The sequence below is a fragment of the Xyrauchen texanus genome, chromosome 21, assembly GCF_025860055.1.
Source record: "Xyrauchen texanus isolate HMW12.3.18 chromosome 21, RBS_HiC_50CHRs, whole genome shotgun sequence".
Classification (NCBI taxonomy): Eukaryota; Metazoa; Chordata; class Actinopteri; order Cypriniformes; family Catostomidae; genus Xyrauchen; species Xyrauchen texanus.
In genome coordinates this window covers 9036147-9180325 of record NC_068296.1, presented here as the reverse complement: position 1 = coordinate 9180325, position 144179 = coordinate 9036147, and the positions used below count along the sequence as shown (strand labels likewise).

At 38.0% G+C, this 144179-nt stretch overlaps 5 protein-coding genes across 7 annotated transcripts; 4 read left to right on the top strand and 1 right to left on the bottom strand.

Annotated features, from left to right (window-relative positions):
- The first annotated feature begins 31880 nt into the window (after positions 1–31880).
- LOC127661563 (A-kinase anchor protein SPHKAP-like) lies at positions 31881–97520 on the top strand. Of its 3 annotated transcripts, XM_052152325.1 has the most exons (12): positions 31892–32038; positions 46949–47051; positions 52175–52285; positions 75879–75938; positions 76587–76724; positions 76823–77081; positions 79427–82805; positions 86091–86264; positions 88602–88685; positions 89092–89138; positions 93724–93908; positions 96048–97520. In XM_052152325.1, exons 2-12 carry the CDS (start codon positions 46968–46970, stop codon positions 96201–96203), a joined length of 4677 nt encoding a protein of 1558 aa, XP_052008285.1. In that variant the 5' UTR covers positions 31892–32038; positions 46949–46967; the 3' UTR covers positions 96204–97520. The 3 variants fall into 3 exon arrangements, with proteins under 3 accessions (XP_052008284.1, XP_052008286.1, XP_052008285.1); XM_052152324.1 differs by lacking the exon at positions 46949–47051 and having other exon boundaries at positions 31881–32038; XM_052152326.1 differs by lacking the exons at positions 46949–47051; positions 86091–86264 and having other exon boundaries at positions 31881–32038.
- A 1-nt stretch (position 97521) lies between these two features.
- On the bottom strand, positions 97522–116709 carry LOC127661574 (dynein assembly factor with WDR repeat domains 1). The gene is made up of 13 exons (XM_052152337.1): positions 116648–116709; positions 116422–116494; positions 115558–115702; positions 114673–114731; positions 114466–114588; positions 113869–113968; positions 112945–113052; positions 112158–112264; positions 111875–111977; positions 106259–106373; positions 105448–105524; positions 101539–101701; positions 97522–97994 (listed from the first exon to the last, which is right to left on the bottom strand). The coding sequence occupies exons 1-13, from the start codon at positions 116685–116687 to the stop codon at positions 97960–97962; spliced, it is 1248 nt and encodes a 415-aa protein (XP_052008297.1). The 5' UTR covers positions 116688–116709; the 3' UTR covers positions 97522–97959.
- Positions 116710–117154: 445 nt separating this feature from the next.
- On the top strand, positions 117155–122964 carry LOC127661571 (thiamine transporter 2-like). Its single transcript, XM_052152334.1, has 5 exons — positions 117155–117301; positions 118152–118917; positions 120983–121175; positions 121438–121579; positions 121656–122964. Exons 1-5 carry the CDS (start codon positions 117155–117157, stop codon positions 121875–121877), a joined length of 1470 nt encoding a protein of 489 aa, XP_052008294.1. The 3' UTR covers positions 121878–122964.
- A 177-nt stretch (positions 122965–123141) lies between these two features.
- LOC127661566 (interferon regulatory factor 2-binding protein 1-like) lies at positions 123142–127512 on the top strand. Its single transcript, XM_052152329.1, has 2 exons — positions 123142–125226; positions 126031–127512. The coding sequence occupies exon 1, from the start codon at positions 123354–123356 to the stop codon at positions 125211–125213; it is 1860 nt and encodes a 619-aa protein (XP_052008289.1). The 5' UTR covers positions 123142–123353; the 3' UTR covers positions 125214–125226; positions 126031–127512.
- A 4007-nt stretch (positions 127513–131519) lies between these two features.
- On the top strand, positions 131520–136404 carry LOC127661573 (forkhead box protein A1-like). The gene is made up of 2 exons (XM_052152336.1): positions 131520–131943; positions 133205–136404. Exons 1-2 carry the CDS (start codon positions 131872–131874, stop codon positions 134456–134458), a joined length of 1326 nt encoding a protein of 441 aa, XP_052008296.1. The 5' UTR covers positions 131520–131871; the 3' UTR covers positions 134459–136404.
- Positions 136405–144179: the final 7775 nt, after the last annotated feature.

Below are 144179 nucleotides of genomic sequence, written 5' to 3'. Positions count from 1 at the left end.
CCAAAATTCTTAACTGGAAAAAGTTTTGGAACAACAAGGACTCTTCCTAGAGCTGGCTGTCTGGACAATCTGAGCAATCAGGGGAGAAGAGCTTTGGTAAGAGAGGTGACCAAGAACCTGATGGTCACTCCAGAGATCATGTGTGGAGATGGGAGAAACTTGATGATCTGGTCTTTATGGCAGAGTGGCCAGATGGAAGCCTTTCCTCAGTGCAAGACACATGAAAACCTGCTTGGAATTAGCAAAAAAGCACCTAAAGGACTCTCAGACTGTGAGAAACAAGATTGTCTGGTCTGATGAAACGAGGTTTGAACAGTTTGGCCTCAATTCCAAGAAAAAGTTCCATAAAACTCAAAGAAGGAGAGTTATCACTCTCAAAGTAAAACTAGTACAGGATAAGATGTTTGGCTTTGACTCCATTGTGTTTTTAGGTTGTGACATTAATTGTAGCGTCATATAATTTTAATGAAAATATTACTTGCAAACATTTACATGAGTTTTTCCTAACTATTTTCCAAACTTTAGGACTTAAATTAATTCTGACATTTGGACAACAATCTCTAAAGTGGTCTTCTTTCAAAAGAGACCAGGGTTCATGAACTGTTCAAAAAGGTATTATTTAGTCCAGCTATAGGAGTAGTTTTCCTAAAAATGGAAAAATCTGTCATTTACTTACCCTTTACAAATGTAATTTTTGGCAAAAGGCTATGTGAGGTGTTGACTTAGCAGTTATTTATATGTTAGATATGTTAGATGTAATATGCAAACATCAAACGAACAGTGTATATTTTTAAATAAAAACAATTATTACATTTTGGGCCTTTATCACATTTGAAGCCTTTATTCCAAAAGGTATTGTATTCAGCACCTTTACTATTTTAAGGATAAAAAAAGACCAATACATTTGTGACCTCAACAAAATTACGAAACAATAATGTAATGATGTACCCATATATGGTACAGACTGTATTCATATGTGAGATATGTTTATTTTTTTAATGTTTGCATTCATGTTCAAAAGGTCATGTATATGTCTAGAGCAATGAAAGTTCATGCTGTAGTAACCCAAGGCAGACACACAGATACATAGACACACGATTATGACTCATACAACACAGAGAAAACCTTGATTACAAAATGGGCATTTTATAATTTTATATTGCATTTTTTTTTTTTTATCAAGAATTGTTACATAAGCATACCCTCCCTCTGTCATAGCATGACCAGTCTTCACCCAATAACTGCCTGCTGCTCTTGTAAGCACTCCTTATTGCAAATACATATGATAAAAGAGCAGAGAATGATGAAACGTGTGTAACACACACAGGGCAGGACATTATGTTTTCGTTGACTGAATACACCTGCTGCTTGACCTGTGAGTCATACAGCCACAAGGAATTATGGAGCAGGTCTGGTGGACAGCTGTGTGAATCAAAAATTACTGTTCTTCTCCTCCCCCTCCATCTCTGATTTAGAAAAAAAAATTAACTCAGACTAATAATTGAATCTCTTTAATTAGCGTAACATGGCATAATTGTTAAGATCAAAAGGGCCAGTATAACTTTATTTTACACTTATTTCAATATTTTTTTAAATTGGGAAAAAGTCAACATTGCCCTGACAACCTTATTCTTGGTATACAAACCTCCATTACTAAAAAATTAAATAAAGTAAAATAAAATACACTTTAAATAGAAATTAAAGAAAGTAAATAGAATTAATTTAAAGCAAATTACAAATATAAATCAGACATATTTTAATTTCTGAGTGCGTGTGAGGGTGGGAAAACATTTATGTGTGAGTAGGAGCCGGAGAAAGAAATGACTCGTGGGACTCCATTCTGTAATGTATACAAGAATGTGTGTCACAAGAGCAACAAAAAAACAAATGATTTACAGGCGAAGGGTTGGTGCCTAATTCATACAAATTCTTCCATGCTCTCCATGCAGTGAAATGTAGTGCTATGGATGTTAATGCTTTATTAAAGAAAGGTACAAACAAAACTTTGAAATCAACCAAATGTCAATCAGATATTTGGCAATGTTAGGAAGTTAACAAACCGTGTTTTTTTTTTCTCTCTCTTTCTGTGAGGGGGTGAGCAGAATCTCGCGGGAGGGGGTCTGAAAAATCCATGCCACTATATAATTCAGGTCCAATATTTCACAAACACCTACAGCGTGATTTTGGGGAGCTGAGGTGGAGAGGGAGATATTTGATGAGAGGGAGCCTCTCGAGACTAACAGCAGCCACTAGAGATACTGCTAATGACACCTCCAGTCTTCTTTATGGGCACTAAAAACATGCATTGCCCAAAAATAACTCTTATTACCATTCTCGCACACGTGACATCTCTGACTCTCCGAATTGCAGCAGCCGCTTCTTAAGTGTGTCATTGCTTTCGGCCAATGACAAAAATAGAAAAACACGACATATTTCTGGTGCTGTTTTGTGGTTGGATGGTCTACAGACCATGCTCAATGTTTGCAACACACAGCCCGCCCCTATATTGCTTTAAACCAATGCACACATCATAAATCATTTTTTTTTAAACCATGTTTCCCAAATGTTTAAAAGGGTGGGCAAGACTCACGTTTGGGTGGGCTCAGCCCGCCCATGCCTACATCCGGCCCTGACTGTATCACACAATGCAATATGTTTTACTTAATCTTCCATTTCCAAAATGGACATGAACTGCACCATATTAAATAAACAAAACAAAACCAACTCTAGATAACGTTAAACCCTCTTAACTGGCTAGAAAACCAAAAAGTATGACAAAAAAAAAATCTTCTGCCTCCAAGATGCCATAATTAGCCAAACAGAATCATTCAGTAAGTAGCAATCACTCCTAACCTAATGTGTCTAATAAATAGGATATACATTTTATAAACATTAATGAACAGAATTTAGATTCAGAACAATCCACTTTATAATACACAGTATGCAGTATGGTGGTATTCCATTTTGAACAGAGCCCAGGGAAATGAAAAGAAAGAGAAGAGAAATAATACAATTCCATCGTAGAGAAAGAGGCAGAGGCTAAGGCATTTTAAAACACTCTGTCTGACCATCTCTAAAGAGAATGGATCAATAATTCAATCTTCAGATCTCTGAAACTGACAAAACAAAAGTACAAACACACACATACATCTTTGTATGTGTCAGATCAAAGCAAACCAAGTTTGGAATACTCTATGTACACAAATATTTAATGTGTGAGGCAAAAGTGGTGAGGTTGCAGATTTTCAGAGGTTAACGAAACCGATACCGCCACAGAAATGCTGGTCTTTTTCCTTGACAGCCTTTCTCTTTCAAGATCCATCTTCAACTTAATGTTTGTTCTCTGGTTTGAGGATATCCGCTGGAGGTCTCATGCCTCAGCTGTTAAAGTGCCAGATTGATTTTTGTTGCTACATATGAGTTTTCTTATGTTGAGATTTTTGTTCACCTTAGATCTGAGAAAAGCAGCACAAGAAAAAATAGCTATGTATCTTCAGACGAGGCCCTAAAGTGTTTCTTGAAACAAAAAGACAAATGAGCAATGGAATGGAAGAAAGAACAGCAAACAATATCTGCCATTGTATGTGTGCTGTTATATTATTTCTATAATTCAGTGCATTCCAGCAAATGCCTGTCTGCATGTAAGATGTTTGTGAGAACATATGTATGTGTAAATGTGTGAGCATGTGTAATCGCTTTTTTCGCATTGCTGGCAGTGCTGTCATTTCTAATAATCCCTGTATCACTGTGAGTCTGGGTAATCGTAATCATTAATGAGTTCGTTACACCGGGTCACAAAATGTCACTTTCACAGATCACAATTCTCTCTTTGCTGGGGCGAATGCTCTAACAAAACAAGGCTGCTCTTACTTGCAAACACACACACGCGCACACACACACTCGCACTAGCATCAGCTGAGAGCTAATTTCCCTTCCCTGCAGTTTTTTTCTTATCTGTCTTTATAGCCCCCTCTTTAAACAAATCCTCTCTCTTTTTGCCTGGAATATAATTAGTGGTATTTGCTAAGGCAAGCATCACTATTACTGCTTACTGATTACAAGTAATCAGCTTACTGATTACTGCTCATGCTTCATTCCAGCATCATCTGTGCCACAGACACGAATTATGGCAAGTTGTCAGCAATCAGACATGATTTTCACTTGGCAGATGACAAAATAGTTGAAAACATCCCTTAGATTTACATTGCAGGAGGGAGCAGTGTCATCTAGAGATCAGACTATCAAGGAGACTTGGGTGGGCTCTTTTGCCGTAGGTCAGTAAGCAACCACTTAGCAACCACCCAGAACACCCTACCAACTGCTTTTTTTTATGTAAAACTTTAGCTCTGCTCTTATTAAAAAGATGAATTACCATGTACAATCATACCTTTAGACAAATCTTAATTATTGGAGCTGACTTGCATGCAATTGTGCATCAGATGGACTGACTTCAAAGGGCTTATTATATAATGCGGCTGAGTGCCCTAAATAATCGAGAGGAACCAGAATTCGATACCTAATGACTAGTAAAGGACAATACTTAATGTGGTGAAGTTTAAAGTTTTTATGACTGGTAGAGGAGGATTCAGACAGAAAGAAAATATTACTTATATCAGATAGGTTTAAAATTAAGATTAAAAGGCTCACTGCAACTGTAGTTTTCAGTAACAAGAAGAAAGGAAAGAATAATCATCAAGATGCAGAATTTCAGCACCACAGGACATAAACAGCGACTGATTAAACACAAAACATAGCCATAAACCGATCAGCCACAACATTAAAACCACCTGCCTAATATTGTGTAGGTCCCCCTTGTGCCGCCCATCTGGCACCAACAATCATCCATGCGATTCTAATCTAATCAACCAATCGCGTGGCAGTAGTGTAGTGCATAAAATCATGCAGCTATGGGTCAGGAGCTTCAGTTAATGTTCATCAGAAAGGGGAAACATTTTTGATCTCAGTGATTTGGAATGTGGCATGATTGTTGGTGCCAGACGGGCTGGTTTGAGTATTTCTGTAACTGCTAATCATTTTCAAAAAATATCAAGCGAGCGGCAGTTCTGCAGATGTAAATGCCTTGTTGATGAGAGAGGTCAACAGAGAATGGCCAGACTGGTTTGAACTGACAATGTCTACGGTAACTCAGATAACCCTTTCTGTGCAATTGTGGTGAGAAGAATAGCATCTCAGAATGGGGACCTAAACAATATTAGGCAGGTGGTTTAATGTTGTGGCTGATAGGTGGATATACAGTATATGGAAATACTGGTACTGAAATCAGAAGCATAGTAATTGCGTCCTCTTGAATGTCATGTATACATCTATGGCATGCTTTTTGTATATGCAGGGAAAGTGTGGTGCTCATTGGGCTCTCTTAAATTATAGATAATGAAAGTATATTTAATGATATTGCTGTACTGACATGCAACAACATGTATTAACTATAATTGTCAGGGATGTACATTTTATGTTTTTATTGATGTCTTAAGTATAATGATTTTCAGTATTAAATTAGGGTTTGGGACACTTCATTAACATGGACCTCCTATATTTTTGGCAAATACACCCACAGTTTGCTTGCATCAGCCCACAGAAAGTGTGAACACTCCCACCCACGCCCAGTTGCAAATTTCCCAGGCACAAAAATTGCACTTACTGTAGATTTAGCGCTCTTATGTAAATTGGATAAGCCTAACCCAGGTACAAAAATAAAGACTTAACTCTGTTTTTGTGGCATCTACTGTATGTAAAAGGTGTTACTGGCTGGAAATCTATTGAGCCTTGGAAAAGCATCCCAAGGGGAACATGAAGGGATGGATGTAATGGAATGATGGGAAGTACAATACTTTTAACACCATTGAAAAATAAAAACCTTCTCCTTGGACCCCATTGTCAACTACAATACAGCTTCTAAAAACATCTGTGAAAAATGCATGTTACTATGTGTACAAAGGAGTCAGGAGATTCGACGAGAAAAATCATAGACCCTGTGAAGTGTTTTCTCATTTTCAGTAGTAGACGTGTATTGCAAGGTTGCATTGCTTTAGCAACACTGAACCTTATCAGTCACAGCAGATGCAAAGAATGTTCATTATAAAAGAAAGATGGGGAGGGAAACAGAGTAAATAGAAAGTAGTATGGAAAAGGGCTGAAAACAAGTGTCCACTGCTGCAGTCCCATCAACATTATCTTTAATATGCAGCTCTCTGAAATACTTGATTCAGATGTGCAAATATGTTTGTGAAATGACCACTACAGTTTATAACTTGGGACCGTTTTCCCAGGCAGCCTATTTTCTACATAGCTGTGCTAGTTTCATGCCTCTTGTATCACACAACGATCACTTTATTCTCATTTAACAAAATTATTTTTACTCATATATATATATTTTATGATTTTATTTATCAGTAGCTACTGTATATATCAATTATAATTTTATACTTAAATTTCGACAAAAGCTATTTGCACTAAGTAGATGCAAATAGCAATAGATGCTATCTACAGTAAGTGTAGATAGCAACCAAAAGCATACACTAAGTGCAAATAGTGTCAGATACTGCTAGTGTTTAGATAGTGGTGGTGGTGTAGTGGGCTAAGCGCATAACTTGTAATCAGAAGGTCATTGGTTCGATCCCCACAGCCACCACCATAGTGTCCTTGAGCAAGGCACTTAAATCCAGGTTGCTCCGGGGGGATTGTCCCTGTAATAAGGGCTCTGTAAGTCGCTTTGGATAAAAGCATCTGCCAAATGCAGAAATGTAAATGTAAATTTATACCACTAATTAAATACTAAAATACAGCATGGAGCATCACTGCAGTGTGTATATCGTGCTTATTTAGAGTCCCACAGACACCCTAAACCATGCCTTCCATTTACAATCCCATTAAACATGGTTACTATATTAAAACCATATTACTGTAGTTATACAATGGTTAGTTACATTAAAACTATGGCTTCTGCAAAAAAACAAAAACATACTACAGTATTACTGTCGAAAATCCATGGTTAATTTTTTACCCAGATCAATCCCTGACCTTCACCGTGACCAAATCATTGCGAGGAAATAAACCTTTATATTCATTTTTATGTATTATTTATTATAATTAATATTAAAGGAAATATTAAGAGTGGAGACAGGAAACAGGATGGGAAAATGTGGAACAAAAGGAATCAAACCAGGGTCGTCCGCACAAAAAAAGCACATCCACACCATCATTACACCCCACACCACTGCAACGACAATAGAGGCGCATGTTTGTCTTTAGTTTGTGTGTTTGTACTAGACTATTGGAGTGCAAATAGCCGCGCTGTGTGGTAGGTGCTTTTTACACTTAGTGCAAATAGTCACTCCGTTAAATTATTATACTTTAAATGATTAACTATTTGTGAAATTATTTACTTGAAAAGTGTGTTTCTGCTATCTATCTCTTAAATAAATGCCAGTTAGTTTGATATTTTGTATCTAATTCAATGATATTCATACTATTTTAAGAGTGGCTTAAGTGTCCAAATCCTTTTTAAAGGCACTGCATTTTAATACATACATAATACTGGTACAAATATACTCTCCTATCTATATATACATTCTATTTACACTCTAAAACCTTTTTAAAAAGTACATATTTTTTGTATGTGTATATAAGAAGGCATTTAATGGCCCCATAACATAATCTTTTTCTATTTCATTCTCTTTTCCCTTATAGAAAATACTTTTAGGTGTGTTTGTGAAAATGAGTGTAAGAGCTATGGAGGTGAGATAAATGGAGTTGTTAATGCTATGTGATGCCATTCCGCTCTATGCCTTGGGCAGTCAGGAAGAAAGCGTGAAAATATTATCATTACCATTTCATTGCAAATTGTTTTAGCACGTATATTGAAATACCCCCTGTGGAGATAATAAGACTGCTCTGAATTGAATTTGAGAGGCTGAGGAAACAGAGACTTGAAGAGATTGAAAAGAGGGTCTTGTGAAAGTGTTTACATCTTTAGTTATATTACGTTGTGTTGTCTACCTTTGTTTTTTGTGTTGTGTTTTACGCTATGTTCAGCAAATCTGGCAGGTTATCTGTACTTCACTATAGAGTGAACAGTAAAATCGATGTTTCACGCATCTTTCCGTCAGCTTAAGATGGATAGAGGCACTTTGGTCTTGAAGCACACTCAGCGTACACACACACACACACACACTGAAGAGCAAGTGTAGCAGTGTAACAGATTACATGCTATGCCTCTCTAACTGGACTCTCACTTTTTCTCCCTTTTTCTCCATTTCTGTCTATCATCCCTTCTCTTTGTCTGCCTCTTTCATCCTAAGATAAACACTGTGTTGGTGGAATAGTGTCTAAGATGGTTAGAGGAGAATAAAAACAATACTGCCTGAACCATTTCATAATTACACAGAATGCTTTGCTGGGTGATGAATTAAAGCTAAGTGAAACTGCTAAGACAAAATGGAAATCAGCACTATAATTAAACCATCATGCTTATCGAACTGGTTGATGTTTTAAAACTGCATATTAAAGGTGTTATACAGAATTTGAAACGTGTCTTACGATGAGATAATATGGGGAAAAAGTAATTGCTTGTTTTATGTGCATGGTGGAACAATACACACACATTTTAGTACACACATCATTTGGGGGTGGTGTGTCTGAAAATTGAGTATGCACATTTTTTTGAAGCAACGTGTTTTCTGCACAATTTGAGATTAATTCATTCTCTCTATGTTCCAAAGCAGCAGTCCAACACCTGTCATTTGACACCCAGGGAAACCACAGTGCTTAGCAAGATCTGAAGAGACAAAGTGCCATCTGTTTCACACACTCTCACATACATACCCACCAGTGCACACATACGCATACAGAATGTTTATCAAAGGCTTAGCTTCATGAGAGATGACCATATTATAGTGGACAGATTGTCTATGTGTGAGCTTAAGGAGTTTGAGCATATGATCATGGATCAGTAGAATCTCTTTGAAAAAATATTTTTATTTCCCTCTTCCACACGTCCCTGTCTGTACTAATTTTTATCATCTAATGCTTGATTTTTAACTGCCCTTAAATTGCATGAGCCATATCCATATGACAGACACATGCCTAGAGTGGCTACAAGGAGTATTTGGACACTTAAGTCGTGCTTAAAAATGTATATATGTCATTAAATTAGAAAACAATATATCAAAGTAAATTGTATTTCTTTAGAATGATAGCACAAGCACACGTTCACAAAATTGGTTTGTTAGGTTTTAAATGTTAGAAAAAAAATGAAGTATTTAGACACATTCAGGCTGTCAAATGCTATAGTTCAGCATGTCCATAGTCAATGTGAATGACACCAGTGGATACTCGGCTAGGACACTTGGTTATTAAAAAAATTTCTATGAAAAGAGAAGTTCTGAGAAAAGGTCTAACATCATTCATTTGCAGATGCAACTTTGTCTGATATTTTGTTCCCTAATACAATGATATTCATAAATTCATAGTGTAGCTTTAAGGGATAATTCACCCAAAAATGAAATTTCTATCATTTACTCACCCCAGATGAGTAAAGCTTTTTTCTTCTTCTGCTGAACACAAATAAAACATTTTAGAAGAATATTTCTTTAGGTCCCCACAATGCAAGTGAATGGGTACCTACATTTTGAAGCTCCAAAAAGCACATGAAGGCAGCATAAAAGTAATCCACAAGACTCCAGTGGTTAAATCCATATCTTCAGAATATGGTCGACAGGGTGAGAAACAGATTACTATTTAAGTCCTTTATTAATATAAATTCTCCTCCCTGCCCAGTTTATATGCACGAAGAATGTGAATTGACCAAAAAAAAAAAATGTATGTGGAGATTGATAAATATTGATCTAGTTCTCACCAACACTTATCATATTGCTTTAGAAGACATGGATTTAACCACTGGAGTTTTATGGATTACTTTCATGCTGCCTTTATGCGCATATCAATTAATGTCCATAGAGTGTTCATAAAGAGTGTGAATTACCTTATAAAAACTACTCCAGTTTATTGACAAAATAATAAATATTATTGTATAAAACATACTTCAATTCAGCCAAATAACGTGACTGTGGCAACATCTTTGCAAAATGTCATGAAGTGGTTTATTACGCGCATTGCTACATTTTCGAGTTGAATGTCCACTGTGTTGCGCTTAATGCGATCTACGTGATAATCCCAAACAGATGATGTACTCTATTGAGTTTTAACTCAATAAAACCTATCTATACCATCATTGTAAAAAAGAAAAATAATAAATAATAAATTGATCTAATTCAACATAAAAGCTTAAGTTTTGCTTTTGCCAAAGTTTTAGTTTGCAACTTGAGCACACTCGAATAAGTTTGTAAATGTAGTTGGTTGTATAATGAAACATTAAAATGTATCACCTTTCAAATCACGTGCTGTAGTAAATGTGTTTTGATGTCATAAGATAGCATTGTGTGAGGAACAGGGTGAAAAGTATGTTTTTATGAACTGATAATCGGCTATTTTACTCATGAATTGAAAATGAATATGTCATTGTTGTAGCGACTTTTGTTTATTTCACCAAGGAATTGCTGCAATACTGCAATGTACTGTATGTGCAGTAGTTATCAAGTTATGTATGCTAATAAAACTAGTCATTGAATTGTTTATTAACACACCATCATAAAATTGTCAGTGAAAATAATTATACAGGCTTAAATGATGAGAGAACATTACTGCACATATTCAGCACTACGTTCCATCAGAGACCTAAGTATGAGATTAAACTTTTTTACACTGAGAAATGTAATTCCTCATAAATTGTATTGTGTATAATCTTGTATTTTTCTTTTTCAGGCAGAACACTACTGTAATACTTGGCATTGGAAAGGAGGAGAACAGAAGTAAACATGCTAGCTAACCTGCTTACAGTCCTTCGAAACTTCACAGAGAGGTAGGTAGAGGATATAAATCTTGTTTTTATTTACAGCTAGGGGTGATTTTTATTTTGGTTTATTATGTTGTGATATATAAATAACAAAACACCAACATATATTTGCTGCATTATCACTATGCAATGATCCTCCTAAACATGCTCATAAATCTCTTCATTTGCTTCTGGGTAAATCACTTTTTCCAGCCCATTTTTTCAGACCTTGTAAATCTTTTCATTTCTGTTTATCAGACCACAATAACAAGTCTGCTCTTTAAAAACCCGTGAGGAAGGTGGATTATATTCCGTTTTGTGCCATCAGTAAATAAAGGGATGTGCTAGCCAGGCGAGACATCTACACAGGATTAGTCCCTCTGAGTTAATTTTATAATCGAGTGAATAATCTTCTTCTTAAGTGCTTCCCCTCCTATAGTGTTCCTCAGACATGTCCTCATGCAGCAAGTATGGATATTAGTGTATTTTAATGCCTGCTTTAAATAACAATTTCTACACTAGATTAATCTTGGATATCTGTTTCTGAGCTCTGTGCTGTTTATTCCTTTATCCGGCTCTTGGATATGTCAATACACTCACACAAATCTTTGAATTAGCAAAATTAATCACATAAATCCTTTTTACATCTGTCCGCTTCATGCCTGCTCTAAAAGCCATAAAACTAGAGTAACAAGCTACATTTAGTATTGCTAGAAATATAATCCCTGTTGCACACATGCATTGATTTTTATACTTTTCTTTGTTATGTGCCATGTTGCAAGGGTGCAAATAGCAGTTCCCTTATCAAAAGCTGCACTTAATGCTGCGCATGATTCAGTGCTTTGGGAACGTCATTAGGTGTGACCAGCTGTGAACACGTCAATAAAATTGACTAGAATTTATAGCCTCTGTTGGTGACATCATCAGAATGTGCCAGTACCAGGGCTATAAATAGATGTGCCACAGGTGCATCGTCAGGTCTTTTGTCTTCAGACTACTCTGTGATGTGTTGTGCTTCTCAAGCCTCTCAAACACTGTATTTTCCTCTGAAAGAAGTTAGATTTGTCAGGCAGTGTGCAGACATATTTTTCTTCTTTATCTTTCACTTAAGTGTGAAAGACAAAGAGAAAATGAGCGATAAACAAAGCAATGGTGTGTGTTTCCCTGTTTATGCCATATGGACATACACCAGTTTTGTTTTGTTTGTTTGGGGAAGAGCACGTTGCTCTTGTGTTGGAGCGGGGCGGGTGAGAGCATTGTGAGCTGCTCACAGTGAAGATGCTGCGCACTCGTCTCGCTTATTTCCAAGAGCCAGCCCCCACCATTTCGTCATGGGGCTCACATATGGATCTGGCTGAGGAGCGAGAGACGAGTTCGTCCCTATCACTCGCTCTCTCTCCAAATCCAACCGGTCCCTCGCATGATCTCGAAAGCACGCCTCGGTGCCTCTTCAGTTCATAAGTGGGATGATGAATCTCTTGGGACTGCGGAATCTGAGTTGCCAACCTCTGAGCATTCCTCGCGTGATGACAAAACGGTTGACATACTGAGGTTGCGGTGGCCAGAGCTTCGTTGAGCCACAGATTTAGCTCTCCATGCGACCAAACAGACAGCTCATGCTATCGGCCGTTCAATGGCTGCTTTGGTCAGCATGGGGAGGCATCTGTGGCTAAACCTTTCAGGCATAAAGGATAAGGACAAAGTGTTCCTACTTGATGCCCCGATCTCACCTTCTGGCCTATTTGGTGACTCAATGAATATGGTCATTACCAGGTTTCGGGAGGTAAAAAGAAACGAGGAAGCCTTTGTACAATTCCTTCCTCGCTGCACTCAGAGGGAGGAGCTCCTAGCCACCCAGCCTCCCCCCGGTCCTTCTAGAAGGAAGGTCCAAAAACAGAGTGTGGCGAGTCGCGCTACCCCTCGCAAAGAGTGGTGATCTGCTCGTCACCCTCAGCAGTCTCCAAAGGAAGACCTCAGGACCATTATTTCTAGAAAGAGAAAGTTCTGACGGTCTTGCGCCCAGCCTTGTGGGGGTAGCCCCTCTCGGGACCGGGCACACAAAATATTTACTGGCACATTCCCGACATCCCCACAGAACCTATTCTATTCCTTCTCTATTCCTGCTAGGGAAAGAGTCTGGTTACTACAGCAGATACTTAATGGATTGCATCCAATCTTAGAGCTTTGAGGCTTGAACCGCTCGGTCAAGGCGCACAAATTCAAGATGTTAACTGTCAGAACAGTCGTGTCACAAATCCAACATCATGATTGGTTAGTCACAATCGATCTCATGGTTGCATATTTTCATATAGAAAATCTGCCACTCTTCAGGAAGTTCCTGAGGTTCGCTTTCGGGGGCAAAGCTTATATCTGGTTCTTCCATTCGGCCTAGCCTTATCACCTTACTGGATGCAGTACTGGCACCATTACGACTCCGGACATCAGCATTTTGACTAATTTAGATGACTGGCTGATACTAGCACAGTCGCAAGAACTGGCATTAAAGCACATGAATATTGTCTTAGCTCACCTGGTTTCATTGGGGTTGAGAGACAATGCCAAGAAAAGCATTCTCTCTCCTACCCAGAGAACAACGTATTTAGGGATCATATGGAATTCGATCATGATGCGGGCACAGCTGCCTCCTACTCGAATCGAGACCATTCAGTATACCCTGAGCAAAGTAAGGCTAGGCCAAGATTGTACTGTTCTTCAGTATCAACAAATGTTAGGTCTCATGGCATCTGCATCCTCGGTGATTCTATGGGCCTTCTGCATATGAGACCATTTCAGTTGTGGCTCAAAGCCAGGGGATTTCACCCAAGGGCCAATCCCCGAAGGCAGATATGGGTTACGCGCCACGGGCTACGTACCCTCTCTATGTGGCTCAGACCCCAGTTACTCGCCTTGGGCTCACTCTACGTGCGTCTTGCCATCGCAGATTGCTATCGAAATACTTCCTCAAGCATTTGAGAGGTTGCCATTTCCTGGTGCTTGTGGACAACACAACGGCAGTCTCTCATAAACCATCAAGGTCTACGATCATGCCAGCTAAACAGATTGGCACGGCAGATTCTCCTTTGGGCCCAGGGCAAGCTCCTGTCAGAGCAGGACCAGAGCAGTATATATCCCTGGATGACTGAATGTGGGAGCGGAATTACTGTCCAGACAAAAAATACCCACGGGAGAATGGAAACTCCACCCCGAGGTAGTGAAACAAATCTGGCTACAAAATAGACAATGTCACATTGGGTGAGGGATGCTATTGTCCTGGCCTATGAGGCGCGCAGTCAAGCTTCGCCAGCAGGCATCAGGACTCATTCTACCAGGGGCGGTCGCTTTTCTAAAGCTCTGGCTGGGGGTGTCCCTCTACAGCATGTTTGTGATGCGGCAGGCTGGTCCTCTCTGCATACATTCATAAGATTTTAGAGTTTGGATATTCATGCCACTCCGGGCTCTTACATCCTTGAGTCAACATTACAAGCTCATGTCTGAGACCGCTTGCGCTCTTGTGAACACACACTACACAACCGTAAGGGGTTCAGACACCCACAGTGCGGCGGTGTGGGTATTCTTGTTCCCAAAGCGCTGAATCAAGCTCAACATTAAGTGCAGCTTTTGATAAGAGAACGTCTCGGGTTACTTTGCTGTAGCCCTTGTTCCGTGAAAAAGCAAAACGAGATGCTGCGCTTCATTGCCGCACTGAGGATGTCCCAGGACTGCTCTTCAGACAAAGACCTGACAATGCACCTGTGGCACATCTATTTATAGCCCTGGTACTGGCGCATTCTGATGATGTTACAATGCTATAAATTCTAGTGAATTTTATTGACGTGTTGCACACATATTCACAGTTGGTCACACCTAAATATGTTCCCAAAGCGCTGACTCAAGCGCAGCATCTCGTTCCGCTTTTTCAGGGAACAAGGGTTACAGCAAAGTAACCCGAGACGTTATCAAAATCCCATCTGCCTTGTTTTTTGCCTCCACACCTGTGGAGGGGCAACACAAAATCTATTTTCCCTTCTCATAAATATATTAAACTACTGCCACCCAGCATGGTAGAGGCATAATAACTGAGCTGGTGCAGAGAGAGATATGAGAATGGAAAGGCCAGCACTTCTTTGTGCCGCAGAGATACACCACAGAGAGGGGTGGAGGGTCATAAAATCTGTAGTGGCTGACTGGGTGCTGAGTGTACAGGGGTGTGAAAGTACAAGTTGTTTTTCACCATGCACTCCACTGTGTGTGTGTGTACTGTATGTGTGTGTGCGTAATTGCAACCATAAGTTTGATAGATGACTACGATTAAAAAGTTGGTGTGCATGCTTGTTTGCGTACATGCATTGTGTCTGTGTGTGGGGTTTATGGCAGGATGTTTGTTGAGTAAAATTTGTTCCTGTAATCAAGCAACATAAAAATGTTAGGTGTTCTCTCTAAATGTTGTATTACGAGTTCATTTCCCTGTTACTATGGTTCAGCAGGAAGTTTTGTGTGTTGGGGTCTTGTGTTTTTAATGGGATAATTGCCCCAAAAATGAAAATTTTGTCATCAGTTAATCACTCTCATGTCGCTTCAAACCTGAATTTTCTTCTTTTCTATTTTCCACCCAATGACACCTTATAGTGACAAGGGGCTGTCAAGCACCAGAAAGGACAAAAAAGCATCAGAAATGTAAAAAGTCCCATTTATATTAGGAGTGGTGGTGGCGTAGTGGGCTAAAGCACATAACTGTTAATCAGAAGGTCACTGGTTTGATCTCCACAGCCACCACAATTGTGTCCTTGAGCAAGGCACTTAACTCCGGGAGGATTGTGCCTGTAATAAATGCACTGTAAGTCGCTTTGGATAAAAGAGTCTGCCAAATGCATAAATGTAAATGTAAATATTTCAAGTCCTCTGAAGCCATATGATACATATGTGTGCAGAACAGATGAAATGTAGGTAATACTCTAAAATCTTACAACGCATTTTACGTTAAAACAAAACATGCTTTTCTGTTGGGAAATACTGATTAATCTGCTCTGACGATTTCCTGGAGTTAAAAGTTGTAACATAATCTATAAAGTTCCGTTTTGATGCTATGTGTTAAAGCCGTAAGATCAAAGGTTTGTGCACGTACAAGGTCAGGAAGCACTGACATCATTCTCAAAGTTCTGACGGAGATGACACAATTTCTCTGCGATGTTTAACACATGTGACTCAGGAGTAAAAAACATTTTTTTCATTGAACAGATAGTGAAACTAAAGCACTTCTCTTCATCCGAGCGGAAGAAGAAAATTGTCGATGGCTTACAGGAACAGTAAGTGATTCCATAGCTTTTGATAAAATTACTAGCTTCCCTCAGGAACAAGGTATACACAAATACTTTTTCTGCAAAAAAAAAAAAAAAAAAATACGCCCTTATTAATCAAACAAGAGTAGAACACATTTGTGTGTTATTTTAAAAAAATATTGCAATTGCGATTTTAACTACAATATGATAAACATAAAAAATAAATGTGTTAATAATTCCCTTTAACAAAATTAAACCATGTTTCACCCATATCTCAGGATTCAGAGTTTGGACCCCTCTTCTGATCCATACACATGACATCACTGTGATCTGTCATTCAGGCGCATGGCTTTCTTATCATTGCTATGTCGATGACACACAACTCGACCTCTCATTTCAGCCTGACAATTCTACGGTAGCTGCATGGAGCTCATAGATATCTTGGTCTGGATGAAAAAAACACTACCTCCAAGTCCATTTTTTGAACTCGATAGTCTCTGGTCACTATGTGCTTTCAAAAAGAAATGTAAATATTTTGAAGTCAACTATTCCTTTAATTCCTTTAGGGGTCCTAAAAGGTCTGCATTGCTGAAAGGACAAATGGAGGTGTGTATTTGTATGTGTGTGTGCATGACATGCGTGTAAAGTTAATTAATAAGGCTGAGGGGGAATCTTCACTCTGATTGGGGTCAGAAAGGTAATGAAGAGATGCTCTCATTAGTGTGTGTCTGTGAATACGAGTGTGTTTAGAGGACTGTGTCATCATCTATGTCTCTCTCTGTCTGGTGCATTAACTTAGTCGCATCTCCATGTTTGGAGAGGGTGAGGAAGTATCTGCATAATTCTGCAAATATAACCCCACTGAGTGTGCAGATAATTAGGCAACACTTTGTTGCTCTTGATCTAAAGTTTGATTGTAGTCATTAAAGTGTGTATCTGGAAGTGAAAGTGTATGTTTTATTATGGGGACGCTCTTGGTTCCATCTTTCCAAACCTACCATCATTCAGACATCAGCAGGTGTGTATGTGAGTTCGTCAGACCCCCTGATTATAACAAACAAATGGAGGCCACAGGACTTGCCAAATCCCCTCTTGCTATTACTCTCTTCTTCCCCCTCCTTATTTTTCCCTCGCCATGTAGGCTTAAAGCTATTATTTCTACTTTCCATTTTATTTGTGATGTTATGTGTTTATTGATTGGCCAGTGATGTCTAGACCTGAATTGATTTAGGTCTTTTATGTCTCTATAGTGGGGTAATATTGGAACAGCATGCCTATATAAACTGGGGTTTAGGTTTTAGAACACTCCCATGCATTAACACACACACACACATACACAAAGAAACGATGACTTGCTCACTTTGCCCACCAACAAGGGCTTTGGCAGGAGGCAGCCTGATATCTTGCAGGCCTAGCAGAGGTAGACTATGTTGGGTTACACTGACAGACTATTAATAGTTTCAGTGGTCTGCTTCATGTGTATGTGTTCAAAGCTCAAATACAACCTGGGATACAAATGCTCTGAAAAATCTGTGCTTGTTTGTGGCTCAAATTACTAAATTCATCTGTTGATCATTGTAGATTATGTTGATGATGTATAAGATGACGTAGGAGGTCTGGTAAAAAGCAGAAACGTGGAAATAAGGCAGAAGTGAATAATAATAATAAAGAGCAGACCTGAGTTCTACACGAGGTGTCAGTAAGTTTGTAAACACATCTACATGGTGTCAGAAGTTAGCCTAAAGTGACGATGGCACAAGGACTTCGTAAGATCGACCCCCTCATCTTTGACGAGAACATTGCGGACAATTGGACTAAGTTTAAGCGCAAATGGCGCATATACAGCAACGCCGGTCTCTCAGCAGCAACCGAAAAAGTGCGAGCATACACGTTTCTCAACCTCGCTGGTCCCGATGCCCAAGATAAATATGAAACATTCACTTTCGAGGAGGGGGAAGATCCGGAGGATTCAGAGGTACTGGTAAAGAAATTTGAAGAAATCTGCCTACCTGTAAAGAATGTAATTATGGACAGACATGCATTCAATACAACGAACCAGAAGCCACATGAAACAATCCAGTCCTACGTTGCCACGTTAAAGACTAAAGACTAGCCAGAAAATGCGAATTTGGGACGTTGCACGACGAACTGTTAAGAGATAGATTGTATGTGGCATTCACAATAACAACATCCGCACACAGCTGCTGAAAGAAAAAAATCTAACTTTAAACTCAGCTATCGAAATATGCATGCTACATGAGCAGTCTGAAAAAGGAAACAAAGAAATAAAAAAAGAAGCAGGTACCAAAGAACTAAAGAAGGAAAGTGAAGTTTGTGCAGTGGGCCTCAGAGACAGCGTCAAATTAGGCTTTGTGCATCTTGGCCCGAATGTGCACGATCTCCAACAACGGGACCCCGAGCTCACAGAGTATAAAGATCTCTTTGACTGCAGCACCATAGGCAAACTGCCTGTAGTGTATCACATGCGCTTGGACCCCTCTGTGCACCCTACAATATGTGCTCCCAGACGAGTGCCATTGGCAATGAAAGACAAAATAATCAATGAACTCAACAGAATGACTGAACCGGGAGTCATTAAGTCGGTTCAGGAGCCCACTGAGTGGGTCTCGTCTATGGTGGCTGCACGTAAAAAAGATGGTGCTGTAAGATTGTGTATTGACCCTGTCCACCTCAACAAACCCGGGTCCGGGTCGGGTCCCATTCTATTGCTGCTTGTCTTGGGTCTGTTTAACATTATGTGTAATACCCAAGTCGATCCGAGAAGACCCGGCCGTGATCAGACAGCACTGATGATGGTGGTGCTATTTGTGTGTGTGTGTGTGTGTGTGTGTGTGTGTGTGTGTGTGTGTGTGTGTGTGTGTGTGTGTGTGTGTGTGTGTGAGTTGTAACTTGCAACATTGTAAAATTAGGATAAGAAAGTGTGGGCTGGGAAATAAGGTAAAAAAAGAAGGGAAGCCACAACGAGCTGAGTGATGTCAGAGGCAGAGCAGAGTTAAGGCACACATTATCATATTAGCAATGCTAATGTTAGCAGACTTGGCAATGAACGAGCAATCGTTATTATTGTTCAAATGGGCAAACAGTCAAAGTTATCTTATGCGAGATATAAAAAAACTCCAATGCTGATTCAAACAAGTGTTTGCCATCCATCACTGTGACAGCAAGTGGACTTTTGAAGCTGAAATACTGAGTGGATTAGCTCACATTCATGTTAGACTCAATTCTGGTATGAACCACTCACATATCATGATATAATCAGTTCCAAGTGGATAAAAGTCCTGCCCAACATGTTAGCTTGTTGAATATTCGTTTAGACACAAAATAACACATTTTAATTTGTAGTTTTATTTATGTAAGTCATTTATCATTGACTTTAATAGAAAAAGACAACGAGTGAAAGTGGGTGGCCCAAACAGCAGAACAGATTTCATTTCAACCATTTTAAAAGTCACCCAGAACAGAGGACAAAATATCTCAGAGTGGGCTTATCTTTGCACTTACATAGACACACACTGGCTTTGTGCTTTACATCAACCTGTATATAAGTATAAGACACACACTTTGGGTTTAGTGTTTGTGTTTTTGTCTCAAATCTGTCTCGTGTTTATTGTCCTTGTGCACAATGCTTTTTCTTTCTCTTCTCTCTCACTTTTTCTCACCTTCTCTTTCTTTTTCTCTCTCTGGTGTGTGAGATAAACTCATGAAACACAATTTGAATTTTAATCCGTAACAGTAATGCTCACTTTGTTTTTCCTTTCACTGCAGTCTAGCTCTGGCAAGCAGAGGAAGAAAGAGCTGGGCAGAGGAAGATAGAGCTGGGCCTCTAACTGTCAACCATACAGAATGAACACAATAGCCATTATATTACAAATATACATTTTCAGGCTCATATTTAAAAACCAAAACAAACAAACAACAACAAAACATGCTAAACACAAACACAAATAAAACAACGAGACAAGTTAGAAGAAACCCAGCTTAGAAAAAAATCAAAAGAGGTGCTGAAAAACCAGAGCAGCAGACAGGTGTTTCCCACAGATTAAATCTCTCTTTTTTTATTATGTATTTTTCTTCTTTCCTCACTCACTTGAGAGACTTTCACTCTGCCTGAGTTTATTGGCCTGTGTTACCCTTTGGCGTCATGTTGAGTTGCCGTCTGGGTAATTTCATGCTGTCAGAGCACCAGGTAAAGAGCTTCTCCTACTGGCACAGCAACATACAGCTGATTTTAATAAATGATAGTGGCCCCTAAAGCACAAGAGCAGGCCAACAAAGGGACACACGGCTCACCGGGAGGGGCAGGGAGGAAGTAAACACGGATACCGTAGAAACATGTGAGCTATTTTTAGACTTGCTCCTGCATGGCCTTGTGTGGCATGTGCAGATAGTTCTGGCTCTTACTATCAGTGTTCTTAATTCATGAGTTCAGCCATCAGCCGATACATTTTTAAGAGAAAACTGCAAATCTTAAAGGGATAGTTCACCCAAAAAATTGTATTCTCTCATCATTTACTCACCCTCATGCCATCCCAGATGTGTTTGACTTTCTTTCTTCTGCTGAACACAAAGATTTTTAGAAGAATATCTCTTCCTATCATGCCATCTAGCGCTCTGCTTTTGCGTCATGCGCTAGGAAGTGTAATCAAGCTTAAAATCATGATTGTGTCTTGAGACTGCAATGACAAGATGAACAGTGAAAAAGGAGATATATTTTGGTCTATTCTCATCCTAAACCAACTTTATCGCTTCAGAAGATATTGATTAAACCACTGGAGTTAGATGGATTACTTTTATGCTGACTTCATCTACTTTTTTGGAGCTTTTGGAGTGCTGACTACTAGGGCTGAAACGATTAGTCGACGTTATCGCCAACGTTGACAATAAAAATATTGTCTACAAAAATGTTCATTGTTGAATAGTCGTTAAGTCATTAAACATAACATACAGGTGAAACTCGAAAAATTAGAATATCGTGCAAAAGTTCATTAATTTCAGTAATTCAACTTAAAAGGTGAAACTAATATATTATATAGACTCATTACAAGCAAAGTAAGATATTTCAAGCCTTTATTTGATATAATTTTGATGATTATGGCTTACAGCTTATGAAAACCCCAAATTCAGAATCTCAGAAAATTAGAATATTACATGAAATCAATAAAAAAAAGGATTTTAAATACAGAAATGTTGGCCCTCTGAAAAGTATAATCATGCATATGTACTCAGTACTTGGTTTGGGCCCCTTTTGCATTAATTACTGCCTCAATGCGGCGTGGCATGGATGCTATCAGCCTGTGGCACTGCTGAGGTGTTACGAAAGACCAAGATGCTTCAATAGCGGCCTTCAGCTCTTCTGCATTGTTTGGTCTCATGTCTCTCATCTTTCTCTTGGCAATGCCCCATAGATTCTCTATGGGGTTCAGGTCAGGCGAGTTCGCTGGCCAATCAAGCACAGTAATACCATGGTCATTGAACCAGGTTTTGGTACTTTTGGCAGTGTGGGCAGGTGCCAAGTCCTGCTGGAAAATGAAGTCAGCATCTCCATAAAGCTTGTCTGCTGAAGGAAGCATGAAGTGCTCTAAAATGTCCCGGTAGACGGCTGCGTTGACTCTGGACTTAATAAAGCACAGTGGACCAACACCAGCCGATGACATGGCTCCCCAAACCAACACAGACTGTGGAAACTTCACACTGGACTTCAAGCATCTTGGATTGTGTGCCTCTCCATTCTTCCTCCAGACTCTGGGACCTTGGTTTCCAAATGAGATGCAAAATTTGCTCTCACCAGAAAAGAGGATTTTGGACCACTGAGCAACAGACCAGTTCTTTTTTTCTTTAGCCCAGGTAAGACGTTTGACATTTGAAGCCCATGTCCAGGACCCGCCTGTGTGTGGTGGCTCTTGATGCAGTAACTCCAGCCTCAGTCCACTCCTTGTGAAGCTCCCCACACATTTGAATGGCCTTTTCCTGACAATCCTCTCCAGGCTACGGTCATCCCTGCTGCTTGTGCACCTTTTTCTTCCACACTTTTCCCTTCCACTTAACTTTCTACTAATGTGCTTTGATACAGCACTTTGAGAACATCCAACTTCTTTTGCAATTACCTTTTGAGGCTTTCCCTCCTTGTGGAGGGTGTCAATGATGGTTTTCTGCACAACTGTCAGGTCAGCAGTCTTCCCCATGATTGTGAATTCAACTGAACCAGACTGAGAGACCATTTAAAGGCTCAGGAACCCTTTGCAGGTGTTTAGCTGATTAGATTGTGACACTTTGAGCCAACAATACTGAACCTTTTCACAATATTCTAATTTTCTGAGATTCTGAATTTGGGGTTTTCATAAGCTGTAAGCCATAATCATCAAAATTATATCAAATAAAGGCTTTAAATATCTTACTTTGCTTGTAATGAATCTATATAATATATTAGTTTCACCTTTTAAGTTGAATTACTGAAATTAATGAACTTTTGCACGATATTCTAATTTTTCGAGTTTCACCTGTAAGATCACATTAAACTCTAATGATGATGTGCGAGAGCAGCACTGTGGCTCTCTGTGCATTCAGAGCCTCTTCTATGAGTTGTGCGAATGTCCCGATCTAAGGGTGAGATATTGAAACTGCATCCGGCTAATGCACAATCTTTCGAGGGGACGCTCAACCCTCGAGCGTGCACTTGCTGCAGCTATATTATAACGTGATGGCTCGTGACTTATTCAATCATAATATATGTCAGAGAGAGTTTGTTTTTTGTGAGTTAAAGATGGACTGAAGTGAACAGAAAGGTGAGAGGGTAGTCTTCGCCACATTATACACTGCAAAAAAATAAGTTTATGATTTGTATTGACTTATTTTCCAATAATAATATCTAAAACTAATTTAAAACAATGTACATTTATTTTAGGATCCACGTTTTATACAAATATTTTTAAATATCTAAAAATCCTTTAAAAAAAGATGTACAGTATTCACCTGAGAAGCAGCATATAAGATATTTAGACTTGCTTTTAGAAAATAGATCTTGAATATAAGTATATTTTGTCTCTACTGCACTCGCAGAAGTACAACCAAGTGAAAAAAATAAACGTATATACAAAATACACTTATATTTAAGATACATTCTATTAAAGCAAATCTAAATGTCTTATATGTTGCTTCTCAAGTAAATGTATCTTGTTTCAAGGATTTTTAGACTATTTTAAATGGAAAACAAGACAAACTCTTTATAACTATATGTTTTTTGTAGTGAATTTCTTTACTGAATTAAACTTAATATAAAGTATTTTCCCCCTTTAATACAGTGAATGTCATTCAGGGGCTCAAGCTGAATAATCGGTTAAGAGCTAGTGATTAATCATTGCAATAATCACAGAATAGTCAAATAATGCTTCTAATAAACAGAATTAGATTAATCGATTATCAAAATAATCATTAGTAGCAGCCCTACTGACCACCATTAACTTGCAATGTATGGACCTACAGGGCAGAGATATTGTTCTAAAATGTTTCATTTGTGTTTAGCAGAAGAAAGTCATAACACATCTGGGATGGCATAAATGTGAGTAAATGATGAGAAAATTTAAAAGGAATTGTTTACCCCGAAATGAAAATTCTGTCAGGAAGTGGTGGTGGTGTAGTGGTCTAAAGCACATAATCTGGTACTCAGAAGGTCGCTGGTTCGATCCCCACAGTCTCCACCATTGTATCCTTGAGCAAGGCACTTAACTCTAGGTTGCTCAGTGGGGATTGTCCCTGTAATAAGGGCACTGTAAGTCGCTTTGGATAAAAGCGTCTGCCAAATGCAGAAATGTAAATTTACAGATACTCTTATGTCATTACAAACTTGTATTACTTCCTTTCTTCCATGGAACGCCAAAGGAAATATTCTGCAGAATGTTCATGCTGTTTTTCTAATGTAACGAAAGCAAGCAGTGACCAGGGGCTTTCAAGATCCTAAAAGGGAAAAAAGGCACCACAAAAGTAGCATGAAAGTATCTTGGAAGTAGTTCATATGACTTTTACACTATACTGTATAAGAAGCCATACAATACGATAATCTTTCCCCATGCAGCAGCTAATCTCACTTGCATATTCACACAAATAGTCAAAGTTTGTGTCATGTAACGTTTGACATCATTGACACCAAGCAGCATTAGGTCATCTGTGTCTAGTAACTGAATGCTACATGACATTTTTTTAAAGCAGAAGATTTAAGAATAATGCCGAAGGGAAACATCGTGTAGTTTATATAGGGCCAGCAACAATTGTCAAAGTGCAAATCTTATGGACGCCATAAGTGTGATGTAAAAAAATAAAATTGCCCTGTGTGTTCTCTTTCACTCTTTATCCTCTCCTTCTGTTCCTTTGATTCCTGTTACCGGCTGTTTCCATTGCAGGGTTTAATTTATAATTGATTTAAAAGGCGTTCATACATATTTAATTTCAATGTGCTAATGAAGCCTAAAAGACATTGACAGATCCAGTTGAGTATTATTTTTCTACAGGCACACAGTTTCATTATTGATAGGAATTGATTAACTTTGAAACAGGCACCCACAGACAAGTCTGGGTGATGGCAACTCCGGCATAACAGAGGCATTACTGTGGTCAAACATGATCTCATATCAACCTTTTCCCCTTTCCTTTTACACTCTCTCTCTCTCTCTCGCTCTCTCTCTCTCTCTCCTTCTCTCTCATTAAACAATTAACAGCCTTCGTTTAGAATATGGACTCTTTGATCTCTTTTCACTGCTTATGGGAGCCATTACTGCCTCTGTAAGAGTCACAAGTACATACGAGACACATTAAAATAATTCTGAATGTCTGTTTCAGTTCTGTTATGTCCATAAAGGATAGTCCATTGATTTCATTTATTCCCTTACTTCAGAAATCCATTTGGAATTTCAAAGTGGGTATGTGAAATAAATGGCACTGGACAAGCCCATTTCTTTATTAACAGTTACATTACTAAGTACATACTTATGTACATATGTAAAAAGTTTCTATGTTTGTGGGCAATGGAGGAGTCAGGAGACAGCGAACTGTCAAAATCAGGATTTAATTTAATTAACAGTTTCGGCTTATAGCCAACTCAAAATCAGAGCTCTTTGGTTTGCCGGACTTTCTCTCGGCTCTTCACCTGACATGATGCTCTGGCATGCTTTTTCAGGTCTCCCTCCGCCATCACTATAATTAGAGACAGGTGTTAGAGTAATCATATCCCAGGTGAAGATCCTTAGCTCTCCCTCTCCCGCAGACCAACACATGACCCCCCTTGCCACAACATACTAATGTGTGACTTAGCTTTCAGATAGTTTTGCTTGTTCTCAGGCTTGAAATGATCAATCGTGGCATTCGTTTAAGCTTCACAGGACAGCAGTGTCCTTAGCTGTTCTGTGTGTAGCACCTGCAGCTCTCATGTTTTTCCAAGGTATCACAACGTTGGGATAGATTGGAAGTTTTTTTTTCTTGGTTATTTCTGTCTGATATTTACAGTATGAGCTTTACAGTATGAGAGCCATTACTGCCTCTTTAAGAGTCATTAGTACACATATGTAACACATTAAATTACATGTAGTTCTGCTTCAGTTCTGTGATGTCCATAAAGACAGACCATTGATTTCCATTATTCCCTTACTCCATTAAGAGGCTGTTATTGATGCTATCTAATTTTACACACTGTAAAAGTCTTAAAGGTACAGCAGCAAATAATAATAATAATATTGATAATAAATAATAATAATAATGATAAAAATAAATACAATACTAATTATTGAGTGGGTGGAAAATGGTTATGAAAAATAAATGTTTTGAATAACATTACAAGTAGTAAGTAGTCTCAGGGAAAACAATAAAATTATTTAAAAATGTAAGATATGACCCCTTTAAACCCTGAAGTGTTTTTGTTTTTGTCTATGTGCAACACTGATGTAGTTGTGGGTGTGCATTCTGTGCCAGTATAATCAAGTGCATTCAAATGTTGGCCAGCATGACCACAGAGGCTCATAACTGTTGTCATGCCAAGTAGTAAAGCAAAACAGTATATTTCAAAATATGTGTTCACAAGTGAAAAATAACTAAAACAAAAATGGATGGACAATCATTGGCTCTAAAATATACTAAAATTTCTAATATTCTTGTCTTAATGACGTGATAAATGTCAATTTAAAGAGTCACTTTTTTAGCAGATGAAATTAAACTAATAAAAAAAAATGTATGTTTAAGAAATAGATGATTCAGTTAATAAAGGGTAAACATTAGATATATATATTTTCATATCTCTCTCACAAATTCATGCATGCGATAACTGTGATATCATTCCTGCTATTATGTCAGCCTTCTAGCTTTGTTTTTAGTCCTGTCCTAATGATGTACATTCAGTCTCATTTTCACAGATCCTTAGAGCAGCTTCCATACTCCAGGAATGATTGTGCCCATTTGTTTGCCATACACAGTGGTAAATTTGTTGCCTTTGTACATGATAATGCCCTCTCAGTCCTAATCCTGATCCATAATTGTTGCATGTATTGCCCTGTCATGCAGGTCGACTGGCATTAAGAAGTTAATTGAATTGAGGAGACCAAAAACCTGGTATTCCATTTGGTTTGCATGTAAATTAAGGAACTTAATTAAGCTGTCTAAGGCATTTGTTGGACTAATTACAAATCAGAGTAATCCCTCTGCTTTGCATGAATAACCTACACGCACACACACATACACATACACACAAACAAATATCTATTCACAATTATAGAGAACTTTAGAATAATATATCATACAAATATTAAGGCTACAAAAGAAATTAGATTCTTAGCAATATACTGCTTCTATATTAGTTGTTTTTCCACCTCATGAACTAGTTCCATGTGGAACTAAAACCTGAACCAAACCAGCAACCGTTTTAATACCTGCTCCAGAGATAGTATCTTCCTTCCAAGGTGGAAATATTTGGGTGTATTCAGTACAGCGAATGTTTATCTTTGGTCAAGGAAAATGTGTCATCAGACATCTGACATTTTTAAAAGACCGGTGTGACGAGGAGGGGGCAGGCCGGGCCATGATGGAGCACGGCCAGCTCTGAATCAGCTGATCAGCGGGAGAGCGAGATAAAGGGGCGGCCAGAGACACTGATTTGAGCGAGAGAGAGACGCACGTGGCCGCGCTGCACGGTTGTTTATGTTGGTTTTAAGTTTACCATTAAAGTGTATGTTTACTGTTCAGCTGGATCCTGCCTCCTCTTTGCCTGTCCTTATACTGTTACAACCGGTTAGTAAGATTTGCTACAACTTTTGTTGTGTTGTTGCTTTTGTATGTTTTTAAAATCAATAAGGATAGATAGTCAGACGCTTTTGTGTATTTATAGAGAAGAATAAATCATTGCGGGTTTGAAACGATGACCAGAAACAAGAAGGTATAAATAATATCTGACCATCTCGTTAAGTTAGCTTTGATGACCACGACCTTAAACAATGTAGATTGAAAATAAAGAAAATTAAACAAAAATGCAAGAGACTGATTACCATGTATATAATTTGTATGTTGTGATTATTGTGTACATAGTTCGCTCATCTTTCTGTTTATTATTTCAATATTTGACCTACGTTTTCACAGTGCCTTGTTTGCATCTTTTAAAGGGTTTACTGTGTTCATTATGCACTATTTTAAGACATTTTTACTTTGCTTCAAAGCTATAAGTAAACTTTTTTACGTTCTTGGTGTGAACTCTTATCAACACTACAAATCAGTTTTGATTTAATTGCTAGTGGAAATCAGTGTTCAAAACATAGTTTCAAGTGACATTGTGTTTAACAACTTAAATTTCAATCAGTTTTTTACACAAAGCTATTGTATGTCTTCATAAGACTTTGAATATAGTTAGGGCTCAATGATTACGGAATCCAGTAATAAAAATGGAATTAACTATGAATTGCTGAATGTCACAGAATCTGAAATATTTGACATAAAATGTATAAATAAATGCACTAATCAATCCTTGATATGACCTAGTGTGATGATTAAATAAAAAAAGACTGAGATTAGTTAAACAAATATATTGTCTGCAAGAGCTTCAACAGTAAGTGAATGTGAGAAGCTGGCTGCTCATTCACTAACCGCATCATTAACATCACTGATCTATATATATATAATTTATGTGTATAAATGACAAAGAGCAGCGAACTTTATTCACTGTAAAGTGTAGTACATGCAGACTATATATTTACATAATTAAATAATAGCCTTTAGCAGTCAAATAAGCACATTAGCACATTTAGCAAATACATTTTCCAGAGGCGAGAAGCGAAGTCGTCAATAACATCCGGTTTTCCGCCATAATGCCAAAATAAAAGCTCCATTGAACCAGAAGTGTGAAATTGAAAAAAATGTGACAGAAATATATTAGCAGTATAGTTAAATACCATATTTGACCCTTTAATTGTGTAGTGAGGATCAATAATGAAGCACTTAAAATAATGTTTGATAAAAAATAATGCAATGGTATGTTGAAAAGTAATTGTTCTGATCTCATTTGATTAAAATTCATTGAATTAATTTAATTAGACAGTTTTTTTTATGATCAAATGTATTAAACTTTAAAACCTGGAATTAAGAGAAAATAAAATGGAAAACAAAGAATATGGGATAAAATAAATTGGAATTTATAAAAAAATCTGATGGATTTCATAAGGCCCTAAATATAGTGCATTAGTCATATGGAATACTTTCATGGTACTGTTCATTTATGGTGCACTTTCGTTGAAAAAAAAAAAAACATAGCAGCAGTAACATTCTGCTTAACATCTCCCATTGTGTTCAATGGAAGAAAGTCAAACTGATTTGAAATGACAAAAGAGCGAATAAATGTTGACAGAATTTTCCTTTTTGCTTACCATAACGCTTTAAGAAAATAGGCCTTTATCAGCATTGACAAACACAGAAATAGAGATGACTAGAGAGAAAAAGTAAGGAAGAAATTGGACTTGGACATTGAAGGGTGTTTAACATGTGAGAGAAATGGCACGTGATAATGACTGATAGGAATGGGTTGAAAGTGCATAGAATAAAATGAAAGATCATAATCGTAGTCCAGATAAGAAAAATGTATAATGAATCATATCAGAGACCGATGTAAGGACTGGAACCATAAAGAGCCAGACAAACATAATGGGCAACTGATTCCCAGAGAGAAAGAGAGAGACAGAAGATGTTGGCTTAGTACTGGTCTGGATGTTAATGCATTCTCACTTGTGGTCTGGAAACATAATCTTTCCACCTCTTCTCACTACAGGAAACTCATAAACAAACGTAGATGCACACACTTTTCACTCTCACCTACAGTATGCAAGGTTATCGACACGATCTCTCTTTCTCTTGCAAATAAGCCGATGACAGATCTGTGCCCTGGTTGCAATGTGTGATTATCATAATCAGTGATGCAGGTCATAACTATCTAAATTATTAGAGGTAGCTGATGTGCAAAGGACACAGACACTCTTATAAATCTGCACGATTAGAATAACAGCAGCCAGAGACTCAGTAATTATACTGATCAGCTATCCTATTAATGCTAATTACACCCACGTGGGCCGCTTCAAATATTTGTGAAGGTGTGTGCGTTTCTCTGAATGTGTTTGTGCATTATTTGTGTACCTACCTGAGTAGAGTGTGTCTGACAGTGTGTGTGTGTGTGAGGGGTGGGATGTTATCTTGACAGAGGGCACACTTTGTCTTCATGATGTGATAAAAGGCCTGCGGGATTACATGGAAATAATTGTCAATTTAATTTCATTCTCCAGCACAGCTGTAAAGTATTGCACTCTTTTTCTCTCTTCCCCATTATGATAACATCTGCATCTGTCAACACACCTTGCCTGACTCTTTGCCTCCCCCCTAATTAGATGACCGACTCCTGTCTTTACAGCATTTAGATAACACTAGGAATTAGCATATCATTAAAGTGACACATGGAATTTGCATTTGATTTGCATAACTCTTGAGCAGTTTAATGTGGCCCCTGGCATAGAGCACAGTTGAAACACATCTGTATATATGTCATGTGGCCTGCCCTTTTCCGTGAGCCCCAAAGCCTACAGGTCATGCCACCTATGGGATATAAGTATACATATCTCTGTTTGTGTCACATTCCTTTTTTCCCTGTTTTTCTCTCCTTCAACCCATCCCCTAAGGACTCTCCCATTCCCATATTTCTTTTCATCTATTTGTGTGTACAGTGGATACTCGCAGTTGATTTACATAGCGTTTCTCTCTCTCTCTCTCTCTCTCTCTCTCTCTCTTCTGAGTCTCTCGTTTTCACTTTTCTTATTTCATCAAAGCAGACTCCCTCACAGGGTCGTCTCATTCTTGGGAAAAACTCAAGTGCTCCTCTTCTCTAGCTTTGAGAATGAATTTCAGAGATTTTAATGCTAAAGCTGTTTAGTATTCTTTCGCCGTTTGTGTTAATTCGCTTCTCATTCCATCATCTACCAAACATTGCAGCAAACCTCTAGTCTCCCTCCACTTTGACTGAAATTACTCCACTCCCATTTCATCACGAGAAAGAAAGAGAGAGAAATTGATAAAGAGGATGAGCATGATTGTTCATCCATGTTCTTACCCCCAGGCCAGCTCTCTCTGCTTACGTCAAAGTCACAGTGACAGCTGTCAGTCGCCATCACAGGCTTGGTAGGGACTGTTCTGGTTAACGCATATTAAATTGCCAGTCTCTGTCCTGGGAGACAGATGAGAGAGTGAGAGAGAGAAAGAGTTTGAGAGAGAGACATCACAGTGTTTGACCAGTAACAGTTCAGTATCACTCTTATCAGATGTTTAAAAAGCAGTAAATCAAACAAGCACTTTACAAGAATGTCAGTACATCTTTTGTCTGCGCCAGGCAGAGATGTATGATTAAATCAAAGAGTGTTGCTTGCACATCTATGCTTGAATGCCTTCTAAATCATTTATATTACAGAGCAAGACCTTAACCAAGAATGAAGGCAAGTTATAATGCAAGACCTCTTTTTAGAGAGCTACTTAATTTTGAGTGGGAACTGGCGGTGGAAAGACTCCTGTTTTTTATGTTTTTTTTTTGTTTTTTTTTGCATTATTGGGTGTGAAAATGTGCTGATGAAGCTTGAGAGGGTGGTAGCGGTTATGGTGCTGAATCAAACTAGTTATACTTACAGAGCTTTATCTCTGGGGAATCTGAGGGAACTGCTGGTCCTGTCATCTATAATGCACTAAAAAGTGTACAGTGTTGTTAAAACTAACAGTAATTTTGTGGAGGTGAGGAGTGTTTCTGTTCACATTTGGGTAGTATTTTCAGCATTGTCATACGGTTTGACATGCTATGATCCATTAAAACTATTTTGTCCAAATCTTCTAAAATTATTATAGGCCTACATGCGGTTTTATGATATCATTATTGAGAGGTAGCGTGATATTTGTTTGTAAAAATAAAGTATGCATGCGTCTTTATTAGTCTTTTTTCATGTGCCTTCCTGTGAGCATAGAAGCATACAATTTGTTATTTTTATCAAACGAAACCGCAGTGACGTGTAGTTCCCCCGCTGTTTTGATGATGCCTGACCACCGGTCCTTAGCCTTATCTGGCATGCACTACCGTATAGTCTGTGCGCAGCCCTCGCGCACGAGTATATTAACTAAAATCAAAGCACGGCGCGAGCGCTGGACATTCCTCCGCTGCTCACAGACTGTGATGTGCTCGCGCTCGGGACAGGGGGACCACCTGCACCTGGGATATAGGAATATAAGGCTACTTACTGCTCGTTTTTACCCGTGGCGGAGTGGCAGAAGCCCCTTGTCTTCTGAAAACATTGGGGTAAGTGCGCTCATTTTCCACTTAAATCATATCACGAGATAATTTGAGTTTAATGTTAACACGCGGAAGGATTAATTCAATGTACGTTCTTATTCCCTAACATGCTCCTTACTAAAATAGTTTGCGTTTTATTGGGTGTTCAAATCTAATTAATGTGTACACACACCACGAAAATTACTTTCTAATCGCTTTTAAGCAGTACAACAATTCCCCCCAAATCCTCGCCAAAAAAGTGAGCAATCCAGAGGTGTTGTTGAATACATGTTTGCATTTGCTTCATTTGCATACATTCGGATGTTTACATACAGACACGTTAATTATTTAGTGTTCAGTTATAATATCAAGCACCCAGCATTTTAATCAGGAAACTGTTTGGTCACTCTTTCAGCGTAAATGCCAAACGCGTTGTGGTGAAATTAATGGTCATGTCTTTGGATGGTTGTGTACAGAAAATAGCAGAAAATAAGATTGTCGTTTTGGATAAAATAATGTATTTATCCCAGCTGGCTCGTGATGTCGCGCATTGCACGCTCAATTTTGCGCATCTGTTCGCGCGCTGACAGTGGGGGGGAACTCAGTCCGTTTTTCTGTTTAAGAATGGACCACCGTTTATTCTTCAAAAATATTACGGTTTACTGAAATTACCATTAGAGACAACTGTGACGGAGGTATGTCATCAAAATTCATTTACAATCATTTTGAGCTGAGAAAAGCGTGTAAGTCAGGCGTGAAACAGCGGTTCTCTTCAACATTTATGGCGAGAACTCTGTGCCAACCTTAATCTCCAAACCGGTCAACAGGGTCACTTTAAAACTAAACATGACAGCGGGATTATTAAAAAACGAATTAAGTCAAATGAAGGATGAAGGACGTTTGAGAGATCACGCGCACATGCACGCGTGGAGAGCGGGAACTGCATGGACAACACGGAACGAATGTCGTTATATGTCAACTAATATATAATATATATTAATATCAACTGTAATGTAATTTATAATGTAACAAATAATTTTATTTGTGGTATTTATTTATTTTTTGCATTTAATGCTGTAGTCACTCGGTCATTTTAGAACTGTTCAAATCTCTGTAAAATAATTCCAGAAAAGCTATACATTAGGCCAATACAATTACCTTACTGTAATGTGTGTCTTTCTTGATATATCATACCTGCCTGTGGGACAGCTAGGGTCTGTAAACAACAACAACAAACAAAAAGTAAATGGAACAGATCGCTCTTTTGTAGCCAATCAAATGAGAGGATCCTCTTGCAGACTATAGCGCCATGATGTTGTGGATCTTATCCTCTGCATACTGGATTTTGGTGACATAGTGGATGTTTTGGTTTTTATGCGTTACACTGAGTACATAATTACTTAGCATTAAAGTGTTACACTGAGACATTTTTTTTTATATAGCTTAGCTTTAAAAAATTTTATAACCATGGATTTCGTAAATTACTTTTCCTAGATTTTCCTCTTCACAACACAGAAAGCAAATATATATATATATTAAGCAATATACCCCTCACTATAATGGGCTTCTCATTTTAACACCTCCACTGTAGATAAATGCCATGGGGTGAATTATTTGTATTTGTATATTAACATGTACTGGTCAAACATACTTAGAAGTATGCAAAAATGAAATTAAAGTGAATCTGGTGTGCTTTTAAAATGACATGCTCAGCACACAAAACCTAATGGAGCATATCTGTTACTCTGAGCAAGAGTTCTGGAGTGTATATATATATATATATATATATATATATATATATATATATATATATATATATATATATACACGGACCCGCCGGTGTGTCCTGCTGGATTTTTTCATCATTAAAGCAGAAACAACATAAATAAGTGTAAGACATCATTAGAGACTATAAAGTGCCTACTTTATTTGTGTACACTCACAATAACAACAAAACCTTGTGCTTTTGAAAAATAAAGAAAATAAAAAGGGTGAGCTTTCAGCAGTCTCTGTGTTCACGAGCATATATCTGAAACAGGTCAAAAAATGAACTGAAACGCCGCGAATACTTATCACACAAAAATATGTCTAAAGAAAGCTTAAAATGTCTACTTTGAAATAAAATAATTAAAAACAAATATTATCCTGCAATGTAAACTGTATGAAACAAAGCGACGTACAGTTTCTCCTGGCTCAGATAATTATCCCTAATGTGATCACACCCACGGGCAGAGGGTGCTATTTACATACAATAATGTGCTGAGGCGATCAATGCAAATGGTAAACGCTCCTGACTGTGCCTTAAAAACATCTAGTTCATTCACTTTTCTGTGCATTTGTAAGATCGTACAATACACAGGCGAGAAAGCTCCTGGATAGTGACGAAGAGTTAACATTTTTCTCAGAAGAAGAGCAGTACTCCAATGAATGTTTGTATTTTGAAGAGAGACTTGATCCAGCCGAGGATACAATTTCAGACGAGTAAGTAATTTAGTTTTACTTACATATTAGTTGACATGCTATTTTATATAAACATGTACATATTTTACTAGTGGGACTGTTTCCAGACTTGACAGCCAGGATTCAGAGTATTTAAATTTGAAATATGTGCGAATAGGCAAGTTTTAGTTACATTTAAATGCTGTTTTGGCTAAAGCAGGTATTTAAATTGTATGCTGTATGATATAAATATGATATGTAATATGGTATAAAAATAATATGAATGTTTAGATTATATTTTAACTAGAGTTTATGATGCCTCATCATCAATGAAGCTTGTGCTTGTAAATATGTGTTCAGGTTAAATGAGTAAAATGCACTTTAAATATGCCCATATTAGAAAATCAGCATATTATAATGATTTCTGAAGGATCATGTGACTCTGAAGACTGCAGTAATGATGCTGAAAATTCAGCTTTGATCACAAATTGCATTTTACAATATATTCAAATAGAAAACAGTTCTTTTAAATTGTAAAATGAGTTCACAAAATGTTTTTACTGTATTTTAGATCAAATTAATGCAGTCTTGGTGAGCAGAAGAGACTTCAATTTAAAATTAAGTAAAGTCTTAATATAAAGAAAATGTATCAGTCAGATTACTTCTTTTAACTTAAAACTTGATTTTGATCATTAAGTCTCCTCACATTCATTCTCTTTCTGTCACATTCCTCAGTGATAGGCCCAGGGGAGGGTTTTTTCTCCTCAGGTGTTTATTACAATCAATATGCATGATAGTTCACGCCTCCTCGCATATGACCTTTCTAACAGTGTCTTACTAAGTTAAATTACTATATTGTTTTGTATGAATGAGTGATCATTTTGTAGCAAAAACTACTAAACTCTACAAGATCCAGTTCTCAGAAGGCTTGTGGACAAATGTTTATTATGTGTTATATGGCCTTATTTCAATTACTTAAAATTGTACACGTCAATGTAAACCTGCGTCAGACATGCTTGTTGCTGACCTCGATATTGTCCATTGCGTTTACATGCGTGTTTGTTTACATAAGAATGAATGTCATCAACATTTTAGCCAGTCGTGCTGCATCTGTGCTCTCGTCTGCTCTTTTTTTGTCAGAGGTGGGGCTCAGGCAGCTCCTTCACACACACACACACACACACACACACACACACACACACACACACACACACACACACACACACACACACACACACACACACAAACAAAGCGGACAGCGACAGGTGAAGATTACATGTTACTCGAGGCTAATAGGTGTTTTAATACAGGGCTCGACATTAACGCTTATCAAGCGTGGACATTTTTCATGAGGAAATAAAGAGAATTTTACTTGAACGACCAGACTTTAAGTAGCCTAATTAAAATCTCAGTAATGAATGTTAGCTCAATAAAGCTGGATAGTGGGTATTGAGCACAATTATTTAAAAAAAAATGTATCCCCTTTTCTCCCCAATTTTGGAATGCCCATTTCCCACTACATACTAGGTCCTCGTGGTGGCGTGGTTACTCACCTCAATCCGGGTGCGAAATGTGCCGAATGGGCCCCGATAAGCAACAATGAGCCGCTGCGTTATGCTGAACGAACCACAAAACTGCGCCGCGATATGCAGAAAAGAACAGCAAACCTCTATAGCATCGTCCTCTCTCACTCTCACCTTCACTCATGGTTCAGCGTTCAGCAGCTTTTCAGTACAAGCAGTGCGTGTATCTACTGAACTTTAGATTTTACATATACAAACGGGTATAAACATGTTAATTGGACATGAGAATTACATTGTACCACATCTTTATAAGCAAGCGATGCGTTAAATCTATTGCTCCTGTTTATAATCAACAATGCTGTCTTCATCGCAAGCATGCAACGTTGGAGAAATCTAATTTTGTCTTGTCAAATCATGACGCTCCCTCATAAAACAGCAAGAAAGGCAGAAATTGTAAAAAAAGGCTTTGTGTAATAAAACCTTTTGTAGAGTGAAGAGAAACGCTTAAAACAGACGTATGCACTCGTTACATCCCTCATCTTTCTACCACTCCATCTAATGTATGTATCCTTGGTAATTTCTCTGCCATGTGAATCAGTCAATTTTAATTGTATTAAAATTATATATTAAAGTATATAACAATATACATTATAATAATAACACTATAAAATTAATACATTTCATTTGTTAACATTAGTTATCTACATCAGTTAACATGAACTAACAATAAACACCACTTTTATATAATTTATTAATCTTGGTTAATGTTAATTCCAACATACAGTATATAAATAAAGTTTCATATATTCAAATAAAAAGTTGTATATGTAAACATTAGTTTATGCAGTATAAACTAACAATGAACAATTGTATTTTTATAGTAACTAAGATTAACTAAGATTGATAAATGCTGTAAAATACTGTTAATTTTTAATTCATGATAGCTAATGCATTATCTAATGTAACTGAACCTTATTGTAAAGTGTTACCAAAAATCATGTCATCATTACTCACCTTCATGTTGTTCCAAACCTGTCTGACTTTCTATCTTCCATGGAACTCAAAAGAAGATGTTAGTGAGAATGTTAGTTTCAGTCTCAATCCACTTTTATTTAATTGAGGATGCAGTGACAGTGAATAGTGACTTTGACTAACATTCTGCCAAAAATCGAATTCTTTGTTCCTCAGAGAAATTCATACAGGCTTGAGGGTTAGTAATGATTTACCATTTTTCTGCACTGTGTTCTTAATCCCTATCAGGTGTAAATGATGACGATGGAGGCTTTTCTATTTTTTTCTTTCTTTTCGTACTTTCTTTTGTTTTTGTCTCAAGACAAATAACTTTTTTTAGCCAATTTACTAGCACATGACCATGCTTAATATCGAGCCCTGTAATTGGTGTTTTCTTGATGACTGCATAATTCCAGCCAGAAAGTTTGGAAGTAGAAGTCCAAATGGATGGTGTGGGAACATTTTAGCCTTAAGCCGAATGAGAGAGGAGAGCCAATTAATGTGACCGAGCCAGTATGCCAACTTTGTTTAAAAACAATACATAAACTAACCTAAAAGCTCATCTAAAACATAACCATCCCATCCAGTTTTCCAAGCTGGGAACACAAACCACAGTTGGAGTCGCAATTAAAAAAAACTATTTATTTTGACATTCCGATTCCAATGTCTGAATATTCTTAAGATTTAAATGTTCATTGCTCTTTGAAAGGGTGCACTAGTATATTATCATTACATCAGAGTAATAAAATGGTCTTAAAATGACAATAATATTGTTTAGAGCAATTATTTCTCTAGATCCGAAAGTTGTTGAGGGGGAGGGGGGGTGTTCACTGTCCTTTTCTGCATATCGTGGCACCATTTTGTGGTCCGTTCTACATAACGCGGCGGCTCATTTGAGCTTGTTGCGGCCCGGCACATTTCGCGGCTGACCCACCGGCCTGCTCAGTTCTCCCGATTGCCTATCCGCCCATGATCGGCCCCAAAGTGCGTTGGCCCACCGGGAAAATGCCCGGTATGCCAGATTACCAGTCTAGCCCTGATCAAATGTCTTTAAAAAGAGCGCAACAGCGCCAGCCTACTGATTCAGCTACCTGGGTTACGGAAATATCTTTCCCATTCATTTTTCCCATAGACTTTTAATACAATCCTGCATAAAAGAGTTGTAAGCCATGATCCAAGTCAACCAGCTCTCAGGTAAATTACAACACTTTGTTTTGAGGTAAAAAGTATTTGCAAATTAGACTAAAAGAAAAAGGTACAATACTATATATATATATATATATATATATATATATATATATATATATATATATATATATATATATATATATATATATACCTATTGAAAATACCTCTTGTTTGTTTGGCATTGAACATATAAAAATTAATAAAAATATATTTATATATATTCTCTGTTGGACCATGTGTGTTGTAATTTTTTATCAGGAATTCCACTAACAAACATGATTTTTAACAATGAAGTTGAAATAATGCAGACTTGTGGCTTCAAATAAGGCATATACTTTCGATGAACAACTTATTGTTGAAAATCAATTAGTCTATGGAAAAAATGTATAGGATTTTTACTTCCGGAACCAGACTATTGCACTCTGTTCCTGCAAGTTCAGGTTTGACATGTCTTAGGAGGCAGGTTTTAAGAGAGAGCGTGTGTGATTGATGGAAGCGGTCTAACAGTCCTTATACACAGTAGCGTCATATTTGATTGAATTGACGTGAATGAAAATTAGGCTGTGAGGTATAGACTTACAGTCTCATCAATGCCATGCACTGTATAAATCTGTGTAAAGCTCGTAGATCACATCTCATTTTCCACAACTCATGTTTTCTGGATTTTTTGTCAGCTTAAATTTCTTGGCAAGATATTCAGTCAGCGGAACTGGAAAAAACTGGCTGAATTTCCATTGCTCATAACATCATATCAGTGAAGCCACTGCGCCGCCATATTACTATGCCCAAAAATTCCAATGCCCTCTCTTTGTACAGCCTAGGTTTTGTCCCGTTTGGTCATAGGGTCGAATTTTCTACACTGTTGCCTCCATTTTGCATGGTCTGCTGCATCCTCTCTGGTGACATTGGCTGCATGCATGTCTTCCTTTATCTGATCCAGCCATCGTTTCTTTGGTCTTACCCGTGCCGCATTCGTGCATCTCATATTGAATGAGTGAATGAACGAACATTACATTTGTTTTGCACTTTTCTGATGCTATACTCAAAGCGCTTTACACAGTGAACAGGGGACTCTCCTCAACCACCAACATTGTGCAGCATCCACATGGATGATACGACGGCAGCCATAGTGCACCGGTATGCTCACCACACACCAGTTATTGGTAGTGTGGAGTGATAGAGCCAATTAATGGATGGGGATTATTAGGAAGCCATGATTGATAAGGGCCTATGGGGGGAATTCGGCCAGGAAAACAGGGTTACACTCCTACTCTGTTCGAGAAGTGTCCTGGGATTTTTAATGACCACAGAGTGTCAGGACCTCGGTTTAACGTCTCATCCAAAGGACGGTGTCTTTTTACAGTATAGTGTCCCCATCACTATACTGGGGCATTAGGACCTACACAGTCGCAGGGTGAGCACCCCCTGCTGGACTCCCTAATACCTCTTCCAGCAGCAACCTTTGTTTTCCTAAGAGGTCTCCCATCCAGGTGATATGGCTGTTGGCATTGTTTCACCATCAACTGTGACATAGGATCCAAGGTATTTAAATTCTGTTACCTTGTTAAGTTATCCATCTACATAGATGGTGCCATATGTCTGGTCTCCACATTAGAGAGACTCTGTTCTCTTGATGTTGAGCCACATCCCATATTCACCCAGTCTCGTATTCCACGCCTGAGATTGTTGTTCTTAGGTGTGTCACATTTTGTCTGCCATAATGTCTAACATAATCTGCGCGGAGATGTGTCCATGGGTGTCTGGTTTTGATGTCTGCTGTCGCTGTATCCATGCAGAGTATGAACAGCAGAGGCGATAGTGTAGACCCTTGATGGACTCCTACCTTAATGTCAAAGGGTGCCGAGACTTCTGCTGCATACCTGGCTTCACTGGTTACATTTTTGTACAGCAGTTGGATCCATTTGACATATGTTTCCGGTACTCCATGGGCTTGCAATGACTGCCAGATCAGCTCATGTTGTACAAGACCAAAAGGTTTCTCTATGTCTAGGAAGGCCAGGTGGATGCTCTTTCTCTTTTTGTGATGTCATTCCATCAGTAGTCGAGCTGCATGGATAGCATCTGTTGTCCCGGATCCCTTTACAAAGCCATATTGATTTGCTGTGATGTAACAATGTCCCTGATGCACTTGTCCAGTACTTGTTTGAATATCTTCATTGTGTGGCACAGGAGGTGTATAGGTCTGTAGTTGGAGCAATGTCAATGAATGCTCCAACTACAGACCTATACACCTCCTGTATAGGTCTGTAGTTGGAGCATTCATTGACATTGCCTTTGCCTTCCCAAATTGGGAGTGTGGTGCTTGTTAACCAGGAGGGTAAAGCTACAAGGAATTCTGCTCCTTTTCTCCCCATCAGTTTCCATACCTTTGTGGGGATGGCGTCAGACTCTATGGCTCCATTCTTCATCTGGCTTATTGCGGTTGCCACTTCTGTTGTGGTTATGGGTGGTACTGGGCCAAATATTGGTGTAGGTATGGCTGGGCATTGGAATTCTTCATTGCAGATGTCAGCAAAATTATCTTACTAATGTTGCTGAATTTCCTCGGGGGTTCATAGCAGTTGCTGGATCCTGTATTGCTCTGTGCGGCATTTGGGCCAGACTATAGATCTTATTGGTACCTTTGAATGTGTTCAGTTGATCATAGAGGTCTTGGTATTGGGCTGCCCTGGCTGCTGCGACCTCTCTCTTTGCTGCAGATTTCACCTCCTGCTGGCAGTTTAACATTGCTTCAGCGATCCAGTTCTATGTATATTGTATATCAGTGGGCCTATTCAATTGCTTAGTCTTGCGTAAGTTAACAAAACAGCTGAAATTGCTTTCAGCACACAAACATGGTTTGCTGGACGGGTATATACTAACGTCTAAAATTATAGAGATTGTCGGTACTACTTATTTTCATTTTGATCTGATTTAATATCAAGGCCAATATTATATAATAATATACCATACATTAATATTTCAATAATATACCTTTATTAAATAATTTTTTGGCAAATCCTTGTGATAAAATTAGTCATTTTAAATATTATTTTTAACCCACACCCCACCTTTTTTAAATGTATAGTCATGAAAAGAAAAAATATTAGACTTCTGTTTTGTTTAACCTTTAGAAAATTAACCATGGTTTTATGGTTTATGTGACAGCTTGTGTCTTTCAGCAGCTCATGCGTTAAGATGAGTGGAAGAACAAATAGTTTCTATCCTTTGCAACCATTTGCTAATATATACTTATTTTTTCACTCTGATGCTTATAATATGCATTAATTTTCATGATAACTAAATAATAATACCAATAGTTAGATATTTTTTTGAATAGATATTTTTCTGTGAGGATAGATACTTCCAAAACTGATGTTGATTGAGAATATCGATACTTTAGGATTGATCCGCCGATCCCTAACATTGAACAAGACGGGAATAAAACAGCATTAATTTGCAGACTCTCTTGCATGCTGATCCTGTGATTGAGGGACTGAAAAAACTGAATGTGTGAAAGTTTGTCATGAATGAAACTCGCATACATTGGTTTGTGGATTCTTGCTGAGTCTGTGATTGACACTGAGAAAATGTAATGCACGTGTGACAGGTCGTTATGAGTATAAAAAACCATACTAGCATGCGTTTTGTCCTTGCTTGCATGCATGCGTGCGTGCGTGTGTGTTTAATGAAATTTCAGCAACATTAGTGCCATTAGTGTCTGCTCACTATAAAATGTGTAGTGTCCAGCACGCTATTTTTGTTGATAAATAATAACGACCCTGTCAAAGAACTATCTAGTGAATGCGCCTCGGCCCCAGACACATCAGAACACATCACACATCTGCGCTCATCTCCTCAGGGGATAATTGAGGTTTTGTCAAGAGTGTTGCATTTGGGATATCTTTCATGTTATAATCCCATCACATGCTACTGTAATGAGGATCTGCTTTTTACCAAAAAACATATAACATTACTAAAGGTTTTAGTTTTAGCCAAAATCAAGATTAATACAACTTCTGGAAGTTAACTTTGTAAAATTTAAACGCAGATGCTTACTCGACACGTTTAAGGAGAAAATGCAAAAAATTCAGCTGAAGGTTTAAATGGCTGATTCACCTTTTTTACACTAGTAGAAAAACTTAAGCGAAATTGAACAGACAGAACTTGCCAATTCAGCTTGAAAAATCACTTAAACCTTTCCAAACATCCATAGAATTCATTAATACAAATTTATAGCTAACAATTATCGAAACTGCATTCTCCAACTAAAGTGACAAGCTAAATGAGCCAAACTCAAAGTTAACTAGGCTTTAAAAAGAAAACAGCTTTGACATCTAAACTGCAAGACCTTGAAAAACATAACTAATGAAGGCTTGTGTATCTTCTCATTAAGAAACTCTGTTTTGTCATAAACATGGCTGCTCTGACTCTTAGGGGGTATTTACACTTGGTTTCTTCATGCATTTTTACTGATCGGATTGCTATCCGATTGAATAAGCACATTCCATTTACACTTGGCCACATCAATGTGTCTCCGCCAAATGGATATAAATCCAATCTTCAATTGAAAAAATGTAAATTATAAAAAAAGATGTAATTATATTATTACTTACCCCCACATGTTGGGTATTTTTCCCCTTGGGGCATGTCATAGTTCAGATATGTTCATACGCGTCAGCTGCACTTAATGTAAAGTTTCATTTTCTGCAGCGATCTGTATCAAATAAATGAAGAAAAATGTTCTGTCTCAACTACCATGCGCATCCGTTTCTTAATTTGTTATTATTTATTGCTTGACGCGAGCCCTATGCAAATTCTTGGTAACAGCTGTTATGTTTTGCATATGCTGACTTAGCACTGTTTGGGCAGAGTAAAGTTTACATATGGCTTGAACAGCCAGATGCATTTACACAGCAGTTATGTCTGGAATGCTTTTGTCTGGAATTTATATCCATCTCAAATCTGTCATGGAGGGCACTTGCACATGGTCTTTTCATGATTGGATTGCAATCAGATCAGCCAAAAACACATGACGTGACCAAGTGTAAATACCTCCTTAAATTACCAAAGCATTGTTGGAAGGGATTTGAAGTACGTTCCTCGCATTTTCAAATCCATCTTCTCTATCAACTGAGCCACATATTGGGGGTATTTACACTTGGTCAATTCATGCGTTTTTACTGATCAGCTGAAGTCACTTGAAATAAAAAAAAATGATCACGTCTTTTAAATTTGCTGCCTGGCATTAGCATAATAGTGAATTCTATCTTATTTGTATATAGCACAGGAATTGAAGATCGGATTTATATCCGTTTGGCAGAGACACATTGATGTGGCCAAGTGTAAATCGAATGTTCTTTTTCAATAGGATAGCAATCTAATCAGTAAAAATGCATGAGAAGTGACCAAGGGTAAATACCCCCGTTATGGCACTGCTTGTAGTTGCAGACCTTTTGAGTGTTTATTGGCTTGTTTAATGCAAAAAGATCCCTAATGAGTCTCTCAAGGCTCACCGTTAATCCCTGATAGAGACTAAAAAATATTCTAAGACAGTTTGGGTTAATATAAGACAACATCCCAAGATAGCACCTCTGAACTAAGTGGTTAAGCCTTCTTTGCTTGAGTGTTTTTTCCTCAATGTATAGCTTATATTATATGTAGGACTGTCAATTGATTGAAATGTTTAATTTATTAATTATGTGATGTGCTGATTAATTTATCAAATTAATTTCATATCAATATTTACAAAGATAGGTCCCCAAATAAATGTAGTTTAGAATATAATAATTTAAATATTTATAAATATAAATGTAATAAATAATGCAATTCAGATAATTATTTTACATTATACTTTACATTATATTGTGGCAGCTGTAACGTTGCTGGCAGGCAATGACACAGGAGTAGATGAAGACAGTGATGTAAGAACCCAGGTGTGGTTTATTTACAAAGTTATATCCAAGAACCCTAACTTTAAATGTGAACAAAACATAAACATGAACTTGACTAAGCTTGACTTGACATGGCTTGACTATGAAACAAAACATAAACATGACTTGACTAAAGAAACAATATTACGCCAACAATACTCGACAAAGGACAATGGCAAACATGAGGTCTTAAATACAAGACATGGGGGAACATAAACTAATGTACAAACAGAACTCTAAACATGATAATTAAACAATAAACCAATGAAAACAAGACTATGGAGGGACAACAGGATATCACATGACGAGATAAGGAAGTGAACACTTTTCTAAATAAAAGGACCTGAAGACATGAACAGGACTAACTTATCAAGGCTGGAAAACTAGGGCTGCCTTCCAGGGATCCTCACAATTTAGATGGCCTTCGACGGTGCTTGATGACGTGGCAGCCAAGATATCCAGCTAACTAGGTTCTAGCCTTTCCGATTGAGAAGCACCCAGTGTGTCATATGTGGAAGGCTGACCTGCCTGCTTGTGGGTTTGTCGAGCAGTGTTGTCTGTACAGCTGGAGTGCTGATTGTCTTCTCCTGCTTCAAGGTGGTACATCAACCTTGAATTGTTCCAATGGTAGGAACATTCTTTATTACAGAATTTGTGTAAAGGTTAGAGTGTTATTTTTCATATAATTATTCACACTAAATTAAAATGTTAAAACTACAGCCCTAATAATTTGTTATCTAACCTTTATTACCTTGAGGAAAACCCAGTAGAACCAGACCTTTTGGTGGGTTCAAGTCCTCCTGGAAAGTGAATATGTACGAGCTGGTAAACCATAAATATGATGTGATGTGATGTGATGTGATGTGATGTGATATACGGTCAAATGATTTAGTCAGAAAAACTGACCCGTTATTTAATTTTCTTTTTCACTTATAGTGAAGGCAGGAAGCTTTTTTAGCACCAATGCAACAAAATGAAGAGCAAAGCCACACATTAGGTGTGTAATTAATTCTTTATACAGTACTGCGCAAAAGTTTTAGGCACTTGTGAAAAATGGTGCATAGTGAGGATGTCTTCAAAAAATAATGACATAAATAGTTTTCATTTATCAATTATGTTCATACAAAGTCAGTTATGTTCATACAAAGTCCAGTAAACATAAAAAAGCCAAATCAATATTTTATGTGGCCACCTTTGCTTTTAAAACAGCCTCAATACTCCTAGGTACACCTGGACACAGTTTTTCTTCCTTGTTGGCAGATAGGATGCTCCAAGCTTCTTGGAGAATTCGCCACAGTTCATCTATCTATTTAGGCTGTCTCAATTGCTTCAGTCTCTTCATGTAATCTCAAACTGATACGATGTTCAGTGGGGGGCTGTCCTTCTATTCTAATCTTTTCTATTTGCAAAAGTAATGTTTGGGAGTCTACAATGTATTTTTCCAATTGACACACAAAAGCTGAAGATATAAATAACCATCTTAAGACAAATGTTTTTGTGAAACATCTTAAGTGCCTAAAACTTTTGCACAGCACTGTATATCTATTTTATCATTCTTGTGCTGGAAATGTAGTTTTGTTGCAAATGCTTGTCACTACATTAACCAGCTAGTCTTATCGTTATTCTTCATTAACAGTACAAAAAATGCATACAAACTAAACTGTACCGTCAAAATCCTTATATAAATCTGAATTATTTCCAATTTGCTAACAGTTTGCTTCCGCCATGATTCTTAAATTGACACGCCCCAACTCGGAAAGTCAGAGCTCAAACAAAATCACGAGTTTTCCACTTGTAATTATGACTTTGTGGTGGTCTTCATGGATGTTCAACTCGTAAATATGATCATTCCGTCATGAATAAAACGCACCATTTCTTTGTGTACACACTCAGATTGGTAAGAGAAAAGACGGGGCATGAAATAAAAAGAGTCTGCTTAACACAAAGTTAAACTGTTGACTGACATGTTTTAGAGTTCTTGTGTTTCTGAAATCAAATTTTTATATATTATAATTGTATTTTTAAAGATAACGAAGAGATGTTTTGAACGTAAAACTTGGCTTGTATGAAAACATATGACTTTTATCCCCACAGAGACCAACCAATCAACATAATTTCAAATCGATACAATATAGACGTCAAATTTTACCTCGCCTAGGAAAGGAAATGCCAGTGAACAAATTCAGTTACTCATTCCATATTTATTTATTTATTAATACAAATGCCTGGTGTTTGTCAATAAAATTTAATATGTTTCCCTTGTCTCTTTCCAAACCCCAATGTTTTCTTTATTCTGTAAATAAAGGGGTTAGACTGTATGTTCGGTTTACATTTTGGCTGAAGTCATACATTTTTGTATGAGCCAACTCATGCGATTTCTTATGATTTCGCCATCTTTTACTATCTTTTATTATTTTGACTTGTCTTGAGAAAGGGGCAAGAGAATATGGAGTTCAGATACAAATGGTCTGCAGCAGAGGGACTTCCATTGCACACTGTACAATTTTGGATAATGTTCTTTTTCTGCCACATCAGAGAACTGGGTGATAAACTATGTTATTTCATCCTTACTTAATGTACCCCTAGTAGCAAATTAATCCTGTAGAAGTTAATTAAACAGTCCATGTTCCATTTTCTTCTCCTTTCCCACTCTCGCTTTCTCTCTTTTTGACTGTGCCTTTATCCATAAATGTCACAGAAAGAGAAATAAAGAAGCTAATTTTTCATTTACATCATTTTACCCAGACATTTTAAAAGTCACTGGCCATTTGGGCACTTCTTCAATTTGTATGGTTTACAGTCTCTCTCTCTCTCTTCTCTCGTTTTTTTTTTTTTTTTTACAGTAATTTCCAATCGTCTGCCATGTATGAGGGGTCTGAGTCCGTGGACACACAGGAAGTTAGAACTGAGAGCACCCTTGGGTCCTCTGTCTCCACCTGCAAGAAGGTGCATAGCCATGTGTGTGTGTGTGTGTGTGTGTGTGTGTGTGTGTGTGTGTGTGTGTGTGTGTGTGTGTGTGTGTGTGTGTGTGTGTGTGTGTTTACCACTGTATTATATCAAGGCTCTGCACTATACATAAAAGCAAACACTTCTAGCTACCCAAGCACAATTTATTTTGTCGTTGCATTCCAAAAGCATGTGTTGCATTTTCAGAATTGCAATAATGGGCAATCAGTCCATTTTAATTTCTTCTTCTACAATCCGTTTTCTCTTTCATGTTAACTACTATCATGGTGGAACAACAGTATGAAGAGAATCTTGTTTAGCAAATTAAAGTTAGGTATACTGTTACCATGTTTCTAGCTAGATACCTGAATAAAAACACATCCAGTTTAATGGCACAGTCATTTGAAGGCAATTCTATCATCCTCTAGAGTACTCAGGTTTGTTATTGATACATTAATGCAAGAATACACTAAGTATGTACAAAGGGACATCACGTGCAGTGCATGGGCCAAGAATCTGCTGCTGCATATTATAGTATGTTTCGGCATTGCCTGAAGCATCATGAATGTACTGAATGCACATGGATGTGTAACAGTTTGAGGACTTGTGGTTGAGCACTAGCAGGAATATTATGCTCCAAGCAGAGGCCCATCAAAATATGATTAAAATGAAGCCTCGCTGATTGGCTGACTGCTCCCACCTGTGCACGGACAGAGACTGGCTTTTTACTCAGTAGGCAGCTGCACTACAAGTCAGGTTACATTAGCTCAATGTAAATTCAATGTAGAAAAAGGAAAGGCTAAAAAAAGAGGGAGGGAGAGAAAGAGGGAGTGTGACAGAACAAGAAGCCTGATTTGTTGAACGTCTCCCTTGTCTTCTAGCCCTTTTTACTTTATATCTCTTTCAACCAAACCGCTTTATTAGCGGATGGGTCCTAAAGTAAAGTGGCTCCTGTGGGAGCAGATCCAAGATCGGTGGAAGGGGAAGTTATTATATCGCCATACTGTAATAATAATTTTTGTAGCTCTCTCTCTTTTAATCAGGAGATGGGCCATTACTGATGGAAGCAATCTTCTTGACATTTATTTATTTTTTTATAATATTTTGTGCCAAAAGTTACTGATAGCGTGAACTGATCCACTCTGCAATATTCAGTAGGGTTGGGAACTGAGAACCTATAAAAAACCTAAAAACTCTGGAATCGAATTATTTCATAATATTTAGTTCCATTAAAAGTTTTTGAACATCCACATTCTTCTGCCCTTGCAGATGAAACGCCATACTAAAAGTCCCTTATTGTTGCCTAAAGCACTATTCAGTGGCAATTAATGGCAAAGTAAATTTTATTTATTTTGTGTTTTCAGACAGAATTGAATGTGATGAGAGAGAAAGACTGGGTGCCACCAGAAATACATAGACAACACATCTTTCTATTGCATTGTTCATGCTAGTTGCGTGCAACAGCAAACATAAAGCAGGGAAAGTGTAGTCTCACTTTTGAATAAATGACTCTGAGCCAAAATTACACTAGTTAAAGCTTGATTCCATGTAATGTGTGTGAGAAGACGAGATCCATGCAATCCATTTGTCAATGAATAATGTCTAATCCACTTTATATTAGGTGGCCTTAACTACTATGTACTTAACCATTTGGTACAATTGGTATTTATTATGTACATACATGTTGTTGTATTGTAATTACATTTAAAGTACTTGCTTTTAATTACATTTGTAGTCACACTGTCAACTTTAATCCTAGCCCTAACCTAACCCTTACCCCAAAACCTAACTCTAACCCCTAATCCTAACCCTAACCCTACCCTTACTCCTAAAACTACCCATACCTCAAACTCAGTAGCAGTAAATGTAGGAAATTTGCAGAACAACATGTAGTTACATAGTAAATACATAGTCTTGTATGTATTTAATGTTAGTACATAGTATGTATTTAATGTTAATTAAATAACGCTACCTAATAAAAAGTGTCATAGTGTCTTTAATACCCTTTCTGTTCTTTATAGTAAGTTGTTGATCAAAAACAAATAAAAAATAGAAACATTTCATTTTAATCACACACAGCACAGATGCATTAAAGAAGCAGTCCAACTCCTCTCATTAAGTACTCAACCAAAACAGTTCTGTGACATGCTCACTAAACTGACACTATTCTTAAAGAGTGTAAACACATAAATGTATATAGTTGAACTCTTTTGGCATGTTTTGTTGGCCGCAATTCTATGATTGGTGGATCTTTCTCTGCAGGATCATGGTTAGTGTAGTTATTCAGCACAAATTCGGCTATTAAAAATTCAATTGAAAAATGCATTCTGATGATTAAAATAGAAACATTTGCAATTGAGAAACAACCTGTCTTTAAAGGTTCATAAGTTGTTAAAAATCAACCGTCAGATCCTGCCAGAAGTGATGACAGCAGGGGAGCGGAGCCTACCCCCGCCCAGGATGGGACCTAAACTGGTGGGATGGAGTGGAGGGGGGTGAAAATAATGGAAGTATGCCAACAATGAGAGACAGCTGAGAAGGCTTTTAAAGTGGAGGCTGTATTGTGATTGGATGAGATGCCTGATAGTCTTAAATCAGTGTAATTACTGATTTACTGATTTTCCATACAAAAAAGTATGTAAAGATGTACAATTAGAACAGAGTTTTGTCGCACTAAATGGTAATTCAATAATAATAAAAAAACTTTAAAACATATGACCATAAAGTAGTATTATTTTTGTTAAGCATATTTGTGGAATCAGTGTGAATAAAAGTGGAATCAGAATCAGAACCAGAATCATACATTTTCTCACAATTCCCATCACTACTATCACTACTAATGGGTATAGCATGGTCACACTTTTGGAGAGTTTGGCTTCCTATACAGCTCATATCTAAATAATTAAGGCTGTGTAACTACAAGGAAGGGTCACTGTAAAAGGTTAATTTGCATGCAGATGCACTTGACTTCAACATTTTTAATTAAACTACTAAGTCAAATAAATGCATATTAAATGAATCTCTCTTCCTGTTATCGATTGTTTGCAAACAATTACCCCACTAGCGTATTAGTTTTGTCAGCAGTTTGTTCATGCTGAACCATGATGCAACCGTCCAAGCAACCCTGTCATATGGTTGTCTTTGCCAGGAAAGCAGTTAGTACAGATGGCACACACAGCGAGGGGATAGAAAATACACACATGTGCTCAAGCATAAAAACACACATATAAACACCCACAAACTCCATCTAATCAAAGGAAGTAAATGCATGCATTAACTGTCAAGAGAGTATACACAGCAGCACACAGACATGAGAGTACACAGGATTATGTTTATTCCTTAAATACACGTTTAATTTTATAATGCTTATAAAGTCTCAAAATGTATCATGAATCAAGCTGAAGGTTACATACACATACGCACAGCACACACACTCTTAACGGGTGATCTGCACATATGTGTTCATGACGTGTTATGAAAGTAATGCCAGTCACATTCTAATGACAGTTCACTGAAGGGGCACACACTTATCAGTTCATTAATAATCCATAACTGACTGAAACATGCTTACTTGGCTGTGAAGCTAATGTGTTGCACACGGTTACAAAACAGTGATGACAATATTGCCAGACTTAGTGTATTATAAGGTCATATTAAATGTTTATATGCAAATTATTTTACAAATGACCAAACATCAAATTCATGGTGGGGTCAAAGAGTACTATGAACAGAGATAGGGTCTGATTGTCAATAAAAGGCACATGATACTGAATTGGAATGTTAAATAGGGTGTTTTTATGTGTGGGCGGATTTAGGTGGTTTATGAGGATGTTTTTTTAGGTTACAGTAATTACAAGGGCATTATGCTATAAATGTTGTTCATGAGGACATTTGTAGTGTCCCCATAATTCAAATAGCTTAAAAAACATACTAAACAATGTTTTTTTTTTTTTTTTTTATGTAAAAATGCAGAAAGTTTTTTTGTGAGGTTTAGGAGTAGGGGTAAGGGATAGAATCTATAGTTCGTACAGTATAAAAATCATTATGTCTATGGAAAGTCCTCATAGCAACAGCCACACCAACGCGCGTGTGTGTGTGTGTGTGTGTGTGTGTGTGTGTGTGTGTGTGTGTGTGTGTGTGTGTTCAAGTAACCTTACATGTCTGAAGAGACACTTGTGAATATGTGATAAAGGTAAAAATACTTCAATGGTAAGAGAAAGTGAATTATATTATACTCGTAGCTCGATGTACTGCAGCAGTTTAGTTCATAATAATCTAAGTAATGCATATTCTAAAGTATTCTGCTTACTTAATGTTGTTATTCTGTGCTGTTATTTTATATTTTAGTCATTTGGACAGTGTGGCCCTGGCTACTCATAGTATTAACATTCATCTTGGGTGATCCAATCTCAAGTGGACAGTGCTAAATGCAGGTGTAAACAACGTTGATATCCTCAAACCACATTCATAGGTGGTCAGGGACAAATATGACCACATTGCATTTATAGTGTAAACGCTAAAATGTCCTGATGCGTCACGGACAACAGCGAAGGACAGCTTACTCATACGTAATCATTGCTGCAAAACTAGTGTTGTAAATTTTGCCAGCTATGTATGACTTTAAAATAAATAACTACCCAATTGGGAATTTTGGCAAAAGCCAATGCAAACAGATGCATAAGATATCACAGAACATGTTCAGGATGCCTGATATCAACATGCAGTGACAAACTGTAGATCATGTGAAACATAGAGGTGCTTGACTGAAATAACAATGAATATTCCACTAGAAATGTCACATTTGCAGTGAGATTAAAATATTTTTTATACAAAATCTAAAATGTATTTTTACTTTTTTGTATTTTGTCAACATACACTGTCATTATAAAATTATAAAAAGACATTCCCCTTGTCGAAATCTAATCACAAGTGGTCTGAAGTGATGCATTTGAGACGCATGTTAATACCAGGAGTAAACAGCAATCAGTCTCGGCTGACCACTTGTGACTGGATCATCCGAGATGAATGCTAATGTCAGTTGTAAACACTTCCCGTAAGTCCTCAGTTTCACTTATTTGTAAATGTTGTCCCCCAGTCTGAACATATGTGTGTGTTTATGTCAGGTTTTGTGCAGTAACAGTGTTCTGGATTCATCTGATTACTGGTTGAAAAACGATAAGGCGCTCTGCAGAATCGGATTCCTGGAGGACCAGCATGACGGCGGATGCCCGACAGTGAGTCTCTTACACAAACACATAGATATGCTGAAGTAGTGTATGTACGTATGTCCATACATGTGATTAACGTTGTGTGAGTATATTTAGTATACGGATGACTGTGTGGAAGTGTAGTGGCATTTATATTGTGTATAGCCTCCCACTTATAAATGCTGTCTTGATTGGGGTGATAATATTGGCTAAGGCTGAATAATATATGCGGTAATTTTCTGAACCAAGGGAATGCATTTAGCTGCACATGGATAACTGTTGCACTAAATGCAGGACAGGATAATTAGAGTCTAATGACAGATTTTACACCTCATTTTACTTTAATGACAAGTTTCTTGTCTCATGTAAATGATGGTGAAATATTCAGAATCTGCTCTCATCCTGCTGTGCATAACATTATGGCATTCTAGCAGTTCTGCTCATTGTGGATGTCACAGTACCGGTCTCATTTTCTGTTTAATGGTAATTTTATTTAAATTTTATTCAAGGATTCTTGAGCATTAAAGGCCTTTGTGGAATTCTTGTGAGCACTGAAGCGTTTAACAATTTTTACCAGAATTTAACTAAGTCAATTAATGAATTAAATTTGGGGAATGCAACAGACTTCTTTTAAAATATACTATAGAGCGCAACAGTGCCAACCCACTTTTTCAGCCTTCTTGTTTCAGAAGTATTTTTCCCATAAATGTTTGTCAATAGGTATTTCATAAAATCCTTCTTTCTAAGCCATGAACCAAACCAATCAGCTCTGAGGTCAATTACAGCATTATAATAATAATTTATTTGACCAAAAAAGTATTTGAAAATCAGATTAAATGGTACTAAAAAGTGTACTGAAAGGTGCTATGAGTAATTTTTACACCTACAGAAATAAAAAGTACTTTAGATAAATTTGATTATAAAATGATGCACATTAGATAAATATTCAGTTCATACCAGTGGATTGGAAAAAGGTGTTTTATTCTACATTTTATTTATTCTACAATGTAGAATGGTGACTGCTACTTTGAGGTCTTATGTCCAGCCACATCTTGAAATTCAACTGAGCTAATAAACATAAACATAATGCATTCACACTGATAGGTATTACTGTTGTCTTGTAAACAAAAATTACTTAGTGCACCTTTAAAGGAATAGTTTGCCCAAAATAAAAATAAAAATTCTATAATCATTTACTTACTTTCATGTCATTCCAAAATCATATGACTTTCTTCTGCAGAACATAAAATCAGATATTTTAAGGAGTGTTGTGAATACTGATTTTCATACAGTATAATAGTAGTTGATTGTGACACACTTTTTACACATCACCCAAAAGTTTAATAAAAGCTGTCCATTTGATCGTGCGTCATATTCCAAATCTTCTGAAGACATACCACCACTTTGTATGATGTACTGACCAAAATGTAAGTAGTTAATCACTCTCAAATCAAATCACTGATCATTTCCAGTAAACTAGGGATGCACCGATACCATTTTTCTCTCCGATCCGAACTAACTACTCATTTATTCATTTTAAAATGGAGAAAACAAAAAAAAACAACAACATTACAAATATGTAGCCTATTAAGAAAAACCTTCTCTTTAAATAGTCTAGTAGATAATGCAGTAGCACATTAAGCAGTAATTCCAGTGAAAGTCTTCAGTAGAAAATAAGCTAGTTCATATACATTTAAATGGATTTAGGCTTATTTTCTGTTCACTTCAGTTGTAATAGGATGCCAGTCCATGTTTCAATCACATTTTTTGGATCCCAGTCAAGTTTAACATTATCGTTATGTAATAGAAAAAAATATAATAAAAATAATATAACATAATAATACATTTTTATATTGTATTTCAGTCATAATTTCTTAACTTTAAAATACTGGGGCTTTCATTTAGCTGGAAAACTCCAGAAAGAACTTAGTGTCTGTTTGTGGGTTAGTTCACAGTAGTTTAATAGTGTGGAGCGCTCACAAATTGACCCTTATCACAGACCTGTTATGACACATTTTCGCCTTCTTTTTACAATGTAAATGTAGCAGACTTTTAATTTTCAATTTTATCTTTTGTATAATTTATAACATTGTACTTTGTATTATATTACCCTGGAAGAAGTTACCCTAGCTCTGGTGATGCTTCTAACACAGCTGCTAAGGGAGTGACAGTAGTGATGGGAAGATTGGATCATTTTACTGACTTGAATCTTTGAGTCTCGTTCAGCAAAATGAACAAATCTTTATTCAAGTCATTTCGTTCATTTGAGCAGAATTAAATTAAAATGTTACATTTTCAATAGCCAAATCCCCCCAACTTGTCTACTTTGGTAAAATTGATAATGCAGCCAAGGACAAATTATTAGAAACATAGCATATATGACTGTCTCGTGACAAAAGAACGAACGACTCGGACCAAAAGACTCGAGAGGTGAACTAATCATTTCTGTTTCCTGTACAGGGCCTATGCGGTTTTCATGCAGCCCTTTGATATTCACAAAGCTATTGTATGTCTTCAAGAGTCTTTAAATAAAATTAGTCATATGAACTATTTTGATGGTGCTTCTGTGGTTCTTTTATGACATTTTTGGAGCTTGACTATAACAACCATGACCAACACACAGTAATGGATTTGGATCGGGCTCGTCGGACCGATTAATAATCCGGTTAAAATCTTTCAGCATTGTATTATATTGGATCGGTGCATCCCTACTATAAACAGAGCAAATCTGTTCTTGTGTTCCATAGAAGAAAGAAAGGAAAATAGAATTGGAACTTCACAAGTTTGAGTAAATCATGATAGCATTTTAATTTTGGGTGAACTATCCCTTTAAATAAAACAGATTCCGCAATATTTTTAATTACACACTAGTGGATTACAAATTGATGACTGTTGGTTATATAGTCAGAAAATTACAACCAGTTATATGTTATGACAGTAAATCCTATTAAATGTTCCATATGTGTGTACTGGGGTGGTCAGATTGTGACACATCCACCCCCAGGCTCAGGTGCAGTCAGAACAGGTTTTAGCAAGGCTGTGCTTTTACTGTGCTGATGTCGCACATGATGTTCCTATAACACTTAAATCCACACAGGGAATCAGATCCCACACACACCAGCTGGCGGTGAGATTGTAATGCCAATGCTGAGTGCCAACGTTACGGTGAGATAGAGAGACAGAGAGAACGTGAGAAAGACAGTAAATGAAGGAAAATGGCATGTTGATTTTTTTGGAGCTTTTAAATATTTTTTAAGACAGAAGCTGTATTATGAATTAATCATGGTTTTTAATGAAATCATTCAAGACATTTGAAAATAAGATTAATTCTCAAATTCCACAGGGAATTTAAAAAATGCAGGCCTGCATAGAAGTTTGCTGTAATAAAAATGAATTTGAATAGACACATAACACACTGCTGTGTCTCAAAGCCATACTATCCTGATACAGTCATATCCACACTACTGCTTTCACTGAAATTATCAGTAATCAGCCATATATCCTCCGCAGCCAGTCAGACATGTTGTAATAGCCCCATTTTGTTGGTGAAAAGCAGAGGCATGAGCTCATTTATCATAAACATCACATTGGTGTGGTTACATGCATAAAAATAATTCTTCTGTCTCAATAAATGGAATCAAGATTTCACATTTCTAATGTGCTTTTCAAAAGGCTAAGTTATAATGAGAATAGCACCTTAGCATGAATATATTAGTTTGAATTATTTGTACCACATAGTTTATTTAAACAGACGAAATTAGAAATGTAGCCATCAATCACAAATAAAAAGTTTTTTTTTTTTTGAAGGAAATTGAATGTTTCTCTGTGCATTTTGTTACACACAGTACATGTAAATACACAGTTTCTCAGTTTGATGCTAATAACTCTCAGAAATAAACTTTGAGGGTTCAAGGGTTTATATGCAAAATATAGCTTCAAGCAGCAATTACAGGGCCAAGCACTGAAATGCCAAGCATTGCACAGCATTAACCACAACCCAAAGATCACATATGACAAAGCGCAAACACACACAATGTTACACATTGCCTCAGGATGGATTTGAATCTATGACTTTCCATTCAACAGGTCACTGCACAGTCCACAACATTGACATACCAAGCATAGAGCAATCACAGCCAATCATTGTAGTCAACATAATCGGCTTTGTATTCATGTAACTATACATCAAAATGAAAATCAACATTTGATTGGAGAAAAGCCCAGCTACCATTTAGTGAGCCCAATGCAAAGATCTCCATAACAACATATATTTTAACTGCATGATTTGTTGAGTTGGGGATTCAAACCCATGACCTTTGAAACTATAAGCCAGTGTTTTAACACAATGAGCCGGTTGAGAGTTCAGGCTGGTGGCAAAGAGAAACCACAAGGTTAGAGTCAGCACAAAAGTGTGAATTATCTTTTGAAATGCTTTTAAATGCGAGGATAACAATATAGGGGTTATGAACCTTCAGTGCTTGGCCCCTAATAATAATACTAATGGATACAATAGGGGCTACACACCATCGGTGCTTGGCCCCTAATTAATTAACCGTCAACACAATCAAAGTTTTCGATCTCAATATCAAAATGTATGCAGACATGAACAATACATGTTCAAATTAGGTAAGCTGACAGAGCATGTTAAAGTAATTTGCATATAAAGAAATCAGACTTATTTTGCAAAAATAGCCATTTATGACTATTCCCCAATAGAAAGAACACTGTTTAAAGTAAGGGTGCTCCGATCAGGATTTTTGGGGCCGATCACTGATCACTGGAAGCAGTATCGACCTATACCGATCACCAATCATGGGGTCTATTTGAAGCCTTCTATCATGTAGCATTATTTAGTTATTTAACAATGTATTTTAAGTATTAAAATTAAGAGATGATAAAGTATCATGAACTAACATCTGTTTATTTCTTTGCAGGAAACATGTACAACATATTCCACTCCCTCTTAGAGACACAACTTAAACCATTGCAGCCTATGCTTGGTTATTGAGATCAGCTTAGAGCTTAACAAATATAGCTTTCCTGTGGAATAAATGACAAAAACTGAACAGAATCTTTATAAATGTACTTTGTTTCAAGTTAGTCAGCCCTCAAGTTTTCTCTGCATTTAGGGGATAAAGGACCACGGGCAATATAGTGCACAGCAAGAAAAAAAGAAAAGAAAAAACTTGTACCTCCATGTCTGTATCTATCTATCTGTCACTTTATCTCACTTCTCAGGGCTTGCCTATAACAAGCCAGGCCAATTGTAAGTTCACATCTCTTGGGATGTCAAGAAACGCAGCTGACACTAACAGAACCACAGCTGCACTGTCATGACGGCTTTTGCATCATCAGTCAATAGTTTCCATCCACCTTTCGCGGTATTTTGTTATCGACAAAGTGAAAATGCTTAAAAAAACTTGCGTCATTTGCTGCCTTCTGCCCGTTTCCATTCAAATGGCCTTTTATCTATAAAAATGTTGTGCGTGATGACATCATGCCTAAAACAACACTTTGTCACATAAATTTTGGTTTAGCGCATAAGAAATCTGCCCTTAAGCCGTTTCCATTCAGAACTGTGTTTATCGCCAATTCAGCCTCCCAGATGTCCCTAATTGTTTTCCTCTGACGTTTTGGTAAAATAGGGAGAGTATTGAGACAATTCATTGAAATTCGACAGCTTACTGTCATTTTAATTTCACAAATAATCAAAAGATGAGGAATTGCAATCAAAAAGGAACAGTTGCCCTTCTGATGGGCATCTAATCCTTCCTCTAAAAGCATCGCCATCACAACTTCATTATGTCCCGCACATTTCTCCAGCAACTTTTAACGACCAACTGAACTTTATTATGATCTAAAATTTATTTTAGCTTCATATTGCAATTTATATTTTCTGAAGAAGCAAATACGATCCAAGATAAAGATGGTTAGATTTAAAATATTTAAACGTTTTAAAATGTTCAAAAGCTTGTTTTCTGAAAGTTAACTCAGCATTGGACAAATAGTTCTGATAGTTTATAGACTTGATAAAAGTGCAGAAGAGTAATTCAGTCAACTTTATTCATTTACAGAACAGGGTAAGGCTAATTTAAGTTTGTGTAATGAAAAGGCATATATAGGTCTAAAAATATTTTTTCTTTTGGTAATTAAATTTTTTAATTTAATGCTTTTTTTCCAAAAGTAAATCTAAACAACAATTTAATAGAACAAAAAAAAAAATACTCTCCTAATATTGTGTATTTATTTTTAATTTAAAACATCTTTGTGCACAGAAATTATATTTTAAATTAAATTTTATTTTTTTTATTATTGTGGGCTAATTCCATGACTGTCGTCTATTATTTTGAATGGTGTGGAAAATAAACTTTTAATAAATAAACGTATGGATACTATGATTAATCACAAACAGTGGCCATTCATTTCGACGTGTATTTGTGTTGGCACTCCTTGAAGTGTCATGTTTGCAGCATCTGATCTTCATATATGCCGTAAAGATCAATCCATAATCATGTACAATAAACTGGCTTTCAATACTGTTGTCATGATTAACACAGGCTAATGGCTAATTAGGGCAAATTCTTTCATGATATTTTCGCGTTAATGCCAATTTTTGCTACCTTGTGCGAGAGCGGGAAAACGGCTTTTATTGTCATGCCCAAAAACAAGTGGCCATCCGCTCCGTAATATAACTGGCTCCGATAGATAGAGGTTCATCTGCGATGTTGTTGAGCTGATGAAATATTTACGCTCTGGCAGAGTGTAGCATGAATCAAGTAGGACAAGAGTCGCTGGAAACCTTCGTCTTCAACAATAGACGGTGCTGGTGATCAAGGCATATGAAATACATTATTTTGGCTGATATTTCTTTTTGTTTGCTGTCATTGCTGTAGGGTTGATGTCGTTGCAATGTCTCTGTTACTGACAGCTGAGTGAGTGGTGCCTGAGCTGCTAAATGGTCCCGCTCTCTCTCTGCCTTAGTGCTAGCTAGCTTTGAAAACTGCTCATGTCTTTACGTGACTTACCTTCAAATATCTGGTTTGTGGTTGGTGGTGTCGAAATGTTTTTGGTGCTTTCCGCCTCGTGGGATTTCCTTGGCACACACACATTGCAAATTGCAAATGTATTGTCTTTTTCAGGCACCTGAAAACTGCCAGACCGCTGAATATAGTGAAGCTAATTTAGCTGCACGTAGAAAAATTGTCTCTCGAGTTTTGCATCATTTGATCGGCTCTTCTGACCGGCCTTTATAGAGACCACCGATCAAACTATTTAAAACGATTATCGGCCAATAATGATCAGCGGTTGATCGTTTGGAGCAGCCTTAGTTTAAAGATAAAGTGTGTAAATTCTGCGCCACTAGTGTTACCAAACAGAATTGCAAAAATAAACATTATTTTTAAACTGCTTTCCAGAATACTCAGTTTCTTTGTTTTTTTTATTTTCTCCCCTTTTTCTCCCCACTTTGGAATGCCCCATTCCCAATGTGCTCCAAGTCCTCATGGTGGCGTAGTGACTCACCTCAATCCTGGTGGCGTAGGACGAGTCTCATTTGCTTCTGCATCTGAGACCATCAATACATGCATCTTATCATGTGGCTTGTTGAGCACGTTACTGCAGAGACATAGCAAATGTGGAGGCTTCACACTCTTCTCCACAGCAACTCACCACACACCCCACCAAGAGTGAACCACGTTATTGCGACCACAAAGAGGTTATCCCATGTGACTCTACCCTCCCTAGAGACTGGGCCAATTGGTTGCTTAGGAGACCTGGCTGGATTCACTCAGCTCACCTGGATTCTAACTTGCGATTTCAGGTGTGGTAGTCATCATCTTTACTTGCTGAGCTACCCAGGCCACCAGAATACTCAGTTTCAAGTTTTTCAGTTTCAAGTTTTATTGTCATTGTCCATATGCTATGGGATCTCTTTAGAGAAGGCCACGGGTCAAAAAGTCTGTGGGAGGGGTAGGGGTGCACTATGATGCTGTGGGCCTTGTGCAGACAGTGTTTTTGTAAATGTCTGTTATGGATGGGAGTGAGAGTCCAATGATTGATTCTGCTGTTTTCACAATGCGTTGTTGCAGTCTGAAGAATTGTAGTTTCCTAACCAGGCGGTGATGGTTGTTAGGTTGGGAATGCTCTCAATGTTTCCTCTGTAGAACATGGTGGGAATGGAGGCGGGGAGGTTTGCCTTCTTCAGTCGCCGTAGAAAGTAAAGACACTGCTGTGTTTTCTTAGTGAGTGAAGAAGTGCTGAGGGACCAAGTCAGATTGTCTGTGATGTGCAGACCCAGAAACTTGGTGCTCCATACTCTCTCCACAGAGAACTAGGGCTGGGATAAATGATTATTTTTTAAACGATTAATCTAGCGATTATTTTTCCGATGCATCGATTAATCTAACGATTCATTTTTTCAGTCCGATTCGATTTCGATTCGATTAATCGACTTGTGACAACACCGGTAATACCGGTTTCATCGGGGGGTGGGGGTGTATAAAATGTAAAAAAAAAAAAACATTTGCTGGGAGTTTGATTGACTGGCGTTCTGATCAATCAATCATAATACGCCATTTTTGTCCGACAAAGTAGTCAGGAGAGAGAAGATTAACGTCGGTGGATTTGAATTTGAATAATGGATTGTAGGCTACTGTACTGACGTCTTTCCGTGGTTAAAACAACAGTCCTTCTGATGTAGGCAACATTCATGTTTAGCCTATTTGATGCTATAAATTAACCAAGGAAAAGATGATCGGTTCACGAGCAGCTTTAACTGAGGCAATCTGTCACGACACATTAAAGAGCCACAAAATAGTACGCCTATTTATGGTTTAATTTTCTTTGAATGTCCAAATTTGAAAGTTGAGACTTTATTAAATGTTACCTGCTTGGTCCTGTCTGTCAGCGCGTTGTCAGTGTCCTCTATGTATTTTTCACAACATTCATAGCTATAAGCGCATTATTAATAGCTATAGCTTGAAAACTTTAGGTGTCGACAACGTATTATAGCCTACTCCAACATCGAGTGCAAAGTGGGGAGTTGAAAAAAAACTTACGGTGCTCTGTCATCTGCAGCTGCTCCCGGGTGGCGCTAGAATGGAAGGCCATCTCCATTTTGCAAAGACGACATATCACGGAATTGTTTCCTTTTAAATTAAATAATTCCCATACTTTAGAGGAACGAGTGCATGCCGCCTTGCACTTCTGATAGTCTGAGGAGCCACTCGTGTTGGCGCCGGCGCTGCCATCTTTGTTTTTGGTCTGACAATTCGACGCGCATATTTTGCGTCAACGTATTTTTTGCGTCGACGTCATCCCAGCCCTAGTGCTGGTGCATTGCCGTGGTGCTAGAATGGAAAGCCATCTCCATTTTGCAAAGACGACATATCACATAATTTTTTTCCTTTTAAATTAAATAATTCCCATACTTTAGATGAACGAGTACGTGCCGCCTTGCACTTCTGGTAGTCTGAGGAGCCACTCGTTTTGCTTCTACTCTCCGGCGCCGCCACCTTTGTTTTGGTCTGACGAATCGACGCGCATATTTTGCGTTGACTTATTTTTTGCGTTGACGTCATCGATTACGTCGATGCGTCGTCCCAGCCCTACAGAGAACCCATTGATGAGTGGTGGTGGGTGGTTGGAGCGTGACTTCCTGAAGTCAATGATTATCTCCCTCCATCTCCCATTCATCGAACACGTAGAAAGTCCCGCCATAAAGCCAATATGGCTATGTCGGGCTGGGGTGCATTTCCTGTACAATGACGTTAATTCACTGCTTAACCACCATAGTACGATGCATCATTGGAGAAATTAATTAGCTATTCAAACTGTTTCTCGAAACCGTAGTAACTATGTCATATATCCATTGTTCGAACCACATTGGTTCAACAATATAGAGCTGTCATTAATGACATTATGCAGGGGGTTGAGTAATAACGTCTTGGAAAATTAAATGATAATAGCTCATTTACGTGTACACCAGAAAGATGTTTAATATATAAACACATAAAAGCCATGTGTATGATAAAGTGCTTTCATCTTCAATCCTTTAAATGGCTGCACTCACATTTATATTTGAATAACCAACCAAACAGCTATGTTCTGACAATACCACAGAGCAACAGTGTTTGCACTTTGAAAATCCTTTGGAAAAATTGTCTCTACCTATTAAACTGTTTTAAGGCATATTAAGCTTTAAGGCATCTACATGACCTTACACATCGTCAGTGTATTAAGCATATTATGCATGTTAACACATTCACTGTCACCTTTAGCAGATTTATAACAGAATGTTAAGTGTCATCTCTGTGCTCTTTACAACATTTTGCATAGCTCTTTTTTGTGTGTCCATCCTCCCATCCTCTGGACATTGTGAAAAATCACAATAACATATTTTAGAATCTAGTGTTTTCCCATTCCTTTTTCCTCTTTCCCTTTTTCTCCCTTTATTGGGCTCTCTTGTCCTCTGCTCTATTGGTGCATACAGCAATTAACTCTTGTAAGTTGATCTCTGTGGGAAATGCTCAGAGGAAGAGTCATGCATCTACTAAAATTGTTTGTGAGAAATTTAATGGGCATTAATTAGAATGTATTTTATTAGTGCCATTTAGCTGACACTTTTCTTCTACAGGAAAAGCACAGTACGGTAATGGCATGGGCAGGCCCCCTGGAGCAGCCTCATATTAAGTGTCTTTCTCAAGAGCACAATGATCATAGAGTAGGACTGAGATAAAAGGAAGTCTCCAGTTTCTAGGCCACCCATTCCTAGGATTAAATATGCAACCATTGCATAAGTGCAATACAAATGAATCCACTAGAATATTACAATCCCAAAATGTAGCTTATATGATTTAAGCTAAGGTGTGTCATTTCTGTGCCATTAGCAGCATCAAACAAAATTGCAAAAATACTTTTTCCAAACAAGTTCCCAAACACTCCCCATATATTTCAGCCAAAAAGGTACCACACAAGACTCACGCCATTGGCTGGGCCAGAAGGTCACATGTCGGACTGCTTAAACGAACAGCAATAATTTGGAAATCATTGTAAATAGTATAATCAAGACATATTTTTACATTCTTCCACATTTTTTAAAAAGATGTCCAGAAATGTTCTCATTACTGCAACACACAAAACTCTGCCTAAAAATCTGAGATGCTGAGTATTTTGAAGGTTAATTAAAATTGATTTGAACTTTACATGTCAAATTTAGTAGGGGCTATAAAAAAAATATCATTACTTACCAATTTAAAAAACAATGTATCTCATTACAGAAACACCAACCAAATGCACAGCTTTTCCAGATTAACCCAAATTTGTAATAAATGTATGTCTAATGGTTGATCCAAGGAAGAATAATCAGATTTGGCATTTAGTAATTGTTACAAGGGTATTAAGGTATTTGTACATGTTTCAGTAATGGTAAGTGTGTTGCGGTAATGTTTATTATTTATCATTTATAATTAAAAACTAGGGATGATGCACCAATGTATCGGCTGCCAATATTTATTTGCCCATTATTGTCTAAAAGGAAAACATCGATATGAAAAACTGATGGTTTATTTGTAATTAGTAACACACTTTTTAAAATCTTTGTGAATTAAAATGCACAATCCAGAAATAATAATATCCACAATAAGTTGAAGGGGTGGCTGTCCTAATAACATTTAATATGACATTTTATTTTATTCGTTCTTACATTAATGCGGAAAAAAAAACATAAATGTATGTGACCGGTGTGAAAGTGGCAAACATACAAAATATTCAGTGAGCGGCTGGTTTGAGCTTACAGAAAAGCTACGGTAACTCAGATAACCACTCTGTACAATTGTAGTGAACAGAATAGCATCTCAGAATGCACAACATGTCAAACCTTGAGGCAGATGGGCTAAAACAGCAGAAGAACATATCGGGCACTTTATTAGGACCAAAGTATTCCTAATAAAGTGCTCAGTGAGTGTACATTGATAAGTATTTGTTGTTAAAACAAATTTATGAGAAGCATCCACAAATGGCTTACATGTAGTTGTCTCTGCACATTTAATTGGGAAAGGGGGGAAGTACACCTTGTTTTTACATGTTGTTAAGATCACAAGACAAAGTTTATGCATTTGTAAATGTGTGTGTGGAAATGTATGCTTGAGTGTGTGTGGGCACTGTATATTTGCAGAGATTATAGTGATGTAATTGATAATGTGGGTTTGGAAAAAAAAAGGCTGAGGTTAGTTAGGAGGCAGTGGCAGGTTACTGTGGAAACTGAATGACATAATTGTTAGCTTCAGTCTGTAATTGAATGGAGTGTTTTTTTAATTTAAGTGTGCAATTGTGGTCAATAACTAACTAATAAACTTTAGAAGGGTTCTCGTCTCTTCTCTTCTCACTGAGAGCAGTAGGGAGCTGTAGGCCTGACCGTGTACAGCATAGAGAGTCACAGAGGTTACATAAAGCCCTAAAGAATAGACAGAGGATTTATGGAGGGCAGTGTGTGTAGTGTGAGATGACAGAAATCGTGTATGCATGTGTGTGTGTGTGTGTGTGTGTGTGTGTGTGTGTGTGCGTGTGCGTGTGCTTGTGCGTGTGCCTGTGTGTGTGCCTGTGTGTCTGCCTGTGTGTGTGTGTGTGTGTGTGTGTGTGTGTGTGTGTGTGTGTGTGTGTGTGAGCGTGTATTTATCACTTTGTGGGGACCAAATGTCCCCATAAGGATAGTAAAACCCGAAATTTTTGACCTTGTGGGGACATTTTGTCAGTCCCCATGAGGAAAACAGCTTATAAATCATACTAAATTATGTTTTTTGAAAATGTAAAAATGCAGAACGTTTTCTGTGAGGGTTAGGTTTAGGGGTAGGGTTAGGTTTAGGGGATAGAATATAAAGTTTGTACAGTATAAAAACCATTATGTCTATGGAAAGTCCCCATAAAACATGGAAACACAACATGTGTGTGTGTGTGCGTGTGTGTGTGTGTGTTGAACCAGAGCTCTAGGCCACCCTGGAATATGTGTTTGGCCAAATTAGATTACACACACTGATTGCTCAGGACAAGTTTTATCTTTTATTCAGCCTTTTGTGTGTGTTTGTGCCCCCAGGGAGAGTGATCGGTCAGACCTATCCCATCTCACTTTTATCAAGATAACCATAAAATCCATATTCACCCTCTTCTTAAGGTCACCATTACCAAGACAGGACTCCTAAATACAAACCCTTATCTGGCCCTTGATGTTTGGCTGACATGAGACCTCTCATTATGTTATTATGTCAAAGGTGACCCAAGAGACAGTTACACAGAGAAGAACAGACTAGTGTTTCCTGTGTGTGCTGAGCTTGTGTACTGCTTTGACCTCTCCCTGTGCTAGAGGTTAGAAGGGTCACACTCCAGTTACACCCAAAAAAAAATTGCCATTCCCTGTGGTCATCATTGTGGTAGTAATGAAATATTTTCCCCTGTAGTCCACTAATAATGTTAATCAAGGTTTTCTTTTTTTTTTAGATATAATGAAGGGTTTTTTTTTTATAATATAATAGATATAATATATAATGGTTATTATATTTCATGACCATTTTATATCCTCTCTCTGACCCTTAAGGCTGATTTACTTCTCCATCGAACATACATCGTAGCTTCTTTGCAGTGGTTTGCATTGTCTGTATAGTTCTGCGAGTACACTGCCAAATTTCTTGTATATTGAGCGAAAATGACTTTAATTTCTGAAATAATTATACATTTAATAAATAAACAAAAGCAATTAAAAACAAATTAATCAATGTGAACATGTTGAGACTTAGGGACACATTATTTATTATACATGTTAATAAATAGTGTGGTTTATAAACAAATTTGGTTTGACTCACATACCATGTATGGAGTAAAAGCCCAGAGCCCATAAGTTGTAAACAGATGTGGCTTTTTATGCATTTTTGCTTAACATGAAACATAAGCAGAATATAAAAACAGAGAAAATGAGCCCAAATACAATGTGATATGATGCATAGATGTTAAAATAATCTTGGAGAGAACATTGTGAAACGAATAACAGCGCTTTGATGCGCTTACTCAAGATCTGTGGGTTTGCTGTCAGGTTTGCTGTTGTTTTTGCTGCCCCGTCTTTCAATAAAAGCATCATTTGCAAAGAATATTACATTGTGACACCTTCAAGGAATATTCTAGGTTCAATACAAGTTAAGCTCAATCGACAGCACTTGTGGCATGTAGTCGCCGCGTTCATTTCCATCGTAAGTGCCTCATTGTAACCCAGATTGTTGCTTTTATTTATTTAATTTTTTTTTAAAGGAGGGCCCATCAAAATTTATTTTTGTGGTAACCGATATTATGCTACAAATGCTGTCAATTAAGCTTGACTTGTATTGAATACTTGTACAGAATATTCCTTTAACAAAACAATCAGCAATGAAATTAAGATCAGAAATGGGGATGTAAAAAAGCTAATAATTCCGCTGCATGTTTCTAATGTTGGTATTTGGACTGGGCGATATACCAGTTACAACGACATACTGGTAGAAATGTGTCAACCTGTACAATATTTAAAATGTGAAATATTTACACATTTTAAATATTATATTGTGGTTAAAACATGCTGCCGCATAATACAAAATGCATGTTCAAATAATTATTTTCTTTCACATCTGTCGGTCACAGATCTGAGTTGTAAAATTTCTATCATAGTCTATTGTTTCGGTCATTAATTATTAGTGGTCCAAGCACCGAATGTGCAGGAACCCTATTGTATTCGTACTGACTTTCTGTTTATTAGGGGTCCAAGTACCAAAGCTGCAGGAATCATATTGTATTTGTTCCAATTTTCTTATTATTTTTCGTATAATTATTTTCTGCCCTAAAAGTGTTTGGAGAAAATGTCATAGATATTCCAAACTTGGCAGGATGGTTCCAAATCGCCCCCACTACACAGGCACCCACACACCCATCCATCAGACACTAGGTTGCGTTTTCTGCATCTGTGTTCATAACTTTGGAACCGTAAGGGCTAGAATCAAAATGCTTTTTTGAGTCAAGCACTACTAAATGTATATATACGATTTCCGCCATTTAGATTTTTGTTTGACAATTCTTTTTTCGAATTCCTCCTAGACCGTTAGTCCTATCGGCATGAAATTTGGTATACATCATCTGCAGATTCCCCTGACAAAAAGTTATCAAAATAATTTCGATATGTAAAATCTTTCCAAAGATATTAACGATATAATTCCTTCGGTTAAATAAGATTTGAGTAATTGATCAATATATACTCAACGCAAACTCCAATTGTTACCAAACTCGGGACACATAGTCAACAGGATGTTTAAAAGATGTTAGCAAAGTTTTGTACAATTCCACCGCTAGGGGGGGCGCTACAACAAAAAAAAATGGCGATGTTTGAGCGACAACATTAAAATTAAAAATAGATCTTCTTTGGTTCAAATACTAACATATTCTTAAAAAATGTATTCGACAAACTAACAAAAATGGCTGCCAGCAGCCAATCAATCTTCAGCATGTAATAACTTGAATTGTGAATGGCTGATGGTCCTGAAACCACAAGTAGGGTCTCTATAGGAAGCTGTATATTAAATCTTATGAGAATCGGCCACATGGTGGTGCTGTTATATGCTAATATTCGTTTTTGCTAATAACTTCGGAACTGTATAAACTAGAATATATATTTTTGGTTTCTCCAAAGCCATTAGTGCCCTTAAAGGATATGATTACATGGATTTTTATTTCCTTATTAAATCCTTTCTACCATTTAGATTTTTTGGACAAACCTACCTTTTCGAACTCGTCCTAGGCCGTTTGTCCTATTTGCACAAAACTTGCTGACCGTCCTGACAAAAAGTTAGCAAAAGAATATTGATATGTCAAATCGTTGGGTGTGGCCTTTAAATACTATTTGGCCTGTATCTTGTGAGCAAAAATTTTTAACTTATCAAAACTTTCTCATAACATTCTTGAGATAACGTGCAAATTTTCATAAATTTGGCAGAGCTATAACATTAGAAATAGTTATTTTTTACAACTGTAATCATGTTGTGAGCAGAGGGAGCCACATGACAAGAAATGTTTTCAAAGAGTACTAACAGTTAATTCTGAAATATTTTGCCATTCAGCCACTCCTTGTAAATCAGACTATCAGACTACAAATTATGAAATTAACAGCTTTTTTTATTCTTAATTTTTCCTTTGGAAGAATAGCTTCTGTTTGTCAGTTGCTTTGGATAATAGCCTCTGCTTAATGAAGAAAGGTTATAACATTTACATTTATGCATTTGGCAGATGCTTTTTTCCAAAGCGACTTACAGAGCCCTTGTTACAGGGAAAATCCCCCCAACCTGGAGTTAAGTGCCTTGCTCAAGGACACAATGGTGGTGGCTGTGGGGATCAAACTGACAACCTTCTGCTTAACAGTTAGTGCTTTAGCCCACTACACCACCACGGGTTCGCACAATATCATTAGAGTGGCTTGCTTCCGGTTTCATTCATTTTTCTCAGGGTAGCAAGGAGCCTTTTGATTATCACTTTGGTAACTGCATAGCAACCAGATGGGGTTACCCTAGCAACCAAGTTACAAATCAAATTCTATTCCATCAATTTGTATTATTTGTCATCCACTGGATAATTTCTGTCAATTCTGATTATTTTGGTTATTTCTTCTCATGTGCTTGGACCCCGATGATTGCTGCTTGTAGCTATATTTTTGTTTTGTTTTTACATTAAAAAGAATCTCTCACATTCACTTGGATTAGAGAACATAAAAATGGTTAAAATGAAAGTTTTGGGTGTAATCCAATTACAAAGTAATTATTTACTGTAATCTGTAATAAACAAAAAAGTAGTATAATGCATTACAGTTTAAATTCTTGTAATCATATTACAGTTACTGACTTTCAAATCATTTTATTACTTAAATGATTAATTAAGTACATTTTAAGGATGTGTTTATGTCTAAAATATAATTTATGTAGAATACATGAATTATGGCCCTTTAACGAGTCACTGTTAAGGAGAAATATGAGGGGCTGAGTGTTTGGCTTGTGTGTAACAATGAACAAGAAAGAAATACAGACATTATTTAGAATTTTTAGAAAAAGTTTAGAAAGTTTTAAAAGTAATGTGATTTTTTCAATGAAGTAATTATTAAAGTGATCTGATTACAATTTTAGAGAAATATTTAGTAATTTGTAGAGGTAATCAACCAAAGATTTCAAGAATATTGCCATTTAATTTTTTTCTAATATCACCCACACCTAGTTGGTATTATTCTGAAGGATATACAGAGCAGCAGGTGCTACACACCCAGGAACAGCACAGTGTTTGATGAACTTTCCCATAATTTACACGTATTGTTTGTTCTTCTGGGAACTGGTTTAAGAATAATACTGTAGGATCCATGTGCTTCCTCCTCGTTACCACACTGTGTTATTTCTTGGGTGTCATGTGTTAATGTATTCATATATCGTGAGTGGGTGTGGTGTAGTGGTCTAAACACATAACTGGTAATCTGGTAATCTATCTGACATTGGAATAAGACATTTTTGCAGCTTGGGTTTAATATAGATAATATAGTCTTTATAGATTGATGGAGGAAGTTTTGAGTTACAGAATGTCTTCATAGTACAATTAAGCCTGTTTTCATAATAGGATCCCTTCAGTGTTTATGTTAACAAAATGTGTTAACTTCTCTGATTGGTTCTCAGATAGTGAGAATATTTTGAGAAATTAAGCTTTAAACTGGTGAATGGTTGCAAACAGATATTGTCTTAAGGATGGGGCAGCCTTGTGTGGTCATAACCAGAGGCACAGATGTGAATTTGCTTCCTCACTGGGCACCTAGTGAACCAAGAGGTCTCAGGCGATGCACACATGCACACTCAATCCAAAACTGAAGAACCTGAGCTCTCTGGAATGGAACAGTTGTCAAGTGCTGAAAATAGGCACCCAGAGGGAAAAACTATATTACTCAGAGCTTTCATAGCTCAGGAGACCATATTTTCATTAATATATGTTCGTCCTAAAATTCCTTAGGAGGAATAAAAAAAAGAAAGAAATGAGACAATAGTTGACATAAAGTAAGAATACAAAGCTATGTGTTGAAAGAATTTTATGAGAAATGTCTATATTAAAACTTTGATTGCAGACTTTAATATTTTGCCAAATCTGAGCACAGGTTAAGACATATTTGAGATCTTTTTCTGAAACAAAGTGGTTTTCAAACTGGGGTCTGGGGACTCCAGGGGTGCTAAGGGGTCCGCTGAAATATTCTAAGAACCTGACATTACTATAGAATATTTCACACTTTTGTTGTATCTTTCTGGAGAGTTTCTTCTTGCCACTGTCATCTTTAGCTTGCAGGATTTTAAGGCAAATTTCTCTGTAAAGCCGATTTGGAACAATATTTATTGTATAAAAAAATAGCATTGTACTAATACATTTTTATTGATTTGAAAACATTTCACTTCAGATTTATACATCTTATAGTGGAACAAAAAAATATATAATATTCTAATATTTTCTTTTGACTTAAGGGCCATGAAAATGACAATCTCACATACCTCTAACAAGGGGATCTTCATATTTGGGGGTCACTGGCATCAAAAAGTTTGAAAACCCCTGCTCTAGATGAGATGCATGTGAGGTTACTAGTTTTTTCGAAGGAAAAATCTGAGAAGCTATAGAAATAAGCCAAATTCTCAACTGACTCTCCATTTCAGAAACAATTGAGATATCAAAGGGGTCTCTTTTATTGTTAGTTTTTCTCTATATGCACAAACAAAAATAGATGTACTCACCCATACATTCATGCACTCTTATAACTTGATGTCAGATTTTAAAGAAGAGGGTACATCACAGATTAGCCATCTGATGAGTAAAAGATTATGCATTTTTGTGTCTGCTTTTTCACTCATACCATGCCCCATTTAGAGGCTAAGTGGATGTGAAAGGGTAGAACAGTCTGTGTGTGCGTGAACCCACTCAGTCGGAAATGATAAAGAACGCTTCTACTCTTTTCCAGTAGTGCAATATGGCAACATCTCAAAACAACCTCTTTCCACTCCTCTGATCTCCAACTTTGTTCTTTTATCCGCTCCTTTCCATCCTTTTCCCTCTTTCTTTTTCACTCTCTGTAAGCAGTGACGAGGTCCCAGTGGAGGTCATTTTAGCCATGGTGGCGAATGTCTGCCATCTCCCCTCTGATGATAATGGGTGAAATTAGTTTGTCAGTGGCAAGGACGACGTGCAGCCATCTCTGTCCTACCATCTCACTCCCTTTCTCTATGTCTCATTCTGACAAATTCCTCTCTTCCTCCCCCACACTGTCTCTCTTCCCTCCTCTTTTCCAAGCTTGTGTTTCTTTCACACCCGTCTATCCAATCTGTCTTGCCATCTCCCACTCCAGTGAAGGGTGAAATGTTCTAAGTTGAAAATTGACCTCTCTAACCTAGCAATTTTGAGGATTCGTGCAGTTACTGTGTTTGAGACTGTGAGAGATCGTCTGGAGAGACCACCAGTTAGAGTATCGACCTGTATACTTAGTGCAAATTATTTTTTGACATATAAATTTGTCATTAAATATTTTGAGTAAAAAAGTTACTTGTCTGGAGAGAAAAAAAGAATGAAAGGAAGAAAAAAAGAAAAGCCTCCTTCGCCATCATTTACAACTAGTAGGGATCACATTAAGATCGCAGTGCAGAAAGACAGTTTAACCTAGCGAATATAAGCCCACTGTTCCCCAAACTCGGTAACATGTATCGGGCAATATAGCTAGCTAGCTTCCTATTGAACGTCTTATACCAATCTCAATCATCAGTTAGCCACTTATTTTCCAAGTTAAGAACATAGTCTAGCCTAGTTAATCAGCTAGTCTACACAACTAATATTAATAGAATAGTAACTTGGGGAGCCAAGTTGGGATGCATTCGACTGACAGTGCAGAACTTCACATACCGCACCAAATCAAATTCTTCCAGGAAGGGATGATTTTCCTCTCCCTATTAGATTCTTTACCTGCTGTGTTCGATTTATGTGATTAACATGGATTACAAGATATGAATGAGTAATAGTGTGGCCCACATAGGATCTGCAGAAGTGAAACACAAGCCATGTTAGAATTTGGTACAGAAAGTTAAAAGTACAAATGGACAGTAAGACAAGCAAGGATGTACAAGATTAAGAAAGAGTGAGGACCATGTTCTGTACTGTGTCGGTGAGATGCACATTTGGACTGCATAAACAGTCTAATTCAGGCTCAGTTGTCAGCTTATCCTTTCTCTCGCTCTCTCTCTCTCTCTATTTCCTTTTCCCATTTCTGATCCAATATCTTAATTTAATGAGTTAGTCATCACCATACTCACTTACTTTACATCCCCTCTTTTGACCTTAAATCTTGGAGCAAACTCCCATTTTGTCCTACCAAACCTGTTCTGGGGATGTGTTGTACTCATTACCAGGTTAAGAATTCAACATTTCTACCTGGAAATGAATAAGGGAGAGACTCACTTCCTGTGATAATTCAGATATTCGAAAAGATTTAGTTAGACCTATCTTTTATATTCTTGCCATTGAAATGTGATTGAGCAACCAGGCGTTACTATTACTATTGCTCATTTTTAGGGTTAGGGATTTGAGCAGACCCCTAAACCTATGAAATAAACGTTTGCAATTTTTTTGTCCCACAGCAGTTGGACTACAGACATGAATTATGCTTCAAATCAGGCAGCTTGTTGAGTTGATATGTGTTATTACTTTTCTAAGCGAGTTTGGCTTGGAGATGGGCAAAATCCCATAGACTTACATTGAAGGAGGGACCCAAGTCATATCTAGGGGCCAGAATATTATAAAGGTTTCATGGTGAGTTCTTTTGGCTTTGGCCAATAAGCAACCGCTCAGAACACCCTAGAAACTGCACAGCAACATGTACAAACACCTTAATAATCACATAGCAATACCCTGGCATGCATTCAGCCACATCATGCTAATATTGTTACTGTGAGTTATATACGGAAAAGCAACATTCAACTATTTATCTAGTTAGGTCAACTATTTATTTAAGGAATAAGAATTGTGTGTTCTTTGTTTGTATTTTGGTCATGTGTATGTTAGAAAAAGACTGAGTCACATATCAGCACCACGATACATTAATTGCATCGCCTGACAGCCGAGACACTCCACTGGAAACCTCCAGTGCACAATCTGTTCTTAGTCTGAATATGACAGTTCAGGACAATAATGACAAGTTACTTCCTTTCTCTGTCTCCCCATCACATATAAACTCTCAAATAGCACAAAACTTTTAACACACTTGTCTGCAGTATAGATTAAATGACTCTGACGTCACTCTAGAGAAATGTGGCATATAAAAATGAAAGCTATTTAAAATATTGGTCTCCATACAGTAAATACTAATAATTTACTTCAATATCAACATATATTGAATTTTGGTTTCAATTTAACAAGGTACTTTCTACAATCAAAATAAATGCAAAGACATAATTTCAGAAGAATGACATTGTTTTTATTTGCATATCCTTTCCCAAACAGTATGTATGTGATATAGACAATGTCCTGTTTATTCCGTTAGATCATTCATGGCATGTCTTGTTCATATAAAAAAAAGTTCCACAAAAGTTGGGACAGTCAATTGTTTACCACTGAGAAACATCACCATTTCTTCTAATAACACTAATTAAGCATTTGGGCACTGAAGACACAAGTTTAAGTTTAGAAAGTGGAATTTTCCATTTTCATGTGTATGAAATTATCCATTATGTAGGTCTTTAGCTGCACAATTGTACGGGGTCTTCGTTGCTGTATGGTGTCCTTCATAATGCACCACACATTCTCAATTGGAGACAGGTTAGGATTGCAGGCAGGCCAATCTAGCACCCATACTCTCTGCTTACACAGCCAATCATTTGAAATCCGGGCAGTATGTGGTTTGAAAAATGCAGGGACATCCTTGGAAAAGACGGTGCTGGATGGCAGTATATGTTGCTCCAAAATTGTACATATTTGTCTGCATTCATGGTGTGCAAAATCAGCCCGCCTGGCACCAACAATCATCCATGCGTTTATCTAATCAGCCAATTGTGTGGCAGCAGTGCATAAAATCAGGAGCTTCAGTTAAAGTTCACATCAACCATCAGAATGGTGATAAAATGTGAACTCAGTGATTTGGACCGTGGCATGATTGTTGGTGCCATATGGGCTGGTTTGAGTATTTCTGTATTTGGGGTTTCACACACTCTGTGTGAATTTACACTGAATGGTACCAAAAACAAAAAACATCCAGTGAGTGGCAGTTCTGTGGACAGATATGCCTTGTTGATGAGAGAGGTCAACAGAGAATGTCCAGACTGGTTCGAACTGACAATATCTACGGTAACTCAGATAACCACTCTGTACAATTTTGTAGCGAAGAATAGTATTTCAGAATGCTATTCTGAGATGCGGGTTGGTGTTGTTTTGGCGGCACAAGGGGGACCTACACAATATTAGGCAGGTGGTTTTAATGTTGAGACTGATTGGTGTGTATATGTGTGTGTGTGTGTGTGTGTGTGTGTGTGTGTGTGTGTGTGTGTATTTCTATAGATGTTGCTTATCCCATGTGAATTGACATATATCGATTCTGCATGTCTGAAATATATACATATATATATATATATATATATATATATATATATATATATATATATATATATATTACAGTTAAAAAGTTAAAAAAATATCAAGACTCTCTGCCCTAATAGCAGTGTAGTACATAGCAATACTTTAGGATAGAAGTGCTTTTGTCATTTTCTGTTTGTCAGCATTGACTGAGAAGGGAAAGGTGCTTCATCTGTGATACCTGAGAGTGAAATCCATCCCCCCTCAGAGAATCCTATAGATTGGAAACACATTTGCCACCAAAGTGTTCTTAAGAGGGTCTTAAGAGTGAAAGAGGATCTGAGAGAAATGGACACATGTGAGTTTAACACGCTAATAACAACAAGATATGCTTTTAAGAGACCATTGGATGAGTCATAAGCACAAGTAAAGGTGAAGCCTATGTGTGTGTATGTGTGTATCAGTAAAAAGAGACAACAAATGCTCAATGCTGCCAGAAAATAGATGCAATACAAACTGTATAAACACGCCACAGAACAGAGGGTATGAGGAAACAATGGAGAGATATTTTATAATACAATGGCTTAAAGAAATATTTTGCCCAAAAATTACAACTAAAAAAGTTTTTACAGAATTTGCCTATCCTTATGTCTTTCCCAGACAGTTGCATTTATTTTTTCTGTGTGATGCAAAGGGAGAAATTTTGAATAAAGCTCTTTTTCCTACAATGACAGTTCAATGACAAAACACTATACTTGTACGCCAAGTATTCCGAAGCCATTGAATATCTTTGTGTGTGGAACAGATAGAAAATGTTCAACTATGTTCAATTCAATTGATGTCAATATGTGGAATGGAGATTGACATTTAAGAGCTGTAGTGAATTGGAAACTTTTCAGTGAATAGCTAATTAAATTGAGTTCTGTCCCCCACACAAAGCTATAGATACAAATTCACCTTTCACGTGCATGCAGATTTCTTTTAAACTCATCCTCTCTCTTCCCAGATCTGCTTCGTAAACCTGGACAAACACCCCTCTGATCGCCATGATGACAGTTACATTAAGGTGGGTGGAGCTCTTCCTCCCTCTGTTTACACTGGTGAAGAGAGAGGTTCCATGATAATTTAGTTTTAATAATTAGTTATGTGACATTGTGGCATTGTTTTCTCTCTTGCTGAGAGACAGATTTGTTTTCAAAAGAATAGTTCTCCTAAAAATGAAAACCCTGCCATCATTTATTCACCAAATGACACAAAAGAGACATTTTGAAGAATTGTATGGTGACCACATAGCAATGGCCACAAAAAGCATTCAAAAGCATAAAAGTAATCCATACAACTCATGCGCTATATTCAGTCTTTTGCTAAAGCCATACAACAGCTTTGTGTGAGGTACAGATTGAAATGTAAAAACAATTTTCACTGATAATCCTCCTCTCCTATCATCTGTCTAATATCTCATTCTTGGGTGAACCCTTTAATAGTGCAATTCTCTCTCAATTTTTCATTAATACCCACAAATATCTACCCCTCTTCACCCACTGAATTCGAATTAATCACATTTTATTAACAATAATATGAACGTCTTTCATCATGTGCGACGTAAACAAGTATCTAATAAAAACGGAAATTAGACACAATACAAATAATCAAGATAATGCAAGCAAAGAACCAAATATATGTGACATGAATATCAGCATAAATTTCCACACAGAAACTGGCCTCAGTGTGCCCAGAGCTGCCACGGTTAATTGAGTCTCTCGGAGTGCGGCAACCCAAAGAAAATGAGATTCTGCTTCTCAGCAGCCTAGAGTCACCTGATTCCTGCCATCATGACCCCAGCCACCCACAGGTAAGCAATGAATGTGGACCAAAACATGTGACATCATTTTACAGATTAAACCCTGCCTCGTCGAACTGTAACAAACTGCATGTGTTTCTGTATTTCAGAGCCAGAGAACTGCTCATGTCTGTCTGGTGCATTGTTCCTGTGGGCGTCGGCCGACCCAAACGAACAGTGTCATTTTTGAGATCAATAAGTTTCTTATTGGTCTACAGTCAGGTCAGGAGAGGCAGCAGCATGGCCGATTTGCTGGTCAGCGGGCTACTGAAGAGGACACCAATCGCTCCGTTTCATCCATAGAAGAAGACTTCCTTACTGCCTCTGAGCAGCTTGGGGACGATAGCGAGGATGATCCATTCAGAAATGGTGAACAGTCCATCCATCCTTCCATCCCTCCAGAAATTGAATTTATCCAACCAACAAACCTGTCAGAAATCTCAAAACCTCATTCTAAATCCATAGCTCAAATATGAAACTTTAAATATCCTTGGTGCTGTATTGTGAAGATCCGCTTGGGCTTCCTGAAAGGGCAACTTTAGTGTAGTCCTGGCACTTTTGCTCTCCTGTCCTTGTCTTGTATAGACAGAAAATTGCTAAAATTATGTCTGGAATAGCATTCACCCATTCACTATTGCTCTCTATCTGTAAACCTTCTTCGATAAGAGTGGACCTATATGGCGGACTGTTTGTGAGCTCTTCCACCCCAAGCTTTTTCTTAGTTTAGTAATACAATGTAGCTCTTTTCACTAACAATGAGATTATGGTGTACACAACAAATTTGAGCATGTCACATCAATTTGCATCGATAAAAAAGCACATAAATATAGTCTGTAGTTTTGCCTGTGGTAATTATTTGGAACTCAGCGTAATCACATTTGTATGGGTTGCATTGATTATCATGGACTTTGCTATCTTCTGTACTTATTTAGATACAAAGTAACCAAGCAACAGCATGAATGCACCATACATTTACAGCTATGTTATGTATGTTGTTATTTAAGATATCTATGTAGAGAGATTGAGAGAGACAAAGGAAATATGTTTTACACATTTTCTAAAGGTTGCATTTGCAAATTAAGCCCTATTTGGTCGGAATTAGATTTATATAGGGATGTTGGGTAATGTAATAGTTACCAAAGATTCTCTGTTAATTTAATCCCATGCCAATCAATATTGTCAATAATTTTTCCAGTTTATGCTCTTATGTTCTCACACTGGTAAATATTACAGCATCTTTTACCTTATATATAACACACAGGAAAAATAATCCCTAGTTACAGTATTCTAATCCCATGCAAATTTACATGCTGGAAAAGAAAGCCAGTGAATCTGCACTATCCAGTTTGTGATCCCTTTAACTATCATTGATTGTCAAGTTCTTCAAGGGTCTGAAGTGGATGTTGGACATTGAGTAGGCACCAGATAATGTAAGACAAGCCTCATAGCTTCTGAGTATGCTGACAGTTGCATATGGACTGATGCATGTTTTTCTCAAGCTTTCTTTTCTGTTGAGTGTTTATTTACCCATGTAAAATAGAAAGAAACTAGCGTGTTTTCTATTTCTTCGTAAATGAGAAAAGTACACTTGTACATAATTTTGTGATTTGAGCAGAGTGAAGGGGGGAAATTGTTTTGAGGTTTGTAAGTTGTTCAGACACTGCAGAAACCACATTTTGGAAAATATTTACCAGAGGGACAAATACAATTACATGTGAATGGATCGTCTATATATTTTTAATTCAAGTATGTAATACTGGATTGCAGGCTTGCTAATGTCACCAGTTCTGTTGTATTTTGCCAGATATTCCAATTAATTTCTTTTAATAATCCCAGACACAGTATATTATCATGCTATATATTTCCTACATAATTAATCATTGCAGCTACACATTTTCCGTGACTATCAGTGTGATGAGGTTGTGACGGCAGTGTCTAATTTCTACAGAAGTTGCTTATCCCGTGTGAATCGATAGTAAACATTACAGATGTCCCTAGTAAAAATGTACAGACATATTTCCAAAAAAAAGTAATCCTGACTGAATAGGGCTTAAGACATGTAACACTCTTTTAACAAAGAAGCACTGTCCCTAAAATGTCTTGTGGATTTCTATTCTGCATGTCTGAAAGCTTGTTTGTTTTTTTATTCTGCTAGGTTTGCCTATAACACTAAGCTAAACCAATGAGTCTATATGCGGAAAAACTTGCCCCCAAGTATAATATTAAAGAGACAAGATACACTGGGCCCTGCTTCTGTCAAAAGGCAGATCTAATCTATAATTTATCTCTCATTTGAAATTCGAACTAACACTGTGTGAAGGTTATGCTCTCCTCAATGTAATATTCATAAACAGATCGCCCCAGATAGAGATCTGTGTTTGTAGGGGATTGGTCATGGTGGAACAAAACATTTATACAAATACAGCAGTGTGTTATGGATAGCTTGCTCAGACCTCTAACTGGGTCCTAACTTCCTCAGCAGGGCACAACAGACGCAACAGAGTAAGCCCGAAATAGCTTCTTTTTTTTTTTTTACATGTATTCTCTGTTTATTCCTTTTATTTTCTCTCACTCTTTCTCGTGCCCAAACTCTCTTTATTGGCTTCTTAAATGGGATTCATATGCATTGATGTTGATTTCTTTCTTCATTCTTTTTTCTTTGCTCTCTCTCTCTATCTCTGCCCCAACTCTCCCACCCATCCTTCTTTCTGCAGATCCTGAGGTTTATGCTATGCCTGAGTCGGTTAAGGCATTAAGAGCAGCCCAAGCTCAAAGAAGGACTGAAATGGAGAGAGATGATAGTGAGGACTCAGAGACCCTCTGCACCTCTTCCAACTCCCAGAAGCTCTCAAGAACATATTCTGCCCCCTCCAGAGGCCCAAGTACCTCCCCAAAACAATTCAGTCATCACACCAACAAGTCAGCTGGTCACTATACCACGAATCTGGCGAAGTCTGTCCTCCAGGACAATTTTATTAGTTTGTCACAAGATGAACCTTCTTTTGCCACGGAAGCAGCTGTGAGTGTCTCCAACACTTTGCAACAGTCAGGTGATGTGAGCCACTCTGTTGAAGAGCTCCCAAGTGCTCGACCCTGCTCTTTCGAACTCCCTAAAATTGTAATTGTCCAGAGTCCTGACAACAGTGAGGAGGTGACAGAGTGGCCTGAAGCACAGTTGCATGGAACACCAGAGCATGACGGAGTACACAAGGCCGGATCGAAGCATGGAACTCACCCCCAGCACAACTCCCCAATTGTACACTCTGCTAAGCCTGTGGAGATAGCATTGGCATGTGCAGCGAGCGTCATCGGCACCATTACCACACCTCAGGTCACAGAACAACTCACAATGGAGTCAGAAGATGAGTGTGAGGATGAGGAAGAAGAAGGGAGTGAAACAGAACAAGGGGAGTATTCGTTTTCTTCTGCAGTATGTGGAATGTCTCAGGTTGCTGGTGCAGTAGCTGCGGTAGATCTTGCCGAAGACTCTGGGGATACAGAAGACTCAACAGACATGTACTCTGCTTCTATGGGACTTCTGTCAGTTGCCCAAGCATCAACTGCCATACCTCTCCACTGTAGCATTGCCGAGGGCACCAGTGTTGAGGCTTTCAGGGCCAATGTGGCTGAAGTTCTTCTTAGGGAAGCTTCGGCTGTTCTCACCCACAGACAAAGTTATTCAAGCATTGCAAATTTCCTTGAGACCACACATAGCAAGATAGTGGATGGAATCACAAATCCAAGAAGGCCCTATCAGGAACAACAGGAGGTGGATAATTTTACCCAGGAAATATCAGACACTATCTTTCAATATGCCCTTGAGAAAGCTGAAAAGAGAAAAGAGCTTGAGGGTCCTGGAAAAGATGCTCCAAACATCCAGGGTTTTCTCTTGGATTGTGTGAATAATTTTCTCTTTGATGTCCTTTGTGTTACATCAAGAAAAATCAGTGACATTTCAAAATGTAATTTGGGGTCATCTAACAGGAAAGAAGAAAACATCAGCTTTAGGGAGTATGAGGCTGATACCATGTCTGCCAGAGAAGCATTAAGTCAATTACATTATTTGATTGAGCCAAGCCAGGCTTATAATCATGGAGAGAGGCAGAGTAGTGTGGAGAACCTGTCTGTTTTCATTGGGAAAAGAGAGAGAGAACAAAAATACATACAGGAGGAGAAAGAGAATGAGCCAAAACTGAAAGAAACCTACAGACTTACTCTGAATCGAGTGACTGCCACTATGCTCAAAGAGCAATCTAACCTGCAAGTGCAGCTGAGTAGGAGTGAGAAGAGCTCAGACTCTGCTCTCCCCTCAGCCGAAAGCTCCCCACTTCATATGCCACGAGGGAGGCCAGGAGGGGAGAGTGAGACCAGACAGTATTCCTTATCGTCCTTTTCAGGAGCACTTGTGTCACTTAAAATGGATTCGGCCGAGTCCAAAACTCCTGTCACATGCTTTGCCGAAGACTTGGCGACTACAGTGATCTCCATGGCAACAGAGCTGGCAGCGATATGCTTGGAAAATTCAAGTGGAAAGCAGCCATGGTTCTGCGCCTTAAAGGGAGTGTCAGAAGGTCCAGAGGGGCTGCTTCTGCCCTGCCGCCCAGCTGCAGCTCTCTGCCGTAAAGAGACACAAAATGGCACTTCAGTCATCAAAAAGCACAGACCTCCACGCCTCAGTGAAATCAAACGTAAAACTGAAGAGCAGCCTGAACTCATGGAGCGTCTGGTCAACCGTGTCGTGGATGAGACCGTCAACCTAGACGAACCAACAACCTCTGACCCATTTGCACTCTTTGCATCCGAGGTCACAGCCAAGATAATGAACTGTCCTGAATTGAGTGTAGTGGACACGTCCAAATCTGGCCAATCATCTCGCAGCCGCCTGCAATGTGAGAGATGGAGCAGTAGAGGGAAAGCATCAAGCTATGAAAGCATTCCAGAGGAGGACATGGATCCCTCTGGAACACTAAACACTTTGGGACCAGGAAACAGGCTTGGGCATAATTTGAGCAGAGGTAGCTCTATCTCCAAGCAGTCCAGCTGTGAGAGCATTACGGATGAGTTCTCTAGGTTCATGGTGAACCAGATGGAGATGGAGGGTCGTGGGTTTGACCTTCTACTGGACTACTATGCAGGGAAAAATGCCAGCAGCATCCTTGCAGCAGCTGTTCAACAGGCTGCCAGTAAAAAAAACGGACACCTCAATGTGCGGACGTCATCATCATGTCTCTCTAAGCAATCAAGCACTGAGAGTATCACAGAGGAATTTTACCGCTTCATGCTGAAAGACATGGACAAGGAGAACAAAGACTACAGTCTGACCAAGACCAAAGAATGGAGTAATAGCCTGTTACCCCCATCACCCAGAACCCCATTTTGTATCCGTCAGTCCTCTGTTCCTGATAGACGATCATCAGATTCCAGACTAACTGTAAACTCACCCATTAAGGCTAATTCATTTGATGGTTTTGCTCAAAATGTTCATGGAGACTCACTCAGCATATATCCGACCAGCTCTGTGTCATCAACAGGACTCTGCAAGTCTGATTCCTGCTTGTATAAGCGTGGTCAAACTGACCAAATCACAGATATGTTGATTCATGAGACCTGGGCCAGCTCTATTGAGTCTCTAATGCGCAAGAATAAAATCATTGCAGAGTCATCAGAGGACAGTGTGGAACTGGATTCTGCAGACTCACAACCACATGTGCAGCTCTTTGCTGATCGTCTAGCAGCAGACATTGTAGAGAGTGGCAAATCCTTGCTTGGAAGCCAGCAAGAAATCAGTGCAGCCGCTTGTCACCCATATGTTCCTGTTAGAGAAAGGAGACATGGCTTTAAACATTCTCGTCGAGACAGTGGTGGAAACCGGCCAAGTGTGGAGCATCAAGAAAATAGGGGTAATTTGCAAAGTTCTTCCTGTATGAGGCAAGCATGGCGAGGGCAGAGGGAGGTACCCCTGATCCATATTGAGCCAGATCAAAGAGAAGAGGTCTCTGAAGATGTGGGGAGGAATGGGACTCACCACAGAGAAGCATCCCATCAGGTCCAGCCACAAAGTGGAAAAGAAAGTGGGATGGCAACCAAAAGCAGGTATATTAACTTTACAAACTTTACTTTACTTTACAAACTTCCTCTAAGAGGGAGCCTAAGTCAAGTAAATTATCTTAAAACAATATGTGTTATACCACAGGTCTGTTAAATACTTGATTCTGATTTGTTCACAGACGTTCTAAGGTGTGCAATTATTTTTCAGTAAACCAACAGCTATGAGGTATTTCCAGGTCTTGACCGCATAATGGTTCCATATCACTTCAAATTATTTCAGTTATTTCAAAGAGCTGTACGGGCTACCACAGAAAAATGACCACATAAAACAAAGACAGTGGTAAAGTACGTTGGATAAGTATGACGAAACATTTCTATAATGTAATGAATTTATTTCAGTCTCGGTTGAAAAGGATCCTCTCGCTCCCTCTCTCTCTCTCATTCGCTCTAGTCTCACACACTCATACACTGACACAAAAGTACACGCAAACAACCACATAGAGACTCGAGTCGCGACCAACAAAAAGAGCAGCATCCCCGCGGCTTGATAAACACAGATTCTATATTATCTGAAATAACTTTTAATATGTGTGTTTCAATGTATTTCACCCTAATCAGCCACCTATATTGGAAAGCACACTCCCACTCCCCTCCCCCTCTCTTTTGCTCTCACACAAAAACACACACACAGTATCAAACATGGAGACACACACACACATACTCGCGGCTCACGAGCAGCATGTCAGCGCACCCCTGCATCTCAGTGTGGCAGTAAACAGTTGTTAAACAACTGAAAATCTATATACAAGAATAGTGACACGACCATGCTGCTGTAGAGATGTGTGCTTAAACTTACATCTTGCCGATTTGAAGCGATGTTACTTCTGGGGAGAGCTGCAGCAAACAGGTAATTCCCACACGTGATCTCTCTCCATTCCTCTCTCACTCGCTCATGCACACGCACACGCAAACATACAAATGCTCTACTTACATCAGTAAGTGCTCCAGTAAAGCAGAGCAAGCATCGCAATCCTATGTTGCTAGTTCAACTTCTTAGGTGACGTAGGCACATCTGAGGTGTAATGGCCATTCCGCTGTGCGTCGTGACGGCATTACCATCTTTAGGATTGCATTATTTTTCAATAATTCAATGGTCCAGAGTCAATTGTTTCTCACTTAAAACAACAGGGTTCCAAATAAAGTGTTACCACGTGGTACGATGAAACCAAATGTCCGGGAAAGTGTTTTGGTGCCTCTTTGTGTTGGTACAACAAGGCACCATTCCATAGCCGACCACAGGCTTCTGTTGGGGACCTAAACCCAAAATGGCTGACTCTTTATAATGTCCTCTCCAAGCAAGAAAATTATTGAAATAGGCTGTATTTTATTTAGACATAATAAAACATTTTTAATGAATAACAATCCCGACCCAAACATTAGTTATACTTGAAAAACTGACCTGAACCCGGTGTGAAACCTGATGGTTTGTCAGGTAACATCGGGCTCAGGTCAGGTAGCAAACCTCAATATGCTAAACAAGTAAGAAAGGGAAAAAAATAAGGAATTAGTTACTTAAAGAGACAATGTTCACATAGGTGAAACCAACTATTTCCCCTAACATAAGCAAAACCATTAAAAGAATTATAATGTCACCAGGTATAGTCTATATACCAAGGGTTAAGAGGTTTTCTCCTGTTTTACATGAAACTATAAAAATCTTGTGGCTGCATTTATAGAACCTGCTTTAAATTCAGGGCTCCAGACTAACTTTTTTCACTAGGAGCACAGTGGCCCCCAACTGAAAATTTTAGGGGCACAACCAGAAAATTTAGGGTCACACACCGTAAATCAACATGCTAACCAAATATTCACATTTCTACTAATTTCCACTGTACTATTAATAGATACTTTGATATTAGATGCAGAAATGACAATGTGCTGTTTCAAATTCACATTTTATTGTGCACTTTTATAGACGCAACAACAAGGTAAACCGACAGCACCATTGCTGTCATGGCAGTACAAATATATATATAACAAAAATATACCATAGATACATTCAGAAAAAGTGCTTAGTAACAAGTTACGGAGCATCTTTGATCATTGGGTAAATCTTCCCCTTCAGAGTATCTGCAATTACTCCAACAAATTGTGCGCATGCTGTATCGTTGTTGTATGTTTCGTTAATTTTTAAGCCATTCTTCCTTTGAAGGTCGAGCTGGCTTTTGAATTTGGTGAAGGGTAGTTCCTCCTATTAGCAACGAAGTAGGCCGTGTTAAATTTCAACATCATTTCTGCCTCATCTGCGCTCTGATTTACAGCCTCTTGTCTTCTAAAAGCAACCGGCAGTGGCGTTGCTTTTTGATTTATGAACATATCACGGCATACTTAAGGCTGAGACTATGTTTAACTAAAGCATTGCGTTTAAACTGCGAAGTGCATGCACTGTCGGCAAACTTCGTGTTTCCCGCATTTTTGGGGTAGCGACTTACTCGCAGTTCATGGAGTTCGTCTCCTTACAGTACTTCAGCCAGCTGAAATCTCGAACCCACTCTTCCCGAAAATGGTGGGTTAGGGACTTTTTCGCAACACAAACCTCGGACACATCATCAGACTGTGGCACTGGTACACTAGCCGCAGGTCGGAAGAACGAGTCAATAGTTCGCTTCATTGCTCAGATGCGCATAGAAGGTTGTGATATTTTGTCTGTCTCCCACAGATGTTTACGCGCGGTCGATTATAGACCCTCCCCCTCCACGCATTAGCCAGTTACAGTGGCCATTCCCTATTCTTCTCACACTCATCACATTCCGGATTCATTAACGCGCAACTTCCACGTTTAACTTGTAAAAAAAATGCACAAATTTACTGGTCGCACATGTGCGACTGGATGTAAAATTCAGTCGCACACATTCAAATTTTGGTTGCAAAATGCGACCATTTGGTCGCAGTCTGGAGCCCTGAAATTGCATCTGTAGTTACACTGTTAATCTTACCCCTAAACCTAACCCTCCAACCTTTACCATAATCTCCTAAACCTACCCATACCTAAACCTCAGTAGCAGCAAATGTGAATTTTGTGAGAATTTTGCAGAACAGTATGTAGTTGCACAATAAATTCATTGCATTTTATGTTTATTAATGTTAGTACAGGGACGTTTTATTGACTTTATACCTGTGCTCCCTTAGGAGGAAAAGGGGAGAAAGAGCAATTTTAACTAAATAACGTAACAGAGATCATTAACTGCTGCCTGAGGATCAATCATCAGGTGGAATAACTGGCTCTTTGTGACGCAGCAGTTTTGCCGTGTATCCTCTCTCCTCCCTCAGTGACAAACACAGGAATTCCCCAGTGGCCACAGCGCCCTCTGCAGATGTGGAGGTGGAGCGACGCTCTTTCAGTGCTAGCAGTGAGGAAAGTGGCTCAGGAAGTTGGGCCCAGATTGCCCCTGATGACGACCCCCAGGAGGAGACCACCAGTAGCTTTATCCAGCTAAGCGAGGGGTCAGTCTTCCAGTGGACCATCATGCCTTGCTGGACAGTGTGGCTTCTCCATTTGGCTTTTCATTAAGCAACATGTGCTAGATTCATATTCTGAATGCGCTGGGCCGCCCAGAGTGTATCGTAGCACCCATTTATGAGACTGCTTCTCTCATCTTTGCAGCATTTGAGAGAATTAAAGCTATTACTTTGCTTTCAGTGTGTGTATATAACTAATGATTTTTACATTTAACATATCTTAATTAGGGTTGCAAGTTTGCATACCAATAACAGTAAGATTTAACGATTCTCTAAGCAATGACAAAGAGAGGGCTTCCTCTGTACAACAGCAAAAACTAATATGCAATTAAAGAGTTTGTTTAAAAGTAAATATTGGCATAAATATTTAAAATGACAAAAGTCTTCAAGTATTTCTCAATTAAGTAAATATCGCTTCATGTTCGATTATTCAATTAAAGAGTGATTAATAAAGAAAAAAAAAATAAAGAGCAGTGAAAAGTTTTCTATTTCTTTTGTATATGTTGTTTAAATAATAGATAATTCAATATATAATAATAAAAATAATTATAAATATATATAATATTTTAGATCATCCAAAGATTTTCTCACTGTGTTTGACTTATTTACATATCATTGAACATATGCCTATTACTGACCTACAGTCCACCACGATCCATTTTAAAATTTAGTTCAACAATCTGTAGACTTGTCTGTTTCACAGTGACGCGTTCTTGAGTTCGTCTGTACACATGCATCAGACAAACGCTTTGGAGCATCTCACTGTGGTTGTTTCGTGTTTAACTGGTTTTCAGCATCTCTAGCCATAACCACCAGGTTTTTGATGCTGTGGTAAGTTACATTTAGTTTGAAACTTTAAAAAATGCATTTTGAGACAATGCACTCTTTTTACATCCAGCTGTCTTTAAACAGATGTCAGTTTGTTGTCTGTACAACTAAGGGTTGACTGGAGAGATGGAGTTGCGCTGACTGCCCCCTTCTGACTGCATTTCACAAAGGCACAAAGATTGTACCTTAAGCTTGAATTGCTCAGTTTATAGAAAACTTAGGTACGGCCAGAGGGCATGATAAATTGTGTGAATTTTTTTATGAGCAATTTTTATATAACTAATTGCACTGAATTACCATCAAATAGGCAGCCTTTTAAGTTATGTAAGGCATTCTGCATCAGACTATCTAACACACAAATTCCCAAACATAGTGTAACAGAATGAGACATGTTGACATACTGAAAACCCTAAGAGACAAGCAAACACTGAAAGCATTATAATAAATAAAAGAAAATTGATTTGTAGACATTTTACATAAACCTATTTCTCACTGTACACATACACACACTAAGCAGAGCCCTGAGGCAGTGTAAATCTCTGAAGTGAGAGAGTTTCCATTTGTAAGCCTAGTCCTGCATAGCTCTTTGAGTAAACATCTCTGACAGCATGAATGGAGTCTGGAGCAGAGCTTTCGCCTAAAGACACCCCATCCAACACTCCTAGCCCTGACAGGCAGGTGCCATATGTCACATCCTGTTGACTCTAGAATCAAAAGGAGGTAATGGGTGTGAGAATCCTCCCTGCTGATTGAATCATGCCGAGACTAACGTGTTCGCTGTACTGCTTTACCTGTGCCAACTCAATGCCATCCTTACTTCTCCAACTCTGGGTAGCCGGCCATTCACCTCCATCTGACTTTTCACTTTACACCCACATCATCCCCAGTTTTCTTTCCACCCTGTCAGGGGGAAAGGTTACTCACCGCTTGTCCACCTGGCTGTTGCCAGTTTTGGCACAGGTGGCACACTTTCATAGTCATCGGCTGGCAGGAGAGTTGCCAGTGATGCCCATGCTAATGAATTTCATACCAGTGTTCATGCCTACTTGGTCTTTTCCAAGCCTTGCTGTTGTTTACGCCATAGTTATTGCTGAGAAAATTAGTAGCTTCTGCATTGACAGTACTTTTACAGATCCAAACAGTGGGAACGCAGAGGGAGTTAAAGGGATAATTCATCTAAAAATTAATCATCATTTACTCACCAAACCAGTATGACTTCTTTTCTTCTATGTAACACAAGAGGAGATGTTAGGCAGAATGTTAAGGACTGATGATTCAGTCACCATTCACTTTCATTGCAACCTTTTTCCTTATAATGCAAGTGACTGAGGCTGTCATTTTGCCTAACATCTGCTTTTGTGTTCCACAGAAGAGAGAAAGTCATATGAGTTCGGAACTAAATGAGGATGAGTAAACGATTCAATTTTGGGTGAACTATCCCTTTAAAACACATTTTTAAACATTTATAATTTTGTGTGCATATGTATGTTGCAGAAATGGGAATAGCAGTGCTTCTAGTCTCGGACTGGCAGACCTGGAGGGCTTTCTAGACTACTCGATCTCCAGCACCGTAATCAGGTATCCAAGAGCAACACAGTAACTGTGGCACACTTAGCGAGAAACTTGCCCGTAGCACTGGAGCAAATGGCTGTTAAGCACTCATCCATAACCCTAAGTGCTGTCCTTACATCTACAGCTTCCCTCAAGAGGATACAGCCACAGTTAGAAGACAACATTTTGATTAAATTCTGTTTTGAGCCAGTGGATTTTTTTTTTTTTTTTCTTTTTTGCTGTGTCTGGAAATTATTGTCTGGGAACAGTCTCAAACACCAGCGGTTCTAATGGGCTTTGTCGCCAAAAGCTTGTAGTAATTTACTATTTTGAGCTCTTTTTAGATAAAAGCAATTGAGTATTGCCCCCACATGGCCAGCATTGCTCTATACATCTATAGACTGCATGGTAATTATAGTGTATCTATTTGCAGCGAGGAGAGAGAGAGGAAAGCACCGAACTGTCAGGATCAGGCAGATGGTGAGTGATATTCCCTCTTACAAATTTTTACATGCACACAAGCACACAGAAACACGTTTAAATAAAAAATAAAATGCTGCAACTTTAATGTTCTTGGTGGTAAAAGGATAATCCACCTAAAATGAAAGATATGTCATCATTTACTCAACCTCGTGTTGTACGGCTTCCATGGAAAACAAAATATGTTAGGCAGACTGACAGCCTCAGTCACCGTTCACTTTCATTTTTATAGAAAAAAAAAAAGATTAAATGAATGTGAAAAATGGCTGAGACTAACATTCTGCCTAACATCTTCTTTTCAGTTCCACTCAATAGCCTATTAACAGCCTCTCGTATACCGTATTGTGTAATTTAACCATTAATAGAAATCTCAACTGTTTGGCAAAGAATGACAAAATGCAAGAAATAATTTCAGTTGTTTTTATTTTTCTGGATGATGCTATTAAATGGTTAAATACATAGATTCATTTTATTTTATTTTACTGAAATGAAATAATTTCCGGAATATTCAGTACAGGTTAAGTTTAATTAACAGCTCCTTTTCTTTAAAATAATAATAATAATAATCTCGGTAGGGATGTGAATGGGTTCAGTCCATAAACATTCAAATATTCACTATATCAAAAGTATAGCAACAAGACAAATCTATACAGTATGTAGGTTAAAATTATTTTAGTGTGATAAAATCACTTACTAACCTTTTTTGTGTAAAGTTATATGCAATTTTACAAGTTCATTGCCATGGTGATGTACCACCATAAACAATAAAATCTTAAAACGGCCGTGTTTTTATAAAATGATAAGCTTCACGTTTCTGCCTTTAAACCCTACTAAAACTGGCCCCATTCACTTCCATTGTAAGTGCCTCACTATGTTACCTTGATTTTTGCTTCAAAATTTTGAGTCAAAATTATTTTTGAGGTAATCAACATTTTGCAACAAATTCTGTCGATTGAGCTTAACTTGTATTGAACCTGAAATATTCCTTTAAGGCCAGACACATACTCTACCATAGTATGCAAACATAGATGCTTCTAGCTATGCAAGCTCTATTTTGCATGTTGTTGCATTCAGAAATTAGTCAGACATGCTGAAATACAAAGACAAATGCACGTTGCATTCTCAACATTGCGGGAAGAGGTGCTTATGTGGTCTGTAGCCATGCAGTAAAACTGAGACTGTTGTGAAAACAGTCCATGGAAATTTTTAACCAAAATTAGAGTTGAAATGGTTAAATGCAATGTAAATGTAACTATGGCATATCATGGCCATGGCCATTCCATTTATTAAGGCCATTCCACAAATGGCCTTAATAAATCAAATCAATCAAATCAAATCACTTTATTGTCACTTAATCACTTAAATGTGAATGCAACTTGTGATCGATAAGCTGCATTCACACATCTCGCTTGATTGAAGCATCAGCATTTCTCCAGCGTCGCATTCCATACAATTTGGATGAAGTAACATTGGACAGTGCCAGCTCTAAAAGCAAAACAACACGTTTTTTGCATGTGCTTTTCAAGTGGAGTTCAAAGCAGAAAATCATGTATATGCAGCTTCACGTTAGCTGTAGCAAAGTTTTGACAGATCTTGACAGAAAAATAGTATAAATAGTATAAATTTCAGCACTTTCAAAATCAGTGATTAATTGCAATTAAATATTTAAATGGACTGACAGCACTAATTAATAAATTTTCTTTGACTAAAATGACATTTAAGATGTTGCCACAACCAGTGTCCATATTGACGTTAGAGCTCTTGGTGGGGTTCCCTTACACCGACATAAAAATTCACAGAAAAATTAGATATAATGATTAAAATTAAATATTTGTATATTTTAATGAGTTGTAAGACAAGAGTAAGATGCCACAATTCAAAGCTGCAAGATCTCCGTGAGTGTGGTCACTATGATCCTACTCTTGTCTTCTGTGTATTTTTTCACTGGTGTTCTTTCTACAATGCCTTTTTATCATTGCCCTCCTCTATCTGTGTAACATTTACATGCCCTCTCCACTGAAGCAGCATCAATTGCCCTCTGCGCCTTATCGCTCACTATGCCATGTGCTTTTAGTCTTTGGCAGAGTGAGCATGTGATTTGAGAGAGAAAGACAGAGAATGCAAAAGACACTTTTTTTATTGCCAGCAAAAACTCACACATCACAAATTACTCATTCTCATGCAAGAGAACAAAGGACACTTTCACTCACACAGACACGAGAGCTGACAGGCAAAGCATCATCCTGCTGTGCTGAAACACGTGTTAAAATGAGAAGACGCGAGATAGAGCTGGGAAAGAGAGAGGGATTTATTTTGGAACAGATTTTGTTTTTGTAAATTAAAGCAATGGAGAAAAGAGAGATTAAATGAATATTACTGAGGCACAAAGGGGGAAAAAAGGACAGCTTGTTTTTTTCTTTTAAAAGATAAGCTAAAAATTAAGAGTGTTTATTTTAGAACACAGCTATGAAAAAAGTGACAGAAAAGGGATGGAGATTAGTCCATCTTTCTCAGAACAGCGTTGATCCCTGAATATTTATGCCCTCTTTCTCTTGATTTGCTCTGTATCATTCAAACTGTTCTGCATTGCTTTAAATCCCTGCAATGGCTATTTAGTAGTGCCTACTGAGGCAACAAAGTCCCATGAATGATGAATAATACCTCAGATTATGCATATGAAGAAAGGTGTTGTATTACTTTCCACCATTCTAGTCAATTAAACTTTTCAGGCCTGTGGGCGTTTGAAAAATTCTCATAGACTTACAATGGAAAAGGGATGCTAACCTTATCCAGAAACTACTATTCCCCTTCTGCCACTCACTCAACGTTGTGTCGAATGTAGTGACGCAAGAGGTCTTCCTTGGGAGCCTCGCGTACCTTTGAACTTGAGAAAATGCCAATGAGAAATTGGCAGACAGGGAAGCGGTCATGCGTCTGTCAGTCCAATTTTTTCTTCGGAGCCAAGCGGTTGTGCAGCAGCAAGCTTAAATATCACCACTGTTCCACTCACCTCTGTTGGCAAGAGCACTGCTGTTGGATCCTACGGCACATTTCCAGCGGCGTTCTCTCTCTGCTCGCTGTGCAGTCCACTCCCCTGGTCGTTTCGACAGTGCTTCTGTCTAAAAAAGTGTTTTCCCTCCTAAAAGAGTTTGATTTTCACTCACAAAAAAGCAATACACAGCAAGTGTTGAATGTCCTTTTCAGGATGCATCTTTTTAAAGATGCCTTTCCACCTCTGTGTAGTTCCTGGATGCGGTCATTATCTCTCCAAGACTGATGGTCATAGACGCTGCCTCGTGTGCCTGGGCAGCGATCACACTGATGCAGCGTTTGTGGATGGGACATGTACTCACTGCGAGAACATAACCATGGCAGCATTGCGGTTGCGGCTTTCCTTTCTTAAATGAATGTTCAGCCGCCCCCCTGCGTCGCTCCTTCTTCTAGGCAACGTGGGGATGGCTGTGCGCTTGGTTTCGCCGGGTGAATCCCCACGAACCACCCGCCCCCCGGCATGCTCACTTGCTTCCGTCCGGGCTCGGGATGAGTGCTGCTCACCTCACGGCCAGCCTACGTTCTCCCTTGAGCCCCCAGAATTGGATAATGACATCACTGCTCTATCGGAGAGCGTTCAGGCTTCTGATGCAGAGTACTCGACTGGGCTGCCAGCTTCTGGTCAGCCCGACCAGTCTGAGGTCGATGCGCAGATGGCCAACATGCTTGCCCGGGCTGCCGTGAGAAGCCTCCGTCCTCCCCACAGCCTTCACGGGTCGACGATTGGTACCTCGGGTGAGGGCGCTGCTCCCAGCCAAGCCCCCCTCCGGTACCTTTCTTCCCGGAGGTGCATGACGAGCTAACGAGGTTGTGGAGGGCACCTTTTACTGCCCGGTACCGATCTCCTCACTCGTCCGCTCTCACTACCCTTGACGGTACACAGCTACACGGAGGTCCCCCAGGTGGACAAAGCGGTTGTGATCCACCTGTGCCCCAAGAACGGCGCCACCTTGTGGGATCGCCCGGTACTCCGCTCCAAGGCATGTAGAATGACGTTGTCGCTGACTTCAAAAACCTACAACGCCACTGGACAGGCTGCCTCTGCCCAGCATGCCATGGCTCTCCTGCAGGTCCACCAAGCCAAGGCATTTAAAGAACTGCACCTGGGTAGTCCCGACCCCAATGTGCTGCAGGAACTGTACTCTACCACCGACCTCACTCTCAGAGCTACGATGGTCAGAGCTACATGAGGCTCCCAAGGAAGACCCCTTGTGTCACTACATTCGACACGTCTCGTTCCCTCCCTCAGGGAACGGAGGTTACAACAGTAACTGTGACGTTACTCTTTTTGTCTATGTCAAAGTATAGCTATTAGCAAAACAAAACAAAAAATATTTTTTATTTATCTATGTTTGTGTTAAACCTCCCACCAGCTTCACAGAACACAACAAAATGATTGCAGCAAAGTACTTTTCTTTTCTTCTTTTTTTTACTTTTTTCTCAGATTCTACTGGAAGCTTGCTACATTTACAGAAATCACATTCACAGTCACGTGTACAGAAGTGGCTCAAAGTGATCTTTTTTCTTCTTACAGAAGCAACATCAGGTTTATCCACAGCAGGCAGCAGCTGTCAAATGGAGCTCTTGGTGGTGAACTTTGACCAAGTTCCAGACTGTGTGGATGGAGAACTAAGAGCAGCGCTTCAGTGGATTGCTGCGTCTGAGCTTGGCGTGCCAGCAATCAACTTCAAAAAGACTCAGGAGCACAATGTTGCTAAGGTAAGTGTACATGGAGGTCAGATATTAGCAGTGTGCTGTGAAGGGCTTAGAAACCAGGGGTATGTACAGAACAGCATACTGTTACAAGTAGGTATTTAGTATGTATATTGTCTACACAATTCAAGTTTTCTGGGTGATCTACATCTACATTTGGCAAAATGTGAAGTATAAAATCAGATCACACTGCACAGAATATTGTGTCTCACATTACAATGTGCTTGACTTGACCTTTTATTTCAACTGTTATCTTAAAAGGGGACCATTGAAACTGCTCCTTTTGTTGAAAAGAGCAGCTTGAACATTCTGCTAAATATCATGCTGATTGTTTATGAAATAAATCATTTTGGGGAGAACTAACCCTTTAATATCTGACTGAAGGACTGCCTAAACTTTTATATAATATATATATATATACATTCACTGGCGGCCAAAAGTTTTAAATAATGTACAGATTTTGCTGTTTCGGAAGGAAATTGGTACTTTAATTCACCAAAGTGGCATTCAACTGATCACAAAGTATAACCAGGACATTAATGGCAAAAAACTGAAGATTTTATCCAAAAGTGTAACTACAGTCTTCAAAGACATAGAACAACTGGCTCTAACAAGGACAGAAAGAGATGTGGAAGGCTCAGATGTACAACTAAACAAGAGGATAAGTACATCAGAGTCTCTAGTTTGAGAAATAGACACCTCACATGTCCTCAGCTGACAGCTTCATTGAATTCTACCTGCTCAACACCAGTTTCATGTACAACAGTAAAAAGAAGACTCAGGGGTGTGTGTCTTATGGGAAGAATTGCAAAGAAAAATCCTTTGGTCGTAAGTAATATTCACATTTTCTGAGATACTGATTTTGGGGGTTTTCATTAGTTGTCAGTTATAATCATCAAAATTAAAAGGAATGAACACTTGAAATATATCAGTCTGTGTGGAATGAATATATACATTATCCAAGTTTCACTTTTTGAATGGAATTACTGAAATAAATCAACTTTTGATGTAATTCTAATTATATGACCAGCACCTGTATATATATATATATATATATATTTTTTTATATATTGTTTTTATATATATATATATATATATATATATATATATATATATATATATATATATATATATATATAAACAATTTGAGGGGATCAATTATTTTCATGACAATTAAATTATAAAATAACTTATTTACATTTCTTTCTTTGATTTTTGATATATGATCTGGACATGTTCTTGACAAGCTTTATGAGATTCACTCTGTAAAAATGTACTGGACGTCACATACAGATAAAAGCATCTGCAAAAATGAAAACTTAAATAAATATTCTGTGTTTAATACTATGCAATATTGTATACAACTTAAAGCTAATAAGGTTAGATATTAAATTATTTTTTCACACTAAAATCATGTTAACATATATGTTTACATGGTGTGGCTAAACTTTTAAAAAACTGTATTTGAATGGCACCCAATCACTTCAATTGTAATTGCTTTACTGTTACTGAAAATGGAGGATGGGTTGAAAATAGTTTTTGTTGTAATCAATATTATGCCACAAATGCTGTCGAGTGTATTGCACTTGGAATCAATTGCATCACTGCTTTTTTGTGTTTGTGGCTTTCCAAATAGTGGTGGGAATTTTATACATTGTTAATTTTGATTTCTTTCCCTAACTGGTTTAGTGACTATTTCTGGAGATTGCATATTTACATCAGGTAGGTAGTGACAAATGAGCATCTTTAAAGTTTTGAATGACTCATCCAATCATGTCCAAAAACAATGGAAGTGAACGAGTACAATGTGTTTTCTTACAGTTAAAGAATAATTCAAAAACAGTGATTAGTTTACATTGAGAGCAGTGCAGTGAGCGAGATGTGCTTGATGATTTGGCTTCTTTAGGAACTATTTTCATTGGCAGAGAAGAAATCCTCGAACAAACTGGCAAATTTTTGTCCAAACTGTTGTTTAAAAGCAATATCACATGAGCACGAGTGCTATTGTTCCAAATATCAGCACAGCTGTGATTACCTGTGGCAGTCAGCCATGCTGATATAAGTAATAATGATGCTCTTGCTAATATGATATTGCGTAAGTATGACGTAGGTAGTAAGTATTCAATTGTGCCTTGTGTTTATCAGTTCTATAGAGTGGTGCAGTTGGCAAATCAGAAGGCCTGGCATGTGGGGGACTTGTTCAGTGCTGTGGCGCAGTTCTGTCAGCTCCACCAGAACCTGGAGCAGAGAGGACAGCCAGTGCCCAGCTTGTTTGACTGGATACTGAAGACCAAACGCTAGAGTACCCACACATCCACTATATGGACCAGGAGGTGGAGACACCATGTCTATCCTGTGCTAGCACAAATATATAGTCTGGACAAGCATCCCATATGAGCCCACTGCTACACTCGAACACAGGCTACTCTAACAAAGACCCTGTGATCCTCCATAACTAGTCAAATTGTCTCACCTCTGTACATCAACATGTTTTTCTTCAGTTGGCTTTCTTGAGAAAGCAAGCTGCTATGTGAAACTCACAGGTAAGCAAGCTAGTTTACAGGATGCCAGCAGTAATAAATCTGTACACACTCAGCCATACATGTGAACTCACCAGCACCTCCCAAGTTCTACCCTTTGATATGCTCATTAATATTCACGGCTTACAAGTGGCACAAATCATTATTCAGATACCTGCACCACCTGTCACACTTGTATATGTCTTTGCTTGATCACAGGAATTATGGTATGTACTGTAGGAAGAAAGCTTGTCCATAACTATCATGAGGTGCAATGTGCCGGAAATGTTCTTCAGAGCATTGCATATCAAATAGATTGTGATTAGAGGTTATTTCCCTTTAAATTTCGCATGTTCCTATGTCTGTATGTGCATGGAACATTAGATCCACCAGTCACCAGCTTGCTCTGGTTGGAGGAACATGGTTTAAACCTACCAACCAACCGATCAGCCTTGATATTTTCTAGCCTGCAGATTTTTACAGCACGACAAACTCATTTCAAATGCACAAGATGACTTTATATCAACAACAATGGAGGTGACAGCTATATTAAAGAAATTTAGATGTTTGTATATAAGGTGAAATATATATAGTGAGATCCCATTACAAACACACAGCACATAAGACTTTTATTTAAAGTTTACATTGTGCAGTTGTTTTTATTGTACATCTGAGACTGAATTCTGTGTTTAGTTTTCTGTGATGACTGTTATTTAAGAGATTTTATTTTCGGCTAGATGTAAATAGTCTAGATTGTGAGCTATTGTACCTTTGGGTTGCAAATGAAATCTAAGTTTTTGGTTTCTGATTGCAGAAATTCAGACAGACAGGATCACAGTAAAAAGGCTCACCAGACTACAGTAAAAGTTTAGGGTATGATTAGAATATATTTAAAGTACTGTACAAGTACAGTTTTGTCACGTAAAAGTTGACTTGTAAATGTGAAATCTGGTGCGTTACGTTTTCTCTGCATAGTAACATAGTAGTAATATATGTGTTTTAATATCAGCGTTGCAAGCGCACAACAAAACTGTATCTAGTCTGTCACAGTATACCTGAATGTATTTATCTTTTCAAAATAAAATTTGCGTAAAAGTGAGTTTCATGTCAACAGCCTTTATTTTGAAAGAGCACACTTATGTGAATGAATAGCAGTAAAAGTCAAAATAAAAAAAATCTCAACTGCTTCACTGGGTATAAGGATGATTCTGGGTTCAATACAACAGAAGACTCCTCCCTCAGTTTTTTTTTTTTTTTACAAACGGAGTCAAAATAATTTTCTGTCATAATCCACAGCACAACTCAGATGCTTAATAAGAGTTTAAGATATTTTTTTTTGTCTATAAATATTTAGCACAGCAAAATATTGAACATGCAAAAAATTATGTCATCAACAAATACTACATCTTCTTCATGCCCTCAGCAGAAAGAGTACGGCAGTGTGACTTTAGATAACACACAAGTTTTTACTGTACTCTAAATCCCTAATGCTAATCCAAAGAGCTGAGAGTCCAGCCCACTTTCTGCTGTCGAGTATCTCAGTGCCAGATCCTACAGGTGTTGTCTTTACTTCCTGCAGAAAAGCAACAACAAGGATTAAAATGACCGGTATATGATGATCACATATTGTATGTTAATATTTCTGTGGGTTATAAGGGCTAGTTGTCACAAGAAATGAAAAGATTTGGAGTAAATAATCAAATTTATTCTCTATTTTTAGAGGTTTTGTGTGTCGGTTTTAAACAACTGTTTCAAAAGCATCTTAAATTAGAATAACGTTTGTGAATTCTACCCTCCAAAGTATATCGTAATATTTTTGTAATAGCTCTGTGGTAAACAATCACACCAAACCTCACCGAAATTATCGGTCAGGTTGAACTGCGATTCACCGCACTGATCTCTGCCAGCATCCATCTACTGATGGACTACGCTCTTATAATGGAATGCATTGACTATCAATTGCCAACAAAGCCTTCATCAACCAATTATCAAGGACAATTGCATCTATGTGAACTTCTGCAGTTAATCCAGGCTGGACTTCAATGACATTAATCATTAATCTTATAGTTCATACAAAATCGATGTTTAAACACTGACCCTTAACACTTATTTAGTTTAATCATTTTAAACCATGACTTTAAGTATACATAAGTAATATTTACATTATATTCATGATATGGGGGAACTGGCCCCCACAGTGAGTCTGGTTTCTCCTAAAGATATTTTTCTCCATTAACAAACATCTTATGGAGTTTTGTGTTCCTTGCCACAGTCGCCTTCAGCTTGCTCACTGGGGTTCCTAATACAATTATTATTTAATTACTTATTTTTAAACACAATTAACATTCGAATTGTATCTAATTACACAATGATGATTCATCAACATTAAAGACATTACAGATTTATTGTCTGTTAATGCCTGATCTTCTGTAAAGCTTCTTTGAAATGATGTGTGTTGTGAAAGGCGCTATACAAATAAAATTGACTTGACACTATAAACAAAACATACCAAACTGGCATACATTTAGGAAGGGGTAAACCATATTATGAAGGCAGATTTTCATCAAAAGGTTTAAATGTGTTGTTTGGACAAAGGAATTTTTCACGAAAGGCATGTTATCACATGTTTTAAATGTCATACAGTTTCCATTTACGTTGTTTCGTGATACGTTGTGATTTTTTTTGTTTTTTAATTTAGCTAAAAATCCAGTAATAGTGCAGATTATAATAATTTTTTATTTATGTTTTGTAGCTAAGACTTCAAGGAATGTTGCAATGCAGAAAGTGACTTTCAAAACCAAACCTAACATGAGAAATATTCACTTGAGTAAAAAGTGTGACACTAGCCCATCTCCCCTAAATGCATTTATGAGGGTGTGTCAACTGGTTTTCTCAATCAACTCCTTTGTTCAGTTATCAGTGCACTGGCCTGGTAGTCAGACATGTTTTGCATTGTTCAAGCACACTGAAACGTTCGCTCCCTATAAATTCCCAGACTGTAAAAACCATTGAGCAATCCTGTAAACTTTTAAGTATTCAGTTTGTTTGAAGAAAATGTAAATTTCCCTGTTTTTATTAGAGCTGTCGATTTAACATTGTTAATTTAGTGCGATTATTTCTATAAAAATTAATTAATCATGCCCCCTGATCGTGCATAAATTCCCTGATAAGGAATTTTCCAGCCATTTGAGCAATTCAAGCTTGAAGTGCCACCTTCCTGTTTCTTTAAGAATTTAAAGGATTATTCTGGGTTCAAGTTAAGATCAATTGACAGCATTTGTGGCATAATGTTGATTACCTATTCTTTAAAGGTACACTCAGTAACTTTTGTTTTTGTGTCATCTTGGACTTACACTGACACCTAGCGGTTTGGATGCAGCATCTGTTATGATCCCGTGTTGTCCGTCCCGTGTTTTCCGTTTTCACTTATCACGTTCCGTGTCACGATCCCTTGTTGTCTGTACCGTGTTTTCTGTTTCACTCATCACCGCCCTCTCCGTGTTATTGTCCGCACCGGTTTGTTATTTTGTTATCACCATGTCTGTCTATTTAAACCCGCTTGTTTCCCCTTTCCTCTGTCGTTCATTGACGTGTCATGTTCGTACCTACGTTCGTAAAGCTCTTGTGTGTTCTCAGTTCATGTTCCCAGCAGTCTGCTGGTTCGCTCGAGGATAACCCTGGTTCGCTCGAGGATAACCCTGGTTCGCTCGAGGATAACCCCGCTGTTCATGTTTTCCTTTTGTTTGTTCGTTCAAGGTTACCCCGCCCTTCGTGGATGTTCGCTCCCTGTTCACCCTTTGTATGTTATCTCATGTTTTAGTTTCTTTTTTCCCATCGTGGACTTTTCCTTTGTTCCTGTGTTTGTCTTGTTATTATTTGCTTCTTAATAAAACTGCGTATGGATCCGCACTTCCCGTCTGCCTCTTCCTCACAGCATAACAGCATCATTTAAAATCAATAGTTTTCAGTTTCAGATGCCACTAGAAATTTTGTATTCATAGTCGGCCATGATAACTTTAATCTGTGAGTGAGATCGTCAAATAACAGGATGGTTACTGAGATTACACAAGTAGTTTTCGGCTGGTCATGTGATTCTAACATGGCCGCCCCCATGAGAGATTGAGTATTAAACTATATTTAACTTGACATGGTGACCTAAACATTTTATGTTTATGATGCAATGCACCCGAGACGTCTGATGTAGGTGTAAATTGATGGGCCCTTAAACAAGCCCTCATAATAAATCTCCAACTGATTGACAAATTCACTTGTGAAATGGATTGCTGTGAACTGTGTGCCAATGATTGACTTATGATCAATAATATGGTAGTAAACAATACATTGTATTATAAAGCCGCTTTTTGTATTGTATTATCAATGATTAACTCTTTTGCTACAAGAATGTAATACATTTTAATTATCTGAATATTTATATATATATATAATTTTTTAATATTTAAAGATAACTATGTATAATTATATATTGATATAAATATGTATAATCATTATTTATTGAGGTATTGTTATATGAGGGGCTTTCTCTGCAAATATTTGTATATGCGATTAATCGCGATTAATTAATCGGGACACCATGTAATTAATTCGATTTTAAAAGAATTAGCGATTGACAGCCCTAATATATACATATATATATATACAGTATATTTATCAAAGAAACAATATATAATGTATAAAACTGATAAATTGAATTTGATACTGATATACTGAATTGTCTTTATTTGGTTGGTTTCTCTACAAATATCGATATATTTAATTAATTAAATGAGTTAACTGGCACATTGTTAAATTAATTTGATTAAAACGTTTGATCTATTTACAGCACAAATTTTTATTTATTTGTTAATTTATACTGCATATGTTTTCTTTCAAAATAGCACTGTACATTTTAACATCCACCACAAATACATAAATAAATAGCGATACAGTTGTTAAATACCAGACATAATGTTTTGTTAGTGCCAAATGTTTTTAAATGTCTCAATGTTAGTGCTGAAATTTGTGTTCACACTATACTGATTCACTACATAAAGGGAGTGAAATGAGACACTACAGCAGTGTTTTTGAGAATGTAGTGTTATACAGGTGTGTGTAATTGCCTGTAATGATGGTGTCCCCCTCGTAGTTGAACGCACAAGAGAAGATCTCATCAGAATGTCCCTCCAGCACCTGCAAACACACTCCTGTGCTCACACACCACACACGCGCATTCTTATCCACGCTCGCTGTCAAAATGCGACTCCCCTGCGGATTAAAACACACCTACAGTGATAAAGAGAGAGAGAGAGTAAGGGAGATGTCATTGTGTTTTTTATTTGTGACAACATAATTCAATGTGATGACAAAAGTGGTAATGCATCAAGTAAATCTGAAATATTTACCATTTACCATTGTCTGCAATTGTAATGGACATATGTGTAACTCATAAAACATAATTTTCAAGGAATACAAATAATTGGGAATGATTATATTCTTGTGCATAAGAGATTAATGTGATACAATTAAAGGGATAGTTCTCCCAAAAATTTACATTTTGTAATAAATTACTCAACTTTGTATCATTTTTAAGCTGTACAGTATGACTTTCTTTTCTTTCATTAAACACAAAAGGAGATGTTTGGCAGAATGTTAGGGACTGTGAGCCTCAGTTACTATTTATCTTTTTTCCATACAATAACTATGACTAATAGTTACTGTCACGATTCACTGTTGTCTGCCCTGTGTTTCTCCCCTGTCATCTGTTCCCAGACTACATTTCCCATAATTCCCTGCTCTTATCACTGCCAGCTGTCCCTCATTGTTCCTCGCTAACGAGGCAGATGAGGAATGAGGATCTACATGCAGCTTTTAATGGAAACAAAAGATGAACCGAGTAACACAGTGTGGAGCGGAGGGGGGGCGGGGCCAGGTCGGAATATCGCGCGCCCGGTCCCCAATCGGCCTGATGAGGCGCGCGAGGGATAAAGGCGGCCGGTGACGATTGTTCGAGAGAGAGAGAATTACGGGCATGTCCGTCATGTGTGTTTATGTTTGTGCTTTGGGTTTAAGTTTACATTAAAATATTATTTATGTTGACAAGCCGGTTCTCGCCTCCTCCTTGCCCATCCTTTAACTGTTTTACATTGGTGCCGAAACCCGGGAAGGAGGAGGGATGCCCGTCGCAGAGTCCTCGACACTGCCGTCCACCCTGGGGAGCGCCGCTGCCATCTGCCGGGTGACGGAGTAGCCCGACCGCCCGGATGCGGGGAATGGCCGTCGTCCGCGGGGCAAGTGGGGACGGGATACCCCGACTGCCTGGAGCGAGGGAGCCGCTACCGGGGGCGGAGGAGTGCCCTGCCGTCCCCAGAGACGCGGAGGGGTCGAGGGAGACCGCCGTGCGCGAGGGGAGGAGGAAAGAAACTCTCCGACCGCCCGGAGCGGTAGGGCCGCTGCCAGGGACGGAGGAGTGTCCCCATTTGCTGCCAGGAAAGTGGAGGCGCGTTCTGCCCGCTGGGGGTCGAAGGTTTCACTCCGGTTCACCCGGGGTTGGAGTGGCTGTCGTCCGCCTGAGTGTGGAGGAGTGTTCGAGGACCACGCGACGGTACATCAGAGAACCGGTGAGTGAGCTTTTTCCTCTCTCTCCTCTCTCTCTCCCTTTCGCATCGTGTTGGCCTTTTCCCTCGCCTATTTTGTTGTTGTTTGTCCCCTTCTGTCTCCTCCCAGGGCGAGGAAGGCGGGGATGACCACGCGAGATACACCCCGCCCCAGGGATGGGGGGGTGTAAGTCATGCCGGTGGCACCCCGGCCTGAGATAACGCTAGGAGGAATGTGGAGCGGAGGGGGGCAGGGCCGGGGCGGAATATCGCGCGCCCAGTCCCCAATCGGCCTGATGAGGCGCGCGAGGGATAAAGGCGGCCGGTGACGATTGTTCGAGAGAGAGAGAATTACGGGCATGTCCGCATGTGTGTTTGTTTATGTTGTGTTTTAAGTTTCTTATTAAATTATTATTTATGTTGACAAGCCGGTTCTCGCCTCCTCCTTGCCCATCCTTTAACTGTTTTACATTGGTGCCGAAAGCCGGGAAGGAGAAGGGATGCCCGTCGCAGAGTCCTCGACACTGCCGTCCACCCTGGGGAGCGCCGCTGCCATCTGCCGGGTGACGGAGTAGCCCGACCGCCCGGATGCGGGGAACGGCCGTCGTCCGCGGGGCAAGTGGAGACGGGATACCCCGACTGCCTGGAGCGAGGGAGCCGCTGCTGGGGGCGGAGGAGTGCCCTGCCGTCCACAGAGACGCGGAGGGGTCGAAGGAGACCACCGTCCACGAGGAGGAGGGAAGAAACTCTCTGACCGCCCGGAGCGGTAGGGCCGCTGCCAGGGGCGGAGGAGTGTCCCCATTTGCTGCCAGGAAAGTGGAGGCGCGTTCTGCCCGCTGGGGGTCGAAGGTTTCACTCCGGTTCGCCCAGGGTTGGAGCGGCTGTCGTCCGCCTGAGTGTGGAGGAGTGTTCGAGGACCACGCGACGGTACATCAGAGAACCGGTGAGTGAGCTTTTTCTCTCTCTCCTCTCTCTCTCCCTTTCGCACCGTGTTGGCCTTTTCCCTCGCCTATTTTGTTGTTGTTTTTCCCCTCCTGTCTCCTCCCAGGGCGAGGAAGGCGGGGATGACCACGCGGGACGCAAGATACACCCTGCCCCAGGGATAGTGGGGGTGTACGTCATGCCGGTGGCACCCCGGCCTGAGATAACGCCGGGAGGAATGTGGAGCGGAGGGGGGCGGGGCCGGGTCGGAATATCGCGCGCCCGGTCCCCAATCGGCCTGATGAGGTGCGCGAGGGATAAAGGCGGCCGGTGAGGATTGTTCGAGAGAGAGAATTACGGGCATGTCCGTCATGTGTGTTTATGTTTGTGCTTTGAGTTTAATTAAATATGATTTATGTTGACAAGCCGGTTCTCGCCTCCTCCTTGCCCATCCTTTAAATGTTTTACACACAGAATACACAAAATCACAGGGAACAAAATAAGACAAACGGGCAAAAACATCCACGAAGAGCACGGTCAGGGCACGGTCGGTCAAATACATTAAACTACATTTAACAACTGACAATACTGAACAGAAATCAGGGCCTTAAATACACGAAGACTAATGAGAACATTAAACACAGGTGAGGAATAATGAGAGACAGCTGGCAGTGATAAGAGCAGAGAATTATGGGAAGTGTAGTCCGGGAACAGATGACGGGAGAAACACAGGGCAGACAACAATGAATCGTGACAGTAACTAAGGCTGTCATTCTGCCCCATTCTGTAATATGAGGGTGAGAAAATCCAGACAGAATTAAAAACATTTGGGTGAACTATCCCTTGAATTTTAAATTTAAACACCTACAGCAAGAGAGAATGAAAATCTAATTATATTTCTGCCTTTTGTTATGATAATGCACCAGGACAGTCCATAATATTCCATCATGAAGCAATTACATTTTGTTTTGGGAACATCCGATTTCAGTGTGCGGGAGAAAAAAAACTAAAAACAGAGGGATGAAGAAAGACATGGATAGAAGGAATGACAGCTGAACTAAATTTGACCTGTGTTGATATGACAGATGTTTTATTATAGCTCTGAACTCTGTGCAGAACTGAGTATGTGGTTGAGTTATCACCTTTACACAGGAAATGGAAATATTCTTGTGTTGATGATGATTTTTGGGAGGGGAGGGCAGAGAAGAAAGGAGAGGATATTACGGCAAGATCGATTAAGGATAAGTAAATATAAAAAGAGAAAAGCAGGCAGATGAAAAGAGCAATGAGAAAGAAAGAGTGTTGCAGACAAGAAACGAGTGAAAGATGATGAACATGGCAGACAGAATGCTGGAGTAATGGCAAGAGGGCAAACCAGGAGGAGATAAACAGCAAGGGACCTAGACAGGAAATGAGTGCCTTTGGAAGCAAATGAAGAGATACGGAAGTATTATTGAGTCCGAAAAACATTTGGAGTGACAAGGCATAGATGGAGAGATAATGGCATTTCCTTACCTTCGATATTTCCCCTTTATGGCCGTCTAATTTGCATAAACATAGGAATGTCTCTGCACTGTAAACTCTTGTTGTACCTGCACAAAAAAACCCATATTCACACTCTGAACACAACCAGGTCACATTTCACCCCAAAATCAAAAGGAAAAAATTGCATAAAGAAAATGAAGCCTATTTTTAGGACCATTATGACTATGACATTATTTTCATGACAATTAAAAGAAAGTTCCAGCTTCAATACAAGTTAAGCTCAATTGACAGAATTTGTGGCAAAATGTTGATTACCACAAATACAATTTATACTCATCCCTCATTTATTTACAAAACAATTTACAATTTCTGTTACAGTAAGGCACTTATAATGAAACTGAATGGGGCCAGTTCATAAACATAAAAAATACACACTGTTTCAAGATTATCGGCAAAAGACGTAAACATGGGCATACAGCATGATTCCGAGTGTGATATTGCTTATATGTACACTGTAATGCATTTACAGTGTCTGTATATATACACACACACTCCCCATATGCATATATTCTTAATTACAGTATTGAGTACTGAGGTGGGGAAAGTGCTTAATTGTCATGAAAATGTGTCTCTATGTAAAAAAAAATATGAATGGTCCAAAAATGGACTTCCATTTTCTTTAATCAACATATAATTACTTTTTTCTCTGTGCAGCACTCTAACCAGAAAATTATGATGTATGAAAAGACAGAAGAGAATGAGAAAATTAGAGAAATATGTTGATGAATGAGGTGAATAGAATACAATGAATAGAATGGTAGTGTGTGGCGGTGTGTCTCACCATCAGCAGAAGCAGTGGCTATTAACTGACCAGTGTAGTTAAAACACACATCCAACACCTCGTCATTATGACCTAACAGAGTAGCCAAACACTGACCACTGTCTGTGTTCCACACCTACACACAAACATGCACAAAGAACTTGTTACACAACACACACAAATCACACAACGATCCAAAATAGCCATACACTCACATAAAAACAGTATACTGTATATATACATACATATATAGAGAGAGAGAGAGAGATATTAGGGCTGTCAATCAATTAACATTTTTAATCGAATTAATTACATGGTGTCCTGATTAATTAATCGCAATTAATCGCATATACAAATATTTGCAGAGAAAGCCCCTCATATAACAATAATTCAATATATAATGATTATACATATTTATATCAATATATAATTATACATAGTTATCTTTAAATATTTAAACATTATATATATATAATAAAAAATATTCAGATAATTACAATGCATTACATTCCTGTAGCAGAAGAGTTAATCATTGATAAGCCCATACAAAAAGCGGCTTTAGAATACAATGTATTGTTTACTACCATATTATTAATCATAAGTCAATCATTGGCACACAGTTCACAGCAATCCATTTCACAAGTGAATTTGTCAATCAGTTGGAGAGTTAATATGAGGGCTTGTTTAAGGACCCATCAATTTACACCTACGTCAGACATGCTTGTGTAGCGTCTCGGGTGCGTTGTGTCATAAACATAAAATGTTTAGGTCACTGTGTCAAGTTAAATATAGTTTAATACTTAATCTTTAAACACATCTTGAGATCCCTTAGATCGCATTTGCACTCCTTCGAGTGTTTTGAACGCAAGAACGCATGTTTGTGTTGTTCTGCTTACTGAAGTTTTTTCTTTGTGCGTTGCTCATACAGCTGAAATTTCACTTACTGCCCTCTGGAGTAAACAGGTGGTACTACAAGCTTGCATTTCTCAGGAATCTTCCTTATTATGGTCCGGGGGTCCGGGGCACACATTAATTGCTTAAATTTTTTGTACAATTAATCACACTGAATTAATGCGTTAAATCGACAGCCTTAATATATATATATATATATATATATATATATATATATATATATATATATATATATATATATACACTCACCTAAAGGATTATTAGGAACACCATACTAATACTGTGTTTGACCCCCTTTTCTAAAGAAAGCATTCTTTAGAAATGTTGGCCCATATTGATAGGATAGCATCTTGCAGTTGATGGAGATTTGTGGGATGCACATCCAGGGCACAAAGCTCCCGTTCCACCACATCCCAAAGATGCTCTATTGGGTTGAGATCTGGTGATTGTGGGGGCCATTTTAGTACAGTGAACAGTGTCATGTTCAAGAAACCAATTAGAAATGATTCAAGCTTTGTGACAAGGTGCATTATCCTGCTGGAAGTAGCCATCAGAGGATGGGTACATGGTGGCCATAAAGGGATGGACATGGTCAGAAACAATGCTCAGGTAGGCCGTGGCATTTAAATGATGCAAAATTGGCACTAAGGGGCCTAAAGTGTGCCAAGAAAACATCCCCCACACCATTACACCACCACCACCAGCCTGCACAGTGGTAACAAGGCATGATGGATCCATGTTCTCATTCTGTTTACGCCAAATTCTGACTCTACCATCTGAATGTCTCAACAGAAATCGAGACTCATCAGACCAGGCAACATTTTTCCAGTCTTCAACTGTCCAATTTTGGTGAGCTCTTGCAAATTGTAGCCTCTTTTTCCTATTTGTAGTGGAGATGAGTGGTACCGGTGGGGTCTTCTGCTGTTGTAGCCCATCCGCCTCAAGGTTGTGCGTGTTGTGGCTTCACAAATGCTTTGCTGCATACCTCGGTTGTTACGAGTGGTTATTTCAGGCAAAGTTGCTCTTCTATCAGCTTGAATCAGTCGGCCCATTCTCCTCTGACCTCTAGCATCAACAAGGCATTTTCAGCCCACAGGACTGCCGCATACTGGATGTTTTTCCCTTTTCACACCATTCTTTGTAAACCCTAGAAATGGTTGTGCGTGAAAATCCCAGTAACTGAGCAGATTGTGAAATACTCAGACCGGCCCGTCTGGCACCAACAACCATGCCACGCTCAAAATTGCTTAAATCACCTTTCTTTCCCATTCTGACATTCAGTTTGGAGTTCAGGAGATTGTCTTGACCAGGACCACACCCCTAAATGCATTGAAGCAACTGCCATGTGATTGATTGATTAGATAATTGCATTAATGAGAAATTGAACAGGTGTTCCTAATAATCCTTTAGGTGAGTGTATATATATATATATATATATATATACACAAGCCTTAGAAGCCTTTATTTTGGTCACACATTATACATACATTTTTGCATATATACAGTGAAATGTGTTTGTTTTCACATATCCCAGCTAAACTGGGGTCAGAGTGCAGGGTCAGCCAGGATACAGTGCCCCTGGAGCAGATAGGGTCAAGGGCCTTGCTCAAGGGCCCAACAGTGGCATCTTGGCGGTGCTGGAACCCCCAACCTTCTGGTCAGGAACCCAGAGCCTCAACCACTGAGCCACCCCTGATATATACACGGGTGTAAAGTAACGAATTACAAAATACTCACGTTACTGTAATTAACAATTTTTTTCCCCAAGAATTTAAATATTTTAAGTACAATTGTATACTTTTACTTATACTGGAGTATATTTTAAGTGCTGTAACTACTTTTAATGCGCTATATTCCCACCGTATGTGTTTGTTACTTCCTTGTCCTGATTTTATTTTTATCTATCAGCATGATTGGCTAGGGAGAGTCTCGTGACTCCCGTCAAATCAAATCACACGTAAAAATCTTGAACGGCAGCTGCAGATCTGGTGCCAACCGTTATAGATGTGGAGAATGCCTCAAGCATAGTTTACAGCTGAACACCTGGAAGGGCTTTTCACAGTGAAAAAGGCCAATTGCTTGATCGTGTCATATGAGTTTAACTTGCTCAAGCCAGATATCAGCATTACTCCTGCCTCTAATTTGAAGAAACATATTGAGGTAAATGTAATATTTCTGCTTACTAGATTCTGTGTGTCTATGATGTAGCCTGTAATTTAACTATCTATCACTGAGATTAATGGGATGCTGTGAGAGATTAATGCAATGTTATCAATAGGGCTGGGCAATAAAATGATCTAGGAAAAATGAGAGATGTCCTCGATCCAATTTTTGAGTAGTTTTCTATATTTAGCCTATGTTCTACATCTAGAACAGGGGTTTTCATTATATCAATTGCGATAGCAAGAGCACCACTGGTTGGTTGATCTAGAGGAAATATAAAAGATTGACTTTTTATTTCCTGACGTCTGTAGGTGCGTGTTGTTTGATTGACAGGCGGCTAATGTTTGAGTGCTAATGCGGTTCATGCCTAAATTATCAAAAACACTTTTTCATTCCGCCAATGCCCATCTTATAAGCATTTAATGTAAACGCAGTGGTTTATGTCTAAAGTGAATTTAAACAGTGGGATAAATGTGTATTTGCATCAAAATGTTGGACTTGAAGTGTACATGTAACCGAATTGAGCACTGTCTAGTAGGGTCATAAAAAGGCTATTAATCAAACATAATTAACAGGGAAATGAGAAAACCACTCACTACTTTTGGCCGAATAATTTGAGTAGCTTTAAAATAATTAATGTAATAGAATAAAACAGTGACATTTTTAATAAAAATATTTTTTGAAAATATTGTTAATTTTTTAATAATACTGACCCCTGATGTAGAGAGTGTGTTAATTGGTATAATAAATCAATTTTAAATCAAAATCCTCTACCAGGAAAGTAGAGATAATAAAATAATCTATAATTATGCTAAGCCTTTATAAAGATAGAAAAGGATCAACATTTGTAGAGCAATACTTCAGGCAGAACATTGGACCAGTCACAAACTTGCATTAGAATGATAACACAACTATTTCTGGGCTTAAAAGATACAAGAACTAAATCAATGTTGAACATTGTATCTCAAAAGGAGGACAATGTGGCCCCCCATGTTCTACTTAAAGAAATAATTCACTCAAAAATGAAAATTCTCTTATCATTTACTCACCATCTACTCACCTACTGTCTATGACTTTCTTTCTTCAGAACACAAAGTTAGATTTTTAGAATAATATTTTAGCTCTGTAAGTGAAGGGGTGCCAAAATATTGATGTTCCAAAAAGCACATAAAAGCAGCATAAAAGTAATACATTCAACTCCAGTGGTTTAATCCATGACTTCAGAAATGAAATGACAGGTGTGGGTGAGAAACAGATCAATATTTAAGCCAATTTTTGCTAGAAATTCTTCACTCTGCCCAGTAAGTGGCGATATGCATGAAGAACGTGAATCTCCAAAAACATAAGAAGAAAGTGAAAGTTAAAGTGGAGATTGACTGAGCAGGGAGGAGAATTAGTAAAAAAGGAATTAAATGTTGATCTGTTTCTCACCACATCTATCATATCGCTTTTGAAGACATGGATTAAACCACTGGAAGCGCATGGATTAGATTACTTTTATGCAGATCAAAAGAGCTGAGATATTCTTCTAAAAATCTTAATTTGTGTTCTGCAGAGGAAAGTTAGTCATACACATCAAGGATGGCATGTAAATGTTGGTGAGTAAATGATGAGAGAATTTTCATTTTTGGGTGAATTATTCCTTTTAAGTGTGATGAAGCCCTTGTACCAAACAACTTTTCCCATGCCTACTCTACCTCCTCTATTGTGCAGGAAATCACGTGCCTTTTTTCTGCTTTTAGGACAGCTACTTTTACTCTACTCACACAATTTTTTGGGGAAGTAACAGTACTTCTACATGAGGATTATTTTTCAGTACTCTTTCCACCCCTGTATGTATGTGTATATATATATATGAAATATATATAAAATAGGTTTGTCTGTTAGCATGTGTTTTAGTGTGTGTGCGTTTGATCGGCGTCCATTAATTATGTATAAATTATGTATATAAATTGCTTCGGACTATAAGTCACAATACCTCAGATGAAGAAAAAACCACGACTTATGGACTTACATGACTTGTAAGGTAATCATGCATCATGACCCTACGTAAATTGCATAATAAGCCATTTTCCGATCACAGGAGCAATTCAAGTTTGAAGGGCCACCTTCATGCTTATTCGACTTATAGTCATCAGGGGTAGTAAGCACACCTGTTCGTTTTTTTTTTACTGTTAAAACAGCCCAATGTCCGATAAATTAAAAAAAACTGTCAGACACAACATCTGATGAAAATATGAACATGAAGCAGACATACATTAGATAGAGTATGTCCATAAAACACAATTGTACACATAAATAAGATCTCTGGCTGTGCAAATACAGACTATTTTTTTAAGTTTCAAACCACGTTACACTTAAAATAGCATCCTTAATATGCAATATTGATGTGCAAGACACTGAAAACCAGTGAAACGTGATGCAACCACAGTGACACGCTCCAAAAGTGCACATCAGCCAATATAGTGGCAATATTTAAAGCCACTATATATACTGTATGACCCCTTTAAGAGGCACAATTACAGAATTATAGAGAAAGGAGACAGAAAATGTGAAAGAGACCTTGCAGGTTTTATCCAGAGAGGCTGTGGCGATGAGAGAACAATTCCAGTTGAACTGAACACAACTGATCTCTCCACGGTGACCTGACAGAACATAAACTTTCCTGGGAGAAAATAAAAAGAAAATAGCAACCATGATGATACTGACAATTCTTGATTTCTACCAAACAAAATGCAATTAGCTTGCCAAGGACAGGAAGTCAAACCAAAATCTTCTGATTTAATAGATTTGTTTTATTAGAGTGTTGCATAACAGTGAATCTCAAACAGATCTCAACACAGACCTGCCAGAAGGAACGTCCCACAGAATGGCAGTGTGGTCAAATGAACCTGTGACCAACCGGTCACCCGTTGTGTTAAAAGAGAGAGAAATTATCTCAGCGAAGTGACCCTGAGAAAGTGACAAACAGAGAAATATTGTGAGTGAAGAGAGGAAGAGTGTTTCAGTTGAGTGAGTAACATTATATTTACATTCCCTGATTCATATTTAAGAACTCACAGAGCTATTCATAATTTAGATTCAAAGAGAAATAATTGGCGAGTTAAGAGTGGTAATTACGCACACAGCTTTCAGTCACACTGCTTTGCCATGTGCTGCGGAGAGGAAAAGACACCCAAACGCTCTCCCCTCCTCTCGTCTGTATCTTTACGGCTTAGTTCATACCGCATCACATGACTCATTTGTTTAGATTCTGTGTGTGCGCATGTTACAGTACTGTTGACTACACAACGCCTTGAGACATAATGATTAAATTATTGCAGAAATGGGAGTAATGAATGATTTAATAACAAATTAATTTAAGAACGCATGCATGGGTGAGTTTTCTGATCACTGGAGATCACTGTAAATTAAAGAGAAATCATTCAAATCTCTTAGGAGAGAGAGAGAGAGAGAGAGAGAAAGAGAGATGAAGAGGAAATTATGAAAAGATGAAAGAGATCAGGATGGGAGGGAAAAGTGTAGGATGGGATGGAAGAGAGTGGGATGAGATGTAAGTGAATAAAAAAACAGTTGAAAGAACAATAATACAACTAACAGGAAAACTAGAGGATTTTACAAATGAGACATACTGCCAATGTGGACACCTCCTCGCCACTCTCAACATCCCATAATTTGGCTGTGGTGTCCATACTGCCCGTAGCAACCAGGGTACTCTGAGGGTTGAAGGCCACGCATACCTAGCAGTAGGTACATACAAACTCATTTTGCAGATTAATACAACCAATGGTCTTTGCTGAATTCAAAAAGCACAATAAAGCATTCATACATACTCATAAAAACATTTCACCAAAAAATGAAAATTCTGTTATAAAGATTTTACACGGGTACTGTTTTTTAAACCCGCACCTGCAGTACTTAAAAGAACACCCAATCCGTTATCCAAAAGGAGCACTAATTTAATGCTGTACCCGACCCGGCCCGTCTAACATAAAGACTGCGATCCAAACATATATAATATAATAATATTCAAAATACCAAAAGAATAAAAAAAGGATAATATAAGATTATAAGTATCACAAAAAGTCTTCTGAAGCCTTAAAATAGCTTTCTCTAACCAACGGACTTGGTGAGCATTCTAATATGGCATATCAAAACAGGTTGCATGCCAGGTTGATGCACCATATTTGAATGTACACAAATGAAATTTTAAAGCTATGGCGGGGAGAAAGATTTTCAGTCAATAACAATTTCGGTCTGTTTGTAGCAAACATCTTTTTATGGCATCAGAAGACATAAGTTGTATTGACAACATTTATGGTATTTTTTTGTCTTTTTTTTTTTTTTTTTTTTTTAGCTCAAGAGCTTCTAGTCCAATTCAGTTTCATTGTATGGAAAAAAGCAGCCAGGATATTTTTCAAAACATCTCCTTTTGTGTTCCATGGAACACAAAGAAAGACAGGTTTGGAACAACTTCAGAATTTTCATTGTTGGGTGAACTATTCCTTTAACTGCTGACGCTAATGTGAATACAAGCAGAACAAACGCAGACATACAATTTCTGCTGTGTGCCCTCTAAATGTGTAGAAGCACTTTCCTGTTTCAGCACTCCACAATTTGCAGGTCTTGTCAAAGGAGCCTGTGACAACCTTGTCGCTGAGAAAAATAAGTAGAAGAGAGAGAGAAAGGGGGCAAAGAGAGTGAAAATAGGACAAAGGCTCCGTTATGTTATGACTCAAAGTGACAAATGCTCCGATTGTAATAACAACATAAGTTTCCATGCAGTGCCCTAATCCTGCTGAGGAATGGGCAGAAGAGACAGAGAGGTTCACAGAGATTGCTTTTTTCTGTTGCAATGAGAAAATTAAAGGGATATTTCACCAAAATAAAAATGAAAACCCCAAAATTATTGATTAGACATATTTTAAAAATCCTCATGTTGTTCATTTCTTCTTCAATGTAACACAAAATAAGATGTTAAGCAGAATGTTACCCTCAGTCACCATTTACTTTCATTGCACTTACAGTACAATGAAAGCAAATGGTGACTGAGGCTAACATTCTGCTTACATTCATGAAGGTGAGTAAATGACGATGTATTTTTCATTTTTGGGTGAACTGTCCCTTTAAAAGCGCAAGAGGGCGGCTGTTACCCATAAGGGTTGTTGAAGGCGATGGCATACACAACATTCCTGTGACCCTCCAAAGTGTGCAGCTCCTCTCCGGATGCTGTGTCCCATATTTTACATGTCCTGTCATAGCTTCCAGTTATAAAACTGCCAACAGATGGAGAGCAAAGAGACTGAATTACAGGGAAGGGGGTGTTAGGATAGGCATGTGAGCATGGCTGATAAACACACCTCGATCCTGATTTATTGAAGGCTACATTCGTCAGGGGCAAGATGTGAGCCTGGAGTGCCTGTAGACAGAGAGAGAAAAGACAAACATTCAGGGGGAAGTGCTTAACCACATTAATTCATTTCAGATCTATAAGCTTGACTGTGTAATTTCCATACATAATTGCTGTGCCTTTGATGTACAACAACAGCAGTCTTTATCACTCTACTGCCACCTAGTGGTTACTGTCGAAGTAGGAAGTCTTGATCAGGGCTTGTGCCTTTGCAAAGTTAATATCCAAAATCCATTTTACTTGGCAATTCTGTATAAATTATGGAGTTTTGTTTAAATAAATAATGCATTAAAACTGTGATCTTAAAAGTTTTAAACCTGTACAACCTCAAAAGAATGTTGTGTACATCTGTATAGATAATTTTCCTACCACTCAGCACAATCATAGAATAGAATAGAATAGAATAGAATACTGATATTTACAATAAATAAAATATACACTCAAAATAATAGTGTTTTTGTATAGATATACTTTTCCTAACAATCCAGCACAATCATGGATCAGAATAGAATAATGATATCTGCATTAAAGTATACACTCAAAAGAATGCAGTGTGCATAGAATAGAATAGAATAGAATAGAATAATGTCCATAATAAATCAAATATTTAATCAGAAGAATGATGTGTGTAATGTATCTGTATAGATATACTTTTCCTAATAATTCAGCAAAATAATGGAAATAGAATAGAATAACGATTTCCACAATAAATAAAAAATACACAACCCAACCGTGAAAGGAACTGCACAGATGTGTATTAATGGACCAATACTTTTGTGAAACATTTAAACATGTACACTTGTGCGTGACTTATCAGGTAAGTATGTTTTAGTACCCTGAAAAGGTAGTATTTGCGGTCATCCTTTTGGCTGATTTTCTCCTGTAGTTTCTGGATCAGAATTTTCACCTGCTCAGCACAGGATGAGTTGATGAGAGGCTCAGCAGCTCTAATTTCTGAAAGTAACTCATTCACATCGGTCCTGGAGGGGGAAAATAAATTTACTCATTAAAGCAGAAGTTAATAATAGCATGACAATATCTCCAACACCTAATAAAATTTTTAAAATAATACTTTAAATCAATCATGGAATAAAAAGGGTGACTTTACTCAACAGTGTTAACGGGTGAGTTATTAAAAAATTTTAAAATAAAATACAAATGACTAATTACTACACTAAAATTATAATCAGATTACTGACTACACTAATTACTTAATCATTAAATTAATTGCATTATTAATTACTTTTACATAACTTTCTAAAACGCTCAACAAATTCAGAATAATGTCTATATTCAGATAGGGGGCACATGCCCTTCAGCTGTCACAGTATTAACATAATTCATGTTTACATTTTATTCTACATTTATAACATATTATTTTTTTAAATATGTGAAACATAGTAAAGTAACTAAAAGTAATGAACTTAATTGAAAGTCAGTAACTATAATCTGATTCCAAGAATTTGAAATGTAATGTGCTACACTAATGTTGTACTAAAAAAGTAATCAGATTACAGTAATTAATTACTTTGTAACTAGATTACACCCAGCACTGTTATTAAATATAGAAATATTAGTTTTAATGCAAACTGTTTTACGAGAAATGCAAGAAGTCTGTTGCATTGCAACACAAGGACTGTTGCTAACTAGTGAGTGAAATGGTTGAATTGACAATTCTTTAGTTAAAAATCATACTTACTCTGGAGTCAAGTCTAACAGATCAATGGATTTTGTCCTTAGCTGGCCCCCTTGATCATAATCCAGGAATATTCCTGCACAGCAATAAAACTGGTTGAAATGTTTGCAGTTCAAACCACTGTATCAAACATTTTGGCCTCTACACAGAACTAGACAAACTTGAGTATACAAAACAATGTGTATCAGGTTAATGGGAGACAATATACAACTTAAAATGTTTATATTACCTGGTGGGTAATAGCGTATGTGCAACCGTTTGAGTCTCATCACGCCACTGAAGACTACCAACAAACCGTTACTATGGCGATGAAACACATGCGCTATGCAATGCGCATGCCCACAGAGTAGTTTTGACTGAATCTTTTTATTTTATTTATTTGCGTACTTTTTCTTATTTTTTCACCTGTTGTTAACCCCATTTATATATGTTATTGTTCCAAAAAATGTTTATTAATTCTCAAAGTAATGTTTTAAATCTTGGCTGAGGCCAACAGAAATTTAAAAATAAAATTGCTGCGTGCAAACAACTCTTACGCACACAGATCAAAGTCTCCGTCATAAATATGTTCAATAAATATGTTCCATTTTGCACAGGTTCATTTGTGAAATCAGGGGATGGACTTGGCTGACTATACATTGCACAGCAAAAAATATATAATAACTTACATGCACCAAACCAGACAACCACAGTAGCTGCTGGACTTTGGTAGTCCACATATATTCAGGCAGAAAGGATGAATTGCTGGGGGAAAATGAAGAGGTCAGACTGGGTCTTCCCCACTGCTTTACTCTCTTTTTATGGTTTCTTTGCCAACTGTAGACCAGCAGAACCTTTTCTTACACCTTATTTGGTTGGGCCCAAAAACATCTCAGAAGAAGTGGTGAGTATTATTGCTTTGTCCATTTTGCATGAGCAAGATCTGCCTTAGAGATTGTTTGAGGGCTTAGAACAACTATTTAGACACAAAAATAACAATAGGAATGTACAAACAGTGCAATTTCAACATTATGTTCTTAGCACTCGGCATTAGATATTCTGGTAAGACTTTACAATAAGGTTCCATTTGTTAACATTAGTTAACAACATTAGTTGACATAAACTAACAATGAAAAAGCTTTAAGGCTACTGCATTTATTAACCTAAGTTAATGTTAATTTCAACATAACTAAATCTAAAATTGTATTAGTAAAAATTTGTTTATGCGCTATGAACTAACAATGAATAATTGTATTTTTATTAACTAACATGAACAAAGATTAATAATAATAATAACAAAATATATGGAACCTTATTGTAAAGTGTTAATTATATTCTTATTACAGTGAGAATGAATGTCTATTGATTGTGACTTAGAAAATTGATATCTTGCAACAGAAATTATTTAAAAAAAAAACACACACACACACATTTCAACACACAAACATTTTCAGAGTACAATGGTGCCCGTGAATTAAATAGTCATATTTTTGGTTTTTAAACATCAGTATCCAAAAAATAAATAAATAAATTGGTCAGAATAGTGGTTAATATTGCATTCATATATTGCATTAATTACCACAATAGCTATACTGCACTCATGCTAATGTGCTTTTCAATGACTTGTTTGTCTTATCTTAGAAATGTCTGTTGAGCAATTTAGCCTTTGTAGTAACCACACTGATTTCCTGTCCTTAACTTTTCCTGTACTCTTTTATTATTATTTTTATTTAACAATCTTTCTTCTCATCTAGGTAACAAACTACCTGTTTCCAATCTGGACATACTCATATCTGTCCCTCCTCTGCCCAGTATTCTTGTTGACAGACTTATTGAGATACAAACCTCTAATTGTAACTCAAGGTCTCTTTCTAGTCACAAATTATATACTACTTTGCTTTGCTCACAGCCTGACTGCTATGACCTACCTGCAGTTCAACTTTGCAATGGTCACCTCCACTGAGGTGGCCTACTTTTCTTATATCTACAGCATCATTCCTCTTGAACACTACCAAAAAGCCACTGGATATGTCCGTAGTGCTATGTTGACTGGCTTTGCTTTTGGGGCGACATTAGGGCAGTTGTTAATATCATTAGCCAGCACAAGCTACTTCCATGTAAACACCATTACTCTAGGTTTAATGGTGGTGGCTTTTTTTATTTCTTTGTTCCTACCAATGCCCCAGCATGGAATGTTTTTCAAAAGTGGAGTAGAGGTGTCTACAGACACATTGGCTGAGATATCAAAGGCATCTGAGAGAGGGAAAGATTTAGGAAATGAGGAAAAAGGAAGATGCTGTGCTTGGAGAAACTTAAAACACTCTGGAAGACAAATGTTGGAGAGTCTTAGAGAATCGTACTCCTCAAGGCGGCTTGTGCAGTGGTCGCTCTGGTGGGCTCTGGCTACAGCTGGATATGGACAGGTTTTCAACTATGTTCAGCTTATGTGGGACCACATCAAGCCCTCCAGTACATCTGCCGTGTATAATGGTGGAGTAGAGGCGGTATGCACACTTGTAGGTGAGACATTTTGTGGAGGATGGTGAAATACATCAATAGCATCTCCTTTTTGTGTTCCATGGAAAAAAGAAAGTCATACATGTTTACAAACACATGAGGGTAAGTAAATGGTGACAAAAATGTGAACTATCCCTTTAACCCTTTAAGCTCCGAAGGTGTTTTTAAAGAGTTCCTGTTTCACTGGAATTCCCAACATTAAAGGCTTATAAAGAGGGTACATTTTTTGGGTATAATTTTAAAGAAAACATTTAAAATTGTTTAATGATATAGATTATGATAAATTCTGAGGCTCTCAGCCTTAGATATGGCTGAAACATCACAAATAAACTTGAACCAAATTGTTTTTATTTTTCTGATTTGACATTAAATATCTCAGGGTGTAAATAAGGTAGCTCCGAAAAACTGCTTTTGTTTTGTTCCCAATCATGTCACCAGTAACTGAGTAAAACGTTGTGATACAACAAAGCAAAACAAAAGTTATAGCATTACAAAAATAATTTATCCTAGTGTTAAAAAAGTCTCCAAAAGCCTCTCCAAACAAATATAACATAATAAGTGTACATAAGAACTAATTACACATGCAAATACAACTGTGAAAGTGTGCTTTCTCTCTCCAAAGCATGGAGGCATGAGTAACATAAGTTCCATTCTGTGTCATCTGAGCCATCATTGAGTCTTTGTCACGTACTTGGCGCCATATCCTGGTGGCCATTTGTAATTAGAGTGAACAATCCTCTGTGCCCACATTTGGATGACTTCCACCTCTGGTTGCAGTGATCTGAATCCTAATACGATTGATTTAGCATTCCATGACACAGGACAACATACTACATAATTTCTGATGGAGTCAACAGATCCAAGAAACCTGTTTTTAGCCAGATAGCACATTATGTGCTGTGTGCACATTGTACTTCATCTACTGATCCTTGCATCCAATTATGTTGTTTGTGGGATCAATTTAAAGGGAATCCCCTCTTCTAAGTAGTGTTTTTTTAATATTTTATGTCCTGTTTATTTTTCGTGAAGTTATAAGCGAAGACGCGGCTTGTAAGCAACACCTATTTACATGTAACATGTATATCAAAGACATGTACTTAACTATTACTTGCTATATTTATTCTGTGAGTAAAACAAATAGGCTGATTGTATTCTACTCTTTGAGAGCTTTCCATTGACATATGACATATGGCTATTTGATCGATTTGATGTTTTACCGATTACAATAATATGTACAGAGCAAAATGTTTGTAAATTATCAAAACGAAACACTTCTGATTTGTCTGCAAATTTCAAAGAACTTGTTCAGTTTTGGTCATCATGCCTAAATTCAGTGTAAAGTACAGCTTCTAAGCTTTAAAACAGTACCTATTTTGTGTTTGTGAAGACTGTAGGTTAATAATTTGATTATTATTTTTTTTCTCTTTGGGCCTGCTGGCAGGCCAATCCGAGCTTAAAGGGTTAAACTAGTTAAAAACCCTTGAAGGGACACCAGCGTCACATACTTGGGACTAAAATCCAAACCACAACATGTTATGCTGGCCTTTCAGCAGGGTGAACACAAGAGACTGTACTAATCCTAAACAGTATCAAAAGTGTCATAAATCTGTTATCTTTATAGTGAAAGAGGGTATAAAACATAAAAAATATGCCCAGCCAAACCAACCCTTTTTATTCATAAATCATATGTCTAAATGTCAAATGTGTTGAGCAGAATCTGCCAAAGCCTCTTTTAATTTTTGTGCTGTTTGCATAGAAAGAATTCAGCTGTGTGGGAGAAAGTAATTTAAGTAATTACATCGGTAGGGGTTTGGTTTGTAGTCACTTTAATCACAGCAGAAGAAGAATTTCTCTCAGTGTACTGATGCCTTGACAAGACAAAGAACACTCAAACAAAAGCAACATAATACATTTGTACCAAGTACTCACATAAATGGCATGCAGATTAAAATTTGAGTCTAATTGCATTTCCCTGCTAAAGAGCATGTAATTGTTTCCCTCAATCCTGCTTTGTCCACAGATTTGACATCTTCCACATTGCTATTCATGTTGTTATTGTTGCTTACAGGTGCAGCTGCAGCCTTCTCTGTCAGCCATATCAGAGTACAGTGGGGAGTGTGGGGTGAGCTCTCTCTAGGTGTATTCTCTGCTGTAGGTGCCGGGTGTGTCTTTCTTATGGGCCTCACCAACAATATCTGGCTGTGTTATGCAGGCTATGCTATCTTCAAAGCCTCATACATGTTCCTTATTACAATCACGATGTGAGTCATTACACAATTAACATGTGATCAAGATTAATTATGAAAGACAACCACAGTTTGATTCATAAAACAGGGCAATGGTATGCTGCAAAGGTCCATAGAATCAGCCATTAACATTTAGCAACATTATACTTTCATATAATGACTGATTACTTTTTTCATGAATATTTCATACAAAGATGCCATGCTGTGCATTTTGAAGAGTGTTTTTCCTTATCTTCATATTTGTGTAGCTTATTATTATCATGTTTTGTGCTTGCAGGTTTCAGATAGCGGTTAACCTCTCTATGGAATGTTATGCTTTGACCTTTGGCATTAACACTTTTGTTGCACTTACCCTACAAACAATACTAACTGCTGTTGTGGTGGACAGTACTGCTCTGGGACTGGACATTGTAACACAAGTAAGAACTGAACATGGGTACTTTTTACAAAGGTTTAAATGCATGACATCAATTTGCATCTTCTTTTATATTACAGTTCATTGTATATGGGGGTTACTACAGCACTATTTCCGTGCTGTTCTTCATCCAAGGTCTGTACACTGTTTGTAAGCATTACCGCACATCTGCAATTGGAACAAATACAGACCGACCACCCCCTGCAATTCTAGAGGGTCAATATGGACCAGCCATCAACGGCATAGAGGATCTCGGTCTTCAATCACCACCACAGCATTATAAAGAACATTCAGTGCCATAAGTAACACCCCCAAACAAAACAGAAACATATATATATACATTTTTTGTTTGTTTGTTTTGCTGTTATTACGCTACACTAAATTCCACTGTGGTTGATTATCTTTTACATTTATCATGTATCTTAGTATCAATATTCAGAATTATTTATTTTATCTGTATATTTGCATACACTCAAGTTTTTTTCTACCCTTTTCCTGTTCAGATGACAAAATAATTGAAACATTTTTGTCTGCTGGTTCCCTAAATCATTAGTTATTATCAAAATGCTTGGAATAGATACAATGATGAATTTGATAAAAGATTTAGAGTTTCATTTAATAAACACAAATACACAGTTAAACCAACAAACACTTGTACAGTTCTTAAAGTACTATCGTGACACTGAGACGACAGGCGCCAATTCTGTAATTTAACACCGGAAGGTTTTGAAAACGTTCGAAGGGAAAAGCGGACGTGATTTCGACTATTCAAAAAGCCGCGGTGTAAACTGGGAATTGAAGTACAAGAACCTTAGTCTGGTTAAGTTTAATGTGGCTAAACTTCGATCATTGCAATTATAGCGTTTCTCATATCATATTTTTGGCACCCAAATAACTAAATAGATCTACTAGGCAATATATCTATAATAAAGTATTTATATTTGGAGAATAATTTTATTACAAAAAGGGTAATGATATTAGTGTGTTCTTGAAAGTAAGCATTTTGAAAATGAAACAATTCAACATTGAAATGTAATTAATATATATATTTTTTATGTATTCACTTATATTGTATGATAATAAAACATATTATAAAAGTAAATATAAATTTATTTGTGTTTCTCAATTAAACTCTTTCAGGTTAGATGAAACCATTTATTTAATATTCATTATATTAAATGCATTTCTAGAGCTGTCACGTTATTTGTGAAGTGTAAACTTGTGATATCTGCTGTAATCCACGATATTTTGCCTAAACATTTTTATGTTTTGTATAATATATATAATATATAAAAAAATAAAGGAAATAAAGGAAAATAAAATCACTAGTGGAGAATCCGAAGCATTTGTTGTTGTCTAAATACTAATGTAGAAAACAATTTATATATATATATATATAAATATATATATATATATATATAGAATATTGTTTTGATTTATATTTATTTTGTATTTAATTTAGAATACGTTCAATTTACCTGCTGTCAGTTAAAAAAAAAAGAAAATAAATCCTAAAAGAGCTTCAGAGAAACTACATTTCCCAGACTGCATTGGCTCATAGTTGTGTAACTTTCGGAACGTCTTCCAGGAGAAATTCTGCGGCCCAGAGGACTTGGAAGAAACATCAAAACAAATCGATTCTGAATGACAGAAAGTCAAACTGAGTTGTATTTATTCGTCCGTAACGAGGAAATAGTCGCTCATAAACGCTCGGAGGCTGGCATCAAGAGAAAATCAGGGTGGATTTGAGAACGCAAGATCGCGAGGGCCTATCAAATATGTCCTCTACCTCGCATGCATCTTCCAGGCGGCAATGGTGCTACCTTTGCGACTTGCCAAAGATGCCGTGGGCCATGATCTGGGACTTCAGCGAGGCGGTGTGCAGAGGGTGTGTGAACTACGAGGGAGCGGACAGAATAGAGCTGCTCATTGACACAGCGCGACAGCTGAAGCGAACACATGTGATGCAGGACGGCAGATCTCCGGGTCCACAACCTGTTGGCAAACACGGTCCCGGTGGAAAGGAGGGTTCTATGGAGGCCGGCAGACCGCCCTCCGAGCGATATGAGAGGGGAAGAGAGTATGTGTCCGCTCGGCTGCCAAATGGCCTGCCTAGACTGGAAGATGGCGGTCCGCCTGAGGTTAGTAGGCAGAGTCCTAATGCCAGAAGGACTATGTTAGGGGCTGTACCACCTAATTTAATGGCACAGGGGCTCGTTGGAGCCCCTCATGGCCTGCTGACGGCAATGCCCGGTCTAAATGCCAGAGCTGGCAGTGCCCCCTTGACCATTTCTGCTCCAATGTTGAATGAGATCAGTAAAAGACAGGTCATGACCATGGGGATGAGTGTGGGTGTGGCATCTTTCATGAGCCCTGAGTTGGAAAAAGAGCTGAAAGAGAAGCAGAGAAACTCAGAAGTCCTCGCCGAGCTCTCAGAAAGCGTGAGGAACCGTGCGGACGACTGGGCTGGACGCCCCAAGGCTTTGCGTGAAGCCTTACACACTCTTTCTAGTTGCAGTCCGTTTAATGTACGCTTTAAAAAGGACCATGGCCTGCTGGGGAGAGTGTTTGCCTTCGATGCCAAGCTGGTGGTGGAGTTCGAGCTAAAAGTCTTTGTTGAATACCCCTGTGGGTCTGGTAACGTGTTCTCCAGCATATTAGCATTAGTCAAGCAGATGTTCCATGACTCTCAGAAAGATACCGGCAAGGTCATTAACTCAGGCTACAAATATGTTGAGTATGAGAAAAGACATGGCACCAGTGACTGGCGTCTTCTTTCTGATCTTCTCAGCGATGCAGTTCGAGCATTCAAAGACGCACCTGCCCCTGAAGCCCTCCCGCAGCCTTACCTGGATGCCAGTTACTCCATGCTACCCACCGCTTTCTGCAATATAGGCCGTCCCACACAGTCCAGAGTACGTAGACGTAAAGCCTCACCCGAGCCAGAAGGTGCGGAGAGGATGACCGCCGAGGAAATGCGGCAGCACTGGCCGCTAGGTCTGTTTCCTGGCATCCCTGGTCATATGCCAGCCACCTCACTAGCAGTGCAGCCACCAGCTCTCCAGGAGGGGTTGGGTACCCACAGTAGCGACCCTTCACCTATCACAGCACTCATGAATGTGGCAGACAATGTTGGCACAGCCGCCCAGTCCCCGAAAGATGCCCCTGGCAGCAGCGGTGCTCACTCGGCCAATGTAGGGCGTCAGAACAGCACCAGTCCTTCACCCGGTGGTCCGCGACGCCTGGTGTCACGGAACGGAGATCCCTCAGCTGGCAGCAGCATGGGTGGGCCAGCCACGACTGTCACAATGCCCCTCGCTGGCGGGGGTGACCAGGGGGCTGTTACAGGAGGTGAAGCCTCGGGTGGTGGTGGAGGTGCCCCGCTGTGCTGTACTATCTGCCACGAGCGCCTGGAAGACACACACTTCGTCCAGTGTCCATCAGTGCCAGGGCACAAATTCTGTTTCCCTTGCACCAGGGACTTCATCCGCAGACAGGGCTCAGGGAGTGAGGTTTACTGCCCCAGTGGGGAGAAGTGCCCGCTTATTGGCTCCAGTGTGCCGTGGGCCTTCATGCAAGGAGAGATCTCCACCATTCTGGCTGGAGATGTGAAGGTGAAGAAGGAGAGAGACCCCTAACAGCTTACAGCAGGTTTGATTTATTTATAATGTGTATATAACCACTATATCTGTTCTGTTGTTATATCTGTTATGGCCGCACAATGATAGAGCGTAACAGTGTAGTTCTGAAGTTAAAATCCCATTAATTCAGTTCACTGGCAAATTGATTTTTTACGATAACATATAAACCTTTAAAGACAAACCTACCATGAGATCTGGGGTTGTTAATCGACAGTATATGCTTCTGTTGAAGCCATTAGCCCATGTTATTTCAACTTTTTATAATTGTGTTTATTAGTGTAATTTTTGGTAAAGAACTACACCTGATCCTAAAGGGAAGTTGCGGCAAACAAAGTGCACGAAAAGCTCTACCAACCGCCAACTTCCATAACCCATTTGAGATATATCTGAATATTTTGCATTAAACTTGAAATATGTATTTTTCTAAACTTATAATCAACTTCGAATCATTAGTTTTATATTTTTTCATTGTTTTTAATTAAATTCCGTATTCGCATTGTAGCTCGTTACCTCATTAAAGACCGCAAGTACACGGTCTTGTAACTTCGGTCCAATTTTCAAATTGTTTGCTTCAAATGAAAGTTTTTTTTAGTGGTGTTGTTCACGTTGAAGCTGGTTGGGTTTGTTTATGGCTTAGAACTCCATTAATAAAACTTTATAAAATCACTTTGGAAAAAATACTTCCAGAACCAAGACATAATAATGTATATTTTATATATAACTAAACACGTATGACTTATTTTCCTCACTGCATCATATATTAACACCATATATTTTTATCATATTTATCATCTGTTTAATATTGCCCTAACAGAACTAAAACCTCACTCAGAGGAAGCTGTGATCCTGAGCCCAAAAGATGACGCCGTGACCATGTGGCCCGCAATACTGAAGAGACGACTGCTGGTGGGCAGGTCCTCTTCCTCCATCTACCCTTGCCCCTTTGTCCCTTGTTCCACATTTTTCTTCCCCTCACCTTGCCTCCTTTTGCAAAGTCAAAGGAGAATACAGCCATTTTTCTCTTTAGAGATGCCCATGTACAAAACACACCTGCACTTACTACAGTCACTTAGATTTGTTGCCCCACATAGATTGTTCTACGGTGCTTTAAGAACGTTCAGTCCTGAAAACGTTCAGTGCCCAGGTCCAACATCCTTTTGTATTTACTCTGAATGATATTCAAAAAACACATTTCAAAGATAGAGTGGAGTGAACAATGATTTCAACGAATGTGTTACCACCAGACAGATGCAGATTGTACAGCGGGAAGCCTGTTTGGAAAGGCTTCCTTTACAATCACAAAACCTTACCGACAATGACCTATACAGGCACACTCTTGTTTTGCTGTTGTCTATGCTGCATAAAACTGTTAAATAGGAGTATTACTATTTTAAGTGCTTAAAGCCCCTCATTACAATTGCTTTTCAATCCAGCATGTACAATAGATATCTGTATGTTTTATATTCTTGTGTAGATTTTACAAAAGTCTCCCTTTCAAATGGCTATAGATGTGCAATCTATAGATTTGATACCATATTGCTTTATGTACCACAATGTTTTTGAATGAATAGAAAACCAAAGATAGACATGCTGAGATCTTGTTGTATCATATGATGCTATAACATATATTTTTGTGGTAAAATTGTTTTGTGGCTTTCATCAAATAACAATGACAGTTATGGGGAATGTTATACATAGGGAACTTATATTTAAACCTTTATGGTTGGACACAAAATTTGTATTAAGTAAGCAGATCACTATATTTTGTATTGTAACCCATTGGCTTTTTAATTGTTGCAGGCGAAGAATAGTTTAATATTATGAGAACAGAGCTATTCTGTTTTTTACAAGTATATGGTCCAGATTTTTTTCCAGCACAATGTGTGAAAGATGTACTTTACGAGAATCCTTTTAAAGAAAGTGATAAAAGAATGTAAATACCCAGCATCTATTAGAAATGCAGTCCTGATATACAGTAGCCCCAGAAAAGTATTTGGTCAACTAAGCCACACTTAAAAGTCTATTAACTTAATTGCACATTAAATAATTGCAAATATCAAATTCTGAGGCTTCTACAGACCTTTTTAAGTGTGCCTTAAGTGTTAAAAATACATTTTGGGGCTACTGTAGACTTGGTTCTCCATATTGATTTTATATCTCTTCAGTCTTGTTTTATAACTTTGAAAAATACATAAATGACTAAGAATATAAATGCACAAAGTACTGTTTTATAAGACCTTTGTTTAAACGGCTTTGTTACAGCTCAAATTGTATTTAAATTAAAAGATTGACTTTTCACAAACTCTGAGACCATTGCTGTGGATTTTTTAAGTGTTTACTAATTCTATAGATGAATTCAAACATGGCCAAAAGCCTGCAAACATGATTAACTTAGATTTTGTTGATGCTAATTGGTTGGTCGGTTGCCAATTTTAAGGCTGAGATTACAGTGTTTTGCTGTTTTGATATACAAGGATTTATAATATTAATAAATTATATATTTATATAATTTATTAATAATTACATGTGTTTTAAATTGTGATATTAGACAATAAAGAATGCTTAATTTGCAAATGATTTTAACATGATTGTAAAAAAATTAGATTCCTCAACAAGTGTCTAGTTTTTAACAGACGGAGATTATCAGTAGAATTTGTTTTTATTATAACGTCTTAGATCCAGGGAGGCAATTATTGCCCCATTATAAATAATAATACTAATAATAATAATTTCTGACCCTGGATCTCACCCTTTATGGTCACGTTTTCCTTCTAAAATTGTTTGTTTTCACTGTTAAACATGAACATGATAATTTTTAGAGCTGTAAATCTACAAACTACATTTTATTTGTGTAATTCATTAGTCCACAGTAGTCAAGTTTTTTACGTGAACAAAATCAGTAGATTCTATTTTTTCCACATAAAATATCTTTTAGGTTAACTTTTCAAAGATTTTTACAGTGAAGTTTACATATAAGATAAACAGCACCAGGATTGTAGATAATGGGGGGAAATGTGGTAATGATTCTAGGTATCCAAAGGTTCAGGGGTGCCCACAACAAATTCAGAACTATTATTTTTATAGGTAAAGGGCCCATAGCAACAGGGGCCAACATTTCTTGCTACGGCCATGCACAGCACAGCATTGAAATAATATGACCCAATAATGGGAGGAACTGCTTTGGACTTTGAATTTTTGACTTGAGCATTATGAAAGTGTGAGAGTGTGTAGACCATATTGGGTTGTTTTTATTGGAGATTCAAAAACTGTTCAAGGTTAGAGAATGTTTGCTTTCTTACTCTCTGCTTATCTGCTATGTGTGCGTGGCGAAAGGACATTATTTCAAACCTCACGGTTTACATCTGCATTTGACACCAGTATTTTTGTTAAACATAAATATTCCACCCACAGCAAGAGGAAAATTTCATTTGCAAGAAGGAAGTAATATGAATTGGTAAAATCTGGTCACAGGACAGGTCGTCTCTTTGCTGTAGTGGAAACCTTTGTCCAGCAGATGGAAATATTCTACCAACTGTTGCATATATTGCATGAAAATGTTTATAGTCCTAAAAAGCTCATTCTTATAATCACTTCTTGATCCAGCCTGTAGAATAGATATGTTATAGACATATAATGTAATAATAAAAAATCAATTATACAATATTTAGACAGATAGATAGATAGACAGACAGACAGACAGATAGACAGATAGACAGATAGATAGGCAACCATTAATAACTGACCCCATGCTGACTCCTCAAAATCCCTAAGACACGTTTCTAATATTCAGCTTCCTCCATTAGCGTCACCCATTGAGACTATTGTTATCCAATTATAGAGGTGTTAATGAACGAGTCGCCTCTACATTGGAATGAAATGCGCTGAGACAGCTGGAGGATGTTCACATGTGTGTTCGCCAATAGGCCTACACCATTTAATGAAAGTGAAGGAATATTGAGGATTGTTTTTTTTTTTTTTTTTTTTTTTTTTTTTGTCACTGAAAGTAATTTAAAATACCACATTTATAGTAGCCTAACTTAAATATAAAACTTTTTGTGTAGCAATATTTAGTAGCGCAGGTCACATTTTGGGGGTCAGCTGTATTCTCTTTTAGCGACTAATCCTGTCGACCCCCCGCCAATAGATCAATTACATTTCCATTCATTAACCATTAGGAAACGCATTGACATTCTGATGTTCCTGTCTGCGCCTATCAACGAGATGTGTATTCTCAGACGTGAGATGCGCATCGGTGGTCCTTTTTTCACGGGTCATTTCTAGTCAGGCAATGGTTTACAGACCTTCCCATAGAAAATAACAGTTCTTGTTCTGGGAAATTTGCACGTTCTAACACTTTTTTCTCACAAATAAAAACGGGTTATGAAATATAAATAGTCTATACTCTCTGTAAACTCTTCTTCGGATCACGGCAGTTTGTTGTTCAAAATTTGCTTATATTTTCCAAATTATTTAATGCTAAAAATAATCAAATTAATAGCTTAGTTTTTTTATATTATTATTATTATTATTCGATTGTTTTGGGAACGAACTCATATGTCCAAGAGCTGCAGGTTTGTGAAAGAGGGCACGAGATCATCTTTTATAAAATCTCGGGAATTAATCGCCGTCCTTCGCTTGGCCGACTGTAGCCGAAGTGAAAGTGATAGCCAAGGGGATTTAAAACTTTTTAAACTGGTACCTCACATTACTGAGGTGGAACCCCCATCGTGATGCATTTAAACGCTGATGGGCTCATACCGCCCTGAGCACGTCACTGATGACAGAACCAGCCATCAAATGATTGACTGAAGATATTTTTTGCTGACGTCACATTAAAAGCGGCCCATGGGTCCCTACTCAAGAATAAAAGAAAATAACATTATCTATCTATCTCAAAATCATGACATGTCTAGAACAGGATTCATTACTTTCACATTGAAATTTCCTGAGACACAACTGGCTGTCAAACTATTGAGCTCAGCTACACATAACATACACATAATTTTCTCAGGCACTATAAATATATGCTAAATATTATTTCAGTAGTACACCCAAATGACTAGTCATATCATACTGGTTGTGTTGTGCTTGCTAGTTTACTTCCACAATGTTTCTTTATCAAATAACAATGTCAAATTTAAATTAAGTCAATCACTGAAACAACATGTTATTGTATTTATGATTACCTCACTCTTTCACTAAGGCACTTGCAAGTTGCCCAGACATGTCTAGGGGGAATGGCCCTAGCCTTCACCCTCCAATCCAACAGGTCCAAGACATGCTCAATGGGATTGAGATCCGGGATTTTCACTGGCCATGGCAGAACACTGACATTCCTGTCTTGCAGGAAATCATGCACAGAAGGAGCAGTATGGCTGGTGGCATTGTCATGCTGAAGGGTCATGTCCCTATGAGGGAGGAGGATGTCTTCCCTGTAACACACAGCATTGAGATTGCCTGCAATAGCAACAAGCTCAGTCCGATGATGCTGTGACACACCGCCCCAGACCATGACAGACCCTCTACCTCCAAATCGATCCCGCTCCAGAGTACAGGCCTGTTGCGATTGCAATTAATTGCCCTGGCCACATCTGCAGTCCTCATGCCTCCATACAGCATGCCTAGTTCACGCAGATAAACAGGGACCCTGGGCATCTTTCTTTTTGTGTTTTCCAAAGTCAGTAGAAAAGTCTCTTTAGTGTCCTAAGTTTTTATATCTGTGACCTTAATTGCCTACATCTGTAAGCTGTTAGTGTCTTAACGGCCTTTCCACAGGTGCATTTTCATTAATTGTTTATGGTTCATTAAACAAGCATGGAAAACATTGTTTAAGCCCTTTACAATAAAGATCTGTAAAGTTATTAGTATTTTTACAAAATGATCTTTAATATACAGTGTCTGGAAAAAGGGACATTTCTTTTTTTTGCTGAGTTTATAATATGTGCATGCATATGGAATGCTGATAAATAACCATTGTTGTTAATTCATGGTTGCACAGAAAGTCAATGTGATAACATTTGTTTGAATAAAGAACTAATTTATCTTGTTATAAACAAAAAACAAAACAAAAAAAAGACATAGTCCATGTACTATTTTAAGGCCCGAAATTGTCTGGGATGACAATTGAGATGGACGTCTCCGCTGGCCAATATACAGAACAGCAGGGGGCAAGAGAGACCGTTCGGGATCTCTTCCTGGGTCCCGGGACACTATTCAAATGGACTCTTGGGGCGGTCCCTTACCTGCGTGCGTTTTAAAGCCTGGAGGTTAGACTTTCTTACTGTACTTATTCATAGCGACCTGATAGAGTCACACCACGCGCCACGTCTCTGCGGCAGCTTCAGTTTGGACTTTCTTCAGGACTTATTTGAAAATGCGTAGGACCTACCGCTCCTGCCACACAAAAGTGAGTGAACTAACCGATCATGAGAACACAACAAATTGATCCACGGGACTGAAGAAAAGAAGAAAAAAGCAACTGTATTACATGCTGTTGAATTACATGGATTTTGAGGCTTTGGAATCATAAAGTTTGTCGTCTTGTGGGACATTTGTTGTATACCCCCCCCACCCCCCCACCCCCCAAAAAAGAGAGGACAAAACTGTAGAGTCCTGTCACTATTCCGTTTCTTTCGAGTTACAACTTTATTCGGGGATGTTGAGCTCTGTGAAGATGGAATCTCATGAAATTCCTGAATGGAATGCTTTCTACAGCGAGGCAAGTGAGGTAAGTTTGGAAAAGTCTTTAATATTGTTATATGTTAGCTATAATACATTTTTCTATATTAGCAATATTATAGATAGATAGATAGATAGATAGATAGATAGATAGATAGATAGATAGATAGATAGATAGATATTTCAGTTATTTAAGGAAAACAGTTTTTTTTAGTTCAAATCAGAATATTTAGGCTACTCAATCTATCTACGTTTTTTTTTCACAAAACATTAGCATTAGAATGTTTTTAAATGCTTAATAATCAGAATGAAATATTAATGAAATTTTTAATGTAAATGTAAATATTAGGCGTTTAAAATATTAAATATTAAAACGTTGATGTAATATCTGCACACAGCATTATTTTATTAGAACATAATTAAGAGATTTTAATGCCACGTTTATTTCCAGTCTCTTCCACACATTCTACACGTTAATTCCAATAGAACAATTTCTTTGCCCGATTTTGCAGAAATTATTCATTAAACGCATTTACAAATTTACGTCGTTCAACATTTGAGAATTTAAATCTTTTATATTATAATATTTTATTAATGCATAATAGATACAAATCTTTTCCATCAAGAACCAAGAGATATATTAAAACAAACAACAACAAAAAGGAAAATAAACAAATAAACCGTTCAAATATAAAAAAAAATATACATTTTTTACATATTTCAGTACACTTTACAGCTTTCTTGTTACTCAAATTGGAAATTAATATCCAAATTAATTGTTGTTGTTGCTCAGCATCCGCATTTTGTCATAGCAAACTTATCGCCTGAATGTAGGCTATTTATTTACGCCTTTTTTATTCTATTAGTTTTATTTCACTTTTCAGATTTGTTTTTCTAAAACGGAGCAGTTTTCCGTATAGTGAGTGACCCGTGGTGCCATTTTAACTAATAATTAGTTATAATATTTAAAAACGAAATAAAATTTTTTTGGGGAAACTGCTGAACCTGAAAATCTAAAACAATACCCATGAAACTCATTTATGGGCTAATAATAAATGAATAAAAACAACTTAAATGGTAAATAGACTTTTGTATTAAATATATTTTGCCACCAAGTTAGAATATATTGCAGTTATTTATTATTTAGAAGTCTCAGGTGAAACGCTGTAGTATTTTATCTATTTGTGAGTGTGTGTGTGTGTGTGTTTATATACTATTAAGATTTTGTTTTATAGTTGGTTACAAAATTGTTAACGAGTTGATGATGTATTTATGGGGAAACATTAATGCCCTCTATTATTTTACTTTAGATGTACTCCTCTCCAAGTGCCATGAACTCAATGAGCAGCTTGAACAGCTACATAAATCTAAACTCGGCCTGTTCCACAACCAGCATGAATATGGGCTACCCCAGTGCAGGTCTCAACAGCAGCCCATTGACCAGCATGGGTGGAGGCCCCAACCATATGAGCCTGTCCCCAGTAGGCTCCTCTTTGAACCCCAGTTCTTTGACCCAGCTGGGCTCTTCTGCATCCTCTCTGGGTCCCCTCTCCCATTACCAGAGCATGGGTCAGCCCATGTCCCAGATCAGCTACCCCTCTCCTACCTCCCTAAACCGGACTAAGGAGGTGCCAAAGCCTTACCGTCGCTCTCTGACCCACGCCAAGCCACCATACTCCTACATATCCCTCATAACAATGGCTATTCAGCAGTCCAACAGTAAGATGCTAACACTCAATGAAATTTACCAGTGGATCATGGATCTGTTCCCATACTACCGCGAGAACCAGCAGCGCTGGCAAAACTCAATCCGCCACTCTCTGTCTTTCAACGACTGCTTCATCAAAGTGGCACGTTCGCCCGACAAGCCTGGCAAGGGCTCCTACTGGGCGCTGCATCCCAATTCAGGGAACATGTTTGAGAATGGCTGCTACCTGCGTCGCCAGAAGCGCTTCAAGATCGAGGATAAATCTGGAAAGAAGAGCACGACAAAGTCTCAGGAGGGTGGCGGTACAAAAGGTAGGCACAGAGGGGAGGGACTGCAGGAAGAGCACAGTCCTGCCATGGGCTCAGAGTGTGCAGATTCAGCCCATTCTGACAGTTCCCATTCTGGATCAGCCTCGGAGGAGCAGCAGAGGAACCTGGTGCAGCTGGATTGCCCATCTCAGCCACCCAGCCTTTCGCACAGTTCACCAGTGAACATTCAATCTTCATTATCCTCATCCATGGCCCCTTCTAGCTCTCACCTGCACTCTCAGGGTATGGGTGGAGGCCCCCATCTGCTGGCCAGCCCAATGCAACATCTGGATCTGCAGAATGACCCACTAAAGTCCATGGACCCCCACTACAATTTCAACCATCCATTCTCCATCACAAATATAATGTCCAATGAACAGAAGATGGACTTCAAGTCATACCAGGATCAGGTGATGGCATACAACAGCTACACAGCATCTTCCCCTCTGGCCACCAAACAGATCTATGACAGTGCAGGGCAATCTGGCATTGACTCCGGTGCCTACTACCAGACCCTCTACAGTAGGTCTGTCCTCAATGCATCATAATGTGTCTACCAAAAAAAATAAAAAAACAAGCCATTTGAACTCTATGGACACTTAATGGCTGTCTATTTAGACAGGATTTCTACATCTTCACAGCATAGAACCTCTGAAAAAAAGGCTATTTCTTTCAGAAACTAGTTGAATATTGTTTTTCTGAATTTTCTAAATTCATATATTCAGGAACTAAACTTTTGGTTTTGGATGTATCCCAGAAGATGTATACAAATGATGCCATGTGTATATACTGTTTGCATATGTTTGGGGAGCAGGAGTCAGGCATTTATTTATGAAGGGAAGAATTTAATATATCTTTTATTAATTTGTGTTGTGAAGTTACATTAAACAATTATGAGAGGACATAGATTGCAGAAATGTTTGAGTTCAGGTTACTGCTGTGAGCAGGTGTTACTGTGTTACAGGGAAAGTCTTGTGTCGTGTTGCAGTGAAATGCATGTTGTTTAAGCACGCTAACACAGTGCACAACTTTTCCCTTAGGAGAGTGCGTACCCTTATGCTTGTCCCTTAGAGAAGCTGAAGAAATTACTTTTTTAAACTTGGCCATGAAAGAAGTCATTTTGTATATTCTGTGCTTCGGTGAAAATGTATTTGTTAAGTATATAGATAAAAGTTTCGACAAAGACAGATAAAACTGTGTTAAGCCAGATGATTATTTTCCCCCCACATTATAGGCAATAATATTCATAAAATAGATGTCAAATACTTTAAGTTTGCATCAGTTCCACTGTTATTCCAGTGTGCCACCAAGTCTGCAAAGCTCAGCTGTAACGGTTACTAAAAGATCAGCAGACAATGCACTAAGGGCCATTTCCATACAATACTTTGCACTAGTGACCTCTCTGTTCTACATTACTGGGGAGGGGTGAGATCGTTTTGTTACAGCAATGCTTTGTAACTACCTTTTTATCAGAAAATTATGCAAACCCTGATGAAATTGCCATGATGTGTTGTTGTGAGGCCTCTATATCCTCCTTCCAATACTTTAAGCCAGTTTTAATTAAAAACTTCATGTTAAGCCATCATGTCGCAAACAAATTCTTGCGAATTGGTTTGAATTTTGTAAGAAAGCAGGTCAGAATATGTTCTTGTACTGTTTAGTTTCAAAAGACTATGTTTATTTAAACCCAGCTTTTTGTCCGTTGGGCTTAGAAGATAAGTGTCTTAATATATATCTATATATGTTGCTATATGTGGTTGATTGTTTCATGGTATGTTCTTAATGTTGTTATGTTCTTTTCATATTAAACAAACAAATAAAAACTGAGTTCTTCAAATTATATAATACATATTCTTGAAATATAACTGACTGTATTGAAAAGATTTTAATATTATGCCTATACATTATACGGAAGTCATTTTCAAGAAAATTATGCATTGACAAATCTAAACTCAGAAATGACTTAAACCTTCCTACTCAGAAACAATCAGTCTACCCAATCTAGAAACAGCAATGATTCTAAGAACAGTTTAAGCACCGACTCGCAGTTTAACTGAAGGACACACACAGGAATAAGCCATACGTCAGCCCTGTTCATTACAGAGCTGGAGAATAATGCAGAATTGTAGGATCTGGACATGATTTTGCTGATTTTATTAATCAGCTTTGAATTATTTAATTATTTAGATTTAGTATGGAAACTGAGAGCAAGTTGAGTCCAAAGCTGTAGCATATCTAGTGTGCATTAGAGTCAATTTGAGTAATAGGGAAAATTGGGCCACTGGGGTTCTAAATACTATTATTATTAAATTATTAAATTCTTTGTTTTTATACACAATTTACAATCATAATTAAAATCAAACTGCACAATGATGACTTCATATATTTTACAGTTTCATTTTCTGTTAATGCATGATTTCCTGTAAAGCTGCTTTGAAATGATGTGTGTTGTTAAAAGTGCTATACAAATCAAAATAAACTTGCCTTTTTTACATTCCGATAGCTATCAAAAAGTGACCCAGTTTACGTGAATTTACCCAATATATGTTGTGGCTAGTAGTCACACTTTTTTTAGGTTCTCCTTTCAAAGTCAGTTTCTGTTTAGGCATATACCTTAAAATCTTGGACTTGTTGTCTGTAGGGGTAAGTGACAATATAGCCCGCTATTAAACAGCTTATTATAGGCTTTTTGGCTAAATCTAAACAGTAAAAAAAAGGTAACATACAAAAATATCCCTTGTATTTGCTAATTGTTTTCAATTACAACATACAAAACACATTTGACAACTTTCCCTAACTTGACCTTTGTCCTGAGAACCTTGTTCAACCTTTATTTTAAATCTACCTTTAGTTGATTCTTGCTTGAATGCCAGTGTGGTTTTATTGTGTTCACCTGTTTACCCAACAGCTATGACAAAAATGGGGATATTGTAATATTTGCTTGGCACAAATCATTAATTTAGTTTGAAAGCAACAAACAAAACCATTGTGTTTGGACTTTTCACTTAAAATCTTATAGTTAAAGAGATATAGGCCTTATAACTACCTTGTGTGACAACTAGCCCCGGATCTCCCCTAATTCACTATTTTACTCATTTTAATAGTGTTTATAGAACAGTAAAGATGACAAGAGCAATATAACAACCACCTTGCAGACATGTTCCATCTGTCATGATAATAACAGTAATCATTTATAGGCCCAAATGCATCTGCCAATAATGAATAACTAGTTCATATATACCTCAAGACACCAAATAATTTTTGTAATAATTGCTGGACAAGAACTTTATAGTGTTCTTTTGATTTTTGTGTGAAATATCCCACCCACCCTGTCTCTTTTTCCCTCTCCCTCTTTCTCTCAAGCCGTGGTTCAGCTGTGTTTTTTGCAGAGGGCTGTGAAACCATCCTCTCTTGTCACGTTGCTCTGTAAAGCCTTTTCAAAGGCAGAGCAGATTGCATGCAAAAGTAAAGGAAGGATAAAAGAGAGACACGGCTAGAGAACGAGAGAGAATGTAAAGTAGACTCTGCCCTGGGTCTCCTGGTGGGAATCTATAGTAGCTATTTCTTCATGAGAAACACAAAGGGACCTTGCTGCTGGGACACTAACCTGATAAGATAGCCAGTACTGAACTGATATGGTTTCAAGGGTGACACAATGGCAAATTAGGGACAAGGAACAGAGGGCCCTTCCCATCATGACTAAACTGGAACTTACCCAATTAAGAACTTGGGCTATTTAAATTTTAAGGGCACGTTCACCCAAAAATGCAAATTGTTCTTTCATTTATTCGCCCTCATGTTGCACCAACCTCTTATGACTTTCAAAATAAGTTGTTGGGCAGAGTTAGCCTCAGTCACCATTCACTTACATAAATGTTTTATTTTCATGAAATAAAAGTAAATGGTGAGTGAGTCTATCAGTCCCTAACATAAACCAAACAACGTATCATAATCATGAACCATATCAGAACCACTTTATTAAATAGTCCACTACAATGGTAGAACCTGTGGGACAGGTGCCATTAGTGATGCTGATATTGGGAAAAAAAACATGCATGACACTTGTGACGTTGGCACTTTTACAGGACAGTGAGAAGGTGAATAATAACTTCCGTTCTTTCAGACATAACACCAGGACCTGATAAGAAACTTTTATTAGAAGACCATAAATGTGTATGAAATCACTTTCATCTCCACATTTCTGATCAGCTCTTAGATATGTTTGTTAATCCATATTCTCCATCTACCCATTTCACTCATTCTTTCTCTGTCCAACAATACTGCCTTTTAAAATATGTACATGCTTTGAGGCAGAGTTCACCAAAAAATAAAAACTGAGTGTCCTCTCTGAGCATTTTTCTGTTGGGGGGACAGTCCAGAGACATCATTTTGTAATCCTTGCTTGAGTGTTTGAAAAAAGAATGTAATGGAAGTGAATGGTGACTGAGGCTGACATTCTGCCTTACATTCCTTTTGCATTTCACTGAATAAAGAAAGTAAATGAAGACAGAATTTTCATTTTTGAATGAACTATCCCTTTAAGCATGTTTGTGATAGGTAAAAGGAGGTAAAGATGGAAGGATAAAGAACGAGTGAAACACAGAGAAGGAAATAAAATACTAAGGAAAAAGAGAGACCTAAAAAACTTTCCTGGCTCTCCAAGAAGATGTGCTATGCAAATGACTGGTGGAGCATCCTTAACTGTATCCTGTAGAAGGGGTGTGCTTTGTTGACTTTTGTTAGTGTTCTTTAAAGAAGCGCTGCAATGGGCCTCAGAGGGCACCACCCTGTTCAAGCCACAGGCAATTTCTTGGGTGTCAGGTTTTTTAATATAAGGTGTGCTTCAGGGCAGATGGGTTTAGACTTCCCTTTTTTCCCTTTTCTTTTTTATGAGTGCAGATATTTGAGTCATTTGCACTGATAAATGGACCATTTACATATTAGTCATTTTCAGTTTGAATTATTTACAATGCATTCGCAATTATATTCAGTCACAATTTATTTATCAGTTTTCATGATACTGTGTATTTATGTTAATACGTTATACTAATTAACTCTATGTACTTTATGTGTAATTATTTTATGGAGCAGATTGTACTTAAATATTGTTATTGTTATTACTATGGTAATGTTGTTGGTGTAGTCTGATAACAAAGTAATTAGCTACTGTAATCCAATTACTTTTTAGACAAAGTTAGTGTAACACATTGCATTTTAAATGACTGTAATCAGCTTATAGCTACTAACTTTTAATTAAATTAATTACTTTTACAAACAGTACTTGGGCTCCACATATTTCAAAAATAAAATGATTCTTGCTGACTTGCATGCGACAATGACCAAGGAGAAAATACAGACATTGTTTTGTATTCCTTATGCAGAAAACAAAAACAATAAAAAGTGTTTTAAAAAGTAATTCACAAGTAATGTAACTAGCAATGTGATTTCTTTTCAGCTAAGTAATCCGCAAGGTACACTGATTACAATTTTAGATTAGTCATTCGTAATTTGAAGTGGATTACTGTTTTAGAGTAAATACCCAACACTGGTAATTAGACAATGTGTATCGTTTAATACGTTATACAGACACTACAATTATTACCTTACATTTATTACTCTAATATTTACAATTCTGACTATGCAGTTACAACATCTTTGAGAAAAACATTCATTTATATGAGATCTCAAAGTTTCCCACAACAGTATATGTAAGGCAAAACTATTGTGCTGGCTCTTGCAGGTTACTATAATATTCATATTTAAATCCATAAACTATTTTCGAGGACGTCTTACTGTCACTCCAACAGAGATCAGTAGAGAAACAGAGCCAGCAAAAGATCATAAACAAGAGCAGGAAAATGGAGAGAGCCAGAGACAAAGAGAGAGAGAGAGAGAGAGAGAGAGAGAGAGAGAGAGAGAGCATGTGTCATGGAAAGCATTCATAGGGTGCAGGTTAGAGGTAGATAAAGGCTGGACTTTGCTCTATGGCATGCTGTGGGTGAAGGTAAAATGGCTGCTGATTAGGCCAGACAGAGACAACGGCAGCCGAACAGCTTGATTAAATTTTCCTTTCAGAGAGAGGCAGATTGATCTTGGCTTGATCACTGTGTCAACAAAACAGAGACCTGTGTGTTCCTGTCACTGTGTAGTCCTTATAGCCGCAGTCAAATGCAGTCTGTCAATGTAATCAGTTCATTAGAGCTATTACAGTTGATGCTTACATGCTTTAAACCTTAACATAGTTGTTTCAGTGTTAATTACCTTTTTAAGACTACAGTGAATATTTGAGATTAAAGAATTCCTGTAGCAAAAACTTATCACTGTGTTAAAACCAGAAGCATCAGCATCATGTCTATTCAAACAGAGGGGCCATGTTCAGCCAAGTGCATTTTTAAAGCAACTTCCCCAAAAGATTATTTGAATCTATTATATGTTGCACAATTTTGAATAAGTCTTAATGCAGTGGCAGAAATCAACCATTTGCATGTCTAAATGTGATTAGTCCAATCGAGTTGCAACTTCCACAGTGTTATTTACATACCTACCCAAATGTCGCTTGAAGCTCATGTAACATTATTCCTGTGGATCACAAAAGTAGTTAGCAAAATGTTAAAGCTGCTCTTTTTCTATTGAAAGGAAAATGCATGGTGAAAACTGGCTGTAAAGTTCAGTTTTAATTTTCAACATATGTGGTTGAAACAAAAAATAGCAAGTGACTTGCAATGAAGGAAGACATTGCATTTATTTATAAAGACAACATATTTTTCAGATATACAGAACATCTCATATACGTGTGTGTGATAGGTCAATATACAGTTTTGTATATATTAGGTATGCATTTGAACCCTGGTGCCCAAGCTCACTAGACACAAACTATACCAGTAGACTAACACATTTAACACATATTCTAGTTAAAATAGTGCTTTGTTTTCTTTAAGTTATGCCTTATTTCACATGGGGTGCCAAGTGAGCCAGGGCTTCCACTGAAAAAAAAAAAGGTGCTTGGCACCCTTGGTTAAAAAACTCTTCTTTAGTGTTGAAGAGAAGAATTTTGTAAGGTCTAAAATTCAGATAAACTAGACGGGGATGTGTGTGTGTGTGTGTGTGTGTGTGTGTGTGTGTGTGTGTGTGTGTGTGTGTGTGTGTGTGTGTGTGTGTGTGTGTGTGTGTGTGTGTGTGTGTGTGTGTGTGTGTGTGTCCTTGCTCTGGTGATTTACGAGGCCATGGATAGTGGCTGTCAAGTCAGGCTGTGTTGTCTTTTGGTCTAGTCGAGACTGACACTTTCTTCCTGATCTGTCCCCTAACACATCCACATGGACCCCAGATGTACATAGACATTCCTGCAGAATTCATTCCCATAGCATTCAAACACATAGCCTTCAAATCCTCAGACCTCACCTTTGTCCTCCAAAGACCCTCAGGATCAAATAACTGTCTTAGATAGATAAGTACCCTTCCAAAATCCAGACTTAAAGATTCAATATATAATTTATCTGTGCTCAATTGCCTTGGACTTTGTACAAGAATTGCTACTCAATTTGATCAAAAGAGCGCAACAGTTTGCAACAGTTCCGTAAATACCGTAAAAATCGAATTCATTTTCACCATAGAGAATTAGTTTTTTATGATAATGAATAAGCCTTTCAAGCCTGACCAATCTTAAGCTCAGAGATTGTTAAGCAATGGTATATGCTTTTATCGAAGCCACAAATCAAGTATAATTTCAAATTGATCACACAGTCAATTCGGCAAAAGTAGCTTGAAAGTTCTTCGGCTGAAATCGGTCAGTGCTGACTGAAAAATTAACTTCTGCCCCCAGTGGCTGCAGCCGAAAGTGTTGTTGAACATATGGGCACGTGTGAGCTCCAGCTTCTGTTTGAAATGTCAACAGAGTGGTGCCAAAAGCTTACTGTATTTTTAGTAGTACATGATTTTATTCAGAAAATGTCTACCTCAAAAATCAAACCCCAACTTTAAAACCAAACTGTCAGCGGTGTTAAAATGTAATTTTAGAGTGAAAATGCAATCTGTGAATCACGCTCTGCATTGTTTGTGTGAACACGATTATTTCCTGATTCCCATGGGACCAGAAGCCATGTCTCCACAACAAACAGTTGCACTACAGATAAATGTGTTCACAATTGAATTGATGCAAAAATTCCAGACATTTGTCAGTTATTTAACCAAATGGGATTGATTTCAGGGTACATGAACTTTCAGAAGCAACATGTCGATTTTCTGTATTATCATGTTGGTGTAGTAACCAAATGACCAATCAGAGAAGTTGCTGTTAACATAAACACATGAGTGCAGAAACGTACACTATGCAAGCACGTAAACGCAGAGGCATCATGCAATGCAAGCTTGATTTCACACGTTGTTGCGGTCTGAAATGTGTCAGACCACAGTTTATAACTTAACGCAACTACACGTTACATTTTCAGCATTGTCCCAAGAAGATCTATAATGACTGTAAGTCAATATTTTAATTTTGTATTTGATTACATCGTTCACATTGCTTCATGGGATGGGTAATTTAATTTCTCATAAAATAATTAGTACAAAGTCTTGTAGCTTTGTCCTTTTTTCAATATGCATATATTGTTTTTCTTAATATCAAAGTCTGTCATGATATGATTCATCTCAGAGCTGGTTGGTTTTGTTCATGGCTTAGAACTCTTTATTGAAGTTCTTTTTAAATCCCTGTAGAGCACATGAATGGGAAAATACTTCCGCTGAAAAAGTGGGCAGTCATTGTTCTGCACTATATTGCCATAGCACTGTTTTCTGCTATCTTTTAACTAACATGGCCAATGGCCTGGTCCGCTACATTTCCTTAAGTAATAAAATCTTGCACATCATTTGCACATCATGTGTTTTAGAGTAAGCTGAGGTTAGTGGGTCTGAACTAAAAGAGTGGAGTTTGACCAGAAGACTGCAGATGAATGGATGTCAGTCATAACACAAACATAAAAATATAGTAGACTGATAATGAGGCAGGTGCAGACTCATTGTCTTGAATAATCTACTGTAGAAAGACACACCCTCTCTTCCCTGCTCAAGCTCTGTGCATCCAGGTAAACAGTGGAATTATTGGTGTCATAAGCTCCGGCCCTCACATATGACCTCATCCATACTGTGAATAGTCATTGTTGTGATTCAATCAATTATTTAACATGTTCATTGCTATAACTTAACTTGCCTCTGCATTCCTTCAGAATGTCATAGAAGCATGATTCATATGCAGTAACAATACAATTACTAACAACATAAATGATAAAAGATTAACAGGTTTTAATTAATTCAGATATACTTTTTTTAATTGACTGAATCAACCTTACTGCTTTACACATCGCATCATCTCAAGTCATTTTTAAGGATCAGATCAGGTATAAATAACTTTATAATATATAATTGTACATTTCCTCAAACATCTTCTTCATATCACAGTTGTTCTGGCTATACTTTGTAACATATATCCCAAAGCTTTACCCCATAGCCTTCTATATTGTGCGAGTGCATTACTGTAAACACAGTTTTTGCTTGTTTTTACAAACTGAAGTATGAATTTGATTAATTTCTGTTGTGATAGCTTTTCACTGATACTGCTGATAGAGCTTAACATGTATAACCAGGAACATTCTTTTAACCCTTAAATGCATTTGCGACTTTATCCCCCTAGAGTGGTGGTGGTGTAGTGGGCTAAAGCACAAGACTGTTAATCAGACGGTTGGTGGTTTGATCCCCACAGCCAGAACCATTGTGTCCTTGAGCAAGGCACTTAACTCCAGGTTGCTCCGGGGGGATTGTCCCTGTAATAAGTGCACTGTAAGTCGCTTTAGATACAAGCATCTGCCAAATGCATAAATGTAAATGTAAAATTTATTTGTGGGTTGAAAAATATGCAGGTGAAATCTAGATGCCTTTTTTAACTACTTATTTTTCAAGGAAATGTAACTGTAATGATAATGATATTAACAATTTACATTTGAAATGCTTGTTATATTTATTATTGAAATTAAGTGCAAAAAAGGCTGTATAGCATATGTATGGGCATGTTTGGTGGTAACATATGAAATGCCTCAACAACCCTACTAATACAAACACATACATATAAGTACAATAGACATGGATAAAAAAGAAATTATCAAATTGTTTTTATAAACTTGTAAAATGATAACCTTATGTAATCTATATTGCTATTTTACTCAATATTGCTACTCCATACAGCACTATTTGGTCTTTGGTGTGTTGAGGTGCACTGAAAAA

Coding starts and splice junctions, on each gene's coding strand:
- LOC127661563 (XM_052152324.1), top strand. CDS start 31,916: ATGTGCTCGCGCTCGGGACAGGGGGACCACCTGCACCTGGGATATAGG. Junction 76,725..76,822: donor ATGACCCCAGCCACCCACAG/GTAAGCAATGAA, acceptor TCTGTATTTCAG/AGCCAGAGAACTGCTCATGT. Junction 82,806..86,090: donor GGGATGGCAACCAAAAGCAG/GTATATTAACTT, acceptor CTCCTCCCTCAG/TGACAAACACAGGAATTCCC.
- LOC127661574 (XM_052152337.1), bottom strand. CDS start 116,687: ATGAGACTCAAACGGTTGCACATACGCTATTACCCACCAG. Junction 114,732..115,557: donor GCAAATACTACCTTTTCAGG/GTACTAAAACAT, acceptor CTCTGTCTACAG/GCACTCCAGGCTCACATCTT. Junction 101,702..105,447: donor ATAAAGGGGAAATATCGAAG/GTAAGGAAATGC, acceptor TTATCACTGTAG/GTGTGTTTTAATCCGCAGGG.
- LOC127661571 (XM_052152334.1), top strand. CDS start 117,155: ATGAATTGCTGGGGGAAAATGAAGAGGTCAGACTGGGTCTTCCCCACT. Junction 117,302..118,151: donor AAAACATCTCAGAAGAAGTG/GTGAGTATTATT, acceptor CTTCTCATCTAG/GTAACAAACTACCTGTTTCC. Junction 121,176..121,437: donor TTCCTTATTACAATCACGAT/GTGAGTCATTAC, acceptor TTGTGCTTGCAG/GTTTCAGATAGCGGTTAACC.
- LOC127661566 (XM_052152329.1), top strand. CDS start 123,354: ATGTCCTCTACCTCGCATGCATCTTCCAGGCGGCAATGGTGCTACCTT.
- LOC127661573 (XM_052152336.1), top strand. CDS start 131,872: ATGTTGAGCTCTGTGAAGATGGAATCTCATGAAATTCCTGAATGGAAT. Junction 131,944..133,204: donor TCTACAGCGAGGCAAGTGAG/GTAAGTTTGGAA, acceptor ATTTTACTTTAG/ATGTACTCCTCTCCAAGTGC.